Below are 108,436 nucleotides of genomic sequence, written 5' to 3'. Positions count from 1 at the left end.
AAGCGCAGGGTGTTACTGGGGGGGGGTCCTGGCACCTGTGGGCAGCGCAGGGTGTTACTGGGGGGCGGTCCTGGCGCCTGTGGGCAGGGCAGGGTGTTACGGAGGGGGTCCTGGCGCCTTTGGGCAGGGCAGCGTGTTACTGGGGGGGGGGTCCTGGCGCCTGTGGGCAGCGCAGGGTGTTCCCGGGGGGGGGTCGTGGCGCTTCTGGGCAGCGCAGTGTGTTACTGGGGGGGGGTCCTGGCGCCTGTGGGCAGCGCAGGGTGTTCCCGGGGGGGGGGGGTCCTGGCGCTTCTGGGCAGCGCAGTGTGTTACTGGGGGGGGGTCCTGGCGCCTGTGGGCAGCGCAGGGTGTTACTGGGGGGGGGGTCCTGGCGCCTGTGGGCAGGGCAGGGTGTTACTGGGGGGGGATCCTGGCGCCTGTGGGCAGCGCAGGGTGTTACTGGGGGGGGGGGTCCTGGCGCCTGTGGGCAGCGCAGGGTGTTCCCGGGGGGGGGTCCTGGCGCTTCTGGGCAGCGCAGTGTGTTACTGGGGGGGGGTCCTGGCGCCTGTGGGCAGGGCAGGGTGTTACGGGGGGGGGTCCTGGCGCCTTTGGGCAGCGCAGGGTGTTATTGGGGGGGGTCCTGGCGCCTGTGGGCAGCGCAGGGTGTTACTGAGGGGGGGGTCCTGGCGCCTGTGGGCAGCGCAGGGTGTTACTGGGGGGAGTCCTGGCGCCTGTGGGCAGCGCAGGGTGTTACAGGGGGGGATCCTGGCGCCTGTGGGCAGCGCAGTGTGTTACTGGGGGGGGGGTCCTGGCGCTTCTGGGCAGCGCAGTGTGTTACGGGAGGGGTCCTGGCGCCTGTGGGCAGCGCAGGGTGTTACGGGGGGGGTCCTGGCGCCTTTGGGCAGCGCAGGATATTATTAGGGGGGTTCCTGGCGCCTGTGGGCAGTGCAGGGTGTTACTGAGGGGGGGGGGTCCTGCCGCCTGTGGGCAGCGCAGGGTGTTACTGGGGGGAGTCCTGGCGCCTGTGGGCAGCGCAGGGTGTTACTGGGGGGGGATCCTGGCGCCTGTGGGCAGCGCAGGGTGTAACTGGGGGGGTGTCCTGGCGCCTGTGGGCAGCGCAGGGTGTTACTGGGGGGGTGTCCTGGCGCCTGTGGGCAGCGCAGGGTGTTACTGGGGGGGTGTCCTCGCGCCTGTGGGCAGCGCAGGGTGTTACTGGGGGGGTGTCCTGGCGCCTGTGGGCAGCGCAGGGTGTTACTGAGGGGGGGGGTCCTGGCGCTTCTGGGCAGCGCAGGGTGTTACTGGGGGATCCTGGCGCCTGTGGGCAGCGCAGGGTGTTACGGGGGGGGGGGTCCTGGCGCCTGTGGGCAGGGCAGGGTGTTACTGGGGGGGGGTCCTGGCGCCTGTGGGCAGCGCAGGGTGTTACTGGGGGGGGGTCCTGGCGCTTCTGGGCAGCGCAGGGTGTTACTGGGGGGGGGTCCTGGCGCTTCTGGGCAGCGCAGTGTGTTACTGGGGGGGGGGGGTCCTGGCACCTGTGGGCAGCGCAGGGTGTTACTTAGGGGGGGGGTCCTGGCGCTTCTGGGCAGCGCAGGGTGTTACTTGGGGGGGTCCTGGCGCTTGTGGGCAGCGCAGGGTGTTACTGAGTGGGGGGTCCTGGCGCTTGTGGGCAGCGCAGGGTGTTACTGGGGGGGGTCCTGGCGCCTTTGGGCAGCGCAGGGTGTTACTGGGGGGGGTCCTGGCGCCTGTGGGCAGCGCAGGGTGTTACTGGGGGGGGTCCTGGCGCTTCTGGGCAGCGCAGGGTGTTACTGGGGGGGGGTCCTGGCGCCTGTGGGCAGCGCAGGGTGTTACTAGGGGGGGTCCTGGCGCCTGTGGGCAGCGCAGGGTGTTACTGAGGGGGGGCGGTCCTGGCGCCTGTGGGCAGCGCAGGGTGTTACTGAGGGGGGGGTCCTGGCGCCTGTGGGCAGCGCAGGGTGTTACGGGGGGGGGGTCCTGGCGCCTGTGGACAGCGCAGGGTGTTACGGGGGGGGGGGTCCTGGCGCCTGTGAGCAGCGCAGGGTGTTACTGAGGGGGGGGTCTGGCACCTGTGGGCAGCGCAGGGTGTTACTGGGGGGGTGTCCTCGCGCCTGTGGGCAGCGCAGGGTGTTACTGGGGGGGTGTCCTGGCGCCTGTGGGCAGCGCAGGGTGTTACTGAGGGGGGGGGTCCTGGCGCTTCTGGGCAGCGCAGGGTGTTACTGGGGGATCCTGGCGCCTGTGGGCAGCGCAGGGTGTTACGGGGGGGGGGTCCTGGCGCCTGTGGGCAGGGCAGGGTGTTACTGGGGGGGGGTCCTGGCGCCTGTGGGCAGCGCAGGGTGTTACTGGGGGGGGGTCCTGGCGCTTCTGGGCAGCGCAGGGTGTTACTGGGGGGGGGTCCTGGCGCTTCTGGGCAGCGCAGTGTGTTACTGGGGGGGGGGGTCCTGGCACCTGTGGGCAGCGCAGGGTGTTACTTAGGGGGGGGGTCCTGGCGCTTCTGGGCAGCGCAGGGTGTTACTGGGGGATCCTGGCGCCTGTGGGCAGCGCAGAGTGTTACGGGGGGGGGTCCTGGCGCCTGTGGGCAGGGCAGGGTGTTACTGGGGGGAGTCCTGGCGCCTGTGGGCAGCGCAGGGTGTTACTGGGGGGGGTCCTGGCGCCTGTGGGCAGCGCAGGGTGTTACTGGGGGGGGTCCTGGCGCTTCTGGGCAGCGCAGGGTGTTACTGGGGGGGGGTCCTGGCGCCTGTGGGCAGCGCAGGGTGTTACTAGGGGGGGTCCTGGCGCCTGTGAGCAGCGCAGGGTGTTACTGGGGGGGGGGTCCTGGCGCCTGTGGGCAGCGCAAGGTGTTACGGGGGGGGTCCTGGTGCCTGTGGGCAGCGCAGGGTGTTACTGGGGGGGGATCCTGGCGCTTGTGGGCAGCGCAGGGTGTTACGGGGGGGTCCTGGCGCCTGTGGGCAGCGCAGGGTGTTACCGGAGGGGGTCCTGGCGCCTGTGGGCAGCGCAGGGTGTTACTTGGGGGGGTCCTGGCGCTTGTGGGCAGCGCAGGGTGTTACTGAGTGGGGGGTCCTGGCGCTTGTGGGCAGCGCAGGGTGTTACTGGGGGGGGTCCTGGCGCCTTTGGGCAGCGCAGGGTGTTACTGGGGGGGGGTCCTGGCGCCTGTGGGCAGCGCAGGGTGTTACTGGGGGGGGGTCCTGGCGCTTCTGGGCAGCGCAGGGTGTTACTGGGGGGGGGTCCTGGCGCCTGTGGGCAGCGCAGGGTGTTACTAGGGGGGGTCCTGGCGCCTGTGAGCAGCGCAGGGTGTTACTGGGGGGGGGTCCTGGCGCCTGTGGGCAGCGCAAGGTGTTACGGGGGGGGGTCCTGGTGCCTGTGGCAGCGCAGGGTGTTACTGGGGGGGCGTCCTGGCGCCTGTGGGCAGCGCAGGGTGTTACGGGGGAGGGTCCTGGCGCCTGTGGGCAGCGCAGGGTGTTACTGAGGGGGGGGGTCCTGGCGCCTGTGGGCAGCGCAGGGTGTTACTGAGGGGGGGCGGTCCTGGCGCCTGTGGGCAGCGCAGGGTGTTACTGAGGGGGGGCGGTCCTGGCGCCTGTGGGCAGCGCAGGGTGTTACTGAGGGGGGGCGGTCCTGGCGCCTGTGGGCAGCGCAGGGTGTTACTGAGGGGGGGGGTCCTGGCGCCTGTGGGCAGCGCAGGGTGTTACGGGGGGGGGGTCCTGGCGCCTGTGGGCAGCGCAGGGTGTTACGGGGGGGGGGGTCCTGGCGCCTGTGAGCAGCGCAGGGTGTTACTGAGGGGGGGGTCTGGCACCTGTGGGCAGCGCAGGGTGTTACTGGGGGGGTGTCCCTCGCGCCTGTGGGCAGCGCAGGGTGTTACTGGGGGGGTTGTCCTGGCGCCTGTGGGCAGCGCAGGGTGTTACTGAGGGGGGGGGTCCTGGCGCTTCTGGGCAGCGCAGGGTGTTACTGGGGGATCCTGGCGCCTGTGGGCAGCGCAGGGTGTTACGGGGGGGGGGTCCTGGCGCCTGTGGGCAGGGCAGGGTGTTACTGGGGGGGGGTCCTGGCGCCTGTGGGCAGCGCAGGGTGTTACTGGGGGGGGGTCCTGGCGCTTCTGGGCAGCGCAGGGTGTTACTGGGGGGGGGTCCTGGCGCTTCTGGGCAGCGCAGTGTGTTACTGGGGGGGGGGGTCCTGGCACCTGTGGGCAGCGCAGGGTGTTACTTAGGGGGGGGGTCCTGGCGCTTCTGGGCAGCGCAGGGTGTTACTGGGGGATCCTGGCGCCTGTGGGCAGCGCAGAGTGTTACGGGGGGGGGTCCTGGCGCCTGTGGGCAGGGCAGGGTGTTACTGGGGGGAGTCCTGGCGCCTGTGGGCAGCGCAGGGTGTTACTGGGGGGGGTCCTGGCGCCTGTGGGCAGCGCAGGGTGTTACTGGGGGGGGTCCTGGCGCTTCTGGGCAGCGCAGGGTGTTACTGGGGGGGGGTCCTGGCGCCTGTGGGCAGCGCAGGGTGTTACTAGGGGGGGTCCTGGCGCCTGTGAGCAGCGCAGGGTGTTACTGGGGGGGGGTCCTGGCGCCTGTGGGCAGCGCAAGGTGTTACGGGGGGGGTCCTGGTGCCTGTGGGCAGCGCAGGGTGTTACTGGGGGGGGATCCTGGCGCTTGTGGGCAGCGCAGGGTGTTACGGGGGGGTCCTGGCGCCTGTGGGCAGCGCAGGGTGTTACCGGAGGGGGTCCTGGCGCCTGTGGGCAGCGCAGGGTGTTACTTGGGGGGGTCCTGGCGCTTGTGGGCAGCGCAGGGTGTTACTGAGTGGGGGGTCCTGGCGCTTGTGGGCAGCGCAGGGTGTTACTGGGGGGGGTCCTGGCGCCTTTGGGCAGCGCAGGGTGTTACTGGGGGGGGGTCCTGGCGCCTGTGGGCAGCGCAGGGTGTTACTGGGGGGGGTCCTGGCGCTTCTGGGCAGCGCAGGGTGTTACTGGGGGGGGGGTCCTGGCGCCTGTGGGCAGCGCAGGGTGTTACTAGGGGGGGTCCTGGCGCCTGTGAGCAGCGCAGGGTGTTACTGGGGGGGGGTCCTGGCGCCTGTGGGCAGCGCAAGGTGTTACGGGGGGGGTCCTGGTGCCTGTGGGCAGCGCAGGGTGTTACTGGGGGGGCGTCCTGGCGCCTGTGGGCAGCGCAGGGTGTTACGGGGGAGGGTCCTGGCGCCTGTGGGCAGCGCAGGGTGTTACTGAGGGGGGGGGTCCTGGCGCCTGTGGGCAGCGCAGGGTGTTACTGAGGGGGGGGCGGTCCTGGCGCCTGTGGGCAGCGCAGGGTGTTACTGAGGGGGGGCGGTCCTGGCGCCTGTGGGCAGCGCAGGGTGTTACTGAGGGGGGGCGGTCCTGGCGCCTGTGGGCAGCGCAGGGTGTTACTGAGGGGGGGGTCCTGGCGCCTGTGGGCAGCGCAGGGTGTTACGGGGGGGGGGGTCCTGGCGCCTGTGGACAGCGCAGGGTGTTACGGGGGGGGGGTCCTGGCGCCTGTGAGCAGCGCAGGGTGTTACTGAGGGGGGGGTCTGGCACCTGTGGGCAGCGCAGGGTGTTACTGGGGGGGTGTCCTCGCGCCTGTGGGCAGCGCAGGGTGTTACTGGGGGGGTGTCCTGGCGCCTGTGGGCAGCGCAGGGTGTTACTGAGGGGGGGGGGTCCTGGCGCTTCTGGGCAGCGCAGGGTGTTACTGGGGGATCCTGGCGCCTGTGGGCAGCGCAGGGTGTTACGGGGGGGGGGTCCTGGCGCCTGTGGGCAGGGCAGGGTGTTACTGGGGGGGGGTCCTGGCGCCTGTGGGCAGCGCAGGGTGTTACTGGGGGGGGGTCCTGGCGCTTCTGGGCAGCGCAGGGTGTTACTGGGGGGGGGGTCCTGGCGCTTCTGGGCAGCGCAGTGTGTTACTGGGGGGGGGGGGTCCTGGCACCTGTGGGCAGCGCAGGGTGTTACTTAGGGGGGGGGTCCTGGCGCTTCTGGGCAGCGCAGGGTGTTACTGGGGGATCCTGGCGCCTGTGGGCAGCGCAGAGTGTTACGGGGGGGGGTCCTGGCGCCTGTGGGCAGGGCAGGGTGTTACTGGGGGGAGTCCTGGCGCCTGTGGGCAGCGCAGGGTGTTACTGGGGGGGGTCCTGGCGCCTGTGGGCAGCGCAGGGTGTTACTGGGGGGGGGTCCTGGCGCCTGTGGGCAGCGCAGGGTGTTACTGGGGGGGGGGTCCTGGCGCCTGTGGGCAGCGCAGGGTGTTACTGGGGGGGGGGGGGTCCTGGCGCCTTTGGGCAGCGCAGGGTGTTACTGGGGGGGGGGTCCTGGCGCCAGTGGGCAGCGCAGGGTGTTACTGGGGGGGGGTCCTGGCGCCTGTGGACAGCGCAGGGTGTTACTGGGGCGAGTCCTGGCGCCTGTGGGCAGCGCAGGGTGTTACTGGGGGGGGGTCCTGGTGCCTGTGGGCAGCGCAGGGTGTTACCGGGGGGGGGGGTCCTGGCGCCTTTGGGCAGGGCAGGGTGTTACTGGGGGGGGGTCCTGGCGCCTGTGGACAGCGCAGGGTGTTACTGGGGGGGGTCCTGGCGCCTGTGGGCAGCGCAGGGTGTTACTGGGGGGGGGGGGTCCTGGCGCCTGTGGGCAGCGCAGGGTGTTACTGGGGGGGGGTCCTGGCGCTTGTGGGCAGCGCAGGGTGTTACGGGGGGGTCCTGGCGCCTGTGGGCAGCGCAGGGTGTTACCGGAGGGGGTCCTGGCGCCTGTGGGCAGCGCAGGGTGTTACTTGGGGGGGTCCTGGCGCTTGTGGGCAGCGCAGGGTGTTACTGAGTGGGGGGTCCTGGCGCTTGTGGGCAGCGCAGGGTGTTACTGGGGGGGGTCCTGGCGCCTTTGGGCAGCGCAGGGTGTTACTGGGGGGGGTCCTGGCGCCTGTGGGCAGCGCAGGGTGTTACTGGGGGGGGTCCTGGCGCTTCTGGGCAGCGCAGGGTGTTACTGGGGGGGGGTCCTGGCGCCTGTGGGCAGCGCAGGGTGTTACTAGGGGGGGTCCTGGCGCCTGTGAGCAGCGCAGGGTGTTACTGGGGGGGGGTCCTGGCGCCTGTGGGCAGCGCAAGGTGTTACGGGGGGGGGTCCTGGTGCCTGTGGGCAGCGCAGGGTGTTACTGGGGGGGGATCCTGGCGCTTGTGGGCAGCGCAGGGTGTTACGGGGGGGTCCTGGCGCCTGTGGGCAGCGCAGGGTGTTACCGGAGGGGGGTCCTGGCGCCTGTGGGCAGCGCAGGGTGTTACTTGGGGGGGTCCTGGCGCTTGTGGGCAGCGCAGGGTGTTACTGAGTGGGGGGTCCTGGCGCTTGTGGGCAGCGCAGGGTGTTACTGGGGGGGGTCCTGGCGCCTTTGGGCAGCGCAGGGTGTTACTGGGGGGGGGTCCTGGCGCCTGTGGCAGCGCAGGGTGTTACTGGGGGGGGTCCTGGCGCTTCTGGGCAGCGCAGGGTGTTACTGGGGGGGGGTCCTGGCGCCTGTGGGCAGCGCAGGGTGTTACTAGGGGGGGTCCTGGCGCCTGTGAGCAGCGCAGGGTGTTACTGGGGGGGGGGTCCTGGCGCCTGTGGGCAGCGCAAGGTGTTACGGGGGGGGTCCTGGTGCCTGTGGGCAGCGCAGGGTGTTACTGGGGGGGCGTCCTGGCGCCTGTGGGCAGCGCAGGGTGTTACGGGGGAGGGTCCTGGCGCTTGTGGGCAGCGCAGGGTGCTACTGGGAGGGGGTCCTGGCGCTTATGGGCAGCGCAGGGTGTTACTGGGGGGGGGTCCTGGCGCTTGTGGGCAGCGCAGGGTGTTACTGGGGGGGGGTCCTGGCGCTTGTGGGCAGCGCAGGGTGTTACTGGGGGGGGGGTCCTGGCGCCTGTGGGCAGCGCAGGGTGTTACTGGGGGGGTGTCCTGGCGCCTGTGGGCAGCGCAGGGTGTTACTGAGGGGGGGGGTCCTGGCGCCTGTGGGCAGCGCAGGGTGTTACTGAGGGGGGGCGGTCCTGGCGCCTGTGGGCAGCGCAGGGTGTTACTGAGGGGGGGCGGTCCTGGCGCCTGTGGGCAGCGCAGGGTGTTACTGAGGGGGGGCGGGTCCTGGCGCCTGTGGGCAGCGCAGGGTGTTACTGAGGGGGGGGTCCTGGCGCCTGTGGGCAGCGCAGGGTGTTACGGGGGGGGGGTCCTGGCGCCTGTGGGCAGCGCAGGGTGTTACGGGGGGGGGGTCCTGGCGCCTGTGAGCAGCGCAGGGTGTTACTGAGGGGGGGGTCTGGCACCTGTGGGCAGCGCAGGGTGTTACTGGGGGGATCCTGGCGCCTGTGGGCAGCGCAGGGTGTTACTGGGGGGGGTCCTGGCGCTTGTGGGCAGCGCAGGGTGTTACTGAGGGGGGTCCTGGCGCTTGTGGGCAGCGCAGGGTGTTACGGGGGGGTCCTGGTGCCTGTGGGCAGCGCAGGGTGTTACTGGAGGGGTCCTGGCGCTTGTGGGCAGCGCAGGGTGTTACTGAGGGGGGGGTCCTGGCGCTTGTGGGCAGCGCAGGGTGTTACTGGGGGGGGGTGGGTCCTGGCGCCTTTGGGCAGCGCAGGGTGTTATTGGGGGGGGTTCCTGGCGCCTGTGGGCAGAACAGGGTGTTACTGGGGGGGGTCCTGGCGCCTGTGGGCAGCGCAGGGTGTTACTGGGGGGGGTCCTGGCGCCTGTGGGCAGCGCAGGGTGTTACTGGGGGGGGTCCTGGCGCCTGTGGGCAGCACAGGGTGTTACGGGGGGGGTCCTGGCGCCTGTGGGCAGCGCAGGTTGTTACTGGGGGGCGGGTCCTGGCGCCTGTGGGCAGGGCAGGTTGTTACTGGGGGGGGGAGTCCTGGCTCCTGTGGACAGCGCATGGTGTTTCCGGGGGGGGGGTCCTGGCTCCTGTGGGCAGCGCATGGTGTTCCCGGGGGGGGGTCCTGGCTCCTGTGGGCAGCGCAGGGTGTTACTGGGGGGGGTCCTGGCACCTGTGGGCAGCGCAGGGTGTTACTGGGGGGGGTCCTGGCGCCTGTGGGCAGCGCAGGGTGTTACGGGGGGAGTTCTGGCGCTTGTGGGCAGCGCAGGGTGTTACTGGGGGGGGGGACCTGGCGCTTGTGGGCAGCACAGGGTGTTACTGGGGGGGTCCTGGCGCCTGTGGGCAGCGCAGGGTGTTATGGGGGAGGGTTCTGGCGCTTGTGGGCAGCGCATTGTGTTACTGGGGGGGTCCTGGCACTTGAGGGCAGTGCAGGGTGTTACTGGGGGGGGGTCTGGCACCTGTGGGCAGCACAGGGTGTTACTGGGGGGTCCTGGCGCCTGTGGGAAGCGCAGGGTGTTACTGGGGGGGGGGTCCTGGCACCTGTGGGCAGCGCAGGGTGTTACTGGGGGGCGGTCCTGGCGCCTGTGGGCAGGGCAGGGTGTTACGGAGGGGGTCCTGGCGCCTTTGGGCAGGGCAGCGTGTTACTGGGGGGGGGTCCTGGCGCTTGTGAGCAGCACAGAGTGTTACTGGGGGGGGGTCCTGGCGCTTGTGGGCAGCACAGAGTGTTATTGGGGGGGTCCTGGCGCTTGTCGGCAGCGCAGGGTGTTATTGGGGGGGTCCTGGCGCTTGTGGAAAGCGCAGGGTCTTACTGGGGGGGGTCCTGGCGCCTGTGGGCAGTGCAAGGTGTTACTGGGGGGGGGGGTCCTGGCGCTTGTGGAAAGTGCAGGGTGTTACGGGGGGGGGATCCTGGCGCCTGTGGGCAGCGCAGGGTGTTACGGGGGGGGTTCTGGTGCCTGTCGGCAGGGCAGGGTGTTACTGGGGGGGGTCCTGGCGCCTGTGGGCAACGCAGGGTGTTACTGGGGGGGGGGTACTGGCGCCTGTGGGCAGCGCAGGGTGTTACTGGGGGGGTGTCCTGGCGCCTGTGGGCAGCGCAGGGTGTTACTGGGGGGTGTCCTCGCGCCTGTGGGCAGCGCAGGGTGTTACTGGGGGGGTGTCCTGGCGCCTGTGGGCAGCGCAGGGTGTTACTGGGGGGGGGGGTCCTGGCGCTTCTGGGCAGCGCAGGGTGTTACTGGGGGATCCTGGCGCCTGTGGGCAGCGCAGGGTGTTACGGGGGGGGGTCCTGGCGCCTGTGGGCAGGGCAGGGTGTTACTGGGGGGGGGTCCTGGCGCCTGTGGGCAGCGCAGGGTGTTACTGGGGGGGGTCCTGGCGCTTCTGGGCAGCGCAGGGTGTTACTGGGGGGGGGTCCTGGCGCTTCTGGGCAGCGCAGTGTGTTACTGGGGGGGGGGTCCTGGCACCTGTGGGCAGCGCAGGGTGTTACTTAGGGGGGGGGGGTCCTGGCGCTTCTAGGCAGCGCAGGGTGTTACTGGGGGATCCTGGCGCCTGTGGGCAGCGCAGAGTGTTACGGGGGGGGGTCCTGGCGCCTGTGGGCAGGGCAGGGTGTTACGGGGGGGGTCCTGGCGCCTGTGGGCAGCGCAGGGTGTTACTGGGGGGGGTCCTGGCGCTTCTGGGCAGCGCAGGGTGTTACTGGGGGGAGTCCTGGCGCCTGTGGGCAGCGCAGGGTGTTACTGGGGGGGGTCCTGGCGCCTGTGGGCAGCGCAGGGTGTTACTGGGGGGGGGTCCTGGCGCCTGTGGGCAGCGCAGGGTGTTACTGGGGGGGAGGTCCTGGCGCCTGTGGGCAGCGCAGGGTGTTACTGGGGGGGGGGTCCTGGCGCCTTTGGGCAGCGCAGGGTGTTACTGGGGGGGGGGGTCCTGGCGCTAGTGGGCAGCGCAGGGTGTTACTGGGGGGGGGTCCTGGCGCCTGTGGATAGCGCAGGGTGTTACTGGGGGGAGTCCTGGCGCCTGTGGGCAGCGCAGGGTGTTACTGGGGGGGGGTCCTGGTGCCTGTGGGCAGCGCAGGGTGTTACCGGGGGGGGGGGTCCTGGCGCCTTTGGGCAGGGCAGGGTGTTACTGGGGGGGGTCCTGGCGCCTGTGGACAGCGCAGGGTGTTACTGGGGGGGGTCCTGGCGCCTGTGGGCAGCGCAGGGTGTTACTGGGGGGGGGGTCCTGGCGCCTGTGGGCAGCGCAGGGTGTTACTGGGGGGGGGTCCTGGCGCTTGTGGGCAGCGCAGGGTGTTACGGGGGGGTCCTGGCGCCTGTGGGCAGCGCAGGGTGTTACCGGAGGGGGTCCTGGCGCCTGTGGGCAGCGCAGGGTGTTACTTGGGGGGGTCCTGGCGCTTGTGGGCAGCGCAGGGTGTTACTGAGTGGGGGGTCCTGGCGCTTGTGGGCAGCGCAGGGTGTTACTGGGGGGGGTCCTGGCGCCTTTGGGCAGCGCAGGGTGTTACTGGGGGGGGTCCTGGCGCCTGTGGGCAGCGCAGGGTGTTACTGGGGGGGGTCCTGGCGCTTCTGGGCAGCGCAGGGTGTTACTGGGGGGGGGTCCTGGCGCCTGTGGGCAGCGCAGGGTGTTACTAGGGGGGGTCCTGGCGCCTGTGAGCAGCGCAGGGTGTTACTGGGGGGGGTCCTGGCGCCTGTGGGCAGCGCAAGGTGTTACGGGGGGGGTCCTGGTGCCTGTGGGCAGCGCAGGGTGTTACTGGGGGGGGAACCTGGCGCTTGTGGGCAGCGCAGGGTGTTACGGGGGGGTCCTGGCGCCTGTGGGCAGCGCAGGGTGTTACCGGAGGGGGTCCTGGCGCCTGTGGGCAGCGCAGGGTGTTACTTGGGGGGGTCCTGGCGCTTGTGGGCAGCGCAGGGTGTTACTGAGTGGGGGGGTCCTGGCGCTTGTGGGCAGCGCAGGGTGTTACTGGGGGGGGGTCCTGGCGCCTTTGGGCAGCGCAGGGTGTTACTGGGGGGGGGTCCTGGCGCCTGTGGGCAGCGCAGGGTGTTACTGGGGGGGGTCCTGGCGCTTCTGGGCAGCGCAGGGTGTTACTGGGGGGGGGGTCCTGGCGCCTGTGGGCAGCGCAGGGTGTTACTAGGGGGGGTCCTGGCGCCTGTGAGCAGCGCAGGGTGTTACTGGGGGGGGGTCCTGGCGCCTGTGGGCAGCGCAAGGTGTTACGGGGGGGGTCCTGGTGCCTGTGGGCAGCGCAGGGTGTTACTGGGGGGGGGGTCCTGGCGCCTGTGGGCAGCGCAGGGTGTTACGGGGGGGGGGTCCTGGCGCTTGTGGGCAGCGCAGGGTGCTACTGGGAGGGGGGTCCTGGCGCTTGTGGGCAGCGCAGGGTGTTACTGGGGGGGGTCCTGGCGCTTGTGGGCAGCGCAGGGTGTTACTGGGGGGGGGGTCCTGGCACTTGTGGGCAGCGCAGGGTGTTACTGGGGGGGGGGTCCTGGCGCCTGTGGGCAGCGCAGGGTGTTACTGGGGGGGTGTCCTGGCGCCTGTGGGCAGCGCAGGGTGTTACTGAGGGGGGGGGGTCCTGGCGCCTGTGGGCAGCGCAGGGTGTTACTGAGGGGGGGCGGTCCTGGCGCCTGTGGGCAGCGCAGGGTGTTACTGAGGGGGGGCGGTCCTGGCGCCTGTGGGCAGCGCAGGGTGTTACTGAGGGGGGGCGGTCCTGGCGCCTGTGGGCAGCGCAGGGTGTTACTGGGGGGGGGTGGGTCCTGGCGCCTTTGGGCAGCGCAGAGTGTTATTGGGGGGGGTTCCTGGCGCCTGTGGGCAGAACAGGGTGTTACTGGGGGGGGTCCTGGCGCCTGTGGGCAGCGCAGGGTGTTACTGGGGGGGGTCCTGGCGCCTGTGGGCAGCGCAGGGTGTTACTGGGGGGGGTCCTGGCGCCTGTGGGCAGCGCAGGGTGTTACGGGGGGGGTCCTGGCGCCTGTGGGCAGCGCAGGTTGTTACTGGGGGGCGGGTCCTGGCGCCTGTGGGCAGCGCAGGTTGTTACTGGGGGGGGAGTCCTGGCTCCTGTGGACAGCGCATGGTGTTTCCGGGGGGGGGGGTCCTGGCTCCTGTGGGCAGCGCATGGTGTTCCCGGGGGGGGTCCTGGCTCCTGTGGGCAGCGCAGGGTGTTACTGGGGGGGGGTCCTGGCACCTGTGGGCAGCGCAGGGTGTTACTGGGGGGGGTCCTGGCGCCTGTGGGCAGCGCAGGGTGTTACGGGGGAGTTCTGGCGCTTGTGGGCAGCGCAGGGTGTTACTGGGGGGGGGGACCTGGCGCTTGTGGGCAGCACAGGGTGTTACTGGGGGGGTCCTGGCGCCTGTGGGCAGCGCAGGGTGTTATGGGGGAGGGTTCTGGCGCTTGTGGGCAGCGCAGGGTGTTACTGGGGGGGTCCTGGCACTTGAGGGCAGTGCAGGGTGTTACTGGGGGGGGGTCTGGCACCTGTGGGCAGCACAGGGTGTTACTGGGGGGTCCTGGCGCCTGTGGGAAGCGCAGGGTGTTACTGGGGGGGGGTCCTGGCACCTGTGGGCAGCGCAGGGTGTTACTGGGGGGCGGTCCTGGCGCCTGTGGGCAGGGCAGGGTGTTACGGAGGGGGTCCTGGCGCCTTTGGGCAGGGCAGCGTGTTACTGGGGGGGGGGTCCTGGCGCTTGTGAGCAGCACAGAGTGTTACTGGGGGGGGGTCCTGGCGCTTGTGGGCAGCACAGAGTGTTATTGGGGGGGGTCCTGGCGCTTGTCGGCAGCGCAGGGTGTTATTGGGGGGGGTCCTGGCGCTTGTGGAAAGCGCAGGGTCTTACTGGGGGGGGTCCTGGCGCCTGTGGGCAGTGCAAGGTGTTACTGGGGGGGGGTCCTGGCGCTTGTGGAAAGTGCAGGGTGTTACGGGGGGGGGATCCTGGCGCCTGTGGGCAGCGCAGGGTGTTACGGGGGGGGTTCTGGTGCCTGTCGGCAGGGCAGGGTGTTACTGGGGGGGGTCCTGGCGCCTGTGGGCAACGCAGGGTGTTACTGGGGGGGGGTACTGGCGCCTGTGGGCAGCGCAGGGTGTTACTGGGGGGGGGAGTCCTGGCGCTTGTGGACAGCGCAGGGTGTTACTGGGGGGGGGAGTCCTGGCGCTTGTGAGCAGCGCAGGGTGTTTCGAGGGCGGGTCCTGGCTCTTGTGGGCAGCACAGGATGTTACGGGGGGGGGGGTCCTGGCGCTTGTAGGCAGCCCAGGGTGTTACAAGGGGGGAGGGTTCTGCACCAGAACATTAACAGCGCCAGGCTCAGGATTTTGAAATTGTGCAAGTCCTATCTGTGAAATGAACATGGAAGCTTCAGCCTGGCATTGCGGGGCCCAGGCCCCTGGCTGCACGGGGTAGGAGAGCTACACAGTCCAACTCTGACATAGCATAAGGACCAGGCCTGCCCCAGAAACACCCCACGGCCCTCCCCCTCCATGCCAGCTGCACCGGTGTGGGCAGGCAGGCTCAGCCAGGCAGGACCTTAGCGTCGGGGGACTTTATGTCGGGGGATCCAGGGGTGGGTGGAGAGGGTGGAACAGTCTGGGTGCGAGCTCAGGGGGGGATCTGGATGCACAGGGGGTTGTTGGAGGGTTCTGGGTGCAATGGTGATGGGACTCTGCAGGGGGGTTCCAGGTGAAGGTGGTTGGGGTTCAGCAGGGATCTAGCTATGGGTGGGTCTCAGTGGGGTGCCCAGATGCTGGGGGACTAGGGCTCAGTGGGGTGGGGATCCAGGTGCAGGTAGTTCAGGGTGGTCTGGGTGCAGAGGGAGTGTGGCTCATCGGGGGGGTTCTGGGTGCAGGGTGGCGTGAGGCTCAGCAGCGGGCTTGGGTGGATGGGGGAGCAGCTCCCTGTAAAGGGATCCCTCCCCCTGCAGCTGAGAAGCAATGGGTGCAGAAGCGGGTAGGAGTTGGAAAAGCTTCCTGCAGCCAGGGGAGAAATCTCAGGGTGGGTCTGACACAGCCCCGGATGCCATGCAGGGAAGAGGGAGTCCCATCCTCCCCAGCCCAGCCGGGACCAGCAGCTGAGCCTGGCACAGGGTAGGAGCCACCACCGGGGTCTTCTCCGGTCTGTCCTCTACCCCATGGTGATTTACCTCTCTGCTGGCAACCAGAACATACTGCTGGGGAGGGTCACATCACTGCTCTTGTGGCTTCCCTTCGCTTCCTCATCAGCAAGTCATTTTTCTGCGGGGAAGAAAAGAAATCTGTGGGGGCCATAAATTCTGCACATGCACAGTGGCAAGGAATTCCCCCAGGAGTAAGCAGAAGTGTGACTGAGCCATCCCGAGTGATGTAAGTTACACCCACCTCCACGGTAGGTCTGTGGAGAGCTGCCCCCATTGAGAGAGCCTCCAGGCTGCTCTCTCTAGCCTTTCCCCACCCTGCAAATCGTCACGTCACTGTGCCTCCATACCAGGGCAGATCTGACATGCCCAGCTGTTTTGTCTGTGGCTTGTCTGAGCTGTGCTGAAACACTCAGACACTCACAACAGCTGCCAGGCCTGGCATGGGGTCCTGCAGGAGTCAGAGGAACCATTTTGTCAAGGCTTTTTATGCCTCAATAGGCTTCGGTTCGAGCGAGTTTTTCTGACATGCAGCAAAAAAAGCAGGAATTTGTCCTAATCTGTGTATTGGTTGCAAGAGCGAGAAGGCAGCAGTGTACAGGAGCAGCCAGGCTGTGACACTAACCTTGTCTACACTCGGGGTAGCCGTGTTAGTCTGTATCCACAAAAACAACAGGGAGTCCGGCTTTAGATTAATCTGTTAGTGTTTAAGGTGCCACCGGACTCCTTGTTGTTCTTGTCTACACTACAAAGTTTTGTCGGCAAAAGCTGCCTTTTGATGACAAAACAGGAGAGGCGTACACACTTCAAAGCTACTTTTGGTGGTAAAACTCTGCTGTTTTGCTTACAAAACAACCACCTCGATGAGAGGCATAGAGCTTCTTGCGGCAAAGTTAAAGCAACAAAGCGTCAGTGTAGACACTACTATTTGTTTTGTTGACAGAACTGGCTTCCACCAGTATCCTACAATGCCTGCTGTGACCGCTCTGCTCAGTTTTTATCTCTGCTGCCCTGCAGGCATGTGCACTTCTCCTTGAGAAAGCTCCCGGGAAGTGTTTGACAGCTGAGGTGCTGCTACAATTGCAGGGACCAAAGAGCAAATCATTAATGTGGAATCCTCCTGTTCTGCCGTGCACTAGGAACACAGGGGCAGGCAGACTGCTGCTGCTGTTAGGGTGGGGGACTGGCTTGGGAGATTGTGCTGCTTTGCCATTCCTCAGCAGGGAGAGCTCACAGAGCTGCTCAGGATGCTGCTCCCGGCAGCTGAGGAGGCTGTGGGAGAACTCGAAGGGAATCACAGAACTGCAGGCAGGCAGGCAGGGCGGGCTGCTTTGGGAGAGACACCAAGCAGATGACATGGGGGGGTGTCCCCTTTCCCCTGCCTCAGGATAAGTCAGTCAGCCTGCTGTCTCCCTTGCCCCAGACACACCATTCTCCTCTCCCACATGCATATTTCAATTGCAAAAGCGGCTGACAGTCTACTAGGATGCTCCTGGAACGATGGGATTGAGAAACCTGCCCCATGCTGCTGCAGCATCTTAAACCCTTCCCAAAGCACCCTGCAGCCAGTTGCACAGTGGGATTGCTACCACAATGCACTGCTCTCTATGTCAGGCCTCAGCTGGAGTATTGTGTCCAGTTCTGGGCACCACATTTCAAGAAAGATGTGGAGAAATTGGAGAGGGTCCAGAGAAGAGCAACAAGAATGATTAAAGGTCTTGAGAACATGACCTATGAAGGAAGGCTGAAGGAATTGGGTTTGTTTAGTTTGGAAAAGAGAAGACTGAGAGGGGACATGATAGCAGTTTTCAGGTATCTAAAAGGGTGTCATCAGGAGGAGGGAGAAAACTTGTTCACCTTAGCCTCCAATGATAGAACAAGAAGCAATGGGCTTAAACTGCAGCAAGGGAGATTTAGGTTGGACATTAGGAAAAAGTTTCTGACTGTCAGGGTAGTTAAACACTGGAATAGATTGCCTAGGGAAGTTGTGGAATCTCCATCTCTGGAGATATTTAAGAGTAGGTTAGATAAATGTCTATTAGGGATGGTCTAGACAATATTTGGTCCTGCCATGAGGGCAGGGGACGACTCGATGACCTCTCGAGGTCCCTTCCAGTCCTAGAGTCTATGAATCTATGAATGCAAGGCCTGTTAGTGTGGCTGTGCTCTGCTGACACAAGGAGCTAGTGTGGACATGCAACAGCAGTTTTATTTAAAGCGGTATAACTTTTGCCGACAAAACTCTGTAGTGTAGACAAGGCCTGAGAGCGAGACAAGTCAGCCATCTGCCAGGGATACAGATGAGCTTAGAGCCGCTCTCTATTTACACTTTACAGGGAAGGGGCTCTCCAGGGGGCAGAGCAAAGTCAACTGGCTCCAGAGAGCACAAACACGTCTGCTGCTGAGCCAGGGATGAGACTTCACAGCTGTTGGGGGGAGGACGCTGTGTTCAAGGGCCGGACCAGACAGCATTCCTGTAGCCATGCAGACCACAATGTTTTCTGCTCCTGCTCCTGCTCCAATAGCCAATGGTGCTGACTGGGGATTACTTCATGCTGGCTAAGGCTGAGCCCCTGGGGAACCCTGCAGCCTCCTCTTTATCACAGCCCAGCTCAGGCACGTTTCAGGTCCTCTGCCGTGTTTAACAGGATCTCTCCGTGCATGATTCCCTTAACCCCATCGTGCTAATACCCCGCCAGCATCACAGGATCTTGCCAGACCTTGCCTTGTGCCCTGGCAAGGCCGGAGTGGGATAGGTTCAGCTCGAACTGCAGGGCCTACTGTGTGAAAGGGAAATAAGATGCTTTTCAAAAACAACCATTGTTTAGATCCTTGGATTGTTAATCAGCTCGACACAGGGGTTTCCTGTTGCACAGAAACACGCTGCTGAGTGGGTGACCTTGTGTGTGCTGAGGTCAGGCTCATCCAAGGGGTGCAGGGAGAGCATGGTAAATGGGCTGAATAACCAACCCCAGACTGTCTCACAGGGCTGCTGCCTCCCATGGGTTCCCATGTGCCCCCTTGGCAAGCAGTCGTGCTACCTGGGAACCAGGTCAGTCAAGCAGCAGCCAAGCCTGCCATTACACACAGGCCAATCCCCACCGTCTGTCTCTTCCAGGCACAGTGGGGTCCCCTCTCCACAGCCAGGGTGTTCAGGTACCTGGGAATATCTTAAGGGTTCTATAACTAGGTGCTTCATTGTTCCCAGCTGGCTTGCCCAGACATACACACGGCCCTCACGAACCTGCTATCACAGCCTGGGAGGGGGAGGATTTCTTCCAGTCCAAAGGTCTGGGTCTGGAATATGGCGGAGAAGGCTCAGGGACATTGCACTCCACTCCCGTCCGGGGCCTTCTCCCTTTCTCAGCTCTTCCCTTTCCTCCTCGCTGTCTGTGCAGGCCCTGCCCCATGGTGGCACCGCCTGCAGCCCCTGACCGTGGCCACATCACAATAGCACTTGCTGCCCACTCCACGTAGGTGCTGCAGAACGCCCGGGACCTGATTTTCCTGTGGTGGGCCCTTTATGTTGCTGTGGCAGAGCCAATGTAATTTACAGTTGTGTTAAGGTCCCAGAGCAGGGCCACAGCGAAAATGAGAATCTGGCAGGTCATATTTTGGAGCCTGTGTGAAGCAGGTGGGATCTTGCAGAGTTTGCTCCATGTGCAGACTCCTGCCTCTGGTAGCAAGTCGTTCCTGCCCCTCTCAAACCTGGATGCTGAATTTAGCCATCGGATGGGGCTAGGGCTTCTCTTTCCTCCATCAAATCAGCCAGTCTGCCCAGGCTCATGGTGGGCACTCATGGGTGCAGCTCTCAGGAGCCAGATGCCACTCATGGCTCTGTATAAGGCCACCCTCACGCCGTGCTCTGCCATCTCCCACCAGCTCAGTCACTCTGCGCAGAAAAGGGCAGGTTGGTGGGAAAGTGCCATTCCCACTGGCTAGCAATGACAGCGCAAGGCACAGGACAACCGAGACTCTGGCCCTTCCCCAGCTTCCTGTGCCTTTTCTCACGATACCCCTGCAACCATGCTCATCTCCTACAAGTCCTTCCTGGTCACTCACCACTTCTGGGCCACCACTCCCCGTTCCCTCACTCCCAGCACATACAAGTACTGTACAGCTGTCAGCCAAACCTAACAAGGCCTGTGCACCATTCCTTTGACTTGCATTGTCTAACTCGGAGCGTGAATTCATCTGACATTGTGCCAGTCACACCTGTGCTGCTGCTGCAGTCACCTTACTGGGAATAATGGCCAGTTGAGTGAGTCTGGGAGTAGGAACGGCTGGTTCTAGGCAGCTGTGGGGTCAGGGGGCTGGGAGTTAGGCCTTCTGGGTTCTATTCCTGACTCTGGTTGTGTCTGCATGATTGGAGCGGCACAGGGGTGGCCCTCTGAGAGTCTTTCCTTGCCACACTCACTCCAGCCCACCAGCATCAGCAGGCCATTGGCTGCAGTGCTATTTACAGGTCCCAGCCAGCTGCCCTCTTGCTCCTAGGGGGCAGGAAGCAGCACTAGCAGTCAGCTCTGCCTTCCTTCCTCCCTCCCCTGCCTGCCTGCCAGCTTCCTGCCTTTCTGCTCCAAGCTGCTGGGGTTGCTCCCCTCTAATCAGCCCTTCAGCTGTAGCGCCACTTGTTAACTGATCCTCTGTTTAGACCCCAAGTAACCTATATTGGTGGGGATTTGAGTGACAGATACTGTCAACTTCTGACCCAGAACCCCTGTCACAGGGAGGTTTGCTTGCCCCCATGGTAGCCCATTCTGCTAGTCTTTCTGTGGGTAAACAGTTCTTATGATCCACCCCAGAAATTCTTTTTCTGCCATCAACTTTCCCCTCCAACGTCCATCAACATGCATTGCCCCTGAACCTCGTCAGCTGTGCCGTGCCACTCAAATCTCTTTCCATCAGACCTGACTAGCCTTTGCTGAGCTCCAGTCATCCCCAACGATCTGTCATTGGTTCCTCGGTCTGTCCATGAGATTTTCAGAGTTCTTCTAGAACACCATCAGTTGAATTATTGGAATTTATCATCGATTGTTTGAATGGCCGGGCTTCAATTTAACACAGACCAAATGTACATTTTTAAGTGTCAGAATTTAGTCTTAGAGTCTGAACATATAAAGTACTAAGTAGTCTGTCAAGTGAAGTTCTAGCTGTCTTGAATGGGCATTGAAAATTACTGGACCCTTTTGGCCTTCATCTCCCTGTGCCTCAGTTCCCCTTTGTAAAACGGGAATAACGTCACCCTATCTCCTGGGGGCATTGGGACAAGATTCTTGGACCCTGCAGCGAGGAGCCCTATCGAAATGGCCAGGAGGAAAGGAGTAATTCTGTGTTCAGCAGAGGATTTGTATGTGTGCAGCACACATGGCCTGAGGGCCACACACTGAATGAGAAGCATAAAGAGAAATATGGACTAGTCACCCATTGAGGGAGCACCACTTGCCCTATGCACTGACTGGGCTGATGCCCTGTGCAAAACCTAGCATGTGATCATGGAAATACAGACTAATAATAATGCATACGCACTTGGGGGTCACAAGCAACCTGACCTCTCACTCCCCACTTGATCCAGAACTTCTAAGCACCCTGTAACATGACAGAAATCCCAGTTACTTCATTTCTATCATCCCCAGCAACATAGACAGAACAACCACAGGAGTGGCAAACCTGAGACCCCATTGCTAACCCAGGAAATTAATTCCCTTTCCAATGGCAGCACATTCCCAGTCCCCAAGCCAGACGTCTGGCCACTGACACAGGGACAGGATGAGCATTTTGTCACACTAACATTTTAAACAAATATTCTACTGGCGTTAGAGAAAATTTCTCCACAGATTCCATCAGACTTTGTGACTCATTCTGAGCTCTCCCCTAAATATTTCTGGTCACTTTCCTGCTTTCATAATGGGAGTGTGGGGAGACAGCACCAGTATTGGCTAATTATTCCCCTTTCTGCAGGAGGGTAATGCCCTAGCAAGGGTCATAAAGACAAAATAAAAGAGGTAAATGTGGAATTCAAGAAATCATGGGAAATGCCAAACAGAAGCCCCCCTGAGACACATGTGCCCCCTCAAACAGCAGACTCTGTGCCCAGGAGAAATGCCCCTGGCCAACCCTCCAAACGCCATCTGGAAACGTGGCAGCTGCTCAGGATCTCACCGCAGTTCAGAACAGGCAGCATTGTGCAAGAATCCTGTATTCAACTGAAACAGCAGCAAGGCTTTAGGGAGACCAAATGGAATCACATGAGTTGAGACAGGTCGCATATGCCATGGAGAGTGTCAGACCCTGAGCTCCTGTCTCCTTGCACAGATTTCCAACCTCCTCCACGGACAGACCAGTTTCTGACTCTCCCTGCCTGGCAAGGGAGGGACTTTCCCCAGGGACTGTGAGACCACTGGGAATGTGTCGCTGCTGTGGTTATAAGGGGACTGTGGTTCTAGTCTCAGGGATGGGTAAGTCAGGAGGGGTTGGCTCGTTCCCTTTTAGTGTAGGCAGATTGTGCAAGGACTCTCACTCAGAACACAGTCAGTATATAAATAGCTCTGCTGAGAGCTTAACAAAGGCTCCTCTGCTGTACATAGCAGAGCGAATGGAGACATGCTTGGGTGATGTGAGCTGAATGTTTCGCGTCACTGACCATGCTCACCCAGTGGGGATTTCCAGCTGCTTTAGGCCAAACACTTGAGTCCAGCCAAACAGCAGGAATATTTAAACAAATTGAAACCATTGCAAAGTAAAGTACTTTGTACAGAAAATAAAACACAAAACACTGACAGAAACCAGGGGAAGACAGGCCCCTCCTTACACAGAAGCCAAACTAACCAACGAACATGCACTGCCCAGTCTCCGAGCAAGGACTCCCCATTGTCCATGGGCCCATTCAGTGCCTGTTTTAGCTTTGTATCATTTGTAATTAAAAGATGCCAGACACGATTAAGATCATAGGGTCAGATTTGGCAGTGAGAGCTGTGTGAATGGCCTGGGAGGATCGATCCACAGCCAAGAGTGACAGGAGATTGTGTGGAGCTTGCAGAGGAGTTCATGTGGCTGACTCCCTCCTTGCCCAGGAACAGTGGGAAAGGACTGAACAGTGCTACCCTGATCCTGGGCTGGGTATTTCCCCTTTGTGACAGATGCCACCCAGCAGCCCTGGCTGCCCTCACACAGTGTACACCGGGGACAGACACAGAGTGATACTCGGACTGGAGCAGTACAAGCGGGCATTTCATTAGAACGTGAGAACGGCCAGACTGAGTCAGACCAAAGGTCCACCCAGCCCAGCGTCCTGTCTGCCAACAGTGGCCAGTGCCAGGTGCCCCAGAGGGAATGAACAGAGAAGGTAATCACCAAGTGATCCATCCCCTGTCGCCCATTCCCAGCTTCTGACTGTTGGTGGGGTTGCCAACGTTCTAGTTGCACAAAACCGAACACCCCTGCCCTGCCCCGCCCATGCCCTCACCCTGCCCCACTCCTTCGAGGCCCCATCCCCATTCACTCTACTCACCCTCACTCACTTTCACTGGGCTGGGGCAGGAGATTGAGGTGTTGGAGGGGGGTGAAGGCTCCAGCTTGGGGTATGGACTCTGGGGTGGGGCCAGGGATGAGGGATTTGGGGTGCGAGTATGGGATCTGGGTTGGGGAATCAGGCTCCAGGTGGGGCCAGAAATGAGTGGTTCAGGGTGCAGGAGTGGGCTCCGTGAGGGGGCAGGGGGCTGGGGAGGGGGTGAAGACTCTGGCTGGGGTTGTGCAGGCTCTGGGGTGGGGCCAGGGATGAGGGGGGTGGGGTGCAGGAGGCTCCAGGCTGGCGACAAGGGGTTCAGAGTGCGGGAGGGGGTGTGGGCTCCAGCTGGGATTGTGGGCTCTGCGGTGGGGCCATGGATGAGGGGTTTGGCGTTGTCAAGGCTGAATCCCCACTCTGTCACTCCGAGTGCAGAAGTGAGGGCCCGCAAGGATTCTAAAAAATAATACTGGCCACTCCAGGCTTGTATTACACTCCCAAGGTTACAGCTTTTCTCTGACCTTGGCTTGGTAAATGCTACCACCACCCAAATGCAAAAAACCCCCAACCCTTTGAACCCAGGAAGGAGCACTTGGGAATTCCTCCCTGTGGGGTACCCTCAAGCCCTTTCACCCCCCTCCAGGGAAGAGCTGAGAAAGAAAACAAAAGAAATTAGCTGTGGCTACCAGCTAATCAAAGAACATGCATCAACCTCTTAGGACACCAAAAATCCAATCCTGTGCTTAAAAAAGGTACATTTTATTAAAAACAAAAAGGAAAAAATACATCTGGAACTTAGGCTTTGCAAGATCTTAAAAAGAAGCAATTATAAACATTAAGCACACAAATCAGCTTTTTTAGGGGTTCAGCTTAAAGATTACAAGCAAACAAAAGCAGCTGGGGTTAGCAGAAAGGAGATCAACAAGTCAAAATAAAGAAAATAAACCTGATCACATCTAGCTAAACGTTCTGATCTACTTACACGTTTGGAGTTCTAGGCATGATCTGATGATTTATGATCATACCTGGCTTAAGCTGCTTACAGCATGGCTGCTCTGTCCATCCAGTCCAGAGAGCAACAGACAAAGGGAAAGTTTATTTCCCCATTTTAAAAAGTTCTACCTTCCCATTGGCTCTTTTGGTCAGGTGCCCGCTTCTTTTTCTTTACCTGGGGGACTTTTTAATCCTTGCTAAAGCAAGCAGAGAACGGCTACCAAGAGGGATTTTATAGCTAGCTGGTTGGGAGTCCATCAAAGGGAGCTATTCCCCCACTTTATTTATCACAGGGGTGAAGGAGGGGACTTCCGGGTGGGGTGGGGGTTGGGTGGGTGAGGGCTCATAGACTCATAGACTCATAGGTCAGAAGGGACCAATCTGATCATCTAGTCTGACCTCCTGCACAAGGCAGGCCACAGAACCCCACCCATCCAATTTTATACAACCCCTATCCCAGGACCGAGTTATTGAAATCCTCAGAAATGGTTTGAAGACCTCAAGCTGCAGAGACACCACCAGCAAGCGACCCGTGCCCCACGCTGCAGGGGAAGGCGAAAAACCTCCAGGGCACCTGCCAATCCGCCCTGGAGGAAAATTCCTTCCCGACCCCAAATATGGCGATCAGCTAAACCCTGAGCATGTGGGCAAGAGTCACCAGCCAGCACCCAAGAAGGAGTTCTCCGCAGCAACTCAGTACCCATCGCATGCAACATCTCCCCGCAGACCATTGAGCAGACCTGTCTGGTGGTAATTCAAGATCAATTGCCCAAATTAACGATCCTATCATAACATCCCCTCCATATACTTATCAAGCTTTGTCTTAAAGCCAGGAAAGTCTTTTGCCCCTACTACTTCCCTCGGAAGGCTATTCCAGAACTTCACTCCCCTAATGGTCAGAAACCTTCGTCTAATTTCAAGTCTAAACTTCCTAATATCCAGTTTATACCCATTCGTCCTCGTGGCTACATTAGTACTAAACTTAAATAATTCCTCTCCCTCCCTAACGTTAACCCCCTTGATATATTTATATAGGGCGAGCATATCCCCCCTCAGCCTTCTTTTGGCCAGGCTAAACAAGCCAAGCTCTTTGAGTCTCCTTTCATAAGGCAGTTTTTCCATTCCTCGGATCATCCTCGTAGCCCGTCTCTGAACCTGTTCCAGTTTGAATTCATCCTTCTTGAACATGGGACACCAGAACTGCACACAGTATTCCAGATGGGGTCTCACCAACGCCGTATACAACGGTACTAACACCTCCTTATCCTTGCAGGAAATACCCCGCCTGATGCATCCCAAAATCGCATTTGCTTTTTTAACAGCCGTATCACATTGGTGACTCATAGTCATCCTGCTATCAACCAGTACCCCAAGGTCCTTCTCTTCCTCCGTCGCTTCCAACTGATGCGCCCCCAACGTATATCCAAAATTCTTATTAATTCCTAAATGCATGACCTTGCACTTTTCACTATTGTATTTCATCCTATTTCTATTACTCCAGTTTACAAGGTGGTTCAGATCTTCCTGAATAGTATCCCTGTCCTTCTCCGTGTTAGCAATACCCCCCAGCTTCGTGTCATCCGCAAACTTTATTAGCACATTCCCGCTCTTTGTGCCAAGGTCAGTAATAAAATGGTTAAATAAGATCGGTCCCAAAACCGATCCTTGAGGGACTCCACTGGTGACCTCCTTCCAGTCCGACAGTTCACCTTTCAATACGACCCTCTGGAGTCTCCCCTTTAACCAGTTCCTTATCCACCTTACAACTTTCATATTCACTCCCAGCTTTTCCAATTTAACTAACAGCTCCCCGTGCGGAACCGTGTCGAATGCCTTACTGAAATCTAGGTAAATTATATCTACCGCATTTCCTTTATCTAAGTAATCCGTCACCTTCTCAAAGAAGGAGATCAGATTGGTTTGGCATGATCTACCTTTAGTAAATCCGTGTTGCAATTCGTCCCAATTACCATTGACCTCTATGTCCTTAACTACTTTCTCCCTTAAAATTTTTTCCAAGACCTTACATACTACAGACGTCAAGCTAACAGGCCTATAATTACCCGGATCACTCTTATTCCCTTTCTTAAAAATAGGAACTACATTAGCAATCCTCCAGTCATACGGCACAACACCCGAGATTATCGATCGCTTAAAAATTCTCGCTAACGGGCTCGCAATTTCACGCGCCAGTTCCTTTAATATCCTCGGGTGGAGATTGTCTGGGCCCTCCGACTTCGACCCATCGAGCTGTTCAAGTACGGCCTCTACCTCAGTTGCAGTAATATCCACTTCCATATCCACATTCCCGTTTATCATCCCTCCATCATCGCAAGGTTCCTCACTAGTCTTATTAAAAACCGAGGCAAAGTACTTGTTTAGATGTTGGGCCATGCCTAGGTTATCCTTAACCTCCATTCCATCCTCAGTGTATAGCGGCCCCACTTCTTCTTTCTTTGTTTTCTTCTTATTTATGTGGCTGTAGAACCTTTTACTATTGGTTTTGATTCCTTTTGCAAGTTCCAGTTCAATGCGGCTTTTAGCCTTCCTCACTTTATCCCTACATGTTCTGACCTCAGCAAGGTAGCTTTCTTTACTGATCCTGCCTTCCTTCCACTCCCTGTAAGCTTTCTGCTTTTGTCTAATCCCCTCTCTGAGTTGCTTGCTCATCCAGCTTGGCCTGCAACTCCTGCCCATGGTTCTTTTCCCCTTTCTCGGGATGCAGGCTTCCGACAGTCTCCACAGCTGTGACTTAAAGTAATTCCAGGCCTCCTCCACATTTAAATCCACTAATTCCTCCGTCCAATCCACTTCCCTAACTAATTTCCTTAACTCTTTAAAATTAGCCCTCGAGAAGTCAAAAACCCTAATCGCAGATCTACATTTGTTTATCCTTCCATCTAGTTTGAACTGAATCAGCTCATGATCACTCGAACCAAGGTTGTCCCCTACCACCATTTCTTCTACGAGGTCCTCACTGCTCACCAACACCAAGTCTAAAATGGCATCCCCTCTCGTAGGTGCTTCAACTACTTGATGAAGAAATCCATCCGCTATCACATCCAGAAAAATCTGACCCCTATTATTCGTGCAAGTACTCGTCCTCCAGTCTATATCCGGGAAGTTGAAGTCCCCCATAATCACACATTTCCCCTTTGTGTTTACTTCATTAAAGACATTAAAGAGGTCTCTATCCATATCCCAATCCGATCCCGGCGGTCTGTAGCACACCCCAAGCACTATCTCAGGGGAAGCTCTAGTTGCAATTTTACCCAGCGTGACTTTTGCCCAGACGGACTCCGTCTTATCCATTCCATCACATCTTATTTCGCTACATTTAATTTCATCATTGATGTACAAGGCTACTCCCCCACCTTTGCCTTTCTTCCTGTCTTTTCTGAACAGCACATAGCCTTCAATACCCGTGCTCCAGTCATGAGTACTATTCCACCAGGTTTCGGTAATCCCTATAATATCCGGCTTCACTTCCTGCACGAGTAACTCCAGTTCCTCCATCTTGTTACCTAGGCTCCTCGCATTAGTGTACAAACCTTTTAATTTTCGGCGTTTGGCTCTGGCTGGGGGTGTGGGATCTGGGGTGGGGCCATGGATGAGGGGTTTGGGGTGCAGAAGGGGGCTCAGGGCTAGGGCTCAGGGTATGGGGGGTGGGCTCCAGGAGGGAGTTTGGGTGCAAGAGAAGACTTGAGGCTGGGTCAGGGGATTGGGGTGTGGGAGGGGGTTCAGGGTGGATTTTTAATGGCCCAGTCAGCAGTGCTGACTGGAGTCTCTGTTTGACCAGATTTTCCGGTTGAAAAGTGGATGCCTGGCAACCCTGGCAGTTGGAGGTGAACAGCCAGCACATGGGCTCCCGTCCCTCCCTATCCTGGCTAATAGCCATTGGCAGACCCACCCCCGCAGGAACTGACCCAGTTCGGTTTGAACCAGACCAGGAGCATGGCCCACGGCTCGGCTCGCACAATAAGAATGAAACAAATCCAAGAGGGCCAAGTCCTACTCCATCACCTGGAGCCCCTTTACCTTTCCCGCCACAGGTACTAGAGCAACACTTCCCCCTGCAGGGCAGCTTCTGGCAGTCTCCCGACAGGACCGTAATGGAGCTCCCAGCTACACCTCCAGTTCTCTGTGCACCAGCCAGTCCCCTTAGGACTTGTGATTCAGCCAAGAAGACCCATTTTATTCAGGGGCCAGGGGGCTCCCGGGCAGGGGGGTGCTTGAGACTCCCCTGGGGGAGGCCTGCTGGAACACCAAGCAAGGCTCCACCACAGCAGGGCCGGCTTTAGGCCTATTCCACCAATTTCCCCGAATTGGGCCCTGCACCTAAGAGGGCCCCGCGCCCAGTGAGAATCTCTTCCCTGGCTAGAGGCGCCTTTTTGATTTTTACTCACCTGGCAGCGCTCCGGGTCTTCAGTGGCACTTTGGAAGCTCTGGGACTTCGGCAGCACTTCGGCAGTGGGTCCTTCAGCGCCGCTGAAGACCTGAAGTGAGTGAACGACCTGCTGCCGAAGTGCCGCCAAAGACTTGGAGCACCGCTCAGTGAGTACAAGCCGCACGTGGTTTTTTTACGTGTTTTTTTTTTTTAGTCATCCCTGCTGGGGCCCCATCAAAACTGTTCAAATTGGGCCCCCCACCTCCTAAAGCCGGCCCTGCACCAGAGCCTCCTGCCCTGGCTGTCTGGGCACTCAAGCAGTGCCCTGACCGCATGACTCCAGTTCCCATCACACACCAAGGCCTGCAGGTGGCCTGGGCTGTTACCTGTGCTTCCCATGGGCTTCCCACCACTGAGTACGGGGCAGCAGCCAGGCAGTGAAAGGGAGACACCAGCAGGTGACAGCTTTTAGCAGCAGGGCAGGGTGCCAAAGTAGGATGCAAAGAACAATGCTGCAACTCAGGAAGCACCAGGCTGGCAGCAGCTCTGGGTGGTCAGGACCTCCAAGCTTAGTGGCAGTTTAAAGGTGGCCCCTCCTGCCACATGCCCCCCACCAGCACTGCACTGGGGCTCTGGGGTCAGCACTGAGGGCAGGGCACAGGCCCCTGTGGCCCTGACACATTCCTGCAGCACATGGCTGTGCAGGGGACCTCCAGCATAGGCAGGCCTGGCTCAGCCTGGAGGGGAGGGATCCCCAGCCGTCGTGACATTTCTCACGGGTCGCCAAAGCCCTGCCCCCCCCCCAGCCAGGCATCACCTGCCTGGGGGTCCTGCCCCCAGCAGCAGGGGGCCTGGCCGACCTGAGCTCTCCAAGCCTGCAGGCAGGGCAGTGGGGGGGGGGGGAGGCTCAGACCCTGCACCCTGGGCAGAAGCAGCTCCCTTCAGCCCCCCAGGAGCAGATTCCTGGGCTCCTTCTGGCCCTTCCCCATGGTCTGGAGTTCCCCACCCCCTATTGGGCTTTCCTGGCAGGAGAATCCCCAGCCCAGACCCGGGGTTCCTGGGGGGCGCAGAGCGCAGCGGGAATGGTCCCCTCCAAAAGGTCCCCTTCTCTCCACTCCCACTGAAGGACCCGTGCCCATCCCCGCCTAGCTGGGGGCGCCAGTCTGGGTGCTGTGACCCTGCGAGGAACAGCCCCGGGCCCCCTCCCGCTCCCCAATCTGCATTGCCGCGGGAGCGCGCCCCGCCGGGGGAGCGCGCGGCGCACAGGAGCAGGGAGGCGGCAGCAAAGATGGAGTCGCGGCGGCTGCAGCTGGTGGGAGCGAGCGGGCGCGTCTAGGGCTCCCCGCCCGCAGCCCCCCCCATGGCCTGGCCCCTCGCAGGCCACCCCCCGGGCTCAGCCTCCGCACAGGAGCCCCTCCCGGGGCATCTCCCCTCCGCCTAGCTGCGGCTGCGCTGCCCGCCCCGCGCACTCCGGCCCCTGCGCCCCGCGCACCCCGGCCGCCCCGCGCCCCCAGCCCCTGCGCCCCCAGCCCCGCGCCCCGCGGCCGCCCCGCACCCCCAGGCCCTGCGCCCCACGCACCCCGGCCGCCCCTTGCCCCCAGCCCCTGCGCCCCGCGCACCCCGGCCGCCCCTTGCCCCCAGCCCCTGCGCCCCGCGCACCCCGGCCGCCCCTTGCCCCCAGCCCCTGCGCCCCGCGCACCCCGGCCGCCCCTTGCCCCCAGCCCCTGCGCCCCGCGCACCCCGGCCGCCCCGCGCCCCCAGCCCCTGCGCCCCGCGCACCCCGGCCGCCCCTTGCCCCCAGCCCGGCACGATGCTGCCCTCGCAGGAGGCCTCCAAGCTCTACCATGACAACTACATGCGGAACTCGCGGGCCATCGGGGTGCTCTGGGCCATCTTCACCATCTGCTTCGCCATCATCAACGTGGTGGTTTTCATCCAGCCCTACTGGATCGGGGACAGCGTCAACACGCCCAAGCCGGGCTACTTCGGCCTCTTCCACTACTGCGTGGGCAACGGGCTGGCCAGCCGCGAGCTCGCCTGCCGCGGCTCCTTCGCCGACTTCAGCACCATCCCCTCGGGCGCCTTCAAGGCGGCCTCCTTCTTCGTGCTGCTCTCCATGGTGCTGATCCTGGGCTGCATCACCTGCTTCGCGCTCTTCTTCTTCTGCAACACCGCCACGGTCTACAAGATCTGCGCCTGGATGCAGCTGCTGGCGGGTAGGCGGCCGCGGCTCGCCCCGTCGGGTCACGGCGGGCGCTCGGGGCTGGCGCCGGCCTCGGCCCGGGGCTCTCGGGGACTCGCTCTGTGGCGTCGGGCGACCCAGGCTGCAGCCCCGGGACGGAGGAGCAGCAGCTCCCAGGGCAGAGGGCGAGAGACGTGCGGGAGGGTCCTGAGCAGGCCCAGGTGGCCCTGGGGCAGGGGGCTTGTGCCGGCGGGGCAGGGTGCAGCGCCCTGGGGTTCAGTCCGGCTTGCTGCCGGGGGTCCCTCAGAGCAAGGGCTGGTTTCAGGGTTACAGGGTGCCCTGGGCACACCCAGATCCAGCTCCCATTGCAGCCAGGGCAGGTGGGTCAGTCCAGTCTGTCCCAGGACTGCGCCCTGGAGCACTGCGCTGACTACTTTGAGAGTCACACGCACCTGCCCAGGTTGCCCAGAGCCTGAGTCCTGGCCGAGTGGCCGAGCTCAGCCACAGGGATTGGAGTTGCCTTCCCCAGGGCTGGGCGCCCTGCAGCTGCCTGGAGTGCTACCGGGTGGGGGAGCTGGCCTCACGGCCTACAGCTCCAGACAGGAGCCTGCCTGGCTCCCAAAAGCCGGAGCAGGGAAATCCCATCCCCCTACTCGGACCTCGGCATTCCTGCACCCTGGGCACTCCCAGCTGGGGTGGCAGAGAGCCAGGCCAGCGGGGCCCGGAGGCCGGTTGCACAGGGGGTCCAGTGCACAGTAGGAGGTTCTGGTTCCTGACATGGCCCCTCAGCCCCCAAGGTGCGAAGGACCTAGTGTGGGGTGGGGGGGCAGCTGCTCCCTCCCCCATCCCAGGCCCACCCTCCCTGCTGCCAGACACCACGCCTTGCCCCCAGCCCCTGTGCACAGTGAGCCCCTTCTTGCAATCCCTGTCCCCTACCCAAGGCAAGGATACAGAATCAAGTGCCAGCCAGAGGTGACCCTGCAGGGGCCAGGCCCTGCCAAGACAGACCTACCCCACCCTGACCTTGCAGGGGTCCAGGCACTGGTGAGATAACCCATGCCAACCCACACCCTTCAGGGGTCAGGCCCTGCTGAGACAGTCTACCCACACCCACAGGGACCCAGGCCCTGGTGAGACAGCCCACTCCGACCCTGCATGGTCCAGGCACTGGTGAGACAGCCCAGCCCCATCCAGCAGGGGCCTGGGCAGATAGCTTCCCTCCTCTCAACCCAGCAGAGGCTGAATAAAAGCTGACACAAAAAACAGAATTTGAACCACTGTTTTCTGGCCTGGCTATATCCCCATTCCATGGGGCCAGGCCCTCCAGCTGCATGAGGGCCCTGTGGACTCAGCCTCTGCTCTCTCCTCTCCAGGAGAAGCAACAGCAGCATGGACTGGCAATGGTAGAGCGGAGAGACATAGGGGGCTGCCCAGGGGTCAGTGGGAAAACATGCCTGGGGTGGCAAGACCTGGGGACAGAGAGAACTGTGGTGGTGCAGCTGCAGAGGCTGAGGGGCTGTGGGACCTGGGTGGAGGTCCCCGGGATGAAGCCCCTCGCCCCGCCTGTGGCCCGGATCCCTGTGCAGACCTAGGAGGGGACGGGCTGGGTGGTCATTGGGGTTCTCCATATATTGGCTGTGAAGCCCTGTTGGGGGGTGACTGTGTCTCTTTGGGACAGGATCCAGGCCCTGCTCCTGTAATGGCCAAGGATTTGAATTCAAATCCAGGGAACCAATTGGCTGGGAAGGAAATGGTCAGTGAAAATGCAAATGACCTGGCTGGCAGGGTGGAGGGGCTGCTGGGCTCAGGATACCTGCCTACCTGTAACCAGGCCCCTGGGGCTGAGTGGGAGGGAGAGATGCTCCCCGTCCCCCTGCACACTGGAGAGGGGGCTCACGCTGGCTCTGATGCTGTGACCAGAGCAGAGAGCTCGCTGCCTGCCCCCACTGGGACAGCAAGGGCAGCGCTGAGCACGGGGGGAGCTGAGACCCCAGCTGAGTGGGGGGACACCCAGGCAGGGCAGGTTGGCTGCCAACCAGGTTTGCCTGGTCCAGACGTGCTGCTGGGAAGTGATTACACAGCAGGGAGGGAGCTACCAGGGACAGGGCTCAGGGGGGCTGTGACCCCAGGCCCAGCCAGCGAGAGGGAGCAGGTCCCACTCCCTGCCCCAGACCGAGCTGCAGAAGGATCCCTCCTTGGAGAAACTGAGGGAACTTGCTGGCCACAGCGCTGCAAACCCCCTTGGGGAAGGCTGCAGGGACAGAGTCCTGTGGGAGAAGGGATTCCTGTACCAGGAATGGGCACCCCAAGGGGAAGTAGAACTGGGGGGAATCGGGAGGCAGCTGGTGGCACCGCAGGAATCCACCAGGTTCTTCCCGTTCGAGCTGCTGGATGCAAGGAGAGTGAGGAAATCCCTGGACCTAAAAAGGGAGGATTGGGAGGAGAAGGGGGGATAACCCCTGGTGGATCTCTTCCCTGAGGTGGGAGCCAATCCCCCCATCAAGTGTTTCCCATTCAGAGTCACTGGGAAAGCAACCCAGAACCTGGAGAGAGAGGTCAAGGACCTGCTGGCTTTAGATGTGATCCAGCCATTCAACATCCCATGGGCCTCACCCATAGGGCTGGTCCCCCAGGAAGATGGGATGATCTGGTTTAGTGGGGACCTTGGGAAGCTTAAAGCCATCACAGTGTCCGATGCCGACCCCATGCCTAGGCCTGGGGAGATTCTAGACAAGCAGAGGGCAGTGGAGAACTTGGCCCTGGTGTACACTGATAACATGTGCATCTTTAGCCAGACCTGGAACAGGTGTCCCAGGTGAAGAGGGTGCTGGGCTGCCTCAGGGAGGTGGGACTGACGGTAAAAGCTAGAAAGTGTAAGGTGGGGACGGCAGAGGTGTTGTATATGGGCAACAAGGTGGGAAGCAGCTGGCCAAGGCCAAGATGGGAGCTCTTAACCAAGAGAGCCCAAATCACAGAGCAGGGTGCTGGGAGAAGACCTCGTCCCAGTTTGAACTCCAGGGGTATTGGGGTGGCAAAAGAGTACGGGCTGCGTAAACCTTCCCACATGCGGCCTGAGAGTGCCATCAAGGACACCTGACCTAAGGGAGGGTGTGAGACTGGACTGTCCTGGTGTAACTCACACCAAGGAATAGGAGAGATGCTGGAGCATGCCTGGGAATGTTGGTGGGTTCGAACTTCCCCAGGTCACTGGCTAAAGTGACCTCGCTCAGTTCAGTCTGGAAGGCGGGAGAGATGTGACGAACTGGGAATGTTCTTAATGTTTTCTCTGAATACTGTGTTGGTGCCTCAGTGTCCCCTGTGCAGTTCTTAATATCTAGGTGGTGGAATAAGGGGGTGTGATTGCTGCAGAGGAAGGGGCCAGTGCACCTAAATGCCTGGCAATCTGTCTCCTAGCAACTGATGGCCTGGGCCCCTCCTCTGCAAAGGTGCCAGCTGAAGGTGTTGGAGACAAAGAGATCAGGTGACCTCCTGGCCCGGGAAAGGGGCAGAGGAGAGAGGAGGGGTTGGAGGGGGTTGTTGGGCTGGAGCTGGCTGGGGATGAGGAGTGAAGTGCAGATGTGGGGGTCTGGCTCACTGCCCCCCAGAATGGACCCAGCCGAGGGGTCCGGTTCGCTGTATCTACAAGCTCTGTTTTAGACCCTGTTCCTGTCATCGAATAAACCTCTGTGTTACTGGCTGGCTGAGAGTCACGTCTGACTGCAAAGTGGGGGTGCAGGACCCTGTGGCTTCCCCAGGACCCCGCTGGGGCGGGCTCACTGTGGGAAGCGCACGGAGGGGCAGAGGATGCTGAATGCGCCAAGGAGAGACCCAGGAGGTGAAGACGTGTGAGCTTCTTGCCCTGAACAAGTCTGCTCCAAGGGAGAGGAGGCTCCCCAAAGTCCTGCCTGGCTTGGTGGGGAGCAGTTCCAGAGCATCGCCCGGGGACTGTGACAATGGGCTAGCCAGCTCATTGCACTGACTGCCGCATGGCTGAGTACCTGCCCTGTGGGCAGGGGGCAGCTCATGGCCCTCATAGCCAGTACTCAGCCTCTGGAGACCAGAGTGCTTGAAGTGAAGGAGCTGAGGGAGGTAGACAGGTACACAGGCAAGACCTTCCAGGACACAGCAGAGTGGTCCCACTGCAGTCTGTGCCGTTGAGGAGGAGGAGAGTCTCAGAGAAGGAGAACATCAAGCTGGAGTGGAGAAAAATTATCCCGTAGTTTGGACTCTCCTTACAGATGATGTCATAGTAGCTTTCCGGGGAGGGGATCCCTGTTATTAGGAAGAGACAGGTAATAGCAATGCGGGATTTGATTATTAGAAATCTAGATAGTTGGGTTTGTGATGACCAGGAGAAGCACATGATAAATTGTCTGCTGGGCGTGAAGGTTGTGGACCTCTGGAGACATCTGGACAGACTTATGTGCAGTCAGTGTTGTGATACATGACATAAGGATAGGTAGGAGAGAAATCCTGGAGGCAAAGTTTTGGCTGCTAGGTAAAAGATTCAAGTCTAGGACCTCCATGGTAGCATTCTCTGAAATGCTTCCAGGTCCATGTGCAGGGCCAGTTAGACAGGCAGAACTGCAGGGTCTCAATGCATGAATGAAACAATGGTGTTTGGAGAAGGGGTTTAATTTTATTAGGAACTGAGGAACCTTTTGGGAATGGAGGAGCCTAGACAAGAAGGATGGTCTCCACCTAAACCAAAACAGAACCAAACTGCTGGCATGCAAAATTAAGGTAGTCATAGAGGAGTAAGGGCTGAGGGAAAGCCAACAGGTGCAAAGGAGCACATGGTTTGGATCCCCTTAGGGAAGAGGATATTCTAGGAAAGAGATGAGGATAGACGTGCTAGATGTGCAGGTAGGAGCTGAAGAAAAAGTCAAATGAGAAAGAGTCCAATTCAGTTATATCACATGAAGGCAGACAACTGAATATTGACCAATTTTATAAGTACTTCTATACAAATGCAAGAAGTTTAAATAATAAGATGGGTGAATTTGAGTGCCTGGTGTTAAATGAGGATATTGATATAACAGGCATCACAGAAACTTGGTGGAACAATGATAATCAATGGGGCACTGTAACACCAGCATACCAAATACATAGGAATGACAGAGTAGGTTGCACTGGTGGGGGAGTGGCACCATATGTGAGAGTCAAATATAGTAAAAATGTTAAATGAATCAAACTGCACCATAGAATCTCTATGGATAGAAATCCCATGCTTAAAGAGTAGAGCAGAAAGAATATACTGCCAGCCACCTGATCAGGATGGTGCTGGTGATTGTGAAACGGTCAGGGAGATTAGAGAGGCTTCAAAAACAGAAAGTCCAATAATAGTGAGAGATTTCAGCTATCTCCATTTTGATTGGGTGCATGTCAACTCAGGACAGGATGCAGAGATAAAATTTCTAGACACCATTAATGATGGCTTCTTGGAGCAGCTAGTCCTGGAACCCACAAGGGGAGAAGCAATTCTTGATTTAGTCCTGAGTGGTGCACAGGACCCGGTTCAAGAGGTGAATGTAGCTGAACTGCTCAGTCCTAGCGACCATAATGTTATTAAATTTAACATCCTTTTAGGGGGAAAAATACTAAAGAAGCTCACCACAGTAGCATTTAACTTCAAAAAGTGAAATAATGAGGAGAGTAGTTAAATGGAAATTAGAAGGAACAGTCACAAGAGTGAAATGCCTGCAAGCTGCATGGAAGCTTTAAAAAACATCATAATAAAGGCTCAAACTAAATGTACCAAATAAATAACCAACCAGTAAGAGGACCAAAAAAATAATAAAAAACAATTAAAAAAATCACCATGGCTAAAAAAGTAAAAGAGGCAGTTAGAGACAAAAAGACATCTTTTAAAAATTGGAAGTGAAACCCTACTAAGGAAAGTAGAACGGAGCATAAACTCTGGCAAGTTAACTGCAAAAGTATAATTAGGCAGGTCAAAAAAGAATTTGAAGACCAACTAGCAGAAGACTCAAAAGCTAACAGCAAAAAAATGTTTTTAAGTACATCAGAAGCAGGAAGCCTGCTGGTCAGTGGGCCCATGGATGACTGAGGTGCACAAGGAGTATTCAAGGAAGACAAGGCCATTGCACAGAAGCTAAATTAATTCTTTGCATTGGTTTTCACTGCAGAGAATGAGAGGGAGTTTCCCACACCTGAGCCATTCGTTTTAGGTGACAAAGCTGAGGAACTGTCCCTGGCTGAGGTGTCATTAGAGGAAGTTTTGGAACAAACTGATAAATTAAACAGTAATAAGTCACCAGGACCAGATGGTATTCACTCATGAATTCTGAAGGAACTCATATGAAATCAAGGAAATACATCACTTAAATCAGCCTCTGTACCAGATGACTGGTGGATAGTTAATGTGACAATGATTTTTAAAAAAGGTTCCAGAGGTGATCCTGACAGTTACAGGCCAGTAAGCCTAACTTCAGTACCAGGCAAACTGGTTGAAACTATAGTAAAGAACAGAATTATAGGCACATAGATGAACACGATTTGTTGGAGAAGAGTCAACTCATCTTTTGTAAAGGGAAATCATGCCTCACCAATCTACTAGAATTCTTGGAGGTGTCAACAAACGTGTGGATGAGGATGATTTAGTGCATATAGTGTACTTGGACTTTCAGAAAGCCTTTGACAAAGTCCCTCACCAAAAGTTCTTAAGCAAAGTAAGGAGTCATGGGAGAAGGGTCCTCTCATGGATCGGTAACTGGTTAAAAGATAGGAAAGAATCCAGCGGAGGGCAACAAAAATGACTAGGGGGCTGGAGCACATGACTTATGAGGAGAGGCTGAGGGAACTGGGCCTATTTAGTCTGCAGAAGAGAAGAATGAGGGGGGATTTGATAGCTGCTTTCAACTACCTGAAAGGGGGTTCCAAAGAGGATGGAGCTTGGCTGTTCTCAGTGGTACCTGATGACAGAACAAGGAGCAATGATCTCAAGTTGCAGTGGGGGAGGTTAAGCTGGATATTAGGAAAAACTTTTTCACTAGGAGGGTAGTGAAGCACTGGAATGGGTTACCTAGGGAGGTGGTGGACTCTCCTTCCTTAGAAGTTTTTAAGGTCAGGCTTGACAAAGCCCTGACTGGGATGATTTAATTGGGGTTGGTCCTGCTCTGAGCAGGGGGTTGGACTAGATACCTCCAGAGGTCCCTTCCAACCCTGATATTCTATGATTCTATGAAACAAAGGGCAGGAATAAATGGTCAGTTTTCAGAATGGAGAGAGGTAAATAGTGGTGTCCCGCAGGTGTCTGTTCTGGGACCAGTCCTATTCAACATATTCATAAATGATCTGGAAAAAGGGGTATACAGGGAGATGGCAAAATGTGCAGATGACACTAAATTGCTCAAGACAGTCAAGTCCAAAGCTAACTGTGAAGAGTTACAAAGGGATTTCATAACCAGGTGACTGGGCATCAAAATGGCAGATGAAATTCAATGTGGATAAATGCAAAGTAATGGACATTGGAAAACATAATCCCAACTATCCATATAAAATGATGGGGTCTAAATTATCTGTTACCATTCGAGAGAGAGATCTTGGAGTTATCGTGGATAGTTCTCTGAAATCATCCACTCAATGTGCAGCAGCAGTCAAAATAACTAACAGAATGTTAGGAACCATGAGGAAAGGGATAATAATAAGATGGAAAATGCCACTATATAAATTCCTGGTATGCCCATACCTTGAATCGGAGTGCAGTTCTGGTTGCACCATCTCAAAAAAGATATATTAGAATTAGAAAAACGACAGAGAAAGGCAACAAAGCGACTTCAAGCTCGGAAAAGAGACGACTAAGGGAGGGATATGAGAGAGGTCTATAAGATCATAACTGGCTGGAGAAAGTGAATAGTGAAGTGTTATTTACTCCTCCTCATAATGCAAGAACTAGGTGTCACCCAATGAAATTAAAAGGCAGCAGGTTTAAAACAAACAAAAGGAAGTATTTCTTCACACAACGCACAGTCAACCTGTGGAACTCCTTGCCAGGGGATGTTGTGAAGGCTAAAAATATAACTGGCTTTTCAAAAAAGAACTGGATACGTTTTTGGAGGATGGGTCCATCAATGGCTATCAGCCAAGATGATCAGGCTCTGGGTGTCCCTAGGCCTGACTGTCAGAAGCTGGATCATTCAGATACATTGCCCTATACTGTTCACTCCCTCTGAAGCATTTGGCAATGGACACTATGGTATGGCCATTCTTACCTTCTTCTAGTACCAATGACAGGGTTTCACAGAAGTTTATTCTGATCTCTTTGAAGATGCATTTCTAAGTGGGAAGCTGCATAACAAGGGATTCCAGCTTGATACATTAATCCTGGGAAACACATGGGTGCAATCTGTGAGTGACTTGTCATTTGCTTCGGACACAGCAGAGAAAACCTGGGTCACAAAATGGTTGGGGGAAGGGGGGCATATTGAGGGAGAGAATAGTCTGAATGCAGGAGACAGCGCATCTTTTAGCAAAAGAGTTAAACCTCCAGTGTCTGATTACTGGACAACAATCAGGGAAGGGTTTAATTAAGGCATCACATAAGGCCCAGCTCAAAACCACTGCCCCCTAGGAGGAAACTGGATCTAATTAAGAGGAAAGACTTTACTTCATCACAAATAGAAACCCAGCCATCTGCCCTGCTCACAATCTCAGTAACACAGAACTGGAGATTTTGCTAAATCCTTCTCTGTTATAAAACCAGCTACAATAGTCGTCTGAATGACAGTGTCCTGTATTGCCCCACAACACCACATCTGGCAAGGGAGGCCACCGTTCCTTCCCAGCTGAGTGGATTGAAAGATCTGTGGGACAGAACTGATACTTATTTGAAAAGAAATAGGTTGCATGTTTTACTCCTCTTCCCCACCCTTCATGTGTTGCTTGTCACCTTAAATTGTGAGCTCCCTGGGGAGGGACTTATCTGTTTGGAATGTAACTGGCCCATTGTGAGCACTACCATCATCTGGATGCATAACTACCAGTGACAGAGGAGGTTCCTAGAGGGGTAGAATGGAGGCCAGACAATTCCAGTTAGGCTGCAGGTAGTTTGGCCTCAACTGCATCTGGTGTGGAGGGAGCCCCCACGCCATTTGACTGGCAGAAGGGCAGAGGAGGAAGGTGCTTATATGAAGCAGATGGAGAAGGGAACTAAGACAGCTGGATTGATATTTTCAATGTCTTACCTCCAGCGTCTACATACTGCCCACCTCCCCTGTGACCCGAGGACACTTAGAAAGGCTCAGAAGATGCTCTGGCACATTGGTGACACGCAAGGATCATGGAACAGGAATTTCTTGTACCTGGAAGCCATAGCAGCATTATGGGAACAATAGGCCATCGTCGGGCCTTGAACATTCCCATCTTCCTCCCAGAAACAGAACTGGAAAATTTAAAATTTTATTCTTTTGTTAAGGAAATTTGTAGTTTGAAATAACAAAATTGTGTCCTGGTTTTTGATACTAATGTTTAAGAGCATATGATACTTCAAACCAGCCTCATGGGCTTAGCCCCCAGACTTCCCATTGGAATCTAGCTCCATCAGGACTATGTGGCAATCCCCAAAGGGCATGACAAGTTGACAGTACTGCATAATCTCCTACTGTCTGTTGGGTTCATCGAGCTAATCCATAGAGCCACTTTTGTAAAGTGAAGTAGCAGAATGTCCCTAGCCAGTCTTCCAGGCACATGTGGGCAATAAAACATCAGCAGCGTCACTCGATAGCCCCGCTTTCAAAAGGGCCTCAAGCAGGCCTCTGATTTTGTGCTCATAATCAGTTGTGGGCACAAGGCGGCAGATGCAGCCAGCTTGGCTGACATCTACGTTCTACTGCTTGTCCCCATGATTCAGTGTGGACAAAAAAAATTAGATCCCACATCTGAAAGTGTGTCCCCATTAGTCCTCCTTCCTAGCAGTCTAACTTCTGTCTGCTGTAGTCTGCAGGCCCTAGATGACACCAGACGGGAAGTCTGAGAAATACGCTCAGTCTGGTTTGCACAGGGTCATTTCATTGGCCATTTGATTCATTTGTCTCCTTACCTGTTGCACGTTAGAGTTGATTATCTTAGTCTCGTCATGTCTGAGTGTTCGAGAAGCTGTGCTGGGAGGCACATATCCAGCTGGGCAGCTAAGGGGTTACACCCCTTGGCTGGGCCAATCAAAGCAGAGCAAGCACGACTGCCTTAGCTGCCAAGCTAGAGTGGGCAACTGCTCACACAACAGCCCTGTGACTGCTCCATGCTGTTCCTTTGACCCTGCTGACAAGGGAATGAGCAGCCTACTGCATCCCAGGGGTAACCCCTGCCCTGCGAAAACCATGGGGGCCTTTTGTTCCCCCAAGAGCAGGACCAAACTGAGTACCAAAGGTTCGCCCTCCGCAACAAGACCATAACCCACTTTCCCAGGCTGCACTGACATCTCTCAGACAGGCCCTCCCCTCCAGAAAGCGAATGGGTATCATCTATTGTCAAACACTGAGACACGGCCACTGAGTAGTATCAGCCACTAGCCAAACTACACCAAGGCAACATCATTGCATTGCCAGAATGAAAACCTCCATGGGGTACGGGTGCTGGGGGGTCAGCTTCCTCCGTACCTGTGAAAAGGAATCTTTTGGAAGGATTCACCCCCACAGCAGTTCTTTATTACAGCTGTGAAAGCCACTGCTTAAATGACTGGTATTTCTGCACCCAAGGGACCAGATCCATGTCCCAGAGCCTCAGAGGTAGAGTATGTGTAACCCTTCTGCCCCCTGAGTTGGCAGCAACAAGGGCCGGGTTCAATAACACAATGCATAACCGGCTCAAGCCCCCACCCAGTGACCTGGGACACTTACATACCATCCTCCCCCCCCCCAGGCGCCTTTAGGAGGCAATACTTCCCCTCTCGCAAGCACGGAGTCTGAGTGTAGCAAAATCCTTTTAATAAAGGAGGGAAACAATGCAGCATCACATTGGAGAAACACCATAAACAAGATTATAACACAAACCATGTGCAAAAACCCACCTCCAAGTATGTTTGGCAATGTCCTTTCCCCCTTAGGGTCTTAAGTCCAATCACCCCAAAGTCCAACAACCTGAAAATCTCTGGTCAGTGCCACCCCAGAGTTCAAAAGTTTATCTGCAGAGTTTTACCCCCCCAGCCTGGGTGGAAATGGGGGGGGCCCACACAGGGTGTTAAGGGGCATCTTATGTGGGCCAGGGCCAACTGCTCCACCTCTCTGTGCAGTTCTGCTGCAGCCTTCACCACGACCAGCTCCACTACACCAGCTGTGCCGCTCCTCCAGCCGACCCGTGAGCCATGCCAGCCATCCCCACAAACTGCTCCACTCCGCTCACTGGTCCATGGGCTGCTCCAACATGCTGCAAACTGCTCCGCTCTGCCAGGCGCTTAGCAATAGATCTTCATGCTCCCCCACTAGTTAACACAGCACTCAGTGATTTCAGCTCATAGTAGGGGAGCCCCGGTGCTGATGCACCATTGGCCCAATGTAAATTCAGCTCAGCCGCCTCTAGATGGACTCCTAATGGAATCAAAATTAGCTCTACTCTTTAACAGTGGAGAGAGGAGGATGTGCAGTGGGTGTTCCAGGCCCTCAAAAGGGGCCCATACCATCAAGTACACACACCAATCCCCAACCTCTCTCAATTCACTGGGTTTTGGAACCGATGTCCCTTGTCTAGCAAGTATTACTTAATTGAGGTTGAGACATCTCTGTCATAAAGCAGTCTCATAGTTCCTCATTCACATAATCAGGGTGACAGCACTTTATTCCTCCTGCCCCAATAACAAAGAAATTGGGGATCCCAGAGCTGTCAAAATAACCATCCCACGCTGCCGTGGGCTATGCTAGGTGGGGTGGGTGTGCCAATGCAAATACCTGAAATTCCTTTCCACACTCCCTGAAATACTTTCCACACTCCCCATAATTCACCACCAGATGTCAGGGTAGAGCTCATCCTGACTCTGCTTACATGTGCATTCATGCTGGAATGCACATGATAAGCCAGTGCCTTTTAAGGAACAGGAATGGAACAGTCACTTACCTCTCCGTGGCATGGAGACGCAGTTGCAGCCTCAGTTTCCTCCTTGATGAGAGCCTTCCTGGGTGGGTGTGGCGAGATGATTTGGGGTCCAGTCTTTTGGTCAAACCCAGGGAAAGGTACCTCCTTTTGGGGGAAAGGAGAGTCCAAACAAAGCCCCAGGAACCCCACCTTGCTTCCGGGGCTGGCTCGTTCCTGCTGCAGGGCTCCAGAGTCCTTCAGCCCTCTTCAAGGACAGGATTTTTTTACCACTGCCTCCAGGTGGCAACAAAGAGGAGCAAGAGCACCCCTGCCCCATCCCATGGGCTCTCATCTCCGCAAATTATTGCTTCATTACAAGTTTATGCCAAGGTACATAGGGGAGGTCAGGTGCCCTCTGTACCGCTGCATCCCAAAGGAGTCAGGTTAACTCATCTTGCGTATCGAGGCAGGTCAAACTGATAAGATGAGAGTGGGAGTAAGAATCTTTGTGCAGAGCTCACTGTGGTGCTACACACACTAGAAGGTTGGCACTCTCTAGATGGCAGGGGAAAAGAAGAGCTGCCAACAGTGTTACTGCCATTCAATGTTCCTGTATCTACATTTGTGAAGAACAGACAGGGGACTGGTCACTTGCACACAGGTGCTGGCACAAAACACTAATGCTAGCTACAGTCAGACATGCTAGCTCAGTAGACAATCCTCCGGCAGCCCCCTCCTGTGCATTTCTGCTGTTGCTTTCATCAGAAGATACCGAAATAGCATGTGCCCTTTCCCAGGGGCTCTGGCTGGAGTGCTGGCAGAGCAGAGGAGGGTAGAGGGTGTTATTCCCTGGATTGGTGATGTTTATGTCAGGAGGTAGAAGCTATTGTTGAAGATTTTGAGTTTAAAAGGCAGTATTTATTTATAGCCTGGCCCAACACAAAGCTCACAAATTATCTACAACACCCAGAAGGGATGCCCTCTGCACAGGAACACAGCCCAGTGCCATCTCTACATGCATCACCATGTGCCAAGGAGCAATGGGAGCTCTGCCAGTCAGCATGGTAGAGAGGGGACTTGGTCCTCAGGTCTGGACTAGGCTGGGAGACTGAACAGCTGCCTAAACAGACACACCAGACATCTGCCTTTTTGTAGTTCACATGCAAAGTGTCATCTCCACAGACAGTCCCTGCTAAAAACAAATGCTTCCAGTGGCACAAAACACTTCGTCCTTCCGATTCCAAGGGCACATGTTAACCAAGAAATCCTGAGTGCTCCCTGGCTCACTATAGAGGCAACGCACTGACCCACTGGTACATAGCAGCCCATGCGGGTGCTCGGGGACTCAGCCACCGTTTGCTGTCACGCACTGGAGAGCGTTAACCTCGAGATCGCAGAACAACTGTTAGTCTTTGGTATCGCAGGGGATCCCATGCCCTGGGGCAGCCCTGTCACTCACTCAAAGACGGCAACAAACCTCCCTAGGGGTGCCTCTTAATTACACTGGGAAGCCATGTGCATTTCAAGGGCTGCACACGGGAGCCTTTCTTGTAAACATTGCTCCGTTAAGTGGGCAGCAGAGCAGACTGGGCAGCCTCTCATGGTCAGGCCAAGAGGGGCAAGGAGGGATGGAGCAATCATCTGGTTCAGGAGGCCCCCCTGCATTCTGGGGCTGGGATCCTGAGAGCTTTCTGACTGTGAGTCGAGTACATGCTTTAACGATCCCACATTCAACCACACCACTGAAGCAGGGGAGAAGGGGCTCAAGGCTGGGCAGGGAGGGGGACAAGAGCCGGGGGGCATTTCCTGAACAGCATGCACTGAGAGCACTCTGCAACAAGAGTGTCCACAGAAAACACACAGCTTGAAAACAGCCATCATTTACACCTAACCCAACTGTTCCACACTCAGCCCAGGCCCCAGTCCTCCCCAGGAGCTCTGTACCAGAGCTGCTCGGAAGGGTTTCATTACAGTTCTTTGACAAAAAAAGTAATGTTCATTAATTTGATCAATTAGCCCCCTCTTCTCGAAAGGGAGCGTTATGATAATGCTGAAATGTCCCATTTCAACACTCTCAGCAGGTAACATTTTCGAATGAGCTTTCAAAATGAAATCCATTGTTAATTCGATTGGAGAAACATTTTTTAAAAGGTCAAAATTGGAACAAAATGTTATTTCATCTAAATGTTTTGATTGACCCATTTTAAAATGGAAAAAATTCAGTTACGGGATTTCCTGTGAAATCGAAAATCTGGTTCCCCCAGACCCCAACTTTATTCTTTATATTCCAGACCTCAGCTCCGTGAGGCTGTCACCAACTCAGCAAGAAGCAGAGCAAATTACTTGCTTGAAGAGACATCTCTCCCCAACTTAAATCCAGCTGCAGGAATTCTCATCCTAAATCCCCAGATATTCCCTTTAGGATGGACTCAGCAGGGAGATTCAGCTGCAAAGGGGAGTTTCAGAACATTAAGGGGGTATGACAGTGGAGATTGCGTGTGAAACCTTCACTTTAGCCTTGGCCACTGTCTGAACCTGGTAACACCAACACCAGGTGGAACGGGGCAGAGGATCTGCCAGGCTGGATTAGACCCAAGCTAGTCTAGTCTCTTGTCTGACTGGGCAAGTACCAGCTGCTTCAGAAAATGCAATAACTCCTGCAGTGGGATACATTGCCCCCAGGGAAAGCATCTTCCCAGTCCAGTATATGGGGCTTGGCTGATGCCCTGTGGCAGGTGGGTTGATATCCCTTCCACAGCTCTTTTTAATATTTGTCTTTTATTCTGGGTAGTCTCATTAGTAGTGCCCTATCATATTCACAGCCATGAAAAACATGTCTCAGACTGTGAAATCTTGTTTCCTTCCATGAAATCTGGTTTTTTGTGTGCATTTACCCTATACTGTACAGATTTCATAGGGGAGACCAGCGTTTCTCAAATTAAGGGTCCTGACCCAAACGGGAGTTGCAGCTGGAGAGCAGCGGCTGTTAGCCGGGCACCCAGCTCTGAAGGCAGCGCCCCGCCAGAAGCAGCACAGAAGTAAGGGAGGCAAAACCATACTATACCACCTTTACTTCTGCGCTGCTGCTGGTGGCAGCTCTGCCTTCAGAGCTGGACTCCCGGTTAGCAGCTGCTGCTCTCCAGCTCTGAAAGCAGCACCCAGCCAGTGCAACGCAAAAGTAAGGGTAGCAATACCGCACCCCCGCTACAATAACCTTGTGACCCCCCCAACTCTTTTTGGGGTCAGGATCCCTACAATTACAACACTGTGAAATTTTAGATTTAAATAGCTGAAATCATGAATTTAACGATTTTAAAAATCCTATGGCCTTGAAATTGACCCAAATGGACCATGAATTTGGTAGGGCCCTGCTCATTAGCCATATAGACATGTAATTCATTTGGGGAGCCTGCTCAGTTCCTGGTCTCAATGACTTCCTGTGGCAGTGAGTTCCAGAGGCTAATTGCACATTGTGTGAAAAATTGTTTCCTGTCTCAGTTTTAAACGTGCTCCCTCTCAATGTCCTGAAACGTCCCCGGTTCTTCGGCCAGGACAGAGGGAGAACAGCAGTTTTTCAGCCCCTTCATTGTCCAGGCCCCTTCATCAGCTCCCCTCTTGGCTCTTCTCTAATGGAGACAGGCCCAAGCTTCTCAGTCTCTCTGCCCGGGGGCTTTCCAGCCCCAGAGGATTCTCTCTGCTTCTGCCTGAGCCCCTTGATTCCTGCTACGTCCTGGCTGAGACGGGGGGATGAGCACTGAGCACAGCATCCCAGAGGAGGATTTTTCATCCTTGTGCAGCTCAACTTTTTATTTGCCTGTCCCTGCTGCCCATGGATCACCGAATGTCGTCTGCCCTCAGGCTGTCCATTCCCCTCGCTGGGTTAATCCCTTCAGGGCTCCCTTAGTCTTCACTATCTTAACTAATTTAGATCATTTTGTGACTGACAATTCTGGCATCATCCAGACTAAGAAAGGGGTCAGTCACCACCTGCCCTGAACCCTTGGGTGCCTTAATGCTGGGTTGCCATGGCTCCGAGCCCTGACACCAGTAGCCAGCCTACGAGCATAAAAGTCTCACCTTGGCTTCCACCAGCCTCGTTACTCCTTGCAAGGTGACACCAACACCCGTTCCAGTCCAGATTATCCTCAAGTACGTCTACCTCAGTTCTGAACTATCAGATGTTGGGACTGGGTCGTCACCTTCTCAAAAGGTATCAGTTCACTTTGGGATAGACCGTCCACACCGTTTGGAAAACAGAGACCTGCTGTGGGTACAAATAAACAACGTTCATGTAATAGAAAAATCATTGATTCAGAGATGAACTCATAAGGAAAAGCAAACACCCACTGGTTACACAGAAAAATAAACTGAGACAACCTCAGGCTTCATACTTCTATATTAGCTAAATTTCCTTTTCTGAGTTACCTAGCAACTCTAAATGGTTTTGCAGTTCTGTCCTAGAGGGGTATCTACTGTTTCACAGAAAGCTGGCCTTCCCTTTCTGATGTCCTTCAGTGTTTTCCCATTAACTCTAATGGTCCACCACTTTCTTTTCCTGGCTGGACAATGTGTGGGTACGTGAAGTTAGTTTTGTGTAAACACCAGGCTTGGGAGGAGCCCTTCCATGTTGTGAGGAATACTTGAAGTCATAGCACTGGTCATGAGCATACTATTCCATATAAATACATAATTCATAGCCACCCTCTGTGTGTGTGTATATATCTGTATCTATATGTGTCTATCTATATATCAATGACCATCAAGTTCAGAACATTACAAGCTTTCATAAAAGACCTTACTTAACATATCTGTATACACAATAACATTGTGTACAACCACTTGATTCAATTGCTTACTCTTTGGGGTTCAGAGTCCTGGTCCTCTCCTGTGGTTGTCTGGACTCTGATTGTCACAGTGTCATCTGCAACAGTTGCCACTTCCCTGGTCGCGCTCATTTCTAAATCACTAAAAAATACCGTAAACAGCAGTCCTAGTACAGAGCCTTTTGCTAGGATGGAAATGGACCATTTACGCCTGCTGCATTTTCCGTCTCTTTGGCAGTTTCTGATCCATGACAGAACTTTGCCTCTCACTCCATTGCTGCTTAATTTCCATAGCATCCTCTCCGGAGGGACCTCGCCAACGTGAATCAGTGATACTGAGCAATTCTCCTTTATCTGTTATTTATATTTCCTGTTACCAAAGTGGAGTAAGCCTAAGGCCTCACCTGCAATCTGTGCCCAGGTGTCCTGGGCACTGCACAGCCACACAGTGAGCGACAGGCCTTGCCTCAGAGATCATCACTGATGTATTCAAAGAATTCTGGTAGAATAGTAAGATACCATTTTCCTTTGCAGAATCCTGTCTGGTTAGACCCTATTGTACCATAATCTTTTAGGTTTATTATTCTATTTAATTATCATTTCAGTCAATTTACCAGTTACAGACCTATGACCCATTGATCTGTAATTCCCTGATCATTTTTAGTACCATTTTTAAACAGAGATGCAACATTTGCTACCCTCCAATCTAACAATATATTTTAATCTGTTTCAGTTGATGCATTCTTATGTTCCTTCAGAGTGCCTGTATGTGGCACATGTGCCTGGGGGGAACATGTTTCTTTTTAATTTATCATTTGTTCTTGTATCATTTTGCTAGAGAACAGTCTTACCAGTGTCCCATCCTTGTTACCCAGAAAGACTAGTTATCTCCCCAGCACCTTTTGTGGGGAAAGACCAATGCTAAAAATCATTCTCAGCAGAGTTCTTATCTGTAATTGCTCCCTCTACCCTGGTGACTCAGCCAACACACCACTTAAAGAACGTAGAGACATTTGCGTTGGTTTCATATCTTTGCCTATTTGCTCTCAGAATCCATCTGGGTCCCAGGAGCAGCAGCCTCCCTGGCTGCTGGCATCTCCAGGAGCAGCATGGTCCTTCAGAAAGCAGAGGCCAGCTGAGAGGGCTTATGCACATGCTGAGGCCAGGGCGTAGTCTGTGAATTATTCCATAAAAACGGAAGAACCCTAGTGGGGAATCCCGGACACCTGCAGCTTGCATCAGGGGACGTTGGGAAAGCTGCAGAGTTTGTGCTTCTAATGATGCTGTGGACAATGTCAGGAAATCAGTTCCTTTCCATCTCTAGGAGATGGGATTTTATGTACAATTCCTGTAGGGGAAAGCAATCTTCTTAGAGAACAGAGGGGCAGGGCTGTAATTACTTCCCAGAGGGACTATACATCTGTCCATTGTACCCTACACTGACATCACATGTGTTCTCAGGTAGCTCCACAGTCTGAGCCATGAGGACCAAGACTGGAAACAGATATCAACTCAAATATGAAATTGCAAAACTACTAACTGTCGTATGTAATCATTCGCTGAAATCACCCTCTGTATTATTCTCTGACTGCAGCATAGCTAATGTGACACTAATGTTTTTCTTAAAAGGCTCCAGGGCTGACACTGGCAATTACAGGCCAGTAAGACTAACTTCAGTACCAGGCAAACTGGTTGAAACTACAGAATTATCAGGCAAATAGATGAACATGGTTTGTTGGGGAAGAGTCAACACAGCTTTTGTAAAGGGAAACCATGCCTCACCAATCTATTAGAATTCTTTGACGGGAGTCAGCGAGCATGTTGACAGGGATGATCCAGTGGATATAGTGCACTTGGACTTTCAGAAAGCCTTTGACAGAGTCCCTCACCAAAGGCTCTGAAGCAAAGTAAGGAGTCATGGGATAAGAGGGAAGGTCCTTTAACGGATCAATAACTGTTAAAAGATAGGAAACAAAAGGTAGGAATAAATGATCCGTTTCAGAAGGGAGATAAGTAAATAGTAGTGTCCCTCAAGGATTTGTACTGGGACCAGTGCTGTTCAACATATTCATAAATGATCTGGAAAAAGGGGCAAATAGTGAGGTGGCAAAGTTTGCAGACGACACTAAATTACTCAAGATTGAAGTCAGCTTTGGACTTAACTAAGAGCTACAAAGGGATCTCACAAAACTGGGTGACTGGGCAACAAAATGGCAGATGACATTTAGTGTTGATAAATGCAAAGTAATGCACATTAGACGACATAATCTGAATTTATCCATATAAAATTATGGGGTCTAAGTTAGCTGTTACCGTGCAAGAGAGAGATTTTGGAGTCATCATGGATGGTTCTCTAAATACACCTGTTCAATGTATAGCAGCGGTCTAAAAAGCTAACAATGTTAGGAGCTATTAGGAAAGGGATAAATATTTTCTGTCTTATTATCATAATGCCACTAAATAAATCCATGATACACCCACACCTTGAATACTGCGTGCAGTTCTGGCTGTCCCATCTCAAAAAAAGATATATTAGAATTGGGAAAAGTACAGAGAAGGGCAACAAAAATGATTAGGGGTATGGAACAGCTTCTGTAAGAGGAGAGATTAAAAGAACTGGGACTGTTCAGTTTAGAAAAGAGATGTTAAGGGGGGGGATATGACAAAATCAGGAATGGGCTGGAGAAAATAAACAGGGAAATGTCATTTAGCCATAACACACAACTGGGGTCACCCAATGAAATTATTAGGTGGCAGGTTAAAAACAAACAAAAGGAAGCATTTCTTTAGACAATACACAATCTACCTGGGGAGCTCATTGCCAGAGGATGTTGTGAAGGCCAAAAGTATAATTAGGTTCAAAAACAATTAGATAAGTTTATGGAGGATAGGTCTATCAATGGCTATTAGACCAAGATGGTCAGGGATCCAATCCCATGTCTCTGGGTGTCTCTAAACCTCTGACTGGCAAGAGCTGGGACTGGAGATCAGGGGATGGATTGTTCAATAAATTGCCCTGTTCTGTTCATTCCCTCAGAAATATCTGGTACTAGCCACTGTCAGAGACAGAATACTGAAGCCATTGGTCTGACCTAGTATGGCCATTCTTATGCAGTGTACAGGATCTCACATGAAGACTTGGCATGATGCCTGGCCCTTTTTACAATCTTTTTTTTTTTTTAAATGTGTGTGTATCTGCCTTCCTGAAAGTGTTTACAGCCCTTATTGATAGTTGTTCTCCATTCAGATCTGTCTGTGACTGTGTCATCGAAGTTACCAGTATTTATGCTGCAAGAGGAGAGATTCTGTTAAGGGGATCTTTAAAGTGTTTTCGTTGACCAAGCCTCCTGTGCTCTCTGAGTTTCAGCTCATCATAGAAAACATTTTTCAGGAATCTATTATTGCCTGTTCTTGTAACACGATCTGTCTATCAAAGCTCAGCTTAAACGAACAGATGATCATTGCTTAAATGGTGGTTAGTTTTGCTCTTTCAAGGATGTTAATGTTTTAGACTCTGTTTTGCTAGTGGACCTTTACAACAGATCAGAGATAGCACATGTGAAATTCTTTCAAGTTGCTTAATGTGTCTGCAGTAAACTGTCCATGTTTCACACCCATAGAAAAGGGTCTGATCACGGCTGCATTGCATATCTTCTGTTTTGTTGACTGTTTGGTGTGTGGCTCAAGTATCCTATGGTGAAATCTTCTGAAGGCCTGACTTGTCTTTCATATTCTATGATATTTCTTGACTCAGGAAACTGTCACTTGAGAGGTATCAAGCTCTTTACATGCTCTTTGGTTCTGTACCATCAGCAGTGAGTTTGGCGCAGTGGTAATGGTTGATGGAGCTGGTTGGAAGAGGACTTCAATTTTTGATGGTGAGTTCAAACTGTTTAGTTGCATCTGAGAACCTGTCAAGGATAAGCTGTAGGTCACCTTCACTATAACTAAGTAGACCACAATCATCTAAAAAAGGATTTCACACATGAATTCCTCAATAACTTTGTCTTTGCTGTAAGCTTTTGGAGACCAAAGAGATTTCCATCAATCCTGTAACTTATGTAGGTTCCCCTTTTTAAGGTTGCCTGTTGCATAATTCAGACTGACTGCAAAGAAGAGACCAGACAGTGTATGTGCCAGCACACAGCCTTATTTCACCCCATTAGATATAGGAAATGGTTTATAAAAGGCCGCCATCTGAGAGTATTGAGCAGTCATGGCTTTGTGGAGTTGATGTATGATGCTAACTGATTTGATGGGATAGCCAAACTTTTCTAGATTTTCCAGAGGCCATTTCTGTGTAGTGTCAAATGCATTTTTTAGATAAATAAGAAATCATACAGTTCCATGCGTTGTTCAATACATTTTTCCTGAATCTGTCGCACAAGAAAAATCATGCCCGTGGTGCTCTGATCTGACCTAAATCCACTCTAGGTCTCTTGTAGAAACCTCTCTGATACTGTTTTGACAAGCCAGTTGACTGAAATATGGGCAAGGCTTTAACCATCTTTAGCTAGCAGGGAGATACTGTGACAGTTCTCAGGGCACCTGGGACTGAGAGTCCCCTGGTTACCCCAGCCTTCAGCGAGAGTGAGTCTCATCTGTGCCCGGCTGGGTGTCAGCTCCCTGACACCACCAGCCATTCCAGCTCTCTCTTCTGGGCTAGGCCTGTCCTGCCTTCTCCTAGCAGGTTAACAGGAGCAGAGGATCCTTTGCAAAGGGCTGTCTGTCACACATGCCCAGAAGTTCCTAAAGTCAGATATGTTTCCTTTATTCGTGTTTGGTGCAACTATTATTACATCTCTAAAGTCCTGAGGAATTTCCTACGCTTCCCAGATATCCTTAATGATTTCATGTAGATAGTGGACAGTTTGGGTGCCTGCAAGTGTAAAGATTTCAGCTGATATTGTGTTTGTGCCAGGTGATTTACTTGACTTCATTTGTGTGAAAGCTTTCGGCACTTCCTCAGTGGTAGGTGGCTGGGCAATTTCTTTATCTACAGGTGCTGGGACAGTTCCTCTAGCATCTGTGTGTTGACAGGAGATGGATGGTTGAATAGCCCAGCAAAGTGCTGCATCCATCTTTCAGAGATTCCTCTCTTTGACCTTGGTTAAGGGACAAGTGGCATACACCATCTTAGAGTTGCACAAATTACATTCCATAGAGGGCCTGAAGTTCAGTAACATTTACTTGCTGTAGAATTAACAGACATGTTATTAAAATGGCTAAACTCCCTTGGGACTCATTTTAACCTGATTCCAACAAGACTGCAGATCATTGGCCAGTTCAGCACTGTATGCTCCAGGGGGAGGATGCATCGTATGGCATCTTCTCTGCATGAGTTTCAGCCAGCACCACTTGCTCAAACTCTGGAAGCATTTGGGGACCTGCGAATTGGACCCATGTCCTTTTTGAGTGGAGGAGCCTGGCAGGGGGACAGCGAGTCCATTATTGGAGGAGAACATCAATGTCTCTCCTAAAAGGGCCAGGCATCAGCCTCACTGAAAGTAGCTCTTCAAAGCGCTGCTCCAGAAAACATTTCCAGACAGAGCCTTACCGGTCACCGCCCACCCCTAATCTCTCTTCTTAAGGGAGAAATAGGGTGGGGACCGAGATCTCCATAAGCAGGTTTTGGGCCTGGAACAACTTGTCCCATTGGTCTGCGATTTCCTGCTGGCAATGAAGATCACATGTCCTGGCTGATTCCTAGATGTTCTCAGCTGATTGGAACCATCAGTCATGAGCTCTTGCTGACATGCATGCAGGCCCTGTCATGGGTATAGAGCTCTTACTGACATGCATGCAGGCCCTGTCAGGGGTATAGAGCTCTTACTGACATGCATGCAGGCCCTGTCAGGGGTATAGAGATGTTCTCAAGGGCTCACATGCTGGTGCCATAGGGTCCTGTTGCATCTCTCCTCCTGTACAGCATGTACATGAGCCCCCGGGGAAGACACTGAGCTGGTATGGGCTGTGGTGCTGGAAGCATGCAGAAGGCACTCAGCCCTCCGGCTCCATGGCTTCAGACAAAGATTGTGCAGTTGATCTACCTGGCTGAAGGGATGCTGGTGGGCTGGAAGCAATATCTGCACCCACCTTTCATTACTGAGGGTCTCAGCGTAGGAGGTTGTTGGGGCCTTAGCTACATCTGGATTTCAAACAGTACCAGTGGCCAAGGGGGTGCTTTCATCTACGGCTGACAAGAGACGTGACCTGCCCTGTCTTTGTGTAACTAGGCCTAGATGGTGCCTTGTGCTGTATTTGGGACTACCCCGTAGAGCACTCAGAAGCTTCAGTTGCTGCAGGGGGCAGCTGTCTGTGTACTTAGCATGGTTTCTCAAATGAAGCATCTTACACTAGGGCTGCAGAGGCCTCATTGGCTTCCTGTTCACACTGCTGTGTAGACCTAATAAAGCCCTGTATGGTTTGGGTTCTGGATTCCTTAGAGACTGCTAGGTGTGGGTGTCTTTTAGCCCAGAGACTGAGTCAGCTGCCAGTCCCCAGAGGCATTAGCGTGGAGGTGGGGTGAAGATCTTTTGACAGTGGAACATACTCCACACTCTCGGTCAACCAAAGCCCAAATCTGTTGCCTGTAGGGCATGTTGACAGGCCTCTTTCTCCATTTATCCATGGCTTTTGGAGAGCGGCTGGAGTAAGGGGGAGGGAGAGTAAGAGATTTAATGTTCCTATTGGGTCATGTTGATTTTATTCTGTACTTTTGTGTTGAGTTGTGCATGCACCCAGAGCTCTGGGGAGAAATAAAATAAAATGTCCAATGTGTGCCTATGTTTTAGAAAACAAAACTAGGTCATGAAAAGCAGAGTCTCCTCTTCTCAGGCTCTAGGAAGGGAGACTAATGTCTATGCTGGCCTAGAAATGCAATCTTCAGGCCCTGTACAAACTGTGTGTGGAGTTTTCAGTGGAAAAATAAATCAGATCTAAATCCTGCCAGACAACTCCCAGTCCTGTGCAGGTGCTCCTCTGCTTTGGAATAAGCCTGATATTCCGCAAACATGCAGGTTACTCAGACATTCCAAATTAGCTAAATGCATCTTCTACCAAGGGGATTGTAGTCCTGTCAGTAAGAGCCTCCTCACTGTAATTTGCTAAAATCCTGCTCCATTGTTTTAGCCTGAGTCATAACATTAAATTCCCTTCAATTAATTAATTTTGTTAGGATAAGAAAAGCCCTTGAGATGTGCATATGTGACAAGATGGTACCAAAGTATGTGAAACTAGACGGCCATAAAGCGTCTCCAAAAAGAAATGCAGCCAAGAGATTCCAGCTAAACAGAGCCAAAGATGTCAGGGCTGCCAAAGGAGAAGTCAGGAGCAAGCACAAGACACTCCTCACATAGAAATGGACTTTTTAAAAATGGAGTGAATTTGAGATCGATTCCTGAAGTCTGGAAAGGGACAAACAAAGGTTATGACACCAGGAAACCAAGAGCAGCCTGTTTCTAAACTCTCGCCTAAATGGCCTGGCGATTAGGTGCTGGGGAGTCCAGTTGGCAGCTGGCTTTGCCAAGGTGGATTCAGGCAGCAAAGCATGTGTGTGTAACAGCAGGGGACCTGGGAGGGTCTCACTGCCAGAAAGGGGAAACCAGGGATCAGCAGAGAGCTAGTCTAAACAACGGACAGGATTTGACATGGCTCATGACAAAGCACAGGAGTAGGAGGAGAGACAGGGGAACTGGCTAGAAAAGTGTGGGAGCATGAGACAAAGGGGACTCTTAGGAGACTCACCCAGCTCCAGAATGGCTGAGTTGAGCATTCAGGGTGGTTCTAGGACTTCTACGCATCATGGAACTGCACTGGATGTGAGGGGATTGAAAACAAGCTCTCTGGGCTCACAGGCCAGACTGACTGCGGGGGCACTGCACATAATAAGGACGCAGGGAGATTCCAAAGGGATGCCAGGGTTTGGAGGACTGGACAGCAGTGGGGAAATGCAGATCAATGGAGACCAGTGTCAAATCATGACTCAGGGAGCAAGGACTGAGTCTAGGGAATATGAGCTAACTGGACCAACCACAGAGCACTCAGGTTTTGAGAAGTTTCCAAGATGATTGTGAGGAAGTAGCAAACCTGGCAGCCTGGTAAAAAGGCAAATGAAGTACTAGGCATAAAGGCAGAATCCCAGACGAGGTGCTGCTGTTAGTCCCTGTCTGTGAGCGCTGGCTACCATCTGACAGAAAGGAGATTACTGCACTATGGGGATCCTGGGTCTGAAGAAAGGATGAGTCAAATTTCTTCTGCTTAGAACAGAGGAGACTTGCCTCACTGGGGGCCTTTAGAGCTGGGAAAGAGGTCAAAATTCATTCAGAAACAGAAGGGGCCAAGACCTAGAAGTGAGGATGCTAGGGATAAACAGGTCAGGAAAAACATGTGGGGAAAGATGCCGGGGAAGGCAGCTGCAGCCCAGAGTATGGAGAAGTTCAGGAGGGGTCAAGATAAACCAAAGAGGAGCAGCCAAGTTGTTTTTAATATTGCAACCCCAGCACTTAAAAAATCATGGGACATGCTTAAATATCATGAGATTTTTAAAAGGTAACAGAAGTTGGGTTGCTTTATTTGCATTCTGGTTTCTGAGCCACATGGGTTCATGGTTTCCAACTTTGCTCCACAGCCATGAGGGCTAGAAGTGCATTCCTTTATAAATGAAAGCCAAGATTCTCACATAACCACAGGACTCTACGAGCTGGGGCTTTAAGAAAACATCAAACATTGTGAGGCTGGTGATAAAATCACAAGTTGGCAACAGAGAGAAGTGCCCTTGCCTTGGCAGGCAAATATAAGCACATCCCAGGCCAGGAAATAGTCAAACCCAGCCTGACTGGGCTTCTGAAGAAGGCAGAGGAGAGCTTAATAGAAACAGTATTGTAGTTGTGCGGGGTGTGCATGCGCCTTTGCACTAGGAGGTGCAGTACTCTTCTCTAGAGCAGGGGTGGATGAACTTGTTACATCTGGGTATGGAAATTGTATGGCGGGCCATGAATGCTCACAAAATTGGGGTTGGGGTGCAGGAGGGGATGACAGCTCTGACTGGGGGTGTGGGCTCTGGGGTGGGGCCAGAAATGAGGAGTTCAGGGTATGGGAAGGGGCTCCGGGCTGGGGCAGTGAGGGCTCTGGCTGGGGGTGCAGGCTCTGGGGTGGGGCTGAGGATGAAGGGCTTGGGGTGCAGGAGGGGGTGAGGGCTCTGGCTGGGGGTGTGGGCTCCAGGGTAGCAGGGCCACCTGGGGGGGCAAGTGGGGCAATTTGCCCCAGACCCTGGGTCCCACAGGGGCCCCCACGAGAGATTTTTGAGGGCCCTGGAGTGGGGTCCTTCACTCGCTCCGGGGGCCCTGGAAAACTCTCGCAGGGCTTGGGCCCCCAGAGTATCTTCCACGGTAATTTGGCGGCGGGGGGGTCCTTCCAGTCTGGAACCTGCCGCTGAAGTGCCCTGAAGACCCACAGCGGCGGGTCCCGGGGCGGAAGGACCCCCCTGCCGAAGTGCCAGGTCTTAGGCAGTGGGGGGACCCCGCCGCCGAAGACCCCAGGCCCGCTGAATCCTCTGGGCGGCCCTGTGGGGTAGGGCCAGAAATGAGGAGCTCAGGGTGTGGGAAGGGGTTCTGGCTGGGGGTGCAGGCTCTGGGGAGGGACTGGGGCTGAGGATGAAGGGTTTGGGGTGCAGGAGGGTGCTCAGGGATGGGACTGAGGGGTTTGGAGGGTGGGAGGGGGCTCAGGGCTGGTGCAGGGGGTTTGGGCGCTGGGAAGGAGGGTGGCTCAAGGGTGCAGCCTCCGGGTGGTGCTTACCTCAAGTGGTTCCCAGCAGCAGCAGCAGCAGCAGCATGTCCCCCCTCTGGCTCTGGTGCGGCCAGGCGGCTCTTCCGGCTGACCCGTCCACAGGCAGCTGCGGGGGCAGCGTGCAGAGCAGAGGCCCCTGGCTGCCCCTACATGTAGGAGCCAGAAGAGGGACATGTCACTGCTTCTGGGAGCTGCGCAGAGTGGCCCTGGACCCTGCTCCCCAGCTGGAGCTCCCGAGCGGGTCAAGCCCCAGAACCCGCTCCCCAGTGGGAGCTCGAGGGCCGGCTATGCCCCCCTGCTATAGAGCCTGCTCTGTCTGCTCGGGGTACCTGATATCACTGCCATGCCTGACCTTTCGGAAGCATGTAGCTGAGTTGTCTCAGTGGCCAGTGTCTGCATCTGAGAAAGGTTAGGTTTGCAGCAGCAGTTCCCAGAATGTCAGCATTAACTCTCTGAGGGCTCCTTGCCTCTCCATAGGGGTCTCAGCATGTGTCAGACACTGGGCCTGGCAGCTGACCACAATGCTGCTGTAGATCAGGGTAGCTCCCCTGCAGTCCCTGGTGTGGATCCCTGGTGTGGATCCAGTGGGAGATGCAATCAGGGCCAGCTCTACAGTTTTCACCGCCCCAAGCAGCACACCAAATTGCCACCACGGATGGTGGGGGAAGTCTGTGAGCCCTTAGGGTGGCAGGTGCATTTCGGCGGCAGCAATTCGACGGCAGCTTCTATGTTTAGCTGAAGCCGCCATGGACAGCTAAACATAGAAGCTGCCGCTGAATTTCCGCCACCGTGGAAACGCGCCTGCCACCCTAAGGGCACACGGACTGCCCCAGCTGTCTGCGGCGGCAATTTGGCGCGCTGCTTGGGGGAGAAACAACAGGGACTGCCGCCCCTTGCAGATTGCGGACCCAAGCACCAGCTTGGAATGCTGGTGCCTGGAGCCAGCCCTGGGTGCAATCCCACTGGTGTCAGTGAAAATACCCCAGCTTTACACTGGTGGACCTGGGAGCAGAATCCAACCATAGGAGCGCTTGGAGCTTGTGCTGAATTATTGGCAAAGAAGCTTTATGCAAGAAACTGGTGCAGGGGAGGCCGGACGAGGAGAGCTCTAGGGATGTCAAACATTCAGCACCTTTAGTGGACAGATTGGTGAATGGACACTGTCAGGCCAGGTTGGGCTGGGGCAGGGCAGAGCTTCGAGACTAAAACAGTATTCACCAGATCTCACTGTTGCCATTCATTATTTTAATTACAAAATTAAAGGGTTAATCTATGTAGAGTCCTCCTGAGAGCTAAGGGTCTGATTCAAATCCCACTGAAATCATGGGAATGGGTTTGGGCCATACATTGTAGCAAAGCTAGATGGAAACTGAGTTATAATTAGCCACATGCACAAACTCCCAGATGTCACTGCCCAGCCCCAACCCCCATCTCTCTCCTACACACATCCACAGATGTGCCCCAGCCCAGCCCTGTTGTGCCCATCACTTGTGTTTTGCTCCCTAGAACAGTCCTCATGTTGCAGAGTCTCAGATTAGCCTCACTGCCACCAGGGAGATCCTCCAATTCATCTTCCAGGCTTCCAGTCCTGCCAGAGGGGATCACCACTTTGCAGACCAACATCCCATGTGGGGGATGTAGAGGGAACAAATCCAGTCATGTGCATAGAGTCCTCACCTTGTCTGCCTACCATACAGCCTCTTCCTCCTACCCACAGTGCTGCTTTGGCTCTGCATGTATCCCTCTCCCCAAGGAGTGCAGGGGGAACCCTGCTTTTGTCCCCCATCCAGCCTCTAGCTCATTCACCCTGGTCTCCTCAGCGCTGTCCTGCCTTATAGCTAGGCATCCTATAGCTTAGGATCCTAACCATCAACCCCCACACATCCGTGGACATGCAATTACCATTCATCCCTCTGTTCCTTACCCATCATCTCTCCATCCAGCCATTCACTCATCCTCATGCACCTACAATAGTCTTTGCCAGCTACAGAGTCATTCGTTTGGAGCCCAGCCCACCTGCTTTCCACTCAGACTATCTATCTAGTCATCGGCCCACAATCCCACTTGTGCCCGTCACTTTCCAGTTGTCCCCAGTGCCAGGGCCGGCTTTAGGAAGTGTGGGGCCCAATTCGAACATTTTTGGCAGGGCCCCGGCAGGGATGACTGAAAAAAAAACCATGTAAAAAAAAGCCTTTTATTTCTTAGCAGCCAGTTCCCTATAAAAAGTTCTGATTTAAGGGATGTGCCACAGTATGTATTTCTTGTACCAACAGGGTTAACGTACGTCCGTATTTTTAAAAATTCCTCCCAGATGGCAATTTAAGAACCAAAAAGCTGGACATGTCCAGGAAAATACAGATGTATGTTAACCCTACCTAAAGTTCTTTTTTAAAAAGATGGGCCTTAACTAGAAATGAGCTCCGTTTCACATGTACAGGTCCCCACTACTCCCTGGGGGTATGCTAGGGTGACCAGATGTCCCGATTTTATAGGGACAGTCCCGATTTGGGGGTCTTTTTCTTATATAGGATCCTACTACCCCCCACCCTGTTCCAATTTTTCACACTTGCTGTCTGGTCACCCTAGAGTGTGCACATGTGTGGGTCACAGCTGTTCCCTGCCCCTCTCATTGCAACAGGTGTGCAGGACACTAGTGAACATGGGGCTGGCTGGAGGCAGGGCAGGGGCTAACTGGAGGTAGGGTCTGGCTGCAAGCAGGGCAAGGTGTGCGGGGCTGGCTGCAGACAAGGGCTGGCTGCAGGCAGGGCAGGGGGTGCAAGACTGGCTGCAGATGGGCTGGCTGCAGGCAGGGCAGGGGGTGTGGGGCTGGCTGCAGGCAGGGCAGGGGGTGTGGGGCTGGCTGCAGGCAGGGGCTGGCTGCAAGCAGGGCAAGGGGTGTGGGGCTGGCTGGAGACAGGGGGATGTGGGGTGGGGTGGGCTGGCTGGCTTCAGGCAGGGCCTCAGGGGAGTGTGGCAGGGGTTGGCAGGTCTGGAGACAGGAGGTTGGGACTGGCTGGCTTCAGGCAGGGGGGTGCGGTAGGGGTTGGCTGGAGACAGGGCAGGGGGTGCAGGGCTGGTGCGGGCAGGACAGGGGGTGCGGGGCTGGTGTGGGCAGGGCAGGGGGTGCAGGGCTGGTGCGGGAACGGCAGGGGGTGCAACAGGGGCTGGCTGTGGGTAGGGGTGCGGGTACAGGGGGTACAGCCTACCCTCTACGGTAAGTGTCCCCTCCTCCTCCTCCTCCCTCCTCCACCAAGGTAGCAGCAGCAGCCCAGGGCTCGGGGGCTATCTAAAGGGCCTGTGGCTCCCCTGCTTCCACCGCCCCAGCCCTTTGAATAGCCGCGGGAGCCCTGAGGAAGTGGCAGAGCTCCAGGGGCTATTTAAAGGACCGGGGCGGCAGAGGCAGCTGGAGCCCCCTGTTACCCCAAGGCTCTGGGGGTTATTTAAAGGGCCTGGGGCTCCCCTGCTTCTACCACTTCAGCCCTTTAAGTAGCTGCGGGAGCCCTGGGGAAGTGGCGGGCTCCAGGGGCTATTTAAAGGGCCGGGGTGGTAGAAGCAAGGGGAGCCCCAGACTTTTTAAATAGCCCCCAAGGCTCCAGCAGTGGCCCTTTAAATTGCCCCCGGGGAAGCTGGGCCACCCCGGTACAGTGTACTGGCAGGGCTTGGGTGCGGGGCCCTCTTAGGCGCGGGGCCTGATTCGGGGGAATTGGTTGAATTGGCCTACATCCGGCCCTGCCCAGTGCTGTCCATCCCCATAGGTAGGCACTGAGGAGAAAGAGAAAGATGCTGATCCAGAGCATCCACATGGCAATCACATGATTGTTACAGTTACAGAGAGCAGAAGTAGCTGGAGACTAGGGAGGCGTCCTCCAGGACAAACGACCTACAAAGTGCCTCCCGCCAACACTCTGGGTCTGATCTACACTATACATTTACACTGACATAACTGTGTCACTCAGGGATGGGAAAAACCCACCTCCTACCCTGAATGACAGCGTTACACTGACCTAGCACCCAGTGCAGACAGGGCTATGTCGATGGGAAGAGCTTCTCCTGCCACTGCAGCGTTTTAAGTATAGAGGTGTCACCCTGAGGTGTCACAAGCGAGGGAGGCAATGGGGTGTCTGCACACCCTGGATGTCCCATTGTACTGGTTTAGATCGGTGAATCACACAGCCCCTTCTCATGTGCCTCCAATCCCTGGGCCAGACACTCATGGTCATTCTGGGCTATACAAAGCTTGGTCTCTAAGTTGAATCCTTTGGGGTTTTGCCTGGGAAATCCCAGGAGAATCCTTCCCTATTTCCAGGAGGAAACACAGGGAAAGAAAAACCCAATGTTTTTGGAGAGTTGGCAGCAAGATATTTTGGGAGGAGGGGTAAGGCAGGATGGATGGACAAAGCAGCACAGTATTCCTGAGAGGGCTCTGGGTCAGACAGAGAGGCTGCAGGCTGCCCTGAAAGGAGGAGAGGGAAGTATACAGATAGATGGGGAAGGAGAGGGGGATACAGGGATCTGGGGAGGGAGAAGAACATGAGGAAGTGATCACACAACTCAAACACAGTTGCATGCAGTTGCCATGGAGACAGGAATTCAGAGGCATCTTGCTTGAAGAGAGCATGCCATTCCGGTGCCCCAAACCCCACTCCTCACACCCTTCTGGAATTGTGAAGGGCAGGCTGCCTTTGATAGGGCATTGTCCTCTGTTCTTACTGACCCCTCCGGGGAGTGGGGGAGAAATAAGAAAGGAGAAGCTCTTGGGGATATCTCGGGGTGAGGAGGGATGGGTGCAGAGTGGGGGAGGGAGTGTGAGTGACTCTCATCCATATTCTCATGGCAGGTGCTCTCTGTGTCCCACTCTCTGCAGCTCATTAGCCATTCCAAACACCTCTGAACAGAAAGGTCTCCACCCTCGGCAGGGATGCAGAGACTTTGGTAGATTGGGCAATTTGAATGTAAATGAGATTTCACTGCTGAAACCAGAATCGGGAGAGTCAGAATGAAGGATGGCAACAGAAAGGAGACCCTGGTGAGCCTCTCCTAGTCCCTGCCAAAGGGAAGCACACATTCCCGATCAGGGCCGGTGCAAGGAAGTTTCGTGCCCTAGGCGAAACTTCCATCTTGCGCTCCCCCAGCCCTGCAGCAGCTACTCGCCCTGAAGTGTGCCCGCCGCCCCCGCGGCAGCTCCCCTCCCCCTGGCCCGAGGAGCCCTGCGGTACCTCCCCACCCCAGCTCAGCTCTGCTCCGTGTCCTCCCCGAGCACGCTGTCCTGCTCTAATTCTCCTCCCAGGCTTGCGGTGCCAAACAGCTGATTGGCGCCGCAAGCCTGGGAGGCGGGAGAAGTGAAGTAGCGACTGCGCAGTGGAACCCCTGGGCTGCCGGTGGCACGCTGACCCAGGCATGGGTGGCAAGTCTGTAGAAATTTTGGTGGTGCCCAGAACCTGCCCCCCAAACTCCGCCCTCACTTGCCTAAGGCTCTGGGAGGGGTTTGGGGGGAGAGCTCTGGGGTACAGGCCCTGATTAGGGTGCAGGAGGGGTGCAGGCTTTGGGATGGAGTTTGGGTGCTGGGTGCAGGCTCCAGGCTGGGGCAGGAGGTGGGTGTGCAGGAGGGGGTGAGGGGTGCAGGCTTTGGGATGGAGTTTGAGTGCAGGCTGGGGGTGGGGGTGTAGGAAAGGGTGAGAGGTGCAGGCTCTGGGAGGGAGTTTGGGTGCAGGCTGGGGGTGGGGGTGTAGGAAAGGGTGAGGGGTGCAGGCTCTGGGAGGGAGTTTGGGTGCAGGCTGGAGGTGGGGGTGTAGGAAAGGGTGAGGGGTGCAGGCTCTGGGAGGGAGTTTGGGGGTGGGAAGGAGTGTGTGGGAAAGGGGAGGTGGTTCACGCTCTGGGAGGGAGTTTGGGGATAGGAGGGAGCGCAGGGGGATGAGGGTTGGGGCTGAGGATGAGGGGTTCATGCTGCAGGGGGGGCTGAGGGCTGGGGAAGAAGATTAGGGTGCAGGGGGATGAGGATTGGGGTTGAGGATGAGGGGTTCATGATGTGGGGGGGCTGAGGGCTGGGGAAGAGGATTAGGGTGCAGGGGGATGAGGATTGGGGTTGAGGATGAGGGGTTCATGATGCGGGGGGGCTGAGGGCTGGGGAAGAGCATTAGGGTGCAGGAGGATGAGGGGTTCATGATGCAGGGGGGGCTGAGGAAGAGGATTAGGGTGCAGGGGATGAGGATTGAGGCTGAGGATGAGGGGTTCATGCTGCAGGGGGGGCTGAGGGCTGGGGAAGAGGATTAGTGTGCAGGGGGAGGAGGATGAGGGATTCATGATGTGGGGGGGCTCAGGGCTGAGGCAGAGGATTAGGGTGTGGGGGCTGAGGGGTTTGGGGTGTTGAAGAGACTCAGGGCGAGGGCGGAAGCACAGGGTAAGGGCAGCCTGCCCTGCCAGTAGGAGGTGGGGGGCACTAGGACCCTGGGACAGCAGACAGCAGTTCTGCGGGAGCCGCTCTGCTCCAGCAACAGAAGCAGGCAGGGGAGAGGTGCTGCGCTGCTTTCTGTGAGGCAGGGACGCGGCGGGGCGTGTGTGGGGGAGACCCGCGGGGGTCGGGGCCGGGGGAGAGACCCAGCTCCAAATATTGCTGGAGCAGGGCCCCCAGCCCTGAATATTGCTGGTGCTCGAGCACCGCAAACATACAGAACCTGCCCCCTATAAACCCTGGGCTGCTGGCTGCCGCCGCGGCGCCCTGACCCAGGGGACACCCTGGGCTGCGGATGCTGCCGGCAGCTCCGAGTCCCTCTCGATCCCAGCAGCAGCGGCCGCTCAACCACTTAAAAAAAATTTGGGGGCCCTTTTTGGCACCCCCAAATCTTGGCGCCCTAGGCAACCACCTAGTCTGCCTAAATGGTTGCACCGGCCCTGTTCCCGATGGCTCCTTGCAGGCTGCCAGCTCCACAGCCATGGGCAGGGACACAATCTGCTCAGCACTGGGCATTCACACTCTTCCATGAGTGTCAACACAAATAAGTCTCACACCACAGGCCATAAAACTCACATAGGAAGATTTACTCTTTCCTGCTTGAGCTCAGACAGAGACACTCCCCAAACCCACACCCTTCCTCTGTGCAGTGAGCACTGTGCTCAGGCCATTCACCCACCACAGCTGAGTTCCTCAGTGGCCTGGTCCTCAGGGCAAACACCTGCTATCGTCCTCCTCCTGAGCAGGGGAGTGCCAAATCTACCCATTTCCGGGGTTTGAAGGAGTGGCAAGAGAGCTAGTGCCAGGGGAGGAACGGCCCCGGCTTGGAGGAGAGGTGGTCTGGGTTTGGGAGAGGCGAGGGGCATGACAGTCTCCTCCCAGCTGGGTTTCCAGAAAGCTCTTAGGACTGCATTATTGTCTAACCTTCCTCAAAGTGACTTCTCAGATGGACCATCTGTGTCAGTCTGAAAACTTCTGATTTAAACAGCAATAAGCTTAACATAACAGAGGCCACATCATTTACCAGCACAGTAATATGATGATTTAGTTGGGGTTGGGCCTGCTCTGAGCAGGGGGGTGGACTAGATCCCTCCTGAGGTCCATTCCAACCCTGAGAGTCTATGATTCTAATACTGGGCAACTTCAGCTACCTCAATATTAACTGGTCAAATATCCCACCAAGACCCAACTTAGAAAAACAGTTTCAGGGGTGGCAGGGCAGCAGACACTGGCTGCAGGGCTTCGGGCTCCAGCCCCAGGCTCTGGCTGTGCGGCCCCATCTGGGCTTAATTTGTCCCCAGGCTTGGCACGGCTGAGTAAGTCTGTTGTGAAAAGTGATACTTGTATGTTTGTTAATATCACTTTTCACAACAGACTTACAAGCTTGCAATACATAAATTACAATGATTTGGATGTGTGTATGTGCATATGTATTTGTTTTTCCTAAAGCTAATTATGTTTTTTATAAAAAAGTGTGAGTGCGACCACCAGCAAGAGTTGGTGGCTGCACTTTGAGATCACCGATAAATTTGTCCTAAGAACCCCTGGCCTAATGCTTACTGGTTAACGTTTTACATCCCTGTTCTTAAGCACATAGGAGGAGAGGCTTCTCTGATTTAGTTCTAAATAATATACAGGAGCTGGTTCAAGGAGTAACTATAGTTGAGCCAGTGGGAAATAGTGACCACAGAATATGGCGTTTAGCATCTTCTGTAGGCATGAACTTGTACTCACACAAGATGCAGTGATTCCCTCTCCTCTCCTCTCCTCAGCGATGCTGCATGTGTCTCTGTCCCGGGCTTGATGCCTGCCTCCACTTCAGCCATTTGATAGCTGCCAATGGACATTTTTAGTCCCCCAGTTGGTCTGGATGGAAGTGCAGGACATGGTGAGAGCCAGAAGATGTTATACCAGACAGAGAACCCTCTCCCTCCACATCCCCCGCTAGGGCTACCAGTGCTTTCACTGTTTTAATTCTATGTTAAATGTCACTCATTACTGCAGAGAATGGGAAGGTGTTTCCAGGATACTGTGCTTGCTCTAGGCAGTCAGAGAATGTAGAACCATTTCTTACAGAAAACTGGGTGCACAAACATCCAGGACAAAGGAAGTGTAAATACACAGAGTTGTTCTTTGCTGTGGGTGCTAACCCCAGCAAGGACCAGCAGAAACTCACATGAAGTTCCATGGGCATAAAACCAGAACCAGGCCCAGTAGCTCCTGCTCTTCTTCATTACGAAGCTGCTCTCAGAGAAGGGGTGGGGTAGTGGTGAGGGGTCCCTGGGGCCCCCAGAGTACAGATTTAGCTCTGTATCCATGTAGGTGAGTGCTTGTGCTCAGTATGGTTTATTGCCCATTTGTGTCTCAAGTAGCAACTTGAGCTGGGTGAGGCCCACATAGCTGCTCCCAAGGGAGGTCTGTTACCCAGACAAAACCAGAGAGCTCCAAAATGGGCCTGAGGGGGCTAGGGTGGAGCAGCCTGAAGTCTTCTCCCCTCCAAGCAGGCGATACCGTCCCTGCCTCAGTGATTCACCACACAGGTTGCAGTTATCGGGATCAAAAGCCACATCCAGTGGCTCCCTGCACTGGGAGGGAGACACAGGGCATGGAAAGCACAGGGCACTGCCAGCACGTGTGTGAGGCAGGGGCAGCTATATGGATGGAGATGGGCAGGGCTACTCTTTTACAGATCAGCAGACAGACCCTTTTGCTCTGGCACAAGCCAGGTGATCCTGAGCCAGGGAGCACAATGGGTAGGGCAGAAGGCTGTTCAGAAAGGCCTGTGTCTTTATGGGAACACTGAAGGAGTTACCTTTGGAGGAATTGCTGGGATAAGTAGGTAGTAAGCCCCTCTCTGCCCCAGTCATTCATGGGGAAACAGGAACCACATATCAGTTGTGAAACAAATACCTTGTTGGTGTGATGGATTTGCTTGTACTCCAGGATAAGGTGCAGGGAAGGAAGTTACTCCTCACTCACCTGGCCCAGAGTCTCTCTCTCTCTCTCTCTCTCACTAGGAACCCTGTATAATGGAGATGTGCTCAGAGGCTGGAGCTTTTATATCCAGAAAGGAGCATGAAACCTGACCCTAGACCTGTGGTATTCTGGGAAATGTAGTTCAGAACACAGGTGGCTGTCTTGTCCCTGGAGCACCTGTGAATCTTTATGCTGAAGCTGTAATATTCAGTTATTTCTGGGCAGAGCAGTTCCCTGGTCAATTTACAGCACAATAGAGAATTAATTTATTTAAATGCATCTTTTACCTGCTTCTAGTGAGCAAGTAAGTGCCTCTTCTAAAAGGTATCAGTCTAACCAGCTAGCTCACTGGGTCCTCATCCTGCAGTCCTCTGGAGGGAGCGTGAGCACAGGTGGCGAGGTCTGGGTCCAGCCAGGAGTTCTACATTAGAAAAAGCTTAGTTTGTGTGCCGTAGAACCATCCCCAGGGTTTCAGAAATCAAGAGGGTTTTTTAAAATAATAAATCTTGGATACTCTTTATTTTTCTTTGGGTTTCTGAGGTGCTGTAAAGAGCCAAGGTTTCTGAGGAGCTGGTCAGGGTTAGGATTTCCACAAACAGGGAGGAGTGGAGTTAGAAACTTAATTTTAAAAAAATGAAATCTGAGATTCACACATCATCACTTGAGTCCAGGAGTTGGGGCTTTAAGAAAACCACTACATATAGCAAGACTCACAATAAAAGTTTAAGAATTTCCTCCCCACACACATGCTGTTACACAAACATATTTATCCTAAACCTGGAATTACATATTTGGATGCATCCAGTGGAAATGTGGATCCTTCAAGGGCTGATCAAAGTTAATGGGAGTTTTCCCACTGACTTCAATGGTTCAGGATCAGGCCCATATGGTGTATACAGAGAAAAACATATGTCATGCAAATATTTATTCTACATCCAGAGATGCTCCTACCCCTTGCCTGGTCACATTAGAGAGATTAGGATACAAGGGAATTCACTTCAGACCTATGACCCTCTCAGCACACTCTATGCACATATACCTATAACTTCCAGTGTTTGCCTGTTGTTAAATTAGAATCAGTCCTATTTGAATATAAGGGGTTTTTACAAGTCATCATACCTCTAAGAGCCGGTAATCATCAACCAAGCCCTTACCCAGTGTGCCTCTGCTTTGGCTGCTGTGGGTTTCAATGGCCCAGACTACTAACTGAGGATGCCTCCACCTGATTAATTAGGAGAGTCGGGAACTCAACCATACCTTTCTATGTGATTTCAACTACCCCTGACCCTACCCCTATGACTAGCCTGATACCTTGTAATACTCTTCTGACACCTTTGTAATGGATGAACCAACAATCAATGTACACTTTATTTGCAAGGGAAAATATAGAGGTACAATATAAAGAGAAGGGAAAGATGGATTTGGAGTGGATACATCAGTAACACCATTACAACTTGCAAGTAACACAATCCCCAGGGTGGATTTCTCTGGAATCACAAGTCCAGTTTATTCCATACTAGTGGGCAGGGGGAGACAGTCAGGGGGTCGCCTGCACTCCCCTCAGGCAGCAGAGAGAGTCAGGGGGTCGCCCATGCTCCCCTCGGGCAGGGGGAGACAGTGAGGGGGTCGCCAATGCTCCCCTCGGGCAGGGGGAGACAGTCGGGGGGTCGCCCACTCTCCCCTTGGGCAGGGGGAGACAGTCGGGGGGTCACCCGCGCTCCCTACAGGCAAAGTTGTCTTCCTCTCATTCCCCCCTCCAATTGGCTTAGTCATCTTTCCATCCCCTCGGCTTTGCTCAATCACAAGGCTGATCGCCCTTAGCAAGGTAGCATGCTGCACTCTTCCCCATTTCTCATCCACCCAGCAACAAGCTTGGCTCCCTGTTAAGTCAGACCCATTAGCCCTGGTTACATGAGATATTCTCTGCAACACCCCAATGAAACCTCAGCAGCCAGCACACAGCTTAGTCACTCCAGGTGGGGCTTGTAAGCGCCATTTTGCTGAGTGCTGCCTGAGCAGGTAGGAGGAGCTGTTCACCAATAAGAAAGAGGGGGCATTTGGGAAATACATGGAGCGGTCAGAAACATGATGGAATTGAAAGATATCACCTGGAAGAAGAGACGTGTTCAGTGGGGAAGTGTCCATCTGACCCTGTTTGAAATAGACAGACACTGCTGTGGCTTGAGAAGCCAATGATTCAGGTGACTTTGTTGTGACCTGGGATAGTGTATTGTTGTGGGTATTTCCTTAACCTCAAATGTGGGCTGTCTTTTATATGACAATCAAAACATAGTTTAATAACAGCCTGGGAATATAATTTGTTATTGCTAGATCAAAGGGAAAGCAGGTTGTATCTGAGGTGGGAGACTGGGTCCATCCCACACCACAGAGCTGGGGCTGACACCCACCATTTGGCTGTGTATTGTCAGAGGCAGAAAGAATAAATAAATACATAAAGAAATATTGGGGAAAGTACTGTCTGGCCCTTGGAGGCAGCCTTGGCCAACAATGCAGAGCAGTAATAGCAGCCTATGCACTTGTCACAGTGCCGAAAGGTGAAATTAGGGCTAAAGAAGGGCCCTGCGTACCACTGGGGGCACATGCCTGAAAGTACAAGATCCCCTTGCACCTGCACTCTAGTACATTGCTATGTTCGGATTAGTATCTGATTGGAGAAAGAGTCAGACCAAGGGAGGCAATTCATTCATTAGTCTCCTGGGGCTTCTGGCTGGCAGGTGGCACTTTGGCAAGAGCTACTGGGGAAAGAGCAGGTGTTTTCATAGATTTCATAGGTTTAAGGCCGGAAAGGACGATCTGATCATCTAGTCTGATCTCCAGTATATCACAGGCCATTTAATTTCACCCAGGTACCCCTGTAGTAAGACCAATAACTTGTGTTTGTCTAAAGCATCTTGCCTAGGGAGGTTGTGGAATATTTAAGAGTAGGTTAGATAAATGTCTACCACGGATGGTCTAGACAGTACTTGGTCCTGCCGTGAGGGCAGGGGCCTGGACTCGATGACCTCTCGAGGTCCCTTCCAGTCCTAGAGTCTATGAATCTATGAATGGCATCTAGTCAAGAATCCCCTGCTCCCTTTGGTAGGTTGTCCCAACATTCACTGTTAAAATTTTGCCTTCTAATTGTAATCTGTCTGGCTTTAGCGTCAGTCACTGGTTCGTGTTCTGCCTTTCTCTGCTAGATTTAAGAGCCTCAGTAGTCTCTCCCTGTGAAGGTAATGATACACTATAATCAACTCACTGCTCAGTCTTCTTTTGGATGAACAGATCAAGCATGGGCGGTGGGTATTATAAGCCAGGGAAGGCTCTGCCCTCCCTAGCCACAGCTGCTGCCGCAGGACACTGGGGTGGGGCTGCTCCGGCCCCGAGCTGACTGACACAGCTGGTGCTGCTTGGGTGGGTCCATCGTCCTGCTGGGGCGGGCATGGGGCTCCTCTGGCAGCGGGAGTGGGGGTGGCCAGGGCCACCGGGAGTGGGTTCTGGCCCTGGTGAAAAAAATTTTTGGGCCTCCCAGCAGGGGTGGACCAGCTAAACAGGGCCGACGAAGCCGGGGAAGCTGGGCCCCGGTAATTTGTACCAGCTCCTTCCCCCCCACCCCACAATTGGCCCTGGGGGTGGCTTGAGGGTCCAGATGGCCCAGGGTTTCTCCAGCCACAGGAGAGGAGGCTGGGGGACTCAGGCTGTGGGGGGCAGGGCCTCATGAGAAATGGGTGAGACCACGGGGCAAGCCTCTCGGAATGGAGGGGTCCACCCTCCGCCCATGAGATCAAGCTCTTTCACTCTCAACACAAAGCATTTTCTTGAGTCAGCCAATCACTTTTGTGGCTCTTTTCTGCACCTCCTCAATTTTTCAAGAGCCTTTTAAAAATGTGGACACCAGAACTGGATGCAGTATTGCAGTATCGGTCTCATGATTAATCACAGTTCTAATCGTGCTGTTAAACAATAATATAATACCATTTGTTTAAATATTTTTGGATGTTTTCTACATTTTCAAATACATTGATTTCAATTACAACACAATACAGAGGGTACAGTAGCTCACTTTATATTTTTATTACAAATATTTACACTGTAAAAAAACAAAAGAAATCATATTTTTCAATTCACCTTATACAAGCACTGTGGTGCAATTTCTTCATCATGAAAGTTGAACTTACAAATGTAGAATTATGTACAAAAAAATCTGCATTCAAAAATAAAACAATGCTTCAACCACCATTCCAGAGGACATGCGTCCATACTGATGGGTTCTGCTCGATAACGATCCAAGGCAGTGCAGACCCATACATGTTCACTTCTATCATGAGTCAGATGCCACCAGCAGAAGGTTGATTTTCTTTTTAGGTGGTTCAGATTCTGTAGTTTCCGCATCAGAGTGTTGCTCTTTTAAGACTCCTGAAAGCATGCTGCACACCTCGCCCCCCTCAGATTTCGAAAGGCACTTCAGATTCTTAAACCTTGGGTTGAGTGCAGTAGCTATTTTTAGAAATCTCACATTGGTACCTTCTTTGCGTTTTGTCAAATCTGCAGTGAAAGCATTCTTAAAACAAACAACATGTGCTGAGTCATCATCCGAGACAACTATAACATGAAGTATATGGCAGAACGCGGGTAAAACAGAGCCAGAGACATAAAATTCTCCCCCAAGGAGTTCAGTCACAAATTTAATTAGCACATTTTTTAACGAGCATCATCAGCATAGAAGCATGTTCTCTGGAATGGTGGCCAAAGCATGAAGGGACATAGGGATGTTTAGCATATCTGGCATGTAAATACCTTGCAATGCCAGCTACAAAAGTCCCATGTGAACTCCTGTTCTCACTTTCTAGTGACATTCTAAGTAAAAAGTGGGCAACATTATCTCCTGTAAATGTAAACAACCTTGGTTGTCTGAGGGATTGGCTGAACAAGAAGTAGGACTGAGTGGACTTGTAAGCACTAAAGTTTTGTATTGTTTTGTTTTTGAGAGAAGTTATGTAACAAAGAAACCTCTACATTTGTAAGTTGCACTTTCACAATAAAAAAGAGACTGCACCACAGTACTTGTATGAGGTGAATTAAAAAATACTATTTCTTTTGTCATTTTTACAGTGCAAATATTTGTAATAAAAAAATAAAGTGAGCAATATACACTATGAATTCTGTGTTGTAATTGAAATCAATATACTTAAATGTAGAAAAACATCCACAAATATAATAAATTGAAATTGGTCTACTACTGTTTAACAGTGCGATTAAAACTGTGATTAATCATGATTAATTTTTTTAATTGTGAATTTTTGAGTTAATCATGTGAGTTAACTGCAATTAATCAACAGCCCTAGTATTTAACACTCCCTCCATCTTTGTGTCATCCGCAAATTTTATCAGCAGGGATTTTATATTTACTTCCAAACCAATGGTGAAAATGTTGAATGGTGTTGGGCCTTGCACTAACCCTGTGGAAACCCTCCTAAACACCCCCATTTCATGATGAGTCCCCATTAACAACTATTTCAAAAACTCTGTCACTCAGTTCTTAATCTATTTAACATGTGCTTTATTGATATTGTATAGTGCTTTTTTTGTGATAATTGTTTTCATTTCATGAAGAAAAGACAATGGAAAGTGCAAAAATGTAAATGACTAAGTGTGTATATTGTTCCAAATACTATATACTTCATGTAGAACAATGTAATTATGCAACTGTACAACTTGTCAAAGCTGCAAGATCAGACAATATAAAGCCAGACAAAACAGAGACCTAACATGTTAGGGTAGGAGGTAACAAATAAATAGGTTATAGGTATTAAGGTAATAAAATGGGATACATGCATGAATAGGGGGAAGAGGGAAAAAGAGGAGGTGTTAGGTAGAAGGGAGGTCTAGCATTCTTTGAGCCACTGCAGCTCTTTTTATCCAAATGTATCTAGAAACAGAGTTGAAATTTCTTACAGTTCACACAACTGATCTCTAAACAATAGGCAATTCTTTCTTCGGCTACTAACTCAGACAGGTCTGAATACCGCTGTTCTATTCTGAGTACAAACCTGTTCTTCCAGTTTTCTAAAATCATGTGCCTGATGCAACCTTTATGAACTGTTGCAGAGTTAAACCCTAGTTAGCAGGTAAATAACCTTGGATATAATTTTCAGCTGAGGTTTGGCTGCTGAAGCCGAGCGCTATTTTGACTTTTACACCCACATCTTTCCATATTGCCTGACTGCTGGACAGTCCTATAGCATAAGCCTCAGGGTTCCTTTTACAGCACCAACAAACATCAGCAGATAAGACCTTTGTGACAGGTTAGATCACAGAAACTCCCTTGGGGCTGCCAACTGATGTGCCAAGACTACTTCTGCCTCTGCTTGCCCAGCCAGCTCAGGATCCCAGCCAGAGCCGGTTCCAGCAGTCACAAGCAGCAGGGAAAAAAAAAATGTGATCGTGATCGGCAGCACTTTGGCGGCAGCTCCACCGCGCCACTCTCTTCTTCGGCGGCAGGTCCTTCCCTCCGAGAGGGACTGAGGGACCTACTGTCAAATTGCTGCCGAAGAGCTGGACATGCCTCCACTTCCCCTTGGCCACCACAAGCACCTGCTTGCTGCGCTGGTGCCTGGAGCTGGCCCTGATCCCAGCACCCTGTCTCTGCTGAGCCAGATACGCCCGTCTGCTCCAACAAAGACCCACGGTCTAAATGTCTTGCCCCAAAGCTACAGACTTAACTGAAAGCAGCTTACAGAAGTGTTCTTACCTTTAACAGTCAGATGCCCAACTCCCAATGGGGTCTAAACCCAAATAAATCCATTTTACCCTTTATAAAGCTTATACAGGGTAAACTCATAAATTGTTCACCCTCTATAACACTGATAGAGAGAGATGCACAGCAGTTTGCCCCCCCCCAGGTATTAATACATACTCCGGGTTAATTATTAAGTAAAAAGTGATTTTAGTAAGTACAGAAAGCAGGATTTAAGTGATTCCAAGTAGTAACAGACAGAACAAAGTGAACTACCAAGTAAAATAAAATAAAACATGCCAGTCTATGTCTACTACAGTAAGAAACTGAATACAAATAAGATCCTCACCAGTTCCAGAATGCTTCCCTTTACAGACTAGTCTCCTGCTAGTCTGGATCCAGCAATCACTCTCACCCCTGCAGTCACTGTCCTTTGTTCCAGTTTCTTTCAGGTATCTTTGGGGGTGGAGAGGCTCTCTCTTTAACCAGCTGAAGACAAAATGGGGGGGGGTCTCCCCTGGGCTTAAATAGACTTTCTCTTGTGGGTGGAGACCCCCTCCTCTCTCCTATGCAAAGTCCAGCTACAAAATGGAGTAGTGGAGTCACCTGGGCAAGTCACATGTCCATGCATGACTGAGTTCCTTACCAGCCAAGCCACATTCCTGGGAAAGCCCAGATGTGGACTGGTGTCTCCAAGTTCACTGTTGGCTTAAGTGTTTCTTGATGGGGCACTTACTGAGAATAGTCTTTTCTCAGGAACCCAACCAACTGCCTCACTACAGCTTACTTAGAATCAGACAAGTATGCAGCCAGTATTCATAACTTGGAAGATAAAAATGATACATGCCTACAAATAGGATTAATAGATTCAGTAGATCATGACCTTTACAGAGATATGTTACATGGCATATGTAGCATAAAACACATTCTAGTTATGTTTTATATATATAATAGGCATATTTCCATAAAGCCTTATGGGTGGCACCCTCACAACCTTTATCTCATGCAACCTCTATGGCGTCCAATACATTTTGAATAGAATCTTTTGTTGTTTCAAGTATAGCCTGAGATTTACAAAAACATTTTGTAACATTCCACAATATGCTCTGCCATTGGGGTTCTTTTAAGGGCTGTGATAAATCCCCTTTCCACGCTTTTACAAAGAACTGGAGACTACTGTAGTTCCTATTCATCAACAAAGGCACTGATGAGACCTCACCTGGAATACTATATGAAATTCTGGTTCCCCATGTTTAAGAAAGATTAATTCAAACTGGAACAAGTGCAGAGAAGAGTTACTAGAATGATCCAAAGAATAGAAAACCTGCCTTGTGAGACGAGATTCAAAGAGCTTGACTTCTTTAGCCTACCCCAAAAAAGGCTGAGGGGAGATATGATCGGTCTCTATAAATACATCAGAGGGATAAATGGCAGGGATGGAGGGGAGTTTTCTAAGTTAAGCAGCACTGTGGACACTGGAACAAATGGATAGAAACTGGCCATCAACAAGTTTAGGCTTGAACTTAGATGAAGGGTTCTAACCATTAGAGGCGTGACGTTCTGGAACAGTCTTCCAAGGGGATCAGTGGGGGCAAAAAATCTAACTGGCTTCAAGACTGAGCTTGATACGTTTATGGAGGGAATGGTGTGATGGGACTACCTGCAACAGCATGTAGCCGATCTACAACTGCTAGAAGCAAATATCTCCAGTGGCCGGTGATAGGACACGAGATGGGGAGTGCCCTGAGTTACTACAGAGAATTATTTCCCCCAGGTGTTTGACTGCTGGGTCTTGCCTGCTGTCTCTCAATGAAGGTCAGCCAGGACTCTGGGGCAGCATCTCCCCTCAGGGCACCTGTCACCAAGGCAAGAAGCTTCCTCGGCTTTGGTGCTTCCTGGGTCCAATGTCGGAGCATCCCTCACTCCTGTTTGCACCATGAGCGCCCTGCCATGAGTCCATCTGGATGGGACATCTGGAGAAGTCTTGCATGTCCCCAAAGGGCCCTGCACCCCAACTTCGCAGTCAGAAGTGACTCAGCCAGTGTTGTACAACAGAAAGGTTTATTAGTCATCAGGAATACAGCATAGAACAAATCTTGTTAGCACAGAAATTAGGAACCTTCAGTAAAGTCCATCTTGTGAGGAGGGGAATACTCCAGATCCCAGGGCCCTGGCCCTCCCTCTTGAGTCCCACACGAGGAGACTGACTAGCCTCCAGGTGCCTGGCTTAAGACACACCCATTGCCTCTCCTCCACCCTTTGTCTGGTTTCCGAGCAAAAGAGTGTTCTGGTCGCAGCTTCTCTCCTGGTTCCAGCTGATTGCAGACGGTTATCTCCTGGTAGAAGGGCCCCAGGCATCAGTTGTCAGGTTGTAGACTGTTTTGGCCATTGTCTACATGCAGACAGCTAGAAGCAGCCCCACCTGCCCACTAGGGTGTCAGCAAAAATCATACACCTTTGTCCCACCACCTAGGCATTGGGGTAACACACAGGGAAATTGTGGCACTCACAGTATTCATGCAAATCATTAAGAGTCTCACAAAACATTAAGAAAAAACCTCCCACTTTGTCACACCCACATACTCAGAGTCCAATTAATCCCCATATTTGGGGCCAGGAAGGAATTTTCCCCAGGTCAGAGTGGCAGAGACCGTGTTGATTTTTCACCTTCCTCTGTAGCATTGGGCACAGGTCACTGACAGGTTTAAAATAGTCCAAATGGTGGATTCTCTGTAACTTGAAGTCTTTCAATCATGATTTGAGGACATCAGTAACTCAGCCAGCGGTTATGGGTCTATTACAGGAATGGGTGGGCGAGGTTCTGTGGCTTGCAATTTGCAGGAGATCAGACTAGATGATCATGATGGTCCCTTCTGATCTTAAAGTCAATAAGTCTATGAGTGTGCACATAGTAGACACATGGGCCTGGGAAGCTTATGAAGTATTTCCAAGGTTCCCAAAAGTTCTGGGGCCTCTGGCAGTCCCAGAGCATCCAGACCAAATTGATACATTAGCAAGTGTTTTAGCTGTAAGTACTGCCACTCCACTGAGGGTGGCAGGCCATGTCATTGCTTTAGTTTACTGTTAGAAAAGGGACAAAGCCCTCATCCTGCACTAATTGGGGAATCCATAAAATGCCTCTGCTCATACAGTTCTTCAAGATTGCCTGTTTGTTCCCAATTTGCAAGTCTGGGTTGCCTCAAATAGGTGCTTTTGCGTGATGCCAAGGATAAAATTGGTGCCTCTTAGCTGGGATAAAGCAGACCCTTCACACAACATCCTGGTTTTGTCCGGTGAAGACAAATAAGAACTGAGGAGACCCACAGAGGGAATTGCATGCATCCATACACATTCAATTTCCACCCGTATGGTTATAAGGGTGTCAGAGTGCTGGGAGCAGTTTGATATCTGTGACATGCTAAAAGCTTGATAGTAATTTTATAAATCTGGAAGCCCAATGCTCCCTTGCCCCTTGCCTATAGAAAGTTAGAGGTTTTTAAATTATAGCTTAGTTGTTGACCAGGGACTCATAAGAAGGCTCTTATAATGCTATTAAATTTTCGAAAATAAGACGGAGGAATCTATACAGATAGGCCACTTGGAATATAGTGGAGCCTAGGCAGGATATTCATTTTTATTATGTTAATGTTCTTCCCCACAGGCTCAGGGAGCAAGGATTTGTATCACTAACTATATAATAAAATACAGGATCAAAATTTATCTTCACTAGTTTGTTAGTATTTTTGGTACTGTTATAGTTAGGTACTTAATTGCATCAGTTTGCCTATGGCGATTCCATTGAAAGAAAGCTCCACTACATGATAACTGGGAGATTTCATAGTGCTAATGTTTTAATCAGAATGTTGTGTGGTACTAAGTCAAGTGCCTTACAAAAGTTTGAGTGTATTACATCTGCGTAGTTTCCTTTAGCAATGAAACTTTTAACGTCAAAGAATTAAATCAGGTTTGTTTGAAAGATTTATTTTCCATAAAACTATGTTGGCTGGCATTAATTATATTCCTATCCTTTAATTGTTTATAAATTGAGTCCCATGTCAGTTTTTCCATTATTTTTCCCAGGATTGATGTCAAGTTAACTGATCTGTAGTTAATTGGATCATCCCACTTGCCCATTTGGAATACTGGCACATCATTAGGGCTCTTCCACTTTTCTGGAATTTCCTTGCTATTCCAAGATTTATTAAAAATTAACATCATTGGCCAGAAATCTCCTCAGTGACTCAATTCTTTTTGCACTTTTGGGTCAAGTTAACTGGTCTTGTTGAAATTTTTTTTGCATCCCTAGTAGGTAATAACATCTTCCTAAGTTAAGAATGGTCTCGAATGTACTTCATGATCCTCATGTGATACAAGTACATCATCCTGCTTCTTTCTAAATATAGAACATAAATATTTATTGAACACTTCTGCCTTTTCTGCATCAACAGTGTTACCATCTCCATACAGTAATGGGCCTATACAATTGCTAGGGTTTCTTTTGTTCCTAATATACTTAGAAAATGCCTCCTTGTTTTTCTAAGTTCTCTGGTGTATTTAGCTTCCCTTATCAATTTTCTACACTTCATAACTTCTAATTTATATAGATGGCTATGTACTTTCACCTTTTTCCTTTTACTATATGTGACTTTATTGCTAGTCATTGCCTTCACTTCACCACTGAACCAGGATTGGCTAGCAATCCAAGTCTCAATTTCTTGATTGAAGAATCATGGCATTTTGGCCAATAAACTCTTCTTAACTCCCAATTTTCATTCAGATTTTTCTGTCTAAATTTTCCTCCCAATTAATTTTATTTAAATTTTTTCAATTTTGGAAACTTCACTCTTTTGAAGCACCAAATATATTACTAGTTAAAACTGTCCTCTGATTGCCTACATTGAATGAAATCAGATCACGATCACTGGTCCCTAGGCATCTACCAATTTCTAGTACCCTGAAGGATTCATCTTTATCAGTCAGAATGAGGTCCAAAATAGAATTACTTTGCATTGGATGTAATACCTTTTGCATTAGAAAATTATAGGTTTTAGAAGCTCTAATAGGGTGTGGGATATTTGTCCTACCAAAATCAAGTTTCTGATACCAGCACTCCCATACAAAGAGAGCGCTTGCAGGGTGCCCGTGGGAGACTGGCTAGATATATCAGGTTGGTTGCTAATTAACTGAACATGATGCTGTGAAAGGTGCCAGATTGATAGCCCTGGTGACTGGAATCCTCTCCTTAGCCATACAATAGCTGCAGCATTGACAGTGACAGCGCAAACTCCTCAGCCAGGTGCTTCAGGCCTGGTCTGGAGGCAGGGGAGGCTATGCTGGGTCTGTGGAGCCAGGCTCTGGGTGTGAAAAGGGGAGAGGATCCCAGGGTCTACAGCTGGGTACTCAGACTCTGCCACGGGGACTGGATGGATAGGGCAGGAAGCCAGGAGTCACATGAGCCATTTGCTTGGCTGTGGAGGTGCTTACGGTTGGCTGGGTCTGTTTTATTTTAATCCATCCTTGTCTAGAGGGTCATTGCCCTGTCACATGTATCTCTGGCAGTCTCCACAGAGAGGCCCAGAAGTTGATGGGGACACTTTGGGTATGTTTACATTGCAATTAAAAACCTATGGCTGGCCTGTGCCAGCTGACTCAGGCTCGTGGAGCTCAGGGGCTGTTTAACTGTGGTGTAAACATTCTGGCTCAGGCTGGAGTCCGGGCTCTAGGACCCTGTGAGGTGGGAGGATCCCAGAGCTCAGGCTGCAGCCTGAGCCTGAATGTCTATACTGCAATTATACAGCCCTGCGAACCCGAGTCAGCTGGCACCGGCAAGCTGTGGGTTTTTAATTGCAGCATAGACATACCCTTTGATCAGAAATGGACTGACACCCCAAACCATTTCGAAATGGCCACTCGGCAGCCACCAGTTGGTAGCAGCTTTCAGGCACGGCGATTGTCAGCTCTTTGAAGCAGAGATTATCTTTTTTCCCTGTGTTAGCATGGTACCTAGCACCATGGGGCCTGGTCTGTGGCAGGGGCTCTAAGCACCATGGGAATACAAATAATGTAAGTACCAACTGGAGTCACCCAGTGCTAGCCAGCTGCACAGTCTGGTCCCCCTGCTCCAACACTGCAGTCCTCTCCAATGGGGATGTTCATGTCTGTAGTTGCTTTCCTCAGTGCTCCTGCACAGAACATCCCACTCCTGTGTCTGCATGGGAACCACCTCTGAGCCCCAGGTGGCTGAGCTGACAATGAGCAGCACACAGGGAAGTCACACTAGTTAGAAGAACCAGGGAGGGCTGTGGGGCAGTGCGAAGATCACTCTGAGATGTCATATACTCTCTGCTCAAGCCTAGTTTGATGAACAGGTGGGAGATATTTGATGGGGGAGGTAGAGACCCAAGATCACCTAGCTAACCTCTAGGATTTATACTCTGTGGCTCAGCCAGGCTGCACACAAGTGTAGGAGATAAACTCAGACAGTTCCAAATGTGATAAGTACCTGCAGCTGAGTGAGGCAAGAGGAAACCAAGCTGAAACTTAGCATATGTCTAACCTGCAATGTTAGCCCAAAGATCAGTGGGACTTGCGCACACCGGCTCAGTGTTTGTAACCCCAGGCTTGAGCGTCCACATGAATATTGACCCTAGGTTCAGAATTTTTGTGCTCAGGAGTCTACACTAGATTACACAGATGCAAGTCAAACCAGCCTAGGCCAGGCTTTCTAGCACCCTACCCACTTGTAGCCACTGTAGCCCTTGGTTTTTGGTGCAGTGTGGGAAAATTTGACTGTCCACCTCCCACGTTAGAGGAAGCTGTCACAACCTGCCAACACAACCTGCCATGTCACCTTTTGGGTCTGCATGCTCCCATCATCCAGAACCAGCAGCATGGAAGTGTCATCATTGTCTTTCTTGGGGTTTCACTCCTGTTGCAGGAAATGAGCAGAGCACTGGTGGACATTTCGGTGGCATTTTCTGACCTACCAAAGGTACCTGTCAGAGGAGGAGGAGGATGATCCAAACATGTCAGACCCAAACTGGCTGATGCTGCTCACAGCTCTTGGTATAGCTGCTGATTCTCTTACACAGACTGGCTCTTCTGGAGCAGGGCCACAAACAGAGACTGGTGGGGTCACACAGTCAAGCAGATCAGGATGATCAAGTGTGGGTGCAGAACTTTAACATGAAGAAAGCTACATTTCTGGTGCTTTATGAGCAGCTTGCCTCAACTGTCTAAGCATAATGACATATGCACGAGGATGGACATGCAGTCCAGAAATGGGTTGTTATAACCATCTGGAAGCTGGCTACCCCAGACTGCTGCATGTCCATGGCTAATCAGTTTGGCATGGAAAGTCAACTGCGGGTAAGGCGTTGGTGGAGGTTTCTAAGGCAATCAGGAATGTGATTTACCCAACGGTAGTGGTGGGCATAAATAATATCCCTGAAGTAATTGCTGGTTTTCAAAAAATGGTGTTTCTAAACTGCACTGGAGCCAGTGATGGGACTCATATGCCCATAGTTTGCCCTCCTCAAGGAGCATGAGTACATAAACCACACAGGGTACTGCTCCATTGTTATGCAGGGCCTTGTGCACCACAAAGGTCAATCTATGGAAACGTTCATGACACCAGGGTTTCCCACTGATCAGGAGTCTACCTTTATGGTCATGCTGGGACATATTCTCAGGAAATGACATCATCATACATGAAGTAACCATCTCCACTCTTATTCTGGGGGACCCCATGTACCCCCTTTTGCCTTGACTTATAAAACCATACCCTGACCTCAGAGGCCCTGGCAAAAGAGTTTAATTATGCTCTCAGTAGGTGTAGAAAGGTGGATGAATGTGTGTCTGGCAGATTGAAATCCCTCTGATGCTGTTTACAGAACTGTTTGGATTCCAGTGTCATCAATGCTGTCAGCATTACTGTGTCTTGCTGTGCTCTTCACAAGCCTTGTGAATCCAAAGGCGGGTCATTTGTTCCTGGCTGGCCCTGTGACAGTAATGGGGTGCTGAACCGATGCATTTTCTGGCTGAGTACTCCTGCCATAGCTGGAGCAGGATGCACCCGGGGAACAGAAATCAGGGCAGTGGCGTATTATTGCCTAGGCCAGCAAGGCCTAGGCCTAGGGCAGCAAATTTGCTCACGCCCCCTCCCCAACTCTGCCCCTTCCCCAAATCCCTGGCCCATCTCCTCCCCCAGGCGTGCCATGCTTCCCTCTTTTCACCTCCCTCTCAGGCTTGCCGTGCAAAAGCGCTGGGAGGGAGGAAGAAGTGAGTAGCAGCACTCAAAGGAGGAGAAGCAGAGGTGAGTTGGGGCCCGTGGGTATGGGAAGTAACTCGGGGGCGGGGCTAGGAACCGCTCCCCACCCTAGCTTACCTCCGCTCCACTGCCACCATCCCCCGAGCGTGCCACAGCTCTCCTTCTCCCCCATCCCCCGAGCGTGCCACAGCTCTCCTTCTCCCCCATCCCCCGAGCGTGCCACAGCTCTCCTTCTCCCCCATCCCCCGAGCGTGCCACAGCTCTCCTTCTCCCCCATCCCCGAGCGTGCCACAGCTCTCCTTCTCCCCCATCCCCCGAGCGTGCCACAGCTCTCCTTCTCCCCCATCCCCCGAGCGTGCCACAGCTCTCCTTCTCCCCCATCCCCCGAGCGTGCCACAGCTCTCCTTCTCCCCCATCCCCCGAGCGTGCCACAGCTCTCCTTCTCCCCCATCCCCCGAGCGTGCCACAGCTCTCCTTCCCCCCATCCCCCGAGCGTGCCACAACTCTCCTTCACCCCCATCCCCCGAGCGTGCCACAGCTCTCCTTCTCCCCCATCCCCCGAGCGTGCCACAGCTCTCCTTCTCCCCCACCCCCCGAGCGTGCCACAGCTCTCCTTCTCCCCCACCCCCCGAGCGTGCCACAGCTCTCCTTCTCCCCCATCCCCCGAGCGTGCCACAACTCTCCTTCCCCCCATCCCCCGAGCGTGCCACAACTCTCCTTCTCCCCCATCCCCCGAGCGTGCCACAACTCTCCTTCACCCCCATCCCCCGAGCGTGCCACAGCTCTCCTTCTCCCCCATCCCCCGAGCGTGCCACAGCTCTCCTTCACCCCCATCCCCCGAGCGTGCCACAGCTCTCCTTCACCCCCATCCCCCGAGCGTGCCACAGCTCTCCTTCTCCCCCATCCCCCGAGCGTGCCACAGCTCTCCTTCACCCCCATCCCCCGAGGGTGCCACAGCTCTCCTTCTCCCCCATCCCCCGAGCGTGCCACAGCTCTCCTTCTCCCCCATCCCCCGAGCGTGCCACAGCTCTCCTTCTCCCCCATCCCCCGAGCGTGCCACAGCTCTCCTTCACCCCCATCCCCCGAGCGTGCCACAGCTCTCCTTCTCCCCCATCCCCCGAGCGTGCCACAGCTCTCCTTCTCCCCCATCCCCCGAGCGTGCCACAGCTCTCCTTCACCCCCATCCCCCGAGCGTGCCACAGCTCTCCTTCACCCCCATCCCCCGAGCGTGCCACAGCTCTCCTTCTCCCCCATCCCCCGAGCGTGCCACAGCTCTCCTTCTCCCCCATCCCCCGAGCGTGCCACAGCTCTCCTTCTCCCCCATCCCCCGAGCGTGCCACAGCTCTCCTTCTCCCCCATCCCCCGAGCGTGCCACAGCTCTCCTTCTCCCCCACCCCCCGAGCGTGCCACAGCTCTCCTTCACCCCCACCCCCCGAGCGTGCCACAGCTCTCCTTCTCCCCCACCCCCGAGCGTGCCACAGCTCTCCTTCTCCCCCATCCCCCGAGCGTGCCACAGCTCTCCTTCTCCCCCATCCCCCGAGCGTGCCACAGCTCTCCTTCTCCCCCATCCCCCGAGCGTGCCACAACTCTCCTTCTCCCCCATCCCCCGAGCGTGCCACAGCTCTCCTTCTCCCCCATCCCCCGAGCGTGCCACAGCTCTCCTTCTCCCCCATCCCCCGAGCGTGCCACAGCTCTCCTTCTCCCCCACCCCCCGAGCGTGCCACAACTCTCCTTCCCCCCATCCCCCGAGCGTGCCACAGCTCTCCTTCTCCCCCACCCCCCGAGCGTGCCACAACTCTCCTTCACCCCCACCCCCCGAGCGTGCCACAACTCTCCTTCTCCCCCACCCCCCGAGCGTGCCACAACTCTCCTTCTCCCCCACCCCCCGAGCGTGCCACAACTCTCCTTCTCCCCCATCCCCCGAGCGTGCCACAGCTCTCCTTCTCCCCCACCCCCCGAGCGTGCCACAGCTCTCCTTCACCCCCACCCCCCGAGCGTGCCACAACTCTCCTTCACCCCCACCCCCCGAGCGTGCCACAACTCTCCTTCTCCCCCATCCCCCGAGCGTGCCACAACTCTCCTTCTCCCCCATCCCCCGAGCGTGCCACAGCTCTCCTTCTCCCCCATCCCCCGAGCGTGCCACAGCTCTCCTTCTCCCCCATCCCCCGAGCGTGCCACAGCTCTCCTTCTCCCCCATCCCCCGAGCGTGCCACAGCTCTCCTTCTCCCCCATCCCCCGAGCGTGCCACAGCTCTCCTTCTCCCCCACCCCCCGAGCGTGCCACAGCTCTCCTTCTCCCCCATCCCCCGAGCGTGCCACAGCTCTCCTTCTCCCCCACCCCCCGAGCGTGCCACAGCTCTCCTTCTCCCCCACCCCCCGAGCGTGCCACAACTCTCCTTCACCCCCACCCCCGAGCGTGCCACAACTCTCCTTCACCCCCACCCCCCGAGCGTGCCACAACTCTCCTTCACCCCCACCCCCCGAGCGTGCCACAGCTCTCCTTCTCCCCCATCCCCCGAGCGTGCCACAGCTCTCCTTCACCCCCATCCCCCGAGCGTGCCACAGCTCTCCTTCACCCCCACCCCCCGAGCGTGCCACAGCTCTCCTTCACCCCCATCCCCCGAGCGTGCCACAGCTCTCCTTCTCCCCCATCCCCCGAGCGTGCCACAGCTCTCCTTCTCCCCCATCCCCCGAGCGTGCCACAGCTCTCCTTCTCCCCCATCCCCCGAGCGTGCCACAGCTCTCCTTCTCCCCCATCCCCCGAGCGTGCCACAGCTCTCCTTCCCCCCATCCCCCGAGCGTGCCACAGCTCTCCTTCACCCCCACCCCCCGAGCGTGCCACAGCTCTCCTTCACCCCCACCCCCCGAGCGTGCCACAGCTCTCCTTCTCCCCCATCCCCCGAGCGTGCCACAACTCTCCTTCTCCCCCATCCCCCGAGCGTGCCACAGCTCTCCTTCTCCCCCACCCCCAGAGCGTGCCACAGCTCTCCTTCACCCCCACCCCCCGAGCGTGCCACAACTCTCCTTCTCCCCCATCCCCCGAGCGTGCCACAGCTCTCCTTCTCCCCCATTCCCCGAGCGTGCCACAGCTCTCCTTCTCCCCCATCCCCCGAGCGTGCCACAACTCTCCTTCACCCCCACCCCCCGAGCGTGCCACAGCTCTCCTTCTCCCCCATCCCCCGAGCGTGCCACAGCTCTCCTTCTCCCCCATCCCCCGAGCGTGCCACAGCTCTCCTTCTCCCCCATCCCCCGAGCGTGCCACAACTCTCCTTCTCCCCCACCCCCCGAGCGTGCCACAACTCTCCTTCTCCCCCATCCCCCGAGCGTGCCACAACTCTCCTTCTCCCCCACCCCCCGAGCGTGCCACAACTCTCCTTCTCCCCCATCCCCCGAGCGTGCCACAGCTCTCCTTCACCCCCACCCCCCGAGCGTGCCACAGCTCTCCTTCACCCCCACCCCCCGAGCGTGCCACAGCTCTCCTTCTCCCCCATCCCCCGAGCGTGCCACAACTCTCCTTCTCCCCCATCCCCCGAGCGTGCCACAGCTCTCCTTCTCCCCCACCCCCAGAGCGTGCCACAGCTCTCCTTCACCCCCACCCCCCGAGCGTGCCACAACTCTCCTTCTCCCCCATCCCCCGAGCGTGCCACAGCTCTCCTTCTCCCCCATCCCCCGAGCGTGCCACAGCTCTCCTTCTCCCCCATCCCCCGAGCGTGCCACAACTCTCCTTCACCCCCACCCCCCCGAGCGTGCCACAGCTCTCCTTCTCCCCCATCCCCCGAGCGTGCCACAGCTCTCCTTCTCCCCCATCCCCCGAGCGTGCCACAGCTCTCCTTCTCCCCCATCCCCCGAGCGTGCCACAACTCTCCTTCACCCCCATCCCCCGAGCGTGCCACAGCTCTCCTTCTCCCCCACCCCCCGAGCGTGCCACAACTCTCCTTCTCCCCCATCCCCCGAGCGTGCCACAACTCTCCTTCTCCCCCACCCCCCGAGCGTGCCACAACTCTCCTTCTCCCCCATCCCCCGAGCGTGCCACAGCTCTCCTTCACCCCCATCCCCCGAGCGTGCCACAACTCTCCTTCTCCCCCACCCTCCCAGGCTTGCCGCGGGGGAGCAGAGGTGAGCTGGGGGTGGAGGGGCGCGGCAATTTTTTGAGGGCCTAGGGGTGGCAAATTTGTTAATCCACCACTGAATCAGGGGTATTGTCAGTAGTTACCGGTGTGGTGCTCTGCTCTTGTTTGGCTGTGTGCGTGTTCCCTCTGTGTGCTGCCCCGGCTCTGCGCAGATCGCTGACACAGCAGACCCTGAGAGAACCTCCAAAGGCCACAGACTCTAGTAAGGTACGAAGGAACCTGGGCCAGGTTTATTGTCAAATGAAGCACAGTAATAGTTTCCCGTAGACTCTACAAGACATACTATGAATTTGTGCCCCCTGGCAATGGACCGACTCAGTCAGTTGTGGGACTTTCCACTGCCCCCTAGGCCAGACAAAGATGTGCACTCCGGGACCTACTTTTATACAGTTACAGGACAGATTACTCATCCCTCCTGACGCATTGAGGTACAGCCCCTTGGCTCATTAGGGTGCTATCTCCCCTTTGATCATGTTGTTTCAGACAAACAGATCTATCCATCATGCTGTCCTTTTGACCCTGTCTTTAAGATGCACCAGCCTGTTCTGTGTTATGTCTATGGAGTGTCCTTGTATTGGGCTGTCCAGATGCCATCTTGGCACAAGTTCCTCTTATCAGCACTTATATGTGGATGCACCTGCTTCTAACAACCCTCTTCTTGGCAAATTCTGTGAGTGGGGCCTGCCTCTGGCTCACAGCCCAGCTTTTGCTTAGCAATGCTGGAAGTACTTTGGTTTAGGCTTCAGGCCTCAGACTGGGCCTCTGACACAAGAGTTTATGTTTCAGGGCCTCATCTTACTACAAGGGATGCTTTGTACCCCCACACTATGGACTTCCCTGGGCCAATGGAAGAGGGAGAATAATATGCTTATGGATGTATTTGTGCAGCAGCTTTCCCAGTAAATGAAGTACTGTCACTGTATGCTAAGAACGGGGGGGAGAGGGGATGTTAATTGTCAGGAATTGTTAATTGTCGATGAGACAACCGTTAATATAATGGTGGGGGACGATGGTCTGTGTGACATGAACTGTGGATTTTCATTGTGGATTGATCAGAATAGATATATTGAGAGTGCATTTGGATGCAACTTCTCAGTTGCACTTTACATGTTTTTATCATTCTTATTAAAAATACACATTATATGATGTGATGCAATGATGGTAAAAACTTTATGAATGAAATAAAAGCCTTTTCTTCTGACTGTATTACAGAAAAGCAATATTAAAGCATTGTCAGGCAGGCTAGCTGTCACTGCAAAACCAGAACACCAGTAATAAACCAACGCCAAAGCCAATCATAAAACAAAGCCCTGGGAATAGTACAAACAATGAAACCAGGGCCAACAAATACATTCCCTACATTTGCAAGTTCTCTCCTCCCCACCATCTCCTTTCCCTTTCTTGTGTGTTTGGCACATACTTGGAGCCACTGCATGGGGGTGGAGGCCAGTAGGAGCTACGTTTGCTCTGTCCACTTAGTGTTGTCCCAGTTGGGTCACTCAGCCAATTATCCAATGTGTTCCTGACCTGCAGCATGTGGTGCTGTGTAGGAGACTCAGGATGTGGTGGGGGTGCAGCAGGAGCCTCTTAAACAGGTCTTTCTGGAGCACTCTATCTTTCTCCCTCAAGCAACACTCCTGTTCCAGAAACTGCTCTGCCAGCCTCTTCTCATGTACTGCAATTCTGTCCTCATGCTCTGCAACCTGTCTGTGTCTTTCCCCTTGCCACGAATCCTTTTCGCTTGGGTACTGCACCTGCTTGTTTGCCCTATCTAGAATGTCCACCATACTTTCATCATGGAAACACACCCTCTTGGACTGCTCTCTGACAGGATGCTGCTGAAGTATGGCTAAGCTGCACAAGGGCCTGCACAGGCTGAAAGCCCTGAAAGTAGACATCAAATTGTAGAAGTGTAGAACTGGAAGGGACCTCATCTAGGCCAGTCCCTTGCACTCAAGGGAGAACTAAGTCATAACTAAACCATTCCTGACAGGTGTTTGTCTAACTTGTTCTTAAAAACCTCCAATGACGAGATTCTACAACCTCCCTAGGCAATTTGTTCCAGTGCTTAACCACACTGACAGTTAGGAAGTTTTTCCTAATATCCAACCTAAACCGCCCTTGCTGCAATTTAAGCCTATTGCTTTTTGTCCTAGCCTCAGAGGTTAAGGAGAACAATTTTTTCACCCTCCTCCTTGTAACAACCTTTTATGCACTTGAAAATTGATGTCCTCCTCAATCTTCTCTTCTCCAGACTTAACAGACCCATTTTTTTCAATCTTTCCTCATAGATCAGGTTTTCTAGACCTTAAATAATTTTTACTGCTCTCCTTTGGACTTTCTCCAATTAATCCACATCTTTCCTGAAATGCAGTGCCCAGAACTGGACATAATTCCCCAGTTGAGGCCTAATCAGTGCTGAATGGAGTGGAAGAATTCTTGTGTCTTGCTTACAACACTCCTGCTAATACAGCCCAGAATGATGTATGCTTTTTTTGCAACAGTGTTATAATGTTGACTCCTATTTACCTTGTGATCCACTGTGATCCCTAGATCCCTTTCCACAGTGCTCCTTCCTAGGCAGTCATTTCCCATTTTGTATGAGTGCAACTGATTGTTCCTTCCTAAGTGGAGTACTCTGCATTTGTCCTTATTGAATTTCATCCTGTTTACTTCAGACCATTTCTGATCATTTCTGTCCAGATCATTTTGAATTTTTATCCTATCTTCAAAAGCACTTGCAACCCCTTCTAGATTGGTAACACCCACAAACTTCATAAGTGTGCTCTCTACATCATTATCTAAATCATTTATGAAGAAATTGAACAGAACCAGACCACGATTGATCCCTGCAGGACACCACTCGATATGTCCTTCCAGCTTGACAGTAAACCACCGATCACTATTTTCTGAGAACAGTTTTCTAATCATCTCAGTACTTCAAAGAAGGTTCAGTGTCTTCACTGAGAAAAGGGCCTGTGGAATTTCAAGGCCAAGAATGATACTCCATGAACACAACCGAGTTAATCAAAGTGAAAGAAGTGAACACAAGATAAAATTTACAAATGCTCTGGGGAGGGGGGTTTACTACTGAAGCTTTCTCTATCCTTTCAGGCATTCCGCATTCCGGAGGATGTCACAATCTCGGAGTTCCCTGAATGGCAAAAGGACTTTCTATTCCAAGCTGCTGGTGGAAAGCCAGCCATGCATGGCATAGAGGTTTTCAGTACATCTCCAAGTGGAGTGGGCAGGTGTCCTACAGAGATGGGCCCAGAAAAATATGCCCTTACACAAATTGTGACTATCTATCTGGAGTTTCTACTACAGGAAAAGTTTACAGCTATCAACACCTGGGACTGGGTCAAAATTCATGGGGGAATCAACAGGATGCTGCATTAGTGTCCATATGGATTACTGCCACCCTACAACTTCCTATATAGCCTGCTCTGACTACATCTACCTGTGGACTACATGCAAGCACGCATGATAACACAGACACTCAAAGAACTACACAGCCAGTCCCCAGCCGCATGTCCCAGTACATTTTCTAGTCTGCACACAACCCCTCAAACTGTATGTTGGATATTGGTTTTGTCACACATGCACTACGTTGTATCTGCCCTCCATCACCCCAATGCAATTTACTGTTTACAGACAGTTTGTTATGCTGTGATGTGGCTGCTTTGTACAGAGCAGCATACTGAAAGGGAAGGCCTTATAAGTTTCTTACTCTTAACATCTTGGCACAGACATTGCTGGAGGCATGTGCGAGTATCAAGTACAAATTTAATGTGAAATGTTTGTTTCACTGTTTGTGCTTCCCAGTCTCTTCTGAGTTCCATGTGGTGGTCATGTAATGCCAAGAAGCAAGCATGCAATCTGCCCTCAGTGTATACACGCTGCTACCCATAGCTTGCAATAAATTTTGCATTGGGTCATAAAACAGAAATACTTCCCATCCTCCTATATTAACAATCACAAAAGGAAGCCAGAAACTTACCAGGGTCCAAGGCTATTTCTGCCTCGTCGCTGTCGGCACCATGGCAGGTTGCTCCTCCAGGGGCTCCTCCAATAGCTTCTCTAAGTATGGATCCAGGATGCGCTGCAGCTGCTCTGGTATTAAAGCCTCCTTGCAGATTGGTGTGAGCACCACAATCATTTTGCTAGCCTGATCAGGTGTCTGCTGGGTCTTCCCCAGTCCTAAACTGAATCTGGGGCTGAGAAAGTTGCCATCCCGGATGACCAGGTCTCCAATCCGGTGAGTCCCCAACATTGCCAGTTTCTTCGGTATTTCTGGGTATGCATGGTCATTCTTGGAATTCTTACTGAAGTTGAATGTTTTGCTCACCTCGCACCAGTTTTACCAAAAAGCTGGCTATGATCATGTGACCAGGAAGCAGTGTGCTTGGCAACGGACAACTTCTTGTCAGTGACCACTGCAAACCGACAAGAAAGTTCACTCTGTTTGCAGCTCAGTGGTCAGAATAAATAAATGGAAGGTTTTAAACCCCAAACAGCTGTACTTGATGCCCAGGAAACAGAAGCAACCCTGCTGGTTTGACTGGCTAGTCTTAGGATTGAAAGGACAATTCCCCATGGAACTGTGGCATAGCATTGGCAGACTCTTGGGACATGAGTCTGGGGGACTCAGACCTGAGCTGAGCCCAAACAGCAAAACAATGGAGTTTGGACCCAAGTCACAGAGCTGGGTTCAAAGCCACCCACCCTCTCGCTGGGTTCTAAGGCCTGGGTGATTTACTGGCCTGACTCAGACAAAATTGTGTGTAGATGGAAGGGGACTTTGGGCTCAAGTCTGAGCCCACATTGCAGCGTAGACAGGATGGGCTAGAGATACACACAGCCAGCAGGTACCCTGGGCCCTTAGAAAACCTGTGCAGACAGTGCCAGGAAGGTACATGCACACGCATACACAGGTGCATGCACACAGTCAGCAGAACACTCCTCGAGGAGCATGCCAGACTCTGGGCCTCTCTCCCCCAGCAGCAGGCAGTGCACAGGCCTGCAGCCAATGCCCCTGAAACTCACCCCAATGCAGACGATGAATTTCCCTTCTTCCCCCATCAGCTCTCACCTTGCGTGCTACCCAGTCACCACTGTGACAGATTCAAGGATAGTGCAGAAAATTGCTGTAACACCTGGGAGTTCAAAAGACTACTTTAAAAACATGCCAGAAAAGTATGGACTTTTGGGATAGGTAGTTTTTAAGTGGCTTTCCAGGCAAATTCCCTAGGCAGAGGCTAAAGCAAATTCCCCAACTCCAGCTATGGAAAAACACAGGCCTTTGAAGCTATGCCCTGGGGAGAGGGCTGTAGTCTGCTGATTACCTGTTACAGGAGGCCAAGATCAAAAGCCCAGACTGTATAAAGAGATGGCTTCTCTGCCCAGTCTCTGTTCTGGTTCTGGATCTAACATGGATGAACATGTAACCATGGGGAAAACCCATTTGAGGGGTTTGAAGGACTAAACCCTACTAGAGTCTTAGGCTGGAGTTGGGGATGACCTCTGCTAAGCTTTTTAGTATGTGGGCAGGTTCTTTTATTTCTTTAATATATTTTTTTTCCTGTACTGCTTTTATCCTAAGAATACATGTTCTTGCTTAGCAGAAGCGGTACGATCACTTGTAACTGCTGGAAATACACTGGTCACAGTTCTTGGAGAGGAAGCAGAGTGCCTAAAGAGGCAGTCTGTCTCGCTGTGGTTGTCACAATGTAAGGCAGGGAGCTGTGTGCCCTTAAAAATCCCTGGGTGGGGTGAGTGGGACACGAGTCTCCGCCCAACAGCTGGGAGCTGGAACCTAGAGTGGGTGCCTGTGGTGAAGGGGCATACAGGTGCAGTTACCCCGAATTGTAACAATCATCTGTCCTTCTCCCCCACCCCCTGCCACACCTAGGGTGACCAGATGAGAGGGAGAAAATATCGGGACATGGGGGTGGGGAGGCTCCACCGGCAGAGAAGAAAAAAAAAAAAGGTGAGTGCTGCCGGTGGAGCAATGATAGATACATAGATAGATAGATAGATAAAAAAGCAGAGCGCTGCTGGCGGAGCAATGGTAGATAGATAGATAGATAGATAGATAGATAAAAAAGCCAAGCACTGCCGGCGGAGCAGTGATAGATAGATAGATAAAAAAGCTGAGTGCTGCCTGCTGGCGGAACGAAATATCGGCACAAATTGCATCCTGACCAAAGATCAGTCGGGATGCGGGACAAACACCTAAATATTGGGACGGTCCTGATTTTATTGGGATGTCTGGTCACCCTAGCCCCACCCTAGCCATCACCCTGACACCTCTCTTCATGCTGGTGGTGGAGAGCTCAGTCTAATTTACTATTATGAGGCACTTTTAAGCTCCACAGAGTTTTATAAACATTAATTAGCCATCATCTTCCCAGCAGGGGTCAGGCTCAACACCCCATTTCACAGATAGGGAAGAGATATGACAGCCAGACTTAGGGTGGGACGCTCTGGTTCCCTCCCAGGCTCTGACAACACCTGTTTCTCCTAGAGAACAGCAGAGACAAACCAAACATTAAATACTGACATAGCAGCTCTCCTTCCCAGGAAGGAGCCACAAAGATTGAGGCCACTTCCAATCCTGCAGGATCCCATGGCAGCTGTGTAAAAGCCTGAAGGGCGAAGAAGAGCATTGCTAGATCACAGTCATAAATCGAGGCCAATTAAAAACATACATTAACACAGTGATTCTCAAACTTTTGTACTGGTGACCCCTTTCACATAGCACGCCTCTGAGTGTGACCCCCCCTTATACACCTCCCCTTCCCAGAGCCCAAGCCAACCTAGGGAAAAGCCTCTCATGCAGAAGATGCTTTTGATGCCCCATGCAGGTTCCGGGGCAGCTGAGCAGGTGCTATGAACCCAGGAAGCTGAGAGCACAACAGTAATCTCTCTGGAGTCCAGGGCGATTACTGATGAACCCAGGAAGCTGAATAGCACATACTGCCTCCTCAGCCACCCTGGAACCTGCATGGGGCATAATAAATAATAAACTTCCTCCAAAACTCTGCAACTAGGGGTCTGGCGGCCGCAGCAGTGTTAGGGGAGGCTGAGCCTCCCCTGGCCTGTTTACTCACCGCCCCTGGCATAGGGCCAAGAACTGATCCCTGCAGGACCCCCTGGAAGCACACTCACTTGATGATGATTATGGCTGTGAGTCTGTCACGGTTTCCTTGGCTTTCCAGGACCTCTGTGACTTCTGCAGCAGCCAGTATGGCTGGCCTGGAGGCCGCCTGAGCAGCTTGGGTGGCCTCCGGGCCAGCCACATTGACCACAGCTGGGGGGGTCTCAGGCCATTCTGTCCCCCCCAACAACTGCAGTTTGGGTGTGGGAAGCGGCTCAGGGCTGGGGATTGGGCCACAGGATGGGGTGAGGGCTCAGTGCGGCACTTACCTCGGAGGGCTCCCCAGAAGCGGTGACATGTCCCTTTCTCGGCTCCTAGGCAGAGGCACAGACAGGTGGTTCTGTGTGCTGCCTCTGCCTGCAGGCACTGGCCCCACAGTTCCCACTGGTCACAGTTCCTGGCCAATGGGAGCTGCAGAGTGGCCACTTGATGCAGGAGCAGAGTGAGGAGCCCCCCTGTCCACGCCTCTACCTAGGGGCCACAGGGACATGCCGGCCACTTTCAGGAACTGCGCGGAGCTAGGTAGGAAGCCTGCCATCCCTGCCAGCCCCCTCCACTCCCACCAGCACGGGTCCCGAGTCACCCCTTGCCCCAGAGCACCCAAGTTTTAGTCAGGGGTATACAGTACAAGTCACGGACGGGTCATGGGCCATGAATTCTTGTTTACTGCCCATGACCTGTCCGTGACTTTTACTAAAAACACCAGTGACTAAAATGTACCTGTAATGATGACTCCTTGCTTGCAGCTAAAACCTACCAGTTAACAAGCTTTTAATCCATTTAATATGTGCCATGTTACTTCTATATTGTTCTAGTGTTTTTTTAATCAAAATGTTGTGTGGTACCAAGTCAAACACTTTACAGCAGTCTAAGTTTGTTACATTGACACTTTATCAACCAAACTTGTCATCTTACTAAAAAGAGATACCAAGTAAGTTTGACAGGATGTTTTTCATAAAGCCATATTGACTGGCATCAGTTATATCACCTTCCTTTAATTCTGTATTAATTCACTCCCATATCAGCCTCTCCATTTTGATCTTGCCAGAGATTGATTTCAGGCTGACAGAAATAATCAATTCCCCTGCTCATCCTTTTTGCCCTCTTTAAATATTGGTGCCACATTAGCTTTCTTCTGGGATTTACCCATTGTTCCAAGACTAATTGAAAATCAACATTAACAGCTCAGCTAGCTCTTTTAAAACATCTGAATGCAAGTTATCTGCACCTGCTGATTTGGTAATGAATTGAATAAGAATAATAAAGAGATATTGGCTAGCACTTCAGTGACCATGGTCCTTCCTCTGCACTGAATGAGGCAGAGGTCCGTGATGATGTAATTGAAGACTGTATCATAAAGCATATGCACAAGGGGCCAAATTAAGGTTGGACAGAAAACCTTACCTCTGGCATTTCCTAACTTGTGAGTGCTTGGCTTTGCAACCTCAATAGCATTCTTTTAATATAATTTTAAAGTGTAATTTCCTAGGTTTTTAGGAAAGCAAACTAAAAATATACACCCAGAAATCCCATCCTGTAGAAACCTATGACTCCCACAGGGGTCATCAGCGGGGTTGGAACCTTTAGATCCATAGCACATCCCCTGCCACTTGGGCTAATGCAGTAAGAGGTAGCAGCTGCAGGCTGATACCATTTCTGTGGATCACCCACTAGAAGGGGATGAGACACACTTTACTCGCCAGTTTCACCGCTGTTTGCTAATAGTCGAAGTGTTGAGATGCATAGATTTTAAGGCCAGAGGGATGCTTGTGAACATCTAATCTGACCTTCTGCAGAATACTGGCCAGAGGACTGCCCTGAATGAATTCCTGCTTCAAGTCCAATAGCTGGGCTTGAACTACAGTGTATCTTTTAAGAAAAAAAATCCCATCTTGATTTGAAAATTGCCATTGCTGGAGAATCCACCACTTCCCTTGGTGAATTGTTCAGTGGTTAATTCTTCTCATTGTTTAAAAAAAAAAAAAAGTGATTTCAAGTCTGAGGGTATCTAGCTTCAACTTCCAGCTGCTGGATCTCGTTATATTCTTGCCTGCTAGATTAAAGAGCCTGCTATTCTCAAATTTCTGTTCTCTCTCTCCCGCCCCACCCTCCTCTCCCCCTCCGGTCCCTGTATCCCTCTTTCCCTGTCCAGCACTCTGCCTGGTGCTGGGCTGCATGATATTTCCAGATGGCTGGGATGCAGAGACTGTCAGGGACATGTGCGGGGAGAAGACAGGGAAGTACTCGTTGGGCGATTGTTCTGTGCGCTGGGCCTACATCCTTGCCATCATCGGCATCCTCAACGCCCTCATCCTTTCCTTCCTGGCCTTTGTCCTTGGCAACCGGCAGAATGACCTGCTTCATGAGGAGCTCAAGACAGAGAACAAAGGTAAGAACCACTCCTGCCCCTAGCTGCAGCCGCTATCCCTCCCATGCCTCCACAATAGGGCATATCTCCTGGCAGAGCCCTTTCCAGCCCCTCTCCCTGCCTACATTAATCAAGATAGTGGTAGGACTTAAGAACTCCAGTGCCACCCTCTCCAGACTGCGCTGTGTCTCTGTTCCTCCTCTCATCTAGTCAGCAGCTCTTTCACAGCCATGGTGCCACCAAAAGTGCTGAAGCCTGAAAAATACCTGATAAGCCCAAGTTTCTGGCCAGATACATGGGTGCCAGTCCCCATCCTGCTAGGGGTGCAGGTAGCCCCTGTGCAAGGAGCTGCCAGGGTCTGTGCAGAACCACGTGCAAGCGGAACCTTCCCACACTGCACACATTCCTGTTCTCTCTCTGGTTTTCCTGGAGCCTGGTCCAGACCTGCCCACATTTAACACTATAAATAGGGTCAGGTGGGGGCGAGGGGGAAGAGCTCCACATTTAGCTGCAGTGAAGGACACTGAGCCACCCTGTGGAGCACAGTAAAACTTGACAAATATTTTACAGGTCCTAGGTTTTCCAGCCAGCACAAGAACCTGCTTCAGGGGACAGGCTTCCAAATGGTTCTGCTAAGGTCGGGGCAAGGGGGACATTCTCAATTAACCCTAACAGAATCTCCCCCAGCCAGTCCTAGCTGCTGGGGGCAGCTGCCAGGCAGGTTCCAGCTCTAGGCGTTCAGTTGGGTTTGTGAATAGTCAGGTTCTGTGATGAGAAGGTCAGCCACTGTTAAGAGCAGGGAAAGCAGCTCATTCATCTGTGCACTGGGGTGGGGAATCCCTGCATGACAGACTTCTGCCCCAGCGCCTCTGGCCCCTCCTTTGCTGCATCCCTCAGACACCCAGAGGCAGGAAGGGGTTTAATGACTTACTGTCACAGACAGGGCACAGTTAGCATTACTCCCAAAGCAGCTTTCCTCTGAGTCACTGTGGCAGGAGAGTCAGCAGTGCATAATGTGTTCCCAAGGGAAATGGCCCTTGTGCTGTAAGACTGCAAAGTTCTCTGCTGGTCCATGCCAAGATCAGAGTCCAGCGACACCAAAAGGCTAATGTCCCTACTGCATTTGGATTGATTTAGGGTACATTTTTATATGGTGCTTCAGCCAGTCAAATACCAGTTTATCTATAATAATAGCATTTCTAAAAATAAAATCTGATTTGTGACTGGCTGAATATTTGTTTATTTTTGAAGAATGGCCACCCAGCCAGCGATCAGATTGGTGCGTGGCTCAGTCCCCCAGCCAATCAGATTAGCCAGTGCAGTTTCCATTTGGAATACTAGAATGGCTAGGTGGGAGCAGTCCACACAGGTCCATTTAGCCAAGTCTCCTATTGTGAGAGCAGCCAGGCCCAGCTGCTTCCAAGGAAGGTGTGATAGCCCCTGAATGGGCAGTTAGAGCATATCCTGCTCATATGGGAAGTTTCTTCCTAACTCCTCAGTCAGAGGCTGGTCCCTTCCCTGAAGCAGAAGGGTTTGTATTCCTCCCATAACTGGTGCAGGAACAATATCTCTAATTCTCTCATTTGTGGCACCTGTCCTCCTTCCTGTGCCTTCTTGATTCTGCCTATGCTTTGCTCAGCTGGTTACATTGTCTCCTGTCCTTGGCATCACTGAAATTTGAACAAAGGCCAGAAGGGAAATGCAATTAATCACAATCAATCTACAGGCCTTAGAGTTTGCACTATTTGTTTGGATTAACCCTAGAGTTACAGTGGGCAGGGCTAGCTGGAAGCCAAGGGAAGAGGCTCTGAGCACAGGTGCATTAGGGTGGGTGGGGGCCTAGGTCTGACTGAATCCCTGTCCCCTCACCTCTGACTGGGAGAGGTTCATTGACCCCCATCTGTTCCAGGTCCACTCTGCATGCAGCCTCTGAATGCTCAGCCCAGGCTTTTATATGGGAACGGGAGCTCTTCAAACTGTCCAGCGAGCTGTGCTGCCACCAGGCACCAGGCTGCCCTTTACAGATGGTGCACAGCCAGGTTTTTCTTGGGATCAGATCAAAGAGTCTCTAGAATAATAAGTTACAGAAATTCACAAAAATGTTTGGTGGTAGGACAGATCCACATCAAACAAGGAACAGTTCGGAGAAGCCATGTTTCTTGTAACTGTAAAAGGCAGGGAACCTGCTTAAAGGGGTTTCAAAATATGTGTAGGGTTTCTCACTCAGTGCTTGTGTGTGTGAGTTCATGCAGCTGTGCGTGTGCAACATGCCTCTATCCACAATGCCAGGCAAACTCCTAGTAGTGAGCTGCCACACAGGAGTAGCTTCATAGATTCCACATTCATCTCTGATTCCTGCCTCATCCTCTTTCTGGGAGTGCTAGTGGAACTAGAGTGAGTTCTTGTGAATGCCCAGGATGACTGCTGTATGACATGGTGCTGTTTTATGATGTACTGAGATACTAGCTACAGATGCTTGTTCATTATGGACAAAGCCAGATACATAAATACCAGTCCCATTAGGGATTTTTTAACTAGATCATGTCTGAGTTCGTCTGGTCTTAGACAAACTGTACTCGTGCCCTCGCTGCCTGAAAAACTGGGAACTACCCAGTAGGTCAATACTCTGACCACAGACTTGCTCGCTTCCTCCTGGCACAACAGGCCTGTGTCCTAGCGACAGGGCCCTTTCAGCTGTAACACGGGTCTTCCCTCCAGAGCAGGGAAGCTCTTTGATGTCAGAAACAGTTTTCTCTCTGACAGAGAAAAACAGATCCTGAAATTTGCCCCATACTTTTCTATTGTCACAGAAGCTAAAAAACACCTAGGCCAGAGATGAGGGTCCGTCCAGGGCCAGGTTGAGACTCAATGGCAAACAGTCGGAGGGAAACATAGGAACAAATGAGACCAGATTCCTCTTGTGCCTCAGTTGGGGATAGGGCTCTTCAGACCTGGGTTGGAGAGTTGAGTGTGTTACTGTGAATCAGGGTATAGCAATCTGTCTATGGCCAGAGGTGAGTGCATAAAAATATCTGCGTAAAGCATGGAGGGCTCTGGCTACAGGCTTTGTGCATGCACGTTTAAGCAGGTGCACTCTCCTTAATAGGGATCAGGCTATATGTGCTCCTGTGGTGTATGGACCATTCCATCCAGGGAGCTACCTTCCCCTCCTGGTTACACTGGTGCAAATCAGCCAAATCACTGGGAAGGGAGGCGTGGGAGACAGTAGAACCACGCAGTATTTAACCCACTGTATCTAAACCAAGACCAGATCAATAGGATGTAGACTAATGAGTCATGAATTTAAACTCAGAGTAGCCCTAGAGAGCTTGGAGATGTGCCACAGGAACCCCTTATTCTGACTGGCAATGTAGCCAGGAGGAAGCAGAGGCTGAGTCGGACCCAGAGCAGACTCCTAACACTCTCTCTCTCTGTCATATATATTTTTCACAGATTTTGTTGGCACTGCGGTAAGTTCTGTGTGTTGCAGCATGGTCCACCAGGCCTGGTTCCATCCTGTCCAGTTAGTGTGTGTGCTGGGGGGCAGGGAGGAGAAGGGTGTTGGGACTACTTCTGTTCTATCTGCATCTGTGTGGAGGGCATTGGGTCTGGGTCTGGGTCTGGGTCTGTTCTGTCCCGGTAGCAGTACTATTAACCTTACAGGATCAAAAATCCTGAGTCAACCCCAGAGATGTTGAGATTAGCCCCTAAATCACGTGTCTCTCTCTTTTTTTTTTTTTTAAATCAAATCATATTTAGCCTGTCTTGACGTCTCAGCTCCCTTCTGCTCCTCCCTTGTGTGTGTGAGAGAGAAAATGTCCGGCTGAAAAGACAACCTTTTAATGGCCCCAGACATGCCTGCTACTCCTTGGCTGCTCAGATGGGAGTCCACTCACTCTCTCCTCATCCCTGAGATGGGGAACTACCATCCATTTCCTAACTACTGTCTTGACTCCTTGCCCTTCCCACATAGCCCTGCCCAGGGGCAGCTCTGTTTTTTGCCGCCCCAAGCACGGCAGTCAGGCGGCCTTCAGCAGCATTTCTGCGGGAGGTCCGCCGGTCACGCGGATTCGGCTGCATTTCTGAGGGTGATCTGCCGGTCTCGCGCCTTCGGTGTACCCACCACCGAATTGCCGCCAAAGCTGCGGGACCGACGGACCTCCATGGGCAAGCCGCCAAAGGCTGCCTGACTGCTGCCCTCATGGCGACCGGCAGGCCAGCCCCTGCGGCTTGCCGCCTGGTGCCTGCAGCCGCCCTGGCCCTGCCTCAGCTTTCTTTCCTGACCTGTCCCACTGCACTCTCCTGCCTGATCAGCAGTGCCTTCAGAAATCAGGCACACAGAACGAAACACAAGCTATTTTCTGTGCCCGTCTCAGAACCGATGGGCTGCCACACGGACCCTAAGCTAGGTGGACAGTGTGCACTAAGTGCACGACTGAGGCTTTAAGACTAAACAGATTTGCTGAGTGCAGTAATTAGATTTGGAATCCTGGAGTTTTTAAAAATAAACAGTTCCCACCTTCAATGCATTTCAATTTTTTAAAAAGCGTTCCATCCTTTATATGCAATTTGATCCAGTGTGTAATCATCCAATAATCTCTCCAAAACATTATCTCAATTTAAAAAATGACTAATTAATTGTGCAAATTGCTGAGAATACTTAATTTTTATTTTCTTTATCCTTTGCTCCCACTGCCTCGAGACCACCTGCTGCTGGGGGAGAACTTGGATAATTACTGGTTCCCTCCCACAGCTCCAACTACACCCCCTTGGGACTTCCCTTGTATGCAGCAGCAGCTCTTCCCTGATCCCCCTGACACTCCGTCTCCAACTTCCCCACGATCCTCTGCTCCTTTATACTCACATAGGGCCTGACATAAAGGCAGGGCTGTGACGAAGACAGATCTCTGTCAACCAGAGGGCTGAAAATTGGAGGATGGAGATATTCACGTCATAACAAGAGCTCCTCCTGCAGGTTCAAAATTGAGCAACTCACAATTAATTCACAAGAGCTGTCACCCCTGAGTTAGTGTGTGTATGGAGTGGGGAAGGGCTGGGCTGGTTCAGTTCTGTCCAATTGCATTAGTCTGAGAGGTGCTGGGGAAGGGGAGATATGGCTAGTTCTGACATGTCCCCATTACTGGTGGGGCGGAGGTGGGGGCTCATCAGGCCCTTCATGCCTGTCCCTTCTCTGTCAGTAAGAGGACTGTAGGGGTTGCTGTTCTGAACCACTCTCAGGATCAGCCACAGCCTGTCTGAAGCTAATGCCTTGCTCCAGCAGTGCTCCTCGCACTCGGACTGGTCCAATGAGTGGGGCAAGTCCCCAGAAGGCAATATGTTGCCACGACATGAGAGGACAGGACCACCTAGGACTCCATTCACTATTTCTATCCCAGGAGCACTGAGGGGCCCAGCCAGGATCAAGGCCCCATGGTGCTGGGTGCCGTATATAGGGTTACCATATTTCAGGTTCCCAAAATGAGGACACTGCTGGAGGGAGAGCTGGAGAGGGGGTAGGGCTGGGGGGTGCTGGAGGGGTTTGTATGTACTGGGAAGTGCTAGAGAGGATATGTGAAGGGTTCTGGAAGGGTGTGTGTACTGGGAGGAGTATTTGGGGTTGCTGGAGAGGATACGGGGGCGGTGTTGGTGGGGAGGTGTGTACTGGGAGAGGGTACCTGAAGAGTGCTGGAGGGGTGTGTGTACTGGGAGGAGTATTTAGGGGTGCTAGAGGGAGTACATATGGGGGTGCTGGAGGGGGTGCACACTGAGAGGAGTACATGGGGGTGCTGCAGGGGTGTTTGGGAGTACTGGAGGGGGTGTGCACTGGGAGGAGTATTTGGGGGTGCATGGGGTGTTGGAGGGGTGTGTGTACTGGGAGGAGTATTTGGGGTGCTGGAGGGGTATATGTGCTGGGAGAAGTATTTGGGGTGCTGGAGGGGTGTGCGTACTGAGAGGAGTATTTGTGGAGCTGGAGGGGTGTGCATGCTGGGAGGAGTATTTGGGGTGCTGGAGGGGTGCATGGGGTGCTGGAGGGTGTGCGCACTGGGAGGAGTATTTGGGGTGCTGGAGGGGTGTGCGCACTGGGAGGAGTATTTGGGGTGCTGGAGGGGGTGCAGGGGGTGCTGGAGGGGTGTGCGCACTGGGAGGAGTATTTGGGGTGCTGGGAGGAGTATTTGGGGGTGCTGGAGAGGTGTGCGCACTGAGAGGAGTATTTTGGGTGCTGGGAGGAGTATTTTGGGTGCTGGGGGTGTGTGCGCACTGGGAGGAGTATTTGGGGTGCTGGAGGGGTGTGCGCACTGGGAGGAGTATTTGGGGTGCTGAGTGTGTTTGTGCACTGGGAGGAGTATTTGGGGTGCTGCAGGGGTGTGCGCACTGGAAGGAGTATTTGGAGTGCTAGAGGGGGTAAACGGGGTGCTGGAGGGTTTTGTGCACTGGGAGGAGTATTTGGGGTGCTGGAGGGGATACATGGGGTCCTGGAGGGGTGTGCGTGCTGGGAGGAGGATTTGGGGTGCTGGAGGGGTGTGCATGCTGGGAGGAGGATTTGGGGTGCTGGAGGGGTGTGCATGCTGGGAGGAGGATTTGGGGTGCTGCAGGGGTATGTGTACTGGGAGGAGGATTTGGGGTGCTGGAGGGGTGTGTGCGCTGGGAGGAGTATTTGGGGTGCTGGAGGGGTACATGGGGTGTTGGAGGGGTATGCGCACTGGGAGGAATATTTGGGGTGCTGGAAGGGTGTGCACGCTGGGAGGAGTATTTGGGGTGCTGGAGGGGTACATGGGGTGTTGGAGGGGTATGCGCACTGGGAGGAATATTTGGGGTGCTGGAATGGTGTGCACGCTGGGAGGAGTATTTGGGGTGCTGCAGGGGTATGTGTACTGGGAGGAATATTTGGGGTGCTGGAGGGGTGTGCGCGCTGGGAGGAGGATTTGGAGTGCTGCAGGGGTATGTCTACTAGGAGGAGTATTTGGGGTGCTGGAGAGGTGTGCGCGCTGGAAGGAGTATTTGGGGTGCTGGAGGGAGTGCAGGGGTGCTGGAGGGGTGTGCGCACTGGGAGGAGCATTTGGGGTGCTGGAGGAGGTACATGGGGTGCTGGAGGGGTGTGTGCGCTGGGAGGAGTATTTTGGGTGCTGGAGGGGTGTGCGCGCTGGGAGGAGGATTTGGCATGCTGCAGGGGTATGTGTACTGGGAGGGGTTACCTGGGGCCTCACTCCTGAGGTGGGGCCAGCGTCACTCTGGCTGGTGCAGACCTGGGCTGCAGAGACAGTCACTGTCCCGATGAGCTCTCAGTCTAAAGACAACGAGCAACATGGGAAAGACAATTAACTATGTGCTGTTCTTACGTGTCCGTACCAGTGGGCTCCCCTTACCTCCCTTATACTTACAGTGTTACTGGCGAGCCGAATCAGGCCTTTGGCAGAGATTTTGTTTCCTGCCTTTAAGCAGGGTGGACTGTAGGAAAACAGAAAGGGTTAGTCCCTCCCGGGCGAGTCCCAGGAGTCCCCATCCAGCCTGACAGCACATGGGGGAGTGAGGAGAGCCTTCCAGCACTCACCAGCTTAGGCGAATCCCCACCCTTCCCTACCAGCTGTCATGGCAGAATGTGAGAGAAGCGGGAAGGGAGGGGACTGCGTGTGGCATGAGCCAGAGGCAGCAAGGGCCTGACAGTGCGTGAGAGGGCTGCAGCAGGGTGTTGCACAGGCAAGCAGTGCAGTTGAGTTGGGATGGTGTCACATGCTGCTGGACTGGGGCCCCCAAGGTGTGAGGAAGGAGTCAGGCTGAGAATGCAGCAGGCCTGGGGCAGGTTGTCTTTGCAGAGCAGGAGTGGCGCAGAGTGTATCCCCTTGGGCCTGTACAGGACGACTGTCGCTTAGGGCTACACAGTTTATACCCATAAAAGTAACAAGCTTCTGCTGGCCCCAGGTCAGACAAGGCTGCACTGCAGCAGTCACTGTGTAATTCACCTCACCTGCCAGGAGCCGCTTCTCCCTGCCCTCCCATAGCAGCTGAGACCCGAATCCCGGCTCCGCAGAGTGTCCTAAACTCCCTGCTGCTGGAGGCGGGTGGGGTCTGCCTGCCCTTCTCAACAGCAGCTCAGCAGGGACTGTCACTGATGTGCTGGCCCCTGTCACTTGCAGTGCCCTCCCTGTGCAGGGACTTTCTGGATATCTCTTGGATAAGGATCCTAGGAAGCTCCTGGGCACCTCAGTGACTTTGAGACCTCCACATGTCCTCTCCAAGGGTTCATTTCCAGTTGGCCAGCTGAAGAGCTGGAAAATGACCGTAGGGTCTTAGCACAGAGAGCTCCACACCAGTGACAAGTACGTCAGAAATGCAGGTGGGCGAAACAGGTGCCAGTTCCACACAAATGGCTGCACGGGGCCCCAAAGAGGTACCAGGAATACAGGAACTGCCACAAGCTGCAAGAGCCCTTCCTTCCCTGGGCAGTTGCTGGGTCTGCAGGCAAGCAAGGAAGCTGGTCCCAGTGTCACCCTGCCCTGCGGCTTTGATTGTTACCATGTGTTATGTCAAGCACCTTGGGGTGCTGACACTGCCGCTCGGGGCTCTGGTGCTGTAGGGGCTCTGGCCTGGCACATGCTGATTCTCTGTGTTCTCTCCACAGAGGATATAATGTAGAGAACATGCAGAGGGCCCTTATCTCGCTGGTACCTGGCTCAGACTCTCTCTCTCTCTATCCTGCCTTCTGTCTGCTGACGATGGTTCCATAACGTCAACCTGAAGCCTCAGAATCTGCCAACCTCTCTGGGGATTTGCCAACCTTGCCTTGTGTCCATGCCGGCCCGTCCATTTCATGCGACTCACCAGCTTTGGCTCCCTCCTCCTGCTCGGGGGTTGTAGATGAAGGGAGTTTGATGCCAAATCCCCCTGAACCTGCTTCAAGAGGAGCAACAAACTGCAGTTTTGTTTCAAGGAAAAAGACAGAGTTTTTAACATATTTCTACATTCCCAAGAAGCTCTGGAATTTCCATGCTCCCTCGGGAGAATGCTTCCAGCTGAGTTTCCTCCATATCATTTCCTTATGCAGCTGGTGCAAGCCACAGTCTGTCTGGGACGCCCCCAGGACTCTAGACTCAGCCAAGAACCCTCCCCTGCCCTGTTTTGTACAGCTCCGCTTTTCTGCACTCTGCTGTTGGGGAAACCCAGCACCTGAGACTGGAACGTTTCATACTTTTATGTGTAAATGAATCTTCTCTGAACAGGGTAAAGTGACTCTGAGTCCCCTGGGATTCCAGCCACCCTGACTTTGTACTTTATCTCCATCCTGCCTGGGATGGTGGGAGGGGTTGCGGATTGGCGCTCCCTCCCCACTCCAGACTGTAGGGATAGAAGGCCTGTCCCCCTAATCCCCCCCCCCCCCCCCGCTCCCTCTACTCAGAGTGGGCCTCACTGCTTGGCCCAGCCTATGCGGCTGCCGAGGCAGCTGGCTCACTTCAAGTACTGAATGTAAACCTCAGCCAGGCCCCCCGTAAGGTGGAACAACTGGAAATGCAAACCACACCTGGGGTGGGGATGGGAGTCTTTCCTCCCCTGCTGCTGGATCTGTTCCCCCTCCGGGGCCCTCTCGTCTCTGGCTGGTGTCAAATACCATACGCAACATATATGGTGCTTTTATCTCCACTGGCATAAGCAATGCTGCACCTTGGCATCTCTCCCTAGGGTCAGCCTTGGAGGAGGGGGCAATGGAACAGAGGGAGATGTTCTGTCCTGGAACCCCCTCCACTTCAGGAGCCCTGCCCCACGCTGGCTCCAGCTCCAGGCTGCAGAGGGCTGAGGGACCTGAACGGTCTGTGGCCTTGGGCCAAGTGTCAGGAGAGGCAAAACGCAGCAGGGACTCCCCATGTCCAGAGAGACAGAAATCCCTCCCAGTCTGGCTTTCTCGAAGGCTCAGAGCTAGGAGTCCTGAAAGGCAGTGCCCCTTGCAGGGAACGATGCCATTTCCTGTCCATCCTAGAATCCACCATCTCAAGGCCTGAGCTGAGGGCTGAGAAGTGGAAGGAGAGTCACACAGAGTAACCATAGCGACAGCAGCACCCTCCACAGCTCCCCAGACTAGAGCTAGACTTCAGCCCCACACTGCAAGACCAATGTGCCCACATCACACCATCTAGCTGGAGCAGAGCGAGAGGCCCTCTCACACCCCCCCTCCCCTCTTTCCCACGCCCCACACCAAATCCCACTGGCCAGCTCAGTGTGTCAGGTTTCCTGTGCTTCTCACAGTCCCATGGGCACAGGCTTTATAAGCCAACAGCACCAGAAAGCTGCAGGCGTTGGCAATGCAATAAAGTTCTAAGCACTAGCACGGAAAGCGTGAATGCAAAGCTGGAGGCAACCACGAGATGGTCTCTTCGACCACAGCCTGAAGGTAGAATAGGAAGGGAAATCATCCAAGTCCCCCTGCAGCTAGAAGCTGGACAGGGCACAGGAGGGGGTGCATGTGTGTGAAAGAGAGAGAAAAGTGCAGGGGAAAGAGCCAGTTATTAACAGAGAGGCAGCTTGCCAGGGGTGAAAGTAACTTACAGGACTTACTGGTACTGCCGGAGCCCTGAGGTGGGCATGGCTTCAACTGGAAGAGGCGTGGCCTCTCAATATGTAAAGGCCGTGAGGCACCGGCTGTGGCTGGGAGCCCCAGAGCCTTTAAATCAACCCGGGGCTCCCAGCTGCAGAGGTGGCTGGGGGCTCCGGGACAAATTAAAGCACCTGGGGCTCCAGCTGCGATGGAGCCCCGGGCCCTTTAACCCCCCACTGCAGCTCCAGCGGCTGGGCTGGGGCTGGGATTTAAAGGGCTCTGGGCTCCCTGCAGCCATGGAAGCTCTGAGCCCTTTAAATCCCGGCCCCAGTGTGGCTGCCGGAGCTGTGTGTGTGGGGGGGAATTTAAAGGGCTTACTTTCACCTCTGCAGCTTGCCTAAGATGGGGAGCAGAACAAGAAGCTGGTATTTCACTGGGGAAGGGTAGAGGCACAAGGGAGCTGACAGCACTGAAATCAGGGTCATGGCTGGGGCAGCTGTTTGGAAGAGAAGGAGGGAACCAAACAAGGATATGCAGAGTCTGCAGGGAAGAAAGAAGAAAACAAAGTAAGTTGATGCTGCCAAAGGAGCTTTCACAAACCCACCTGGGGAAGCAGCTCTCGGCAGAAAGCAGGTTGGTGGTGGAGTTCTGGTGACTCCTGGGGTCAGGCCTATTTTACCGTTCTCTGAAAGCTCGCTGTACAATTAGAAGGGAAGAGATTTGGGCAACTAAGAAGCAACAAAGACTTTGTCAATCTACATTGAATAAGAGGCAGTTAGGAGATGCTGGGGAGAGGCAAACACATACAAAGCCAGCCAGTCTGGCTGGGCTGCAGCCCTGGGCACTAAGGCAAATAGTTGATTCACTTACTGAATCACTGAGAATTTTTCTGAAAAATCCCAGAGAAATTGGAAGGTGTGGAGAAGAGAAGAAAAGCAAACGTAGCAGTGAATTTCCTGACAGGCTGAGTGCAAGCCTGGCAGTTCCTATCCGACAAGTCTAACCTCTGTTCCACTAAAATAATAGCAAAGATTAAGAAAAATACACAAACCCTCAAATATCTAGAGCAGGGGTTGTCAAACACCCACAGGTCTCTTACTGACACGCTCCTGGTAAGCACCACATCCAGCACCTTCTCCCCTTCCATTCACAATCAGCATAACGTTGTTGTAGCAATGACTGCTATTGCTTATGCGGAGAAGTCAACAGGAAAATACTGGTGAATTTATAAATTTCTCTTAAAGCAATTTAGCTACCAGAACCAAGGAGATGGTGCCAACACGCAGCAACCAGCCAGTTCTCCACAGAGCAGTTTGGGAACCAGTGACCTAATGGATTCTGCATATAGGGGGATACAAATGACAGCTCGTGTCAGACAAATGTGATTGGTTTTGTTGATTGAAGTGGAGAAGGGGATACAGTAGCTGTAATATATCTGTATTTTAGTACAACGTTTGATACAGTGTTTCACAAAACTTTACTGGAAAATATAATTCAAACTGGATTGGATTGGAACCCCATGGTGTGGTGTGAGACTGACAATATGTTTAATGAGGGGCAGTGCCCAGCAAGGACTGGTATGAATCTGGGATTATTTACAAAGAGCTCCTATATTAAATTGAGAGAGGAGAGCGTAGTAACTTGGGAGGAGTTGCAAAGACCAACAAGAGCAAAGAACTAATACGAGGGGTTATGGAAAGGATAGAAATACGGGCAGATTGCAACAGAGCAAGAAGCAGTCTGTAAGAATGCAGCTAATACATCTGGGGAAAAATAACTGGAAACAGTTATTCAGTCAAAGAGAGAGTTGGACAGCAGTAATGCTGAAAGAGACGGGAGCAATTGCACAGGAAAATTTGAAGAGGAGCTTGCAATGTAATATGGTAGGAAAACCCCCCAAAGCCATGATCTGGGCTGCATGTGCAGAGGTGTCATGGAGCAGAGAGGTGACAGCCCCTGGGTTAAGGCTCCATAGCAGCAGTCCCCTAGAATTCTGTTTTCTGCATCACCACAGACATAAGGGCAGTCAGAGAGGCAGCCAGTGATCAAGGTGTGCATGGAGGGTCTGATTCATAAGAGAGATTAAAGGACCTAAATCTGCTGATCTAACAGGGAGGAGGGGAATATGCTGATGGCAGGTAACTGGTATGCAGATCCCAAGGGCTGAAGGCACTCCCTTCCTTAGTGTGGCTGTGCAAGGGGGCTGGCGAAGGAGGGCCATGGCTGGGTGGTCCCTGGTGCTTCCTTGCTGGCACAGTGAGGGCCAGAGGGTGAAGGAAGGGACGCACTCGAAGGCTCATTTTACTGCGGCGCCAAAGGAGCACGTTCTGCCCTGCCCCTCCCCCAGGATAGGGATGCATGGCCCAGGCCAGGATGCATCAGAGGGTGGTTGCTTGAGTGCACACTCAGAAGGAGGGAGAAGAGCTAACACTGGGCAGGCTGAGCCTCCAGCAGGAGGAGCCACCGCAGGACTAGCAGTGGGAACAGCAGGTGGAGCTTCAGAAAAGGGAGGTTCAGGCTTGTTATCAGGCGAGTCTTGGTGCCCATCAGATGTACCAGAGCGTAGGCTTTGCCATCCCGGGGAAGCAGCGGGAGTCCCATTGCTTGGGACAAGGAACAATTCAAAGTCATTTACTTGTTCCCATAATACAAGAACTAGGGGGTCACCAAATGAAATTAATGGGCAGCAGGTTTAAAACAAATGAAAGGAAGGTCTTCTTCACTCAGTGCACAGTCAACCTGTGGAACTCCTCGCCTGAGGAGGTTGTGAAGGCTGGGACTATAACCGTGTTTAAAAGGGAACTGGATAAATTCATGGAGGTTAAGTCCATTAAGGGCTATTGGCCAGGATGGGTAAGGAATGGTGTCCCTAGCTTCTGTTTATCAGAAGGAGGAGATGGATGACAGGAGTGAGATCACTTGATCATTACCTGTTAGGGGCACCTGACGTTGGCCACTGTCAGTAGACAGGATACTGGGCTGGATGGACCTTTGATCTGACCCAGTATGGCTGTTCTTATGTTCTGCACTGACCCACGGAGGCAGGGGTGGGAGATGGGCTGGGTGCAGTCTCAGCTCCTAAGTCGCCTCCAGGCACACGATAAACAAAGCTGAACATTTCCAAAGCTAAGGCCAGAACACACACCAGCATGAAGCTGCGTCCTGCCAGCAGGGACCAACAGGTGCACCCATCTGATGAATTGTTTGGTCAACTGCATGACACAGGCCGGCTGGATCCCACACCAGTTCCTAACTAGTGTGATACAGCATGGCCAGAGGGCAGCAGGAGAGGGTTAGAAGGGAGCCTTATTCCCTGTAAGGGGAAGAAAGTTTGCTATAGATTAATTAGAGCACATGAAGC

The 108,436-nt window shown here is 53.6% G+C and overlaps 1 protein-coding gene across 2 annotated transcripts; it reads left to right on the top strand.

Annotated features, from left to right (window-relative positions):
• The first annotated feature begins 29,444 nt into the window (after nucleotides 1-29,444).
• On the top strand, nucleotides 29,445-107,662 carry LHFPL4 (LHFPL tetraspan subfamily member 4). 2 transcript variants are annotated; one of them, XM_050959832.1, is made up of 4 exons: nucleotides 29,445-29,869; nucleotides 94,338-94,574; nucleotides 98,007-98,023; nucleotides 103,171-107,662. In XM_050959832.1, the coding sequence occupies exons 1-4, from the start codon at nucleotides 29,464-29,466 to the stop codon at nucleotides 103,177-103,179; spliced, it is 669 nt and encodes a 222-aa protein (XP_050815789.1). In that variant the 5' UTR covers nucleotides 29,445-29,463; the 3' UTR covers nucleotides 103,180-107,662. The 2 variants fall into 2 exon arrangements, with proteins under 2 accessions (XP_050815789.1, XP_050815790.1); XM_050959833.1 differs by lacking the exon at nucleotides 98,007-98,023.
• The last annotated feature ends 774 nt before the right edge of the window (nucleotides 107,663-108,436 follow it).

The sequence above is a fragment of the Gopherus flavomarginatus genome, chromosome 6 (genome assembly GCF_025201925.1).
Source record: "Gopherus flavomarginatus isolate rGopFla2 chromosome 6, rGopFla2.mat.asm, whole genome shotgun sequence".
Lineage (NCBI taxonomy): Eukaryota > Metazoa > Chordata > Testudines > Testudinidae > Gopherus > Gopherus flavomarginatus.
This window is presented reverse-complemented; position numbering and strand designations above follow the sequence as displayed.

What these genes read in the sequence shown, in the direction of transcription:
- LHFPL4 (XM_050959832.1), top strand. Translation starts at nt 29,464, where the DNA reads ATGCTGCCCTCGCAGGAGGCCTCCAAGCTCTACCATGACAACTACATG. An exon ending in CTGGATGCAGCTGCTGGCGG is followed by an intron (nt 29,870 to 94,337) that starts GTAGGCGGCCGC and finishes TTCCCTGTCCAG; the next exon opens with CACTCTGCCTGGTGCTGGGC.